This window comes from Melitaea cinxia, chromosome 1, assembly GCF_905220565.1.
Source record: "Melitaea cinxia chromosome 1, ilMelCinx1.1, whole genome shotgun sequence".
Taxonomy (NCBI): Eukaryota; Metazoa; Arthropoda; class Insecta; order Lepidoptera; family Nymphalidae; genus Melitaea; species Melitaea cinxia.
In genome coordinates, this window is record NC_059394.1 from 5,890,001 (window position 1) to 6,034,179 (window position 144,179).

General features: G+C 34.1%; 5 protein-coding genes and 2 non-coding genes across 8 annotated transcripts; 4 read left to right on the top strand and 3 right to left on the bottom strand.

Annotated features, from left to right (window-relative positions):
• The first annotated feature begins 4,046 nt into the window (after window positions 1-4,046).
• LOC123655799 (39S ribosomal protein L42, mitochondrial) lies at window positions 4,047-4,598 on the top strand. Its single transcript, XM_045591555.1, has one exon. It carries the CDS (start codon window positions 4,202-4,204, stop codon window positions 4,544-4,546), a length of 345 nt encoding a protein of 114 aa, XP_045447511.1. The 5' UTR covers window positions 4,047-4,201; the 3' UTR covers window positions 4,547-4,598.
• A 2,779-nt stretch (window positions 4,599-7,377) lies between these two features.
• LOC123655751 (dual specificity protein phosphatase 13-like) lies at window positions 7,378-22,060 on the bottom strand. Of its 2 annotated transcripts, XM_045591507.1 has the most exons (5): window positions 21,812-22,060; window positions 20,977-21,054; window positions 19,774-19,913; window positions 18,389-18,615; window positions 7,378-7,761 (listed from the first exon to the last, which is right to left on the bottom strand). In XM_045591507.1, the coding sequence occupies exons 1-5, from the start codon at window positions 21,827-21,829 to the stop codon at window positions 7,562-7,564; spliced, it is 663 nt and encodes a 220-aa protein (XP_045447463.1). In that variant the 5' UTR covers window positions 21,830-22,060; the 3' UTR covers window positions 7,378-7,561. The 2 variants fall into 2 exon arrangements, with proteins under 2 accessions (XP_045447463.1, XP_045447469.1); XM_045591513.1 differs by lacking the exon at window positions 20,977-21,054 and having other exon boundaries at window positions 21,812-22,058.
• Window positions 22,061-23,949: 1,889 nt separating this feature from the next.
• Window positions 23,950-67,184, top strand: LOC123658037 (lysine-specific demethylase 6A). The gene is made up of 12 exons (XM_045593546.1): window positions 23,950-24,196; window positions 24,414-24,519; window positions 27,190-27,298; window positions 27,948-28,056; window positions 50,604-50,911; window positions 52,944-53,169; window positions 53,361-53,618; window positions 57,775-57,991; window positions 59,075-59,134; window positions 59,346-59,457; window positions 64,352-64,493; window positions 65,678-67,184. Exons 1-12 carry the CDS (start codon window positions 24,132-24,134, stop codon window positions 67,182-67,184), a joined length of 3,219 nt encoding a protein of 1,072 aa, XP_045449502.1. The 5' UTR covers window positions 23,950-24,131.
• Window positions 67,185-76,263: 9,079 nt separating this feature from the next.
• Window positions 76,264-82,561, bottom strand: LOC123667710 (SHC-transforming protein 1). Its single transcript, XM_045601581.1, has 9 exons — window positions 82,469-82,561; window positions 82,294-82,364; window positions 81,193-81,427; window positions 79,627-79,790; window positions 78,669-78,851; window positions 78,221-78,321; window positions 77,906-78,072; window positions 76,715-76,837; window positions 76,264-76,389 (listed from the first exon to the last, which is right to left on the bottom strand). The coding sequence occupies exons 1-9, from the start codon at window positions 82,559-82,561 to the stop codon at window positions 76,264-76,266; spliced, it is 1,263 nt and encodes a 420-aa protein (XP_045457537.1).
• Window positions 82,562-97,426: 14,865 nt separating this feature from the next.
• On the top strand, window positions 97,427-106,726 carry LOC123667807 (serine/arginine repetitive matrix protein 1-like). The gene is made up of 6 exons (XM_045601676.1): window positions 97,427-97,696; window positions 102,239-102,474; window positions 102,883-103,178; window positions 103,786-103,994; window positions 104,460-104,672; window positions 106,637-106,726. Exons 1-6 carry the CDS (start codon window positions 97,427-97,429, stop codon window positions 106,724-106,726), a joined length of 1,314 nt encoding a protein of 437 aa, XP_045457632.1.
• LOC123658492 lies at window positions 101,183-101,317 on the top strand. Its single transcript, XR_006743892.1, has one exon. It is a non-coding gene; the product is annotated as a U4atac minor spliceosomal RNA (small nuclear RNA).
• A 3,525-nt stretch (window positions 106,727-110,251) lies between the features above and the next one.
• On the bottom strand, window positions 110,252-110,323 carry Trnaa-cgc. Its single transcript has one exon. It is a non-coding gene; the product is annotated as a tRNA-Ala (tRNA).
• Window positions 110,324-144,179: the final 33,856 nt, after the last annotated feature.

Sequence of the window (144,179 nt, forward strand, 5' to 3'; positions counted from 1 at the left end):
AAAGCAAAACAGAAAAAATAGAATGTTGATTTTCAACGGTTAAATATCGATTCACTGAATCAATTCAGTACAATATCTATATCGATTTAAAAAAATCGATTTATTTGCTCCGAAGAATCGATTCTTCGATTAATCGATTTCAGATCGCCATGCATATTATACAAGTGTTTTGTATCGCATAACCTTTTTGTCGGCGTGGCAAGATTTAGTAATTTCTACTTTTTTGGTAGATTTCTAGGTACCGGTAACAGTATCTAGTAGGTAATTTTTTTTGTATATTTGAGTAGAATTCACGCTTTTTAACTATTGCGGTACTTTTTTCTTTATATGGCAAACCTCTCAAAAAATGTGGGATATTCTTCTTTTCATCATCATTACAGCCTATACAGTCCACTGCTGGACATAGGCCTCCACAAGTTCACGCCAAAAATAACGTGAACTCATGTGTTTTGCCCATAGTCACCACGCTGGGCAGGCGGGTTGGTGACCGATCCGTCTTTTCATCGAATGGATTGTAACTAAAACTATCGCTTTCTACTATTAATTATTCGAGAGGGAAAGCTGTTGGGGAAGTCACGCATGTATTGAAAAAATTGGATTAGGTAGGTTTGTCTTTAATTTTTATTCTTTTCGTAACCGTTCGTGCCATGAGCCAATGATGTAAAAGTTACCATTAACATTTATCGGTGGAACTCCCGATTTAATTGATGAATAAATACCGATAAAATGATTTTAGGGTACAATTTCCCGATTTACTCCATTTTAGCACATGAAACTTAAATTATACGAGTTTTGAGGTTGTAACACTGTTTGTACTGTACATAACTGGTAATTCCCGGAGTCATTTTATAATGGTCTCTTTTAAAACAAGCCAAGCTAAGCTGTAATTCATCGGTACTAAGGTTTGAATATTATTGTTTTTGGAATGTAGAAGCTTTCCACAGTTATCAATTCCGAATGAAACACAAAATTTCAATAAAAAGTAGAATAAACTAAAGATGCTAAGAAATAGGGCTTTCAAATCAAACTAATAGACTCAGCTTTATGACAATGTTACCTTACATAAAGAAGAATAACCATAACTCGATCACAATCTTAAAATATTTATATATCTGTAGATTTTAATTTTTAGTAATAAACATTGATTATTATCTAATTTATGGTATTTTCTTTGTACATCTTATTGTTTTATCGTTATAATCAATTAATAACACAACAACGAAGAAGTGTAATAGATTTTTAGTATTTTCTTCTATTTAACACTTCGACGTCTGGCCTCCTAAACTGCTGTTCGACATATTTTACCAAAATTGAATTCGGAATTTGAACCCGTACAGTTAGGTTTCGGTGTAAAAGGAGGCTGTGAGGCATCCGTCCATGCCCTACGCTCTTTTCTAAATTACGAAACGACTTTACTTTTTTCTTGACGTGTTGCTCGAAATCGACGTCAAAAATGCTTTCAATTCGGTAAATAGGGATACCTTGCTGTCAGAAATAAAACAGCATATACCGGAAATATACAATTATCTTCTTCTCAGTTACGCTGACCCAACAAAATTATTATATCGTTCTTTGATCTGTCCTCGGAAGTAGGTTGTCTCAACAGGGTGAACCCCTTGGGCCTGCAATTTTTAGTTTGGCTATAATCCTGATAATTAAAATTTTAAATTCTAAATTCAACGTCTGGTATTTGGACGACGGAACCCTAGGAGGTGATGTGGATATTGTGTTTTCGGACCTTTTTTTAATCAAAAATAAATTTGAAGCCATTGGTTTTGAACTTAATTTTAGTAAATGCGAACTTTTTATAAATAACTGTGACTTAAATTTAAATGATGTAAAACAAAAATTTAATATTTTGGCTCCAAGTATTAAAATAGTTAACAGTAATTCCCTTTACCTTTTGGGTTCTCTAATTTTTGATGAAACTATTTCTGAATAAATTAATAATTCAATCACTAAATATCAAAATTCTGTTGACCGTCTCCTTGAAATTAGTCCACATTATGCACTTTGCATCAATTATGCACTTGGAATCACCCAGATCTTTTAACACAAGTAGACAACTTAATCAAAATTAGCTTAGAATCGATTCTTAATATGCAACTGAACGAGCAATCTTGGACCCAAGCATCTCTTTATTTATTTGTTCATTTATTATTTTAAGCTGTAGAACAGGTTCGGCGCGTGCTAGGCTTTTGGCCGTGGGCCGTATTCCAAGAGACGATGGCAAGAGACTGGACGGTATGAGTTTGATTCCATGGAAGATGGGCTGGGTGCTGGTATGGGATGCAACCTGTTCAGACACGCTGGCCCCTTCCCATCTACATAGAACCAACAACAGAGCTGGTGTGGCTTGTGAAGCGACTGAAAAGACTAAAACATACAAATACAGGGCTCTAGGCTCCGAATATGATTTTGTCCTATTCGGTGTCGAGACTCTTGGTCCGTGGGGTCCTAGCGCTATAAGACTTCTTCTTCAAAGGGGGAACGCTGCCAGTATCTTCGGAACCGTGCCTAAAAGGACTCCTTTTAATAATATTTTTTAGTTATTATATTATATATATATATATATACAGGGTGACTGGTGAATTACTATCAATATTTACAGAGGATACTCGGTACATGATTCTCATTCGAATTATGTAAAAAAAAATAGGTACTTAATTTTTGACAAAATTCCCACACATTTCAATTTAAATAAATGAAATGTAGACACATTAATTTTCAGCCATAATGGCGGCGCGTGCGGCCTTGGCATTGTACTGTGCCGCTTGCCGCCGCCCGCCGCAACCCCCGCCAATTCTAATTCCCCCCTAAATTCGATTAGTAGGTCACTAGGTCAGTTGGGCGAGCGTCGCCATACGGTTTGTACGCTGGAGTACGTCCATCTTCCCGCGCGCGCGCCTAGTGATCGATTTTACGCGTATATCTAATATGTCTCGTGTGAATGTGACCTGTCATAAGTAATTAGGTATGGCTTATCAATACACAAATGCAGAGTACTTAAAAGTGACCCGTTCGTGTTATATCGTGTAAAAGACAATAAGTATGGTTCATTTATTACGTAAGACGATTTAGGGGGAGAGGGGGTCGATCATGTCTTTTGTCTCGAATCACGATAGTTCTTAAGTAAAATTACAAAAATGCGCAAAGTGAAAATACCTTGAAAAATCGCGGGCAACCGCGCGAGTGCCGATTAGTTGTCACTTGCTTTCGTAAACAACATTCGTTATTTCGTTGATAAATTTTAATATTGTAGTTGAATATGTAGTTTTTATTTTATTTTTTGTTAAGCCTCTGGACTGAAAATCTTATGTCGGTAAAGATCATAATTAAAACCAGTTTATTACTAACAAAAAATAAAAATTATTAGTACCTACCTAAAGTACAAATAAAAATAAACATTGAAACAAACCAAACGTGTATTCAATTTTTCGTTTAGATTCTTACGTAATAAATTAATATTTATCAAATTATCAAGGGGAAGGGGGTCGGCCTATTCTTATCTTGGTATTTTTGCCTGTCCTAAGCCAAAATTAAACTATGAAGGGGGATTGGATCATACTGGTAGATCAAAAGTAGCCTGCTACCCTGTTAACACTTGTCGGTGTTTGGACGTAGGTAAACGACCGCGCGATAACTTAATGTACCTATACCTACACACCTGCTTTGTGACGACTGCGCAGCTAGGGCGTCCAGACGACGCGTAATTAGCGAGATAACTGTTGGTTAACTTTACTTAGAAGTTTATGAATATTTATTTTATATGTAATTTTTTTTCGTCATATATGATCCTCAAATAACACGTCCTCAAATATTGATAGTAATTCACCAGTCACCCTGTATATATATATATACTTAGGGTTTTTTTTTGTTTAATGTAATTTTACTTATTTATATAGTAATAATTGTATATATTATGTGCTATGTGCTCTGTTTTATTATAATTTTAAATTGTAATCAAATATAATTCTGTGGTTATTAAATATTTATATTTTTCTCCTTCTCTTTTGGTAGAATTTTGTAGTTTTTAACCTCCGCTAGCAGTGTCGTTAAATAAAATCTGGTCACACTGCTTCTTGTACTTTTATATAGTCTTTGCCTTTTTGTGGGTAAGGTTATATAGTTTCAAATTATACAATTAAAATTATTGTTTAATACGATTTAAAAATAATAATAATAGTAAACACATTTTGAAATGTCATATTTATTACGATCACTTGCATTACCACCAAAAAATATTATTACAAGGTGTTACAATAAAATTGTCATAACCGATGATGGGTCTACAATAGTTGCTCTTCATCGGGAACAAGAATTTCCTTACGAATTTTCAAAACCTCTACCAGAAGAAACAACAAGTGACAATGGAGTATTAAGAATGAACGATATCAACGAGGTTAAGAGAGTGTTCAAAGATATAAAGCCTGAAATAGCAAGACAGCAGTTGGCTTCCTTAACTCTTACAACAACACATCGCTGGTTCCCCAGAGCGAGAGACAAAAAAGCGAAGGAGGGTGAAATGAACCGACCTTACTTGTAAATTAATGTTAAATATGTAGAATTTTAGGAAATATATAATTATAGATAGTTAATTTCTTTTTTTGAAGGTTTTTTTTATTTCTATCATAAAGTATTTGATAATGAATTCATATCTCATAACTAATAACAACACACTATAACCACTATACACACTATCTGAGTCTGTTATAATTTTTTCTCTTTTATGAAAGGGGATCCATTGGATTTGGATCTTTTTATTTACAAACTGGTCAAATTCAATAAATTACATACAATGTCAGAAGGAAGATTAACTAAATAATAAAAAAAGTATATATATAAATAACTTTATTTTCAATAAATAGTTTTAATAATATAATAATTTTACATTTCATTATTAATGTTCTATGATTCAAACTAACACTAAGATCTTTATATAATGACGTTATGACCCCTAATGTTCACCTTAAAACATGACAACAGTTAATAACATAATCTGAAAGTTTATCTGTTATAAAATATTTATCACAGTTAATAAAAATGATTAAATATTTTAAATATAACTTTCTTTTGAATTGTTACAGGTAGATATTTCAACAAAATTTTAAAATAACAACTAGATCTGCCATAACAATTGTTTTAGAGAGAATCTTAATCACAATAATTACAGAATACAGATCTTCATCTAACTACATTCCTTCAAATGGAGAGTTCTGTAGGTGTAATAGATTACATTCAATGTGAAAAAAAAATTCTTAGACCATTTTTTAAATATATGCTGTGTGGTTACGGCAATAAAGAATACACCCCCGCTCTTCCCATGGGTGTCGTAAGAGGCGACTTAGGGATAACACAGTTGGGCAGGCTTGCAGTCACCAACCCGCCTGCCCAGCATGGTGACTATGGGCAAAACACATGAGTTCACGTCATTTTTTGTGCGAACTTGTGGAGGCCTATGTCCAGCAGTGGACTGGCATGGATACTCGTTCTGCAAATACCTTTCGTAAGCATGGCTATAATTTACTATGAATGAACATTCTATGAAAAAAAAAATTCATTTCCATATGCAATACTTAAGTTTTAATTGGCAATTAGATGATGAGACTTAGATAATGCAATAACATTTCACTTTATCAACGCTTTTTAGGGCTAAGAAAAATAGTATTGGACGACTATGAAGAAGTTTGAGCTAAAGCAAAATTTTGAAAAGAGCAAAGAATGGTTTTTTCATCTGAAATACAACATTACAGAAACCCCCATTTAAGAAACAGGAGTCGAAACCTCTCAAAAAATAAACAAAAAATAATTCTTACAAGATATACTTTCCGATATCACAATAATTTCCATCTTTGGTATTCGTCTCTTCTACATAATATTGCACTGGGTGATAGCTTTACAGACGAGATAATAATGTTATTTAACTACATTCTGTGTATGACATTGTCATATTAATTTACGTTTCAATAATACCTCAACAGATCTTACATACAATTTACTTGTGAAAATATTTATATATGTTCTATAAATATTTTAATTAGATAATGTTTATTCACTGTATGGCTTTAAAGATATTTAAATAAAATCTATATTCTATATGGATGTAACACAACAATGAATATAATTTATGAATAAACTAGCACATTTTTAGCACGGTCAGTAATTAAAATGTTAATAGGTATATAAACTTTATATTGATTGACAATGAAAATTGAAGTTTCTTTAGAATTGGTACTTAACTAAAAGAATAACATTTTAAATATATAATAGCAGCAATTCTAATAATTGAAACAGCCTAACTTTTGCTTTATACTCAAGGAAAAATGACTTTTTTTTTTTACATTAATCCTGATTTCAAGTGCATAACTTCAATCAGTCCGAATTATATTTTATGCCAAAGTTTTCATTTTATTACTACAGACCGTGAAAAATTAAAAAATGAGCACTAGCTCGTAAAATGTGGAACTGGAATTATTGCCTTGTTATACGACAATGTTGGACCCGAACTATGTTCATCCATCTAGCAAAATTAAAAATATTTGTAAACACTTAAAATAACTACAATAATTAACTTATAATTATATTGAAAACAATAATTATTTGGTAATTAAATAATTAAATATTATTTGTATCGTAGGTCAGAATGTTGTAGATGACAAATAAATGAAAGTAAGTTTAGTTATTAATGGAAGTGTGATATTAAAAATAGAATCAGAACAATGACACGATTAATGTGCAGCCAAATGTTAGAAGTTGGCAACGAGACCAATTAACAATAAGTCTTACTACAAAGCTGTGACACATACCTGATAGGGCATCAAATACTTGCTACATTATAGCTATTATAATAAACATCACTCAGGTGTCACATTCACCAGTCTTGAAGAAGTCTAACTTAGGTGGGACTACAGTTTTCACCCAAAATAACGTAATAATAATAATACAATATTTTGTAGATGTATTATTTCTAAATAATTGGATATATTGGGTGAAAACTTCGAGATAAAATACCCATTTTTATGAATATACGTATTGTATTATTTCGATAGTTTTTTCACAACTATAAGGCTAGTAAATTGTACTATAGTAAACACACACTTTTCGATCACTGGAAGCAAAAGGTTGGACTCAGTGATTTCTTAATGATTTGAAACTAGTTTAAAGGTAACATCATAAAAATAACAGCAGCTTCATCTATCTATAGTAAAATAAAATGGCACACGAGAATATTTTCAAGCGACGGTAAATATAAAATTTTTAAATTTATTTGGAAAAATATACTTATTCAAATTTTGTGATCAGAATTTAATTTTTTTTTGGTCAACATTAGATTGATAAAAATAAAGTACATCTGCATAAAAATATTAAAGATTTTAAAACAGTTTAAAAAAAATATAAATAATTTCATTTCAGTTCGCAAACTCCGAATCGTTGTAAGATGGGACCGAATCGAAAAAAACTAATATCGACTATTGTAAGTTCGGTCGAGACTTCGAACGCGTAAATGAGAGCTTCCATGTTCGAGAGACAAACTGTAGAAAGGCGGGAGAGGGGTTTGATGTCAGCGGACCCTAGACAGGCGAAGTTCCCTGTCTAGCTCTTGAAGTTGGCGAACAAAACCGTCGTTGGGATGAATGTCGCGGCGGGAGCGGACTAGAGCGAGCGCCTCGGTTAAGGTCATGCCTCGTTTTATCATTAGGAAGGCGATTGCGCAAGTCGCTGACCTTGAAACACCCATCATGCAGTGCACGAGCACGCGACCTGGAACAGTAACTCAAATTTATATCTAATTGTAATCCATTACAAGTAAGGTTGCCAGCTCTTGAAATAAATATTGGGAGTAGGCACAGCAGATTTGGCGGGAATCAAATTTGATAGGCATAATATGCTTTTCAATAATGTAATGATATAATGTTGTAACTAGTTATTTTTTTATGATTTTTTTTTTTATATCACTAGGTCGGCAAACAAGCGTACGGCTCACCTGATGGTAAGCGATTACCGTAGCTTATAGACGCCTGCAACACCAGAAGCATCGCAAGCGCGTTGCCGACCCAATCCCCAATCCCCCCAGGAGCTCTGGACACCTTACTCACCAACGGGAACACAATACTGTTTGAAAACAGTATTATTTAGCTGTGGTCTTCTATAAGGTCGAGGTACTTCCCCAGTCGGGCTGCTCCATATTTTGAGCAGGGAATTCCTGCTGTGCCCTACCATAAATACATACTTAATGACGTCATTTACTAGTGGAAATAGACATTTTGTTATTCATTCTTATAACTAACTAGCTGTGCCCGCGACTTTGTCCGCGTTGAATTGAACAAAATAATTATTGTTTAGTTTGCTGTCACCAAAGAGCAACACGGAGGGGAGTAGCCATGTACAGGCGTTCCCCTCTGTCAAGGTATAAGGCCAAATGGCCATATGCGTACAATAAAACTAGTTGCAGCCGCACTGATCACTAGACTAAATCTATTTGCGCGATTGAATCAACGTCCTTCAAAAAATGCTAAATTATTCTGTTTTTTGCTTTAAAAAAAGATCTGCCACGTCAAATTTACTAAAACATGGCGTTACCTTTCATACGTAAGTATTTTTTAATCACATTATTACTTGTATACTACTTTTAAACCTTTTTTAAACTTAAAAATTACAAATATTATCGGTCGTGTTAACTCGATTTGTTTACCAACATAGGCCGCTCGCCCTCATACAATATGCGGATCGGTCGAGCGACTGATCGGAGTCTATTTCCGAGAAGTCACTGTCGCCGAGCGATAGTGTTGTTACCGGTTTGTTTTTAGATAGTTATCGATAAAAACGGCAAAGGCAAAAGAGGTGACAGACATTTTTGAGATTTTGATTTATTTATAATATAATATTGCTAGCTTTTTTAAAATAAACATAGTTATATAATAAAATTGCATTAAATTAAATATAATACGCGTATTACGAGTATTAATACATTTTACTAGAATTACATAATGTGAACTTCGACCATAATGTTTTATATAAAAATTTGGCAGGTTTTTTGAAAATCCAAATTTAAGGGATACATGGAAAAAAATTGTAATAACAGACAGACCTGGACGCCCACAAAAAATAGTGTAATTTGTTCAGATCATATCAATACCACTAACTTTCAAGTGTTGGCGAACAATAGAAGGATTAGTCGAGGGCACCAAACCAACACTAACGCCACACTGTTTTTGTCCCGTAAGTTTTTTTTTTGTCTCATGTACAAGGTAATCAAGATATGGTTCACCTTAGTCATAGTAGTGAAACGAAACTTAGATTTGTCAACTTTGAAAATTAACAATGTTAAATCCATCCTTTCAGAGTCATCAACAAATCATTCAATCTAGCAGATGACAGGCTATCATCTTATGATGCCATTAGTGCTACGCTCCCTATTCCTGATTCGTTGACATCACAGTGTACATCATCAACTCCTCAAAATGTGGGTTAATTTTAAATCGTTTATTGTAGAGTGGCATTGTTTGGCACAACAACGTTGCACCAAACGTATTGTGACATAATTATAATAGTTAGACATATGCTGTCGCGACACTTTTTAACCGACTTCCAAAAAGGGAGGAGGGTCTCAATTCGAGTGTATTTTTTTATGAATGTTACTTCAGAACTTTTGACTGAGTGGACCAATTTTGATAATTTTTAATTTAATAGAAAGCTGATGTTTATCATGTGGTTGCGCTTAAATTTCATCGAGATCTGATAACATATTTTTGAGTAACCTTTGATAACGCGTATATATTACATATATTGTATTATTTGTCGATGTAATTGAGTCAGTTTTTTTTTCGTTTGCGAGCAAATACAATTATAGTAGATAATGATGTATTCTACAAAGTCTTACTACATTTTGTATTTCTATTATCATTAGTTTTTGCAGCGCACGCAATGTAAGGAATTTTTTAGGATATTTTTTTATCCCTTGGGTTACATTATTGGAGTTTTAATAAAGATCCCTAATATTTTTAAAAATATAGTATAACCTATGTCGCTCAAGGATAGTGTAGCTTCTCAACGATGAAATAATTTTTTGAATCGGTCCAATAGTTTCGGAGCCTATTCAATGCTAACAAACAAACAATCAAATCTTTACTCTTTATAATCGTTTATTTTACATGAAGATGTTTGATTTGTAGTATATAATAAATTAAGTCTATTTTTATAATAATATTTTACCTTTGTATCACTTTAAAAACATTATTTCCCTAACCGAGTAGTTGAATTTATCGATAATGCATATCGACAGTTGTTACAACCACGGCTGTTAGTAACTTTTCAGTGTAGTTGCGGCGTGTCATTATACTGTAATGACATAGAATGTATCTATGTGTGTGTGAAAAATGTAAGTGTGATTTTAATTTAGTATGTGTGAGTTTCGTAGTGACAGACGATTATTTTTGTGTGGGAATTAGATAAAGTGTGCATGTGTGTAATTTCCCCCCGCAAAAAATGACAGAAAGTTTTGTATCGGTAACAAACGCAATGGCCACTCCCCTCCGTGTTGCTCTATGGCTGTCACAAAACAAAAAAAAAAATCAGAGATTAGCCGAAACAAGCAGACAGACAGATAAAAATTATAAAAAATATTATTTTAGTATATGTACCATGTATACATACATTCGAATTAAGTAAAAAAGGTTATTTATTTATTACAAACAGACACTCCAATTTTAAATAAGAACTACTAGTGGAAAAATCTTTTCAATTACAGCACCAATACAGTCTTAGTACGTAAACCAAATTAATTTTAAGATATTTAAGCATATTATTCTTAAATATTTAGATGACATAAAATATCTACAAACGTAGATACATTATTGTACCTATAAGCATCTGCAATAGAAAATGTTGATTTTCCAATGAAAAGCCACAAAAAAAAAATATTTCAGCAAAATAAACACGCTTTCATCCCATAAATCTAAACCTTTTTTATTTCCGGGAAAACGCTATCAGTCATTTTGGTGACGTAATATGGATAATAACAAAGCCGTGTATGGCGTATGTGGGACCGAACTCGTTCAATACGTCAAAAGTTCAATACCTTATACATATGAATCATTGATTTCTAAAAGGGCACTTGTCCGTCTCGAAGGCATTTTTTTTTTTTTAATGGAATCTATTGGAGACAATGTTTTCTTTCATTTTGTGTAAAAAAGTCACATGTCACTTCTTTTTCTTTAGGTTGGTACGCGAACAAAATATTCGTTTAGAACTAAAAAGGCACTTGTCCATGGACAAGTGCCCTTGTAACTACTAATCTGTGGTTTCATTCGACTGTCTTGTCTGTGTTCTGTCATGTCAGATGTCACATAATTTTCCCTCTTTTTTTGGACCAAGACTATGATGAACTAAACCTTTTTTGCGATAACTGTGCTGGGCAGAACAAAAATCATTCAATGATAAGGTTCATGATGGCTCTGGTTGAAACAAAGGTTTTCAAAAAAAATAATTTATACTTTCCGATCCGGGGCCACTCCTTTTTGCCCTGTGATCGTGGATTTGGTATAATAAAAAGAAAGCTTAAAACTATTGACAGAATCTACACAATAAATGATTATGTTGAAAAAATAATATTAGAATGCTCTAATATTCATGAAAAATTTATTGTATATTTAATGAGTCAAAATGACATTTTTAATTTTCAAAGTTGGTATCAAAAATTCTTTTATAAAACTAAAGTGGCAAACAATACTTTGCCTGGTCAAATTAAAGAAAAGTTTAGCATTTCCAAGTATCATGAATTTAATTTTAATTCTGATGAGCCCCATTGATTGACAGTTAAAGAATTTATTAATGGTTTTATATCATTTCAATTTATCTTAAGAAAAACCAATGTACCTGATCTTCAATTACCAACAGAAAAACTGTATTCTGAAACTGTACCAATAAAAAAAAAAAAAATGGATGATCTAAAAAAGCTTAAAGATTACATTCCAGATGAAGCAATGGAATTTTGGGGTGCTATTTATGATTGGTCAGTGGAATAATGTAATAAAAATTTAATTCGGTGATTAACTGTTGTTTTTAAATTAATTTTTGTATGAAAATAATAGTGTTAGTTGTTAAAAGGGCACAATGTCACGTTTATTTCAAAAAGGACACTTGTCCTTGATTTTGTAATACATATTTCTCAAAAACTATTTATTAAAATGATATTTTTTTCAGACAGTTTTAGGATTATAAGTATTCTATCTCATGTGCGAAAACTATTATCCTCTTGTATGTATTTAAAAAAATATAATGTTTTTTGTGTCTCCTGTAAAATTTTAACCTAGAGAATACAGTGTGACAAGTGCCCTTTTAGAAATCATCGATTCATATAGTCTTTATCATGCAACGTTAACAGCTACAAATATTTGGTGTTTTTGTGTAAAATAATGAATTACAATAGCTATCGTTGGTGTGTAGTGTCTAGCTGTACAAATACTAGCATTAAAAAAAAACTATTAAGTCTTAATTTGGCAGTAACATAAGGAATAAAACATAACCTAACACTTTCTAACATTATTTTTCAAATTAGGTATACCTGGCACTTACATAAAAAAAAAACAGTATAATATAACAAGTAATACTTACAAAGATGTTTTAATATTCCGAAATACGACAGAACAAAAGTTTGTGTTACATGCAAAAAACGTTGCAACTATCATTGAATCAATTTTTGGTAGATTCGTACTATCTGCTTTTACAAAATCTTTTTGCATTTTAATAAATAAATAGGTACAAATGAAATGCACTAACGAAAGAACACAATTATTACTCCTTGAAGTTAAAGTTGATAAATATGTACCTAGCTGTTTACAGCACTGACAGAATTTTGTTATTGTCCGTATGACGTCATACCATGGCGGGTCCTGTCCGGTTCCGGGTCCGGTGTCGGTCCGGTTTAGGTCACGTGATATACAGATTAAAATATACGACTTTTAATTTCAATATATTAAAACAATAATGTGCTTTTATGATTACAAATCAGAATATTTAAGTGTATTTCTACATAAATTTTAATTTTTATCAAGTTTTATAATTTATTTTTTAGTAACGAAAGTACCCTATTGCAAATGTAGTTATTTTAATCTTGTTTGGCAGCAACTAGAATAGCGACAAGGCCGACACAGTCGAAACCTTAATATGATTTTACTTTAAATATAATAATTTAACCCTTTAAACACAAATTAAGAAATGAAAAAAGCAATCTACGTAGGGCCATACATATACATAAATACAAAGAGCACAAAATTTTTAGAGTGAAATTGAAAAATACGAACGTAATACCCATTGTTAGTTACAAAGTACCTAGTCAAAAAGTCAATTTATACGTGTAGATAGTCTTGTGTGGTATAAAAATAATTTGTGATAACATTATTTACAGTTCAAGTCGATTGAACGTACAATCCCTATGGAAAAAAATCTCATAAAACATGGACAAATGCAGACCAAATTCTCATACAGGGTTATGAGAGTCTATGAGATCTGATAGATTGTTATAATTCGGTATGAGAATTTGGTCTGCATTTGTCAATCTTTTATGAGATTTTTTCCATAGGGATGCTCCTGAGGTAGTGCTTTACACGTTTATAACTTGTAGCAAATATTTAGTTGCACTCTTAAGATATAAAAAAGAAGATAAACTAGCTATACCTTAATTATAGGTACCATAACTTAATTTAAAGTAACCCACTCTGTCATAAACGTAACGAAATTATCCAATGAATTTACGACGAAAATGTTGAAGTTCACCGAGATATGTTATTGATTTGCTATTTTTAACTTTCATATATAGACGAACGATAAAAATAGAATACGAGGTAAATTACATAATATTTTCAGGCATTTTGATCATCCTTGGCAAAAGTTAATTTTAAAGTAATAGTAATAATAGGTATTATAGACAAGAATGAATATAACATTCTCTATAATACGACGTGTCGTTTTTGAAGTAAAACTTATTACGCACGCTTGAATAGGAGTAAGCTGATGAATGCGTGACGAGAGCGTTACGAATAATGTGATCGGACGAGGCGAACTGAAGCTGAGAAGTGCCGTGAAACACACTCGTTTCTTTTTTTTTTTTGTAAATCGTCTTTTTGTAATCGTGTTGTTTTGCTGTGTGGCTACGGCACTAAAGAATTTAGCCACCCCCTCTCTTCCCGTGGTTGTCGTAATAGGCAACTAAGGGATAACAAGGTTCCACAACCATCTTGGAACTTAAAAAGCCGACCGATGGCGGGATAACCATCCAACTGCTGGCTTTGAAATACACAGGCCGAAGACGGGCAGCAGCGTCTTCGGTGCGACAAAGACAATACTGCGGTCACCAACCCGCCTGCCCAGCGTGGTGACTATGGGCAAAACACATGAGTTCAAGTTATTTTTGGTGTAAACTTGTGGAGGCCTACGTCCAGCAGTGGACTGTATAGGCTGTTATGATGATGATGATGGTGTTTTTGTAAATTATATTTAAATACGAATTACATACTGATGAAATATGAATAATAATTTTTTTCTTACCGACAACAATAAAAAAATATGAATTTAAATAAAAAATCACGATTGTAATTAGAAAATTTCTTTTCAAAAAACAGAAAAATAATCGGACTGGAGAAATCAGAGAGAAAGGACTCGAACCGGGCTCTTCTGGTTTTGGGACTGCCTAATTTTCACCCCAGCAATTTTTTTTTTTTTTTTAGTGATTTTATTTCGATGAATAGTACGCTTATTGATTTATTAATATTTAATTTCATGAAAAAGTATGTGAATAACAGAAAACCAACTTTAATAATATTTGGCGCTTAATTTTTTTTAAAACAATTGTATAATGAAAGTGGCACACGTGGCAGAAGTGAAACTTTTGAAAAGTCGTAGAAATATAGGCCATTGCGATTTGTTTAATTGACGATGATCACGGTGTCGTGAAACGAAATAATCACATAACAACAAACCAAAAACGTCAAAGAAAATGTTTTATATACATTCCTTATCGATTTATTTATTTATTAACACTTTATTGTACACCAAACAAGAAATAAAATAAAACAAGCAACATTAACAATAATTAGATTCTGATTCTGATGACTCTTATGCTTTTTATGTCTTCAATAGTGTGGAAGCTAACTACAACATCACGAGATGGAGCGATAGCAAATATAGTTCGCGTCATATAAAAAGAACGCTGGCCTTGAAGCTGCGCAAAGCGATTTATCGGTCTATTTGGTGGTATGAGGTGGCGGGCGGGCATGTTTATCACGTGTTGCATGCTTGCCGGTGTGCTATTGGTTGGACAGTTCGACGTCAACTCAAAACACTACCGCGCACAGCCTTAAATTACGAAATAGTTTTACATAGAGAAGTGAGAAAAATTATTTATAATATATAATTCGCGTCATGTAAAAAGAACGCTGGCTGTCAAAATGCGCAAAGGTGATTTACAGTATTGCCAACTCTTGAAAAAACTTTTTCGTACAGTCCATTTTTTGGAACAGTCTTAATTGTTAAACAAACCACTGTCAATCGTAATTCACGTTTTTTCCGCATTTATCACTTACCTTCACAACACATTAGCATACGGACACTTGTAAAACTCCATTTACTATTTATTTCACTAAAAAACAAATATCGATTTATCATTTTAAAGACATAAAAACTATTAAGATACGAATATCGAGAGTACAGATAATTAATATTTTTGAATACGACATTTCAATAACGGTAACAAAAGAAATTGTTATTGCTTTTGTTTAAAAAAAATATTGTAATTTTAGATTGTATATTGTATGATTGATTGTAATTTTTTTTAATTGTTTTTTAGTAAAGTGATAATTATTATACTTACTTAGTCCGAATTATTCGCACTGGTATTTCTAGTATTTTTTAATGTACCTACCACTAACCATTATACGAAACCGCGAGTGAAAGCCTAATTAAAAAATAAAACAGTAGTACTTTAGTGCGCGAGTACATGCGCAAACGCACCCCCTCCAGTTTCTTTCAGCGTTCTTTTTACATGACGCGAACTATACCTACATATATCTTGAAAAAAAAATCGGAAATATACACGTAACACAGGATCAATGCAAGTTAGTGCCATATTACGATATGGAACCTTATCTGTACGGTACATTTAACAACTATATTAATCATTTACAAAGTTTATGTACAAACTCGACTAAAATTAAACATTGTGACATAATATTACAACAGCTGATATACGGGATCAACGAGCTGAAGTACTACGGCCTTGTCAACGGTATTGGTTACATCGCGAACACATTGTTCGGGTTTGCGGTTCGGTATGAAAAAGAAATTTGTCATATCCAGCCAAATAATAAAGAATTTGTCACTACCGATGGATAACATCCGAAATAATTTATCCAACCTGTACAAGATTTTGAAGGTCAAAGGTAGAATGACGAAACAATATTTCATTTTTTTTTTAAGATCCAAATCTCTCTTACATATAGAGACGACTATGAAATTTACAAGGCAAAACCTCTCTATCACCAAGTCGATAACACATCACGCACTATGGTTAACCTTCTCCCAATATCTGATTATGTAACCATAGATTTTAAAAAAGATACCTACATACCAGTAACCGATAAGAACTGTATAGAATAGGTACAACACTAATATTTTGTTAGATCATCTTCGCCAGATTCAAACGTCTGTCTACGAGAGACAGTCGGAAAACGGATGAGAGCCTTTGTATTAAAAGTAAACAATCGAACAGCTGTAAAATTATAACTAGCGCATGTTAGACTACATGGAAAAAGATTACTAAGTTAAACACATCTCTAATAAATTGTTGCGGGCCATTGCCCGTACTTTTCGTTTTATTTTCGAAATCGGGTTACCGTCGAACAGGTGACGGGAACTAATATTATAACTCTCGGTACCGACTGCATCATTCGGGGAAACACTAGCGTGTTATCGATTCATAAGCTAATGACTAATGAGATAAATATCGAGCCAGTAATCTTTGCACCAGAGATCGCACTCGTCAATAGCATCATCAGTAATACGATATATCCATCCCTATCCACACGATAAACATATCGGACGGTTTCGGAAAAGATATAGACAATATCGACAACAATATAAAGCAGCTAAAGTCAGCTTCGGACAACCTAGAAAATGAAACCAATAGCCTCAGCTATCATGACGTCCATCACAACGTAGCCATCTACAGTCCGGCAGCCGCTGGGCTGGCGATTGCATGTGGCGCGTGGGTGCGAGCCGCGCACCCGCGTCTGAGCAGTGATCAGCTGGATACTACTGTCCATTGTGTGTGTTCGAAAAATCTAAAGTGTAAAAGTGCGAGTGAAAAGGCAGAGCAAATTCATTAGTGTCAGTGTTCTCGGACAAGAAATTCAAATTCAGACTAATCGATCGGTCCACAAAACACTTCGCCTGTTTTATTAAAATGTAATTTTAGGCGTACTCGCTAATTTATAAAATTGTCGGGTCCCTTTTGTAATTTAGGTGTAAAGTTTTTATGTCGGTTTCACCCTTGTTTTAGTTTAGCTCACTTCATCCACACCTCACTCATCTTCTCGCTCGGGAGCATGTAAGGTTCAATCGCACATATATATCGCCCGATCAGCAATTTAACACTAGTTGCGCAATTTATTAGCTACATAAAATCAGTTCACGTATAATCATCATACAACGCGTTCGTGAGCTCACTCCATAGCCTTTAAATATTATAAAATCTATATATTAAATATATAAATAAAAAATCGTGTCACGATGTATGTGGGCGACAAACTCCGAAACTACTGAACCGATTTTTATCATTATATCATTTTATGTGTAATTTGGTCCAACTTGGGGTGTAGGGTAGTTTTTATCTCAATTAAACCCGGTAGGTGGCGCTGCATCGGTATGTATCTTCGAAACTACTGAACTAATTTTTATCAAATTTTGTATCTGTAATTTGGTCCAACTTGGGAGATAAAGCAGTTTTTATCTTTTTATCTCAATTGGACCCAGTAGGTGGCGCTGCATCGGTGTATAACTCCGAAATTACTGAACCAATTTTTATTAAATTTTGTAAGCATCTGAAATTTGTCTAACAAACAAAAACAGATACAGACAGTGTAAACAGATATTTAATAGAGCGTCATTGAGATCAGACTTACAATATTAGATTTTATGAAGATTAGATGCTAAAGGGTACAAGAAACGTTACATGATATATTTATTATATTACCTATGAGACAAGGGTGTAAGGTTATTAAAAATGAAAAAGAAATCAGTCACAAAGACATAAATATATAAAATAGCCAGTTAGTTTAGCGTGGTGGGTATAACATAAAATAAGAGCTCTATCAATTAAACATTAATTTCCACGTACCTCCACGAGATAATCCTTCATCGATGAAGTTCGCGGCGATGTGGAAGTACTTCGATATGTCCGTCGTTGGGAGATCCATTAGCTGGAAGCCTTTGTACCGTAGTCCAGGATAGTCGGCATAGTATAGGTGGTCTGTGTCAACTTGAGTGTATCGTTTGCCCTCAGCTGTGTTTAACACGTAGTTGATGCCCATTCGTCGAAGAAAGGCTTTATCTTTCGCCGCCACCCTTTATTAAATGAATACGAACATTATTTATGATAGTTATTTTACTACCTGTAGTGTAGGACATAAAAGAATATCACAGCTGCGTTACAGATTTGTCTAACAATAAAAATGAAAAGAGTCCAAGAGGAGTCTTGGGGAATTTTCTTAAATAAATTCAGATTAAACGAATTCAACAAATTGGAACAAGTTTAAGACAAATTGACACGAAAACGAATTTTATTTTAATTAAAAGATCAGAACATTGAAATTTTTTTATTGCTTTAACCAAAACTAACAAACCTATATTGAATTTAACAATAATTGAAGTTACACAAAAGTTGCAATGAATTACATAAATCATATTAATAATTCCCATTAATACGATTATACATTTTAACACTTCAACAATATAATTCAATAACTCAAAATGTTCAAACCCTATTAAATAATGACGCCGCGTTGATGACATACAGGCGTTATATCTAAAATAACCCTGAAATACAACTGTGTGATGTTGAGGTACTGCGTGTTTGATTTTCGTTTTAAAAGATAATGTAGTTTTATTTTATTTCTTACTACATGTAACTAGGCGATTTCTCAATTGCGTCAAAAAGTTTTTTTGTTGCAGCGAAATATCTATGAATATACAACTGATTAGTATAAATATTATACGCCGCGTTGGCGCAGCGGTCACAGCTATGGATTGTTCCTATTGCGCTGGCGGTTGCGAGTTCGATCCCCGCACATGACAAACATTTGTATTGGCCATACGGGTGTTTTCCGTGGTCTGGGTGTTTGTGCAGTCCTAGTGGGTCTCCCCACCGTGCCTCGAAGAGCACGTTAAGCCGTCAGTCCCGGTTGTTATCATGCATACCTGATAGCGATCGTTACTCATAGTAGGGAATATATCCGACAACCCGGATTGGAGCAGCGTAGTGGATTAAGCTCTGATCCTTCTCCTACATGGAGAAAGAGGCCTATGCCCGGTAGTGGGATATTATAGGCTGAAGCGATAAAAATAATAATGTAAGATATGAAGTTAGCGTAATTTTGGTCGGTGGACTCACGTCTGCATTAGGATCACTAACAAAAATAAAAATTGGAATAACAAAAGCACGTGCATTATAAGCCTGTGGACATATGTTTATAAAAAAAAACCCGATGATTAAAAAAAACCTACGCATCTCCGACGAATAAGCCTGGGTAGACTTCGTTGACATCTGGTGTAGGACTGTACTGGCTGACTCCTAAGCCAGTGTAAGGCCTGGAGCGGAAAGACGACAGCGAACTCAAAACAGAAGATGGCGTCGACCCATAATTCTGTGTAGTAGATTTGAATGTCAGGCACATAGAAAATATGTTACCCATTGTATTAACAATATCACTCTGAGCAAAAGTAACAACATGCATTTCTTATTCAATTAACTATGGGCCTTTGTAAGGCAAACATTTAAAATTGTAATTATTTATACTGATAATGTTATTAATAACAAATTATTATTTGATAGTCTGTCACTTTTCAATATTATTGTTTGTTATTATACCTACATAAATTGTTAATAAGAGTGACATTAACATTGTGTAATATTTACAAAGTTAAATGGTGACAAATAATAAAAAAAATCTTTTATGACTTTTCATTATTTTTTTTTGGCTTTGGAACAACAAAATTATTTTGTATATATTGAGGGATTGGTCTGACGCATGATTGATTGAGAGAGACATGAAACATTTTAATATCAGATGATTGCAATCCAATCACAATTTAACCTAAATATATGTATGTAAATATAATCAACACGGTAGCCAAACCGCCTGCTCAGCGTGGTGACTATGAGCAACTCAAATGAGTTCACGCCATTTTTTGGCGCGAACGTGTGAATGCCTATGCCTAGTAGTGGACTGCGATAGGCTGCAATGATGAAAAATGATGATTGTGAAGGCTATGTCTAGCAGTAGACTGTAATGGGCTGAAGTGATGGTGACGATAATCAACAATTTTATGAACTGTCAATTTATAAATATGTATGTCTATATATGTGGTTTGGTTTTAGCAATATTTACTTAAATCTGATATTTAAAATTAACTTTACTTTGGATCTAAATAGTCAGACAAAAAATAATTTTTCCTATGCACATATTATGAAATCCTTAAGTGATGGTTCTAAATCATAATTTTTTCTTCAAAATTTCATATTTTATTTTATAAAAAAAAAAGGTTGATATGAAGATGTAATGAATATAACCAACAAAACCAATCAGCATGTAAATTAAAATATGCACACAAAAGCTGTAACACTTAACTTAAATAAATATTGTCTGTTTCATATAACAGATTGAAAGTTTGAGGATATGTAATATCTCAAACATTAATGATAAATACCATTATTGTCCTTGGGTAGGAGCCTACTCGCTGTTCTTTAGCCGCACTGTATGAATGATATCTCGGATATATTGAGTACTGCCAATAACAGACATTAGTTCATGAAAAAGCCTCCAACATCACAGTTGCGCATCAAAGTAAGCAAAATGAATCATATCATGCAAATTCTAATGAATGTAGAAATATTATGTATAAAAACTTGAAAAGATAATAAGAATACTGAACTATATAGTATATTAGATATAATATAGATATTATAAGTATTTCTGTACTTATAAGACTAATCTAAATTGAATTCATTAGAGCTATATAGCAAATAATAACAAATAAAAGATGAATAAAATTTAAAAGCATAATAATTTTCATTTTAAGACATTGTACAAGTATCAAGTTTTATTAAAAACAATAGGAATATCTATTTCATATATACCTACATAGTAAACAATGGTTTTACCTTTTAGGAATATTTTTTTATTATTATGCACCATCATTTATTATTTAATCATTAAATTTAAAATGCTTGGTAAAATTGCTTAGTAAACATGATCTAAATAGCATAATTAAGACATTTCCTACTTATATCTATACATTAATAGGATAGGAATAGAAGCTTATATCATTAAATAGAAAATATAAGTAATATAATGTTACACTTTAGAAAAACGATATGCCTCCTTTAAATGGACCAGTGTTGACCTTGACTGGATGACTATTATGATTCAAAAATAGGTTCAGGTCAAGACGTCATATTTCTATTTTTAAATTTTTAATTAAAAATCAATAAAATAACAAATATTATAAACGATAATAAAAGGTTTAATTTTAATATACTTACGGTGTCTCGGTAGCTCATTTTAATGGAATATATATAAACAAAAACTTGATAATGGTTAACGGCTTACTAAACAAATTCGATAAGAAATGAAAGGAATTTAAAATGAATTAAAGCACAATTACTTAAAATATTTTAATTAAATAGGCCCTAAATTATACTAGTGAGTCATGAAAAACACTAGCTTTCAGAATGAAAATGAAAATGTACAATAAAAGAAGACGTATTGTACACAATTTAACAATATACAAAATGAATTGCCCACTGCTAAAATACTTTTCCCGTAAAAATTTATAAAAGTGATTATGTATTTTATAGAAATCTTATATATAAAATTCTCGTGCCCAATGTTAGTTAAAAATTTAAAATACTCCTCCGAAATGGGTGGACAGATTTTTATGAAATTTTGTGTGCATATCGGGTAGGTCTGAGAATCGGCCAAACTCTATTTTTCATATCCCTAAGTTATAAAATTAATATAAAGGGATTAACGGAGTTAATAACAGTCATATGTGGCAAAACAACGTTTGCGGGGTCAGCTAGTATAATTTATAAAAAAATCTTTTGTTAATTAAACAAATGTCGATGGTACATTTTAGAGATATACATGTAAAAAAATAATTATATTTTTTTTATTCTAGTTCTGATTTTATTTTATCATTATTCCTTATAAAAACTTGACAAAAAATCAGTAAAAAGAAAATTGGTTGTGTGCTCGAAGATGGGCAGCAGCGTCTTCGGCGCGACAAAGCTAGTCCTGCGGTGCACCAATTTACGTGCTCAGCGTGACTATGGGCAAAATATACGAGTTCCTGCCATTTTTGGCGCGAACTTGTGCAGACATATGTCTAGCAGTGAACTGCGAGTCTGCGATAGGCAGAAGTGAAAGTCGGTTTACGGACAATAGTTTTAAGTGATAACGTCATAAGTTATCATTATTTTGTATAACACAAAGAAGGAGTTAATTGAAAATATTTTTTTTTCCATAAATTAACATTTATTTATTCGAACTGTTAGCTCAGACGAGAGAGAGATAAATGTATCACAAGCCAACGCATGGGCCGATCGTGCCTCCTTATCGCTTGTTCTGCGTTCTCACTTGCAAGCTCAAGCTCAAGTAGAATGTGACACTTTTTCGTTCAGCCGAGCCGGTGTTCATCGATTTATAAGACACTAGCTTTTACCAGCAGCTTCGCTCGCATTGATTTTTTTTTTCGAATTAATAAGTATCCTATGTTACTTCTAATACCTCCAAAAATATGTGTACAATGTTACATGATGATCAGTTAGGTAGTTTTCGCGTGAAAGCGTAACAAACAAACTTACATTCACATTTATATTATTACTAGGACTAGGATTATCACGTCAAAATAGAAATCCCTAGAAATCCCCATTTAAATTTGGGAAGAAACGTTATTTATTAGCAACACTGATTTAAAAACATTTTTATAATCTTTAAAAAGGCGAGATGTCTTTTAATTACCGTATCGATGTATGACATTAGTTAAGAATCGAATTATTATTCTATGCTTACTCGAAATAATGTTAGGACCTACGATTAATTTACACAACACATAACGTAACATTTTGCTCCTTCGACTTTTTAAATAATAATCTGTTTAGATAGATAGAGATAGATTCTAGTTTGAATTACATAGTTTAAATCATATTGTGCATAAAATTCTTAAGGTATCGTATTTTAATCGATAAAGATTAATACTCTATCCATCTGAATAGCTTTCGAATCACTGCATTTCAAGTGATCATTCCACCACACTTTGTTTTGTTATACCTCAAACTACTCTGCTAAAATACGCTGTCCAGGAGAAGGAGTTATCCAGGAGCTGTCTTTAAAAAAATGCTGCTTAAAGCAAAGTTTCACAGTATTCGAATGTATCGCGAGCAGAGAAGTAGACAAACGCGGCGCATGACTTTTTTCATATTATGTTTATTCAAACCACTATCATACTCAAATAGAATTAAAGATAATAAAGTAATGTCAGGAATAAAAGTTATTTTAACTTAGAGAGCTACTAAGTGCTAGTGCTACTATACTATACACAATTATACATATTTATTATATTATTTAATTAAAATCGATTTATTCCATCCGATTATTCAATTCGAAACTTCGTAGTTGTGATTGTGAATCGTGATTCGTTCATCGTACGCGACTGTACGTCGAATTAGTACACAATTAATTATATTGACAATTTACCATGAAAAAAGTGTTTGTCTGTTTGTAAGGTTTGTAGGTTAATAAAATATTTGCGGGTGTCCGTTACAAATGTTTTAAAGGCAGAAAGGCTGAACCTCAATAAAAATGGATGAAAAAGAGGAACTGCACCTAACCTCGCAAGAGCTACAAGTTTTGTCAGAGCTTGACAGGTATCATAAGTTGTTATTATTTTGCAATACTTAGCTTTAACTTTGTAACTATTATTGGCTTTAATTATTTTAGAATTTTGAATTATTTAGAATAGTTTTAAATTATTGTTTTTGTTCTAACATCAATAAAACTACTTTCTGTTATATTTTTCTTTAATAAGTAAACAATGTTTCATTTAAAAAACGATTAAAATGGGTTTTCTTATAAAATTTTCAGTCGTCAATTTGGTTTTCTGAAGCTCCGTGGCAGTGAACATGGCAGAACCCGAGCACTGGTTCTTAAAGCAGTTAAATACTTGGAAGGAATGTTAGTACAAGTCAAGGTAATGTCTTAATAAATACATTATTATAAACAAAACTTACAAATTTATGTATTACACATACTGGTGCATTTAATTACTGCTATTAATTTTTTTGTGATTTTGAGAAGTATGCTTAGTAATTTTCTATATTTATTCTAATAACAATTAATAGTTAGTTGCTGAATCTATAATATTACCTTGAGATAAATTGGATAAGAGATAATGAGGAATAAGATCTCAAACAAAGTTTTATCTGTTTCTAAGTTTGTTATTTTGTACCCAATTAGCGACTCGCTTATGCTGTGTGGTTAAGGCATCAAAGAATATAGCCACCCCCTATCTTCCCGTGGGTGTCGTAAGAGGCGACTAAGGGATAACACAGTTCCACTACTACCTTGGAACTTAAAAAGCCGACCGATGGCGGCATAACTATCCAACTGCTGCCTTTGAAATACACAGGCTGAAGACGGGCAGCTGCGTCTTCGGTGCGACAAAGCCAGCCCTGCGGTGACGAACCCGCCTGCCCAGCGTAGTGACTATGGGCAAAACATGAGTCAAAAAAAAACAACGCCAAAAATGGCGTGAACTTGTGGAGGCCTATGTCCACTAGTGGACTGCGAAAGGCTGTTGTGATGATGATGATGTGATAGTGACCCGCCCCCCTACTTTGCATGGTTGCAAAAACTATCAGTGTTCGTCTACTATATTATGGATATATTATACATATAAACCTTCCTCTGGAATCACTCCATTTACTAAAGAGCACCGTGTCAAATCCGTTGTATAGTTTTAAAGATCTAAGCATACAGACAGCGGGAAGCGACTTTGTTCTATACTATGTAATGATTGTGTTCTCGGAAAAATATAATTGTGTTTGCTGGCAAACAAAAAAAAAACCGACTTCGATTACATCGACAAGTAATACAATTTAGGTAGACGAAAAAATAGTCAAATAAATACGCATTATCAAAGATTACTCCAAAAGTTGTAATCAGATCTCGATGATATTTAAATGTGACCACATGATAAACATCATCGGCTTTCGGTTAAATTAAAAATCATCAGAATCGGTACTCCCAGTAAAAAGTTATGCGAGTTTTTGAGGGTTTCCCTTGATATCTCTGGGATCCTATCATCAGATCCTGATTTCCTTATCATGGTACCACTCTTAGGATATCTCCTTTCCAACAATAAAAGAATTATCAAAATTGGTTCATAAACAACGAAGTTATCCCCTAACATACATAAAAAAAAAAATATATGGTCAAATTGAGTAACCTCCTCCTTTTTTGAAGTCGGTTAAAAATATAGAATATCTGTCGGTTGAGGTCGTTGGTATAATATACTAAGTTCCAAAACCTCTATAATATAAGTATATTTTTACAAAATGCCCAAGTATGAGATAGAAGTTTTTAAGACACTTAAAAATAATGAATAATGAAATAGAGTTTACCTTGGTGTACTGTATACAATACCGTATGGAGTGCATTCTAGTCGCTTTCTCAGCACTCTACTCCGAAAACGGTTAATTTTACAGAAAAATGCATGAAGCATCCTTTGTAGATAATTTCACGACAAACAATTTTTATAATGACCTCTGTCGACCTCTGAGCAATAGGTCGCGAGATATTTGCGAAAAACTGATTTTCGTGACCTTTTGACCCTTATACCTTTTTTAGCTGGCACAATATCAATGTCCATTTTTCACATCTTCATTACAATGCCGTTATAAAGGTGTATACAAAAATTTAGCTCACTAGGAATTTTTCTGCAGATTGGGGCGTAAAATGGTTGACATAAATAATTTATATGACATTAAGTTTATACTGTGTATTATTTGTCTACTTATATTATTAAATTAAAGGAATTTGTTTTAAACTGGTTATCTTATAAATAATTGTTATAGCTTGTGTGTGATATTAAATTTATGTCTATTGTATTTTTACAAATCTGTACTAAAATTTTTCCTTTTTGAAGTCTTTTTCAACTAAATAATTCTTATGAGATATATTCTAATTTCAATTCTGATTCTTTTTGGTGTTACAAGGCCGTATTTGAGAAGCTTATACATACATACATATAATCACGCCTCTTTCCCGTAGGGGTAGGCAGAGACCACTTCTTTCCACTTGCTACGATCCTTACATACTTCTTTCGCTTCGTCCACCACATTTTTCGATATTAAACGATTCAGTGTATGCTCCATTTATCCTCACACAAGCACTAGAATCCCTATAAAGAGATTGCAATGCTTGTGTGAGGACACTGCTCACACCATTTACAGATAATGCTGACCACAATTTATTCCTCATCACTCTATCATAGGCCTTTTCTAAATCTAATAACGCAATAGATAGATTTCTAAATCTTATGAGAAGCTTATACAGATTGGATACCAAATAAATTAAACCACCCATATTTATATTAGTTTTAAGCTATGTATAAAAAAAATTGTTAAATAGAAGCAATAGATTAGTCACAAGAAAAGTTTTTAATTTAACAATAATTATGGTTTGTCTTAGTCTAAAGAATAAAAAAAAACTCACTAAATGTCATAGATTGTAAGTAATTATTAAAATACTCTAGTGAATAAGTTCATACTATTTTGAAATAATATTAGGCTATAGTTTTTATTGATATTTTAGTCGAAGGATTTTTTTTTTTTGTGATAATGTATATTGTAATTGACAGGAAGAAGAAAGAGCCTGTTCTCCAGGAGTTAGAAGAGACATATGTATAGATCCAAAGACTTACTGCAAGCTGGGTCACTTTCATTTATTGTTAGAAGACTATGCTAAAGGTAACCTGAAAATATAATCTAACAAATTAACAATATAAATTATGTGGTGTCATGGGACACCAGGTAGGAACGAAGTTCCTTCGGATAGTATAGAAGCAATACAATTTGAAAAAAAAAAATGTTGAATTTTGTATATATTTTCTAGTTCTTGATTTTTTTTTTAATTTTGTTGATTGGTTCAGTATTTAGGAAATTAAGTATTTTGAAAATAACAAATACCAAATAAAAATATATTTTATTTTTTATTTTAATTTGCTTTTAGATTTATGAAAGATATTATTTAACTTTATTTAATTTTGTGTTTTAACTTTATTTAGTTTTGTGTATTATAGTTCTTAAGTTTTACATAAAGTAAATAATTTACTAATGATAAGTCAATTGTAATGATACAGAACTTGTTTAATTGTATATATCTATTAAGTACATATTAGTAATTAATTCAAAGATCAGTTATTAATTATTGTATTGAACACATTACATTAATACAGTATTTTATTTATATTTATCCTTATCACTATAAGTGTTTTTTCCAGGAAATCGTGAATCAAGAATTAGAAGTGTTATTTAAACTAGAGATAAAACAGTTAGTGTAAAAGAACTCCTAGTAAGAAAAATGTAATGCTATAAAACCATTTTCTTTTTGTTCTAGCAATGTCAGCTTATCAGAAGTTTTACGCACTGGAACAAGAAAATTGGAAGGATCCTCTCTTCCTGTATGGACTTGGGCTATGCTATTACCATTACAACGCTTTTGACTGGTTAGTTTAGAAAATATAAGTATTTACATTACATTTTTTGAGCAGACGAGTGATGCCTCAAATCATAGCCTAAATAAATATAAATTCAAACCATTAGACAATGTCTACTGACTTATCCTAATGCAAGTTTCTACTTGACACTTACATTAGTGATTTTTGTTTGTCTAAAGTTAAATAAATGCTTCAAATTGGTGTTGTAGATGTAATTATCAGCATGTTAAAACAAACGAGCAATATAAAAATGTTAAAGTTAAAGTTAAATTTTAAACTATATAAATATAATGCACACTATCTTATTAATATGTTATATGCACATCAAGCAAAGCCAATATTAATAGTTGTGGAATTTTACAGATTACAAAAACTTGATAGTTTGCAAAGCATAGGCTATATTATATACAATATTTACATATTTTTTTCTCAGAATGAAAATTAACACAAAACTATAAAATAAAGTTAAGTTCGTGACTCTTAGTTCCCTGCTATGAGTATAATTATTATAGAAAGAATGGGAAATATATTATTGACGAGTTTTGCCTAAGTTTTAAATGATAGGTTTTAAGTTGTTTCCTCAAAGTGTACTACGGAGAAAAACCAAAATTTAACATCTTAAATCTAAATTTAAATTTTCCTTAAGTACTCAATATTTTTCTTTTACAATCTTTTATCAGAATAATAACTTGTCATTACTTATAATATGATGTAGATTTCCGAAGTTAGCTTTCAATCCATTTATGTGGGAATTAAGTTATATGTATATTTAGAACATTAAATAACCTTATACTTTCAGCGTCTCTAATTCACTCCCACAAATATTTATAGATATTTGTGGGATTTTCATACGAAGTAAATATTTAATATTAAAGTATTTATGTATGGATATGTGTATGCGTATGAATTATCGAATCTATCATACACTATTTTATTCATCCTTATTAATATTGTACACTTCCTATCCGTCACTACTATATCGTGTCCTGTGCCCAAAGGTTAACTGGAAGAAATCGCTCTTCAGCGATAAGATCGCCTTTGTACATCTTTTTTTTAGTCACTACTGCTTGTTTATATTTGTGTGTACAGTAAAGAATATATTATTATTATTTACAAAATTAAAATGTAATTCTTGTAATATTTTGAATGTTGGCGAGAACGTTACTACCTTGTATTGATGATACCGTAATACATGCCATTAGTTTGTCGCGGGCGTGAGAAATTAACGTTTATGATTTTGTATGGGTAGGTATTTATTCATTTAATTTTAATGTTTTGGGTTTTGATTTTACCAAAATAGATCTTATGGAAGGTTTAATTGAAGCAAATTTCTTTGATGTACAGCCAATTATTAATATATTTATTATTTTGATTACTCAGAGAAGCAATTAAGAAAATTCTTGTTCCAAAAAAATATAGTAAAATTATTGGGTTGATGGCAATGAACTTTTGAATGAATTTTGTCAGCTCGTTGTTTATTGGTCATTTGGGAAATAAAAATAAAAAAAACAAATTCTGATAAAAATATTGGATGAATGATACGGAAAGAACATAAATATATGTACAAGCGCGTCTTATAAATAATGTGTACATAACAACTATATGTATTTCTAGACGCTGTATCAAAAAGAAAACTACACTAGATTTTAAGTTAGACCTCCAGAATCACAACTCTGAAAATCGCTTCCAATAACATGCACTAGATTTAACATGAGGCGGGTACAAATATCGGACTGGTCCACAAGTTTAGGGTCGCTCAACGTGCAATGGAACGGGCTATGCTTGGGGTTTCTCTCAAAGATAGGATTAGAAATGAGACTATCCGCGAGAGAATGAAAGTAACCGACATAGCCCACAGAACTAGCAAGTTGAAGTGGCAGTGGGCTGGTCATCTGGCCGATGGCCGTTGGAGTAAACGGGTCCTAGAGTGGAGACCGCGTCTTGGCCAACGCAGTGTGGGACGTCCTCCGGCCCGTTGGACCGACGATCTACGTAAGATTGCCGGTGTAAGCTGGATGAGGATTGCGGAAGACCGGGATGTCTGGCGCGAACTTGGGGAGGCCTATGTCCAGCAGTGGACTGCGATAGGCTAAAGTGTGTGGGTGTGGGTGTGGGTGTGGGTGTGGGTGTGGGTGTGGGTGTGGGTGTGTGTGTGGGTGTGGGTGTGTGTGTGTGGGTGTGGGTGTGGGCTTGGGTGTGGGTGTGGGTGTGGGTGTGTGTGTGTGTGTGTGTGTGGGTGGGTACAAATATACAAACAGACAGACATAAAAAAAAATATTTTGGCCTCTATTGCTTACATACATATTCTACAGTTTGATTTTCCTAAACATCGTTCGTATAATGGGATTATTATTTTAGATTATTACGATTTTGATTTTTTAGATCACTCAAATCAAATTTAAAAGGAACTACAAGAAAAGCATCAGCTTTCAATTAAAACAAGAATCATCAAAATCAGTATACCCAGTGAAAAGTTATGCGGTTATAATACAAACGTAGATCGACGGAAAGATAATTAAGAAAAATACGCATTATTAGATCTAATTTGAAAAGTGCTTGTGATATTTCAATTAAATTTAAATAAGACCACATGACATGCACAAACTTTCGATTAAAAAAAGAATCACTAAAGTTGGTCCATCCAGTAATAAATTCTGAGGTAACATACATTAAAAAAATACTGACGAATTATTGAGAACCACCTACTTTTCGTATCTAGTGAGTCGGTTAAAAAATAATAATATGTGGCGACATCTATCACGCGAAATGAACGACTACGAACTACGTAATTAGAGGAAAACTGACGTATGCTATATCGCGCTATCAGAGTTTTCAAAGTAATTAAGTATATATACAAGAACCCGACAACAAACGTTGGGGGCATTAGCGCACCAGACACAACATACGTCTGGTCGGAGAATCCACCCTTTTCGATGGCGGACGATCTGTCAAATAGCGTTAACGGCAACCGATGAAAGATTAGCCCTGAAATTTTATTATTCTGTATCTGAGACTCTAGCTTTTGCTCTTATAATATTAATAGGATAAATATTTAGTAAAACAATATACAAAATTTGTTCTTGATATGAAATAAGGATAAATAGAGGAAAATTAAAATATGTTATACAATTATTATTACGATGGTCGAATTTCGACCACTCGTAAAAATAAATTTATAGAATGATTTTGAAGTGTATAAATGCTAGTCTTTTCTTTAATTGAACTTATTGTTAGTGTATTACAGGATGAACGTTAATCCACTTTCAATGCTAATGCACATACATAGATAGATAATCACGTGCTACGTACATTTGTGAACCAATTAGCTGATGCTTAATAGTAAACTACTCATGGTTAATATAATCTATTTATCGTATTATTTAGTTATTACCCGACTGCTCAGAAGGATTATATTTTTTGTACGTATCTCGTGCCTATGTATGCATTTAATATTCTTTATTCACCGAGTTCCAAAAAAGGAGGAAGTTCTTAATTTGGTTGTATTTTTTTTTGTGTATGTTACTATGTTACCTCGGAATTTTTGACTGGGTGGACCGATTTCGATGATTTTTTTTTTGTCAACAGATGGTGCGTGTCATGTTGTCCCATTTAAATTTAATTGAGATGTGACAAGTACTTTTTCATTTGTGTTTGCTCGGAAATGAAACAAACCGACTTCAATTTTTTAAATAAATAAATAAATGTCATAAAAACACATACACATACGGTCGTCTGTTCCTATGGTAACTTAATGCTTGTTACAGGTAACAGCCGACTGGTATAACTATTTTTTTTATAAACATACATAAAAATAATACATATACAAATATTATATTACACCCAGACTCAGGCGGGAATCGAACCCGCAACCCGCAGAACAGAAAGCAGGGCCACTACAAACTGTGCCAACGGGATAGTCAAATTACATCGCTAAGTAATACAAAGTAGGTAAACGAAAACTATTTATTAGGTATGTATATTCCGTTTTTTGGAAGAGTCTTATTTGGTAAACAAACCCCTGTCAATCGTAAATCACGTTTTTTCCGCATTTATCACTCACTTTCCCAACACACATTAGCATACGGACACTTGTAAAACTCCATTTACTATTTATTTCACTAAAAACAAATATCAATTTATCATTTTAAACACATAAAAAATATTAAAATATGGATTTCGAGCGTACAGATATTAATATTTTCAAAAATGACATTTTAATATCTTTTTTTATGACGCAAAAAGGGATGTGGTCATAATATTTTTAGAGGTGAATGAGTATAAGAAAATGAACGGCATGAGCGATAAAATGGGCCGTGTTTTTTACTTATATTTTAAATTTTCACGAATCATCATTTGTTAGTAAGTTATAAAAGAATGTTACCGTAAAGCGATTTGATATTATGTTTTAGATATTGTTTTTTTTCTTATTTATGTTGAGCGTACAATATGCCGACAAAATATTATAAATGTCAATATTTTATAGTAGTATTTATTGTAAAAGTTTTATTTTATATATATACTTCTGAATATCAATTTCACTCTGAACATTTTTAACGCTATCCCATATAATATAAAAGTATAGCACATAGCATTGCCATAAAAGTTTATTGTAGTTCACAGGAAAATTTTGTGAGACTTTAGTATGAGACTTAGTATTACCCAATGAGAGCTACGTGAGCAACAGTGTTATCAATCCTTTTGTTTACATGTTATAGAGAGTGTGCCGCCGGCGCAAGGCTTTATATTTATAGTGAATACAAAATATAATGTGACAATAATACTAATAGGGTCGACTTTTTTTTCTAGACACAGGCGGCCCTATTTTGTTGTAAATTTTATTTTTGACGTCTTTTTTACCGACCATTTTACATAAACGAAATATAAATTTGTTGCCTTTTATGCTCGATGCTCAATTAATATATATATATATATATATATATATATATATATATATATATATATATATATATATATATATATATATATATTCGTAATTCTGTACCTCTATTAATTCTTAGCAAAAATATTCAATATATTATTAGGTTTTGAAATAATTTTAGCATATGGTATCGTTAAATATTTGAACATAAAATGAATTTTACTTTCATCTATGGCTTATTAATATTGTTCATTCATTTGCTCTTTGTGTCACTTTACTATACTTACAATATTACTCTATTGTCTGTGGTCGGAAGTACGCCATATTTGTTTACTATTTAGGACTATTCCAAAAAAATAGAATATAGATGAAATAAAATAATAATTAAAAACAAAACAAAAAACCCGCCTGCGTGAAGAACAACTAATAGAAAATCAACTGAAAAAGCTGGAACAAGATAAAAATTCAATATGCACACAAAGTCAGCGAAATAAATAGAAACAATATCAAACATTTTGTGCTGTACATTTAAAATATATTAATACGGTAGTCCTTCGAAACTTTATGCAACGTCGTACATAACATGCAGTCGGAGACATGCACAAAGAGAGAATGATTTGACTTATCCTTCAATTTCATGCCTCACTCTGCTCAAAGCAACGTAAGCCTGACCTTTAGCAAATAGGTGACTGCTTAAGTCAACAACTATTAGTTTTAATATAATGAAATTATTATGAAAATTATTTGTTTGTATTTGGTATTATGTATTTGTTATTGATTTTATTAATGTAATTGTAAATTGGTGTGACATTATTTTATTAATTTTTATTTGTAATTTTAATTGTGTTTTTTTTAACCATTGTATTTTATTAGAAAGGCTACACCCCAAAGTTGATCGTCGCCTAGGAGGCGAGTTTGGCATGACATAGGCGTGGGAAAGAGCAGTCCACATTTTTTAAACTTTAATATTGTATTTCTTTATTAGTATTACGGTAATAATAATCATGATATACCTTTTTAAAATCCTTGTATTGTGCCCTTCAATTTGATACCCATATTGTAGTATTCGAGAAAAAAAATTTTTTTTCATTAACTACAATGGCTTCGCGCAGCCACCATGTTTGATTTTTTTTTTAATGTCACCTATCTAAGAACACTTGGGCAGCTAAGACGAACCTAACGATACCTCAATTATGTAAATCCGTTCAGTGGTTCTGGAAATATGAGGTAGTAAAGAATATTACATACAAATATACATACATACAAGATACGCGCGAAAAACATAACCCTTCCTTGGCAGTCGGGTAAAAATGGAACCACATGACAAGCATTAACTTTCAATTCAAAAAAGAATGATAATAATTGTGTTTGCTCGCAAACGAAAAAAAAACCGACTTCAATTACATCGAAGAGTAATACAACGTAGATCGACGAAAAAATAGTAATACTTTGTTCGTATTCCATATAACGCGACATTATAAAATTGTAGAATTATATAATGTTCTACTGTTATTTCTAACATTTTGTTAGCGATTGTAGGCAGAAATTTCATAAAAGGCCCGTCGTCGATTCGCGCGAAGCGCTGACATCGCTTATTACAGCGGGTTTTTTAGTTGAAGCGGATTTATATTGAATTACGGTTTATGTCTTTTTTATTAAAAATATGTAATGTTCATGTTTTCACACAGCTCCGATGCACAACTGGAGTTTACCCCTTCAGATCAACTGTCTAAATAGGCACAAAAAGGCTTACTAGTCTAAGAAATATATTATTACTATATCAAATTGTAAATAAATGAATGCAATAACGCCATCTATCGGAACCTAATTGCGTTATTAGAAAACGTCTGAACGCCATCTCTAACAAGGTCATTCGTTCAGTAGATTTTACTGTTCAATTTTTTCATTCCGGGGCCTTAAATGAAAATCGATTCTTAAGGAGAAAACTCCAAAAACAGTCAAGTAAATACGCCATATCAGATATAGCTCAAAAAGTTCGAGTCAAATCTCAATTATATTTAAATGGGACCACATGACAAGCACCACCTATCGATTAAAAAAAGAATCAACGATATCGGTCCACCCAGTAAAATAGTAATGAGGTTAATATAACGTTGGTCGACGTAAAATAGCCAAGTAAATACCCAGTATTAGCGATAACTGAAAAATTAAAAGCTCAAATATATTTATAACGAATAAACTGCTACTTTCTACTCTAGTGGAATATTGTAATTTGATCGATAGTGAACGAAGTAATTTCATTACATTTTGATAGATGGCGTTGTGGCAAAGTATTGAACATGACCACATTCGTCTTAACATCGTCATGTAAATACGTGTCATCAAAGATTACTCAAAAATTGCTCATTATATCTCAATCATATTTAAAACGGGCGACATGACAAGTATTAGCTTTTGATTTATACAAAAAAGATCAAAATCAGTGCACCCAGTAAAAAGATATAACGTATAATACAACGTAGGGTGACGAAAATAATGTCAAGTAAATACGCGTTATCAAAGATTAATCAAAAAGTAGTTATCAGATCTCGATAAAATTTATATGTGACCACATGATAAACATCAGCTTTCGATTAAAGTAAAAATTATCAAAATCGATACACCCATTAAAAAGTTATTGCGGATTTTCAAGAGTTTCTCTCGATTTCTCTGGGATCCCATCATCAGATCCTGGTTTCCTTATCATGGTACCAAACTAGGGATATCCCCTTTCCAACAAAAAAAGAATTATCAAAATCGGTACACCCAGTAGAAAGTTATGTGGTATAATACAACGTAGGTCGACGAAAAAAGCGTCAAGTAAAAACGCATTATTAGATATAATTCGAAAAGTAGTTGTTAGATCTCAAATAAATTTAAATGGGACCAATCGGCACACACCACCTTTCGATTAAAACAAAATTTGTCGAAATCGGTCTACCTGGTCAAACGTTCTGAGGAACATTTAAAAAACACTTGAAATTATGAAGAGTAGGTAGAATAACTTTTAAAAAATGTCGTTTTATCAATTTTTCGATATTTTATCTAATTTTAATTATGAAAAAAAGCGTGTGGCGTGCACTTTTGGATTTTCCCAACTTTTCTTTTAATTTATTTCTGCTTTGAGGCGCGAGGCCTTTTGTACCGCTAGGCCGTGGGCGGTGGCCCACACAGCAACGCTTTACGCCGCCTTTGCCAGGATTTTTACGTACTTTTGGCAGCTAATATCTAAAAATATAACATCTTTTTAAAATTTTTGTCTGTCTATCTCTTTTTTCTTCCGGCTAATCTCTGAAACGGCTGGACCGATTTCGACGGAACTTTCACTGGCAGATAGCTGATGTAGTAAGGAGTAACTTGGGCTACTTTTATTTTAGAAATTTAATTATTTTATAACTCTACGAGCTGAACAATCACTTTTGGTAAATTTCACGTGGACGAATTTGCGGCACAGCTAGTTTAATATAAACTTCACGAAGAAGACAATGTTTTGAAGTTTTATGAAAACACGTGAAAAAATAATATTTTAAAATACATTAATTTTATATACCATGTGTTGTGTGGTAAATTTATTTAGCAGTTACGATAATTATCCAATACAAATATAAACTCAAAATAAAATTGCGAGGCAAATGTAATTGCTAAGTCCCTTTGGAAAAGCGTGGCAAATTAAGCTTCAAGCCTTTTTATTTGCAGGAGAGACATTGCATAATATTAGGACGTTTTCAAGCTTATATAAAACGATTACATATAGAAAGCTTTGTATAGGTTTTTGTTGAAATTACTTTTTATTATACAATATAAATTATAATTAACTAAAAGTGCGGTATTATTTTATTACTTATAAAATAGTATACTTATAAAATGTATAGATATAACATAAAACGTATTATATCAATAGCTAGAAACATACATTTTTCAGAGCAAACGTTGCATTTATGAGCAAGCATTTAAATTAATATAAAAAACAACCTCTCTTTATTGAAGTCGGTTAAAAAGAGGGGGTCAAGATAATATACAATTTCATTCGTGAATATGATATAGTGATAGTGAATAACTATTTTATTCACTTTCAATTGTTAAAGTTTTAAATTAAGTAGTTTTAAGTGGACCGGATGATTTAACAATTCAAACATTTGAGTGGATCTAAAAAAAAGCATGTTTGTAAAGGATGTCGTGTAGAGATAGAGATATTCGTCGCGATAGTATAATCTGCGTTCGTGATTTACCGGACGTAGGACGAGCGTGGGGCGTGGAGTGCGCGGGGCGTAGGGAGCGGTAGGGTCCGCGGGCGGGGGCCCTGCGGTAGGGCGCGGAGGGGCGCGCGGCGCGGGACGGTGCACGCTGCAGCGCGAGGTCGTCGCTCGCTCGCGCCGCGCTCAGCCAGTCGGGAGCGGGATGCGGTGACGTAAACTGCATTGGCGCGGGCCGCGATCGTAGTGTAGGACGGGACGTGTCGTGGTCGATGTTTTTATTTATCGAGTGCCTGCCTTGAACCATCTCGAGTGACTGTGATTGTGCTAATTTTTCTGACGACATCCCCGCTCTTCACTACGTAGGCCACTGCGGCCATTTCGAAACACCTGGATCCGAGGATCCCCAAAATGGTGAGTACGGTCGAAGTTCCCGATCGTGGTTTGTTTACGTCGGCTATCTTGCCGCCTCACTCTCTCAACCTGCCGCCCATATCCCTACGTCGCGTTCGCACGCGACTTTATTTTATTTTGTTTTGTTACCAAAATGTAGACACCTACGTCGACGGCTCCGGACCTGGCTCCGTCGGAAGGTTGCATTTTTTATTTGTGTGCATGGTTAGTGTATTTTTTGTAGTATTTTCGCAGGTAGTCGCTCCTTCCCCTAATTTTGCAGTCAGTTGCAAAAATGATAGTCACGAGATCGCGAAGGGGTGGTGAAGTTACGAGGGCGAGCGATGCGTGTGCGGCCCTGACTAGTAAATAATGAGCTTGCCGGCGTATAAAATGTAGGTCGGTGGAGTGTGGCCGTAAGGCGCAAAACTGTGCTGCACGCGATGCTAAACCTCGCCTCTACTTCGTCTACCCGTGTGCTGCCACCAACTATGCAACGCTAATGCATCCGCTTCGAGCTTCATTGTTGAAACAGCACACGTCGGTGGGTACCTACCATGCCTACTATCCACAAACTTAACATTACTTATATTTTATATACATACATGCTAATAAAAATGAACGTTATTGTTAAACTAACCAATGTCTTATATAAAATACATCTAATCTAATTATAAATATCATGCCTTAGGTATTTAATCGTTGCAGAGTAGTTTTAACAATCTTGTCGAAACTTTTTGGGAGGATATGTATTTATTTCTCTTCCGTTCTGCTCGAGTAAGAATTGACGGACAGTGTCATAATAGTTACGCGTATTCAGAAAAGTGAGTCATGTACATAGCCAGTAGTTTCGCGCACTTTAGGCCGCACGTCATTGGTCGACGGACCGGTAGTGCTCGTCCGAGGATATGCTCGGAAATTTAATGAGCTAGCCGATTACAATGAAATGTATAACTCGGTCTGAAATTCTGGGAACAACCTACTGCCACTCAGACAGCACTTGAATTGTTTAGTATTCGGACATTTATCAATTACTTTTATATTTACTCTTATTTCACGCGTTTTCTAAAAGCTTACTACCACTCAAAAGACAATTATAAGATAGTCACATCTAACAAGTTTTGAATTATTCCAAATAATATACATCCAAGGATGTATATTATTTGTTACAGAAGTGTTTACAGCAAACTTGACCTCGTATCACATTGCGCGTATAATTTGTATCCATTATATAACGTTACATATCTTTCGTATCGCTTGTTTTATCTGTGGATCTTTTGATTCTAAGTAATCGTAAAACATAACGGTATCACACTAGATTCCCATAGATATTTGACTAGAAACTGGATTTACTTGTTTGAAACTTATTATTTCTCAATTCCCGCAAACCTATCGTAACTCGTGGGAAGCTATTACTTGTTTACTTAAATATAATTTCTGGTATCGTATTCTGATCATTTACCTATTCACCAAGAAAATCTGAGAACAAATTTATTATTCAAAACCATTACTATTCATTAATTCATGTGGTAGGTTTGAGTGAATCGATTCTGCTAGAAATCGTAAACGATTTTTTTTTTCAAGGAATTTATATATTGTCATTACTATTCAAGGTGTATTCGTCCGTGGCGATTCTTCTAGTAATTCTTCTTTGTTTACGCATATCGTTTCTGGAACGGGGTGTTTGTTTTTTTTGTATATTATATAAGTGGTTTAGTATTTGAACATCAGTCTTGCTGTATGGTCTGGTCATTAAAATAATAGTGTTAGGACTGGAAGCTATTATGGTTTTGAGCCTGCAGCTTGCGGTAGCACGCGCCAGGCAGGTGTCAGCCGGCTGCCATTACACCTGTCACCGCATCAGCTGCGTCTTGCTAGGCTCTTTTATGTCTTAGTTATATCATTATATAAGTAAGCGAAAACTATAATGCAACGTACTAGAAGGAAATCGAATAACCATATCTACCAGTACAGGTTGCAAATTACAGATTTCTAAGTTAAATAATGGCAGAATATGTATCTTGAAATGAATAGTGAAATATCAGACTTATATGTATATTTATATATAATGTATTTATAGTATAGTGAAAATATAACTATCAAAACAGGGTCGTAAGTCTTTCACACAATTATAATCGACTGGATCAACACTTATAGCAACGTTACTACTTAGATTACGTCCTCGTGACGACATAATACTATGTACAGTACCCGGCCTTAATTAACACACGACCTTTGAAAAAAAGACAATCATCAAATTTATCACTTGTTACATAGTAAAAATATAGTGGCAGGAAACGATAATATTTAATGTTATATGACGCCCCAAAAAGAGTATACTTTTATTTCGATCAATTCTATTGAAAATTATTCAACGCGTGGTTTTGCCTGTGCCGATGGATGGTAACTAACGGTTCTTCGCTCGTAATATGAGTCAAAGTGCGATTAATTATATCCTTAATTATGACCGGATATATAAGCTATACAGTTTATATATCCGGGTAAAAGTAAGTATAATTATTTACGGTTACTTTTTTTATAGGAGATTTAACAAGATAATATGTACCTAAGTCACAAAAGTTATTGTTTCGTAAACTTTAAGGTACATGCTTGATTATGTTATTATATTCGTATGTTTGGATAAAATATTGAGGTGCTTGGAGCAACATGATTATCAGAAAACGTTTATAGAATTGTTTTCAAATATTTATCATTTTATTTATTCAGACGTTCATATATATTTTTTTAATATTACAATTTTTTGAGGATAAAAACGAAAATAATGTGCAACAGGAGCTTCCGAATAGAATTTAACAAATTCGGTAGAGTGACAGCTTGTGAGTCATTGACACTACTTAGTTTTTTTTTTTGGTTCCAAGATATTTCATGGTAAAGTTATTAAGTGTAACAAATATCATTTTATCGGTTAACAAAATCTTTCTAGAACTCATTTAAACGAAACACTAAAAATTAATGTTATGTATTTGATCTGTTTGTTTCTGGATACGTTTTTATGAAAACAACGAATTGTCTTATCTCCGTTTCTAAAAGCGTTTCAAATGAATTTATTACCATTAAGATCGAGTAGAAAGAAATACGCTCGTGTCAAAGTTCTGAAAAGATGTTCCTGTGTTTTCGCAAATGGCCTGTTTTATGACGACCGGTTATTTGAGCCGCCCTCGACGCGTGCCGTGTTCGTTTTATGTGGGCGTGCAATTAACTTGCAGATGCAATGGCACTGACCTTGTGCCATTTACCTTTCTAGAATTTTTTAAAGCGACCCATTGACAGAATGTTGTTGTTTATAAACTTTTTTAAATATTAACTTCATTAATAAACTACCGACCCGCCGCGGCTTCGCACGGTTGCAAAAACTATCAGTGTTCTACTATATTATGCATGTATAATACATATAAACGTCTCTCTAAAATCACTCTATTTACTAAAGAAAACCGCATCAAAATCCGTTGCGTAGTTTTAAAAATCTTAGCATACAGATAGCGGTAAGCGACCCTTTTATACTGTGTAGGGATAGTTCCACAGTATTATTTATAATGTTTTTATTTGTTTCTAAATGAAACGATTACTTATCTTTTGATAAATCAATCACATTTTTACAGTGTATCGTGCATGTCATTTGTAATATTAAAGATGACAAATTTATTTTACGTTTGCTTTACTATTCTAATAATAAAACGTTACGTCACAATAGCAACGTTACCTATGTATTATGTGAGACTGTGGGAGCGGTTCGCCGGCTTACGCATGGTAACAGAATAGCGGGTCTAACCGGAATTCGTTAGCGATTTAGACGTTTTTTTATCGCTTTAACTTCGGTTTCGAAGTGGAGTCTATGTAAATAAGTATTTAGTCGTTTGGACGGATTCTGAGTGCTTAATAACCGCGGTCCTCGACCTTTGCCATAGAGTGCATCTAAGTAAAGCAAGACGGCCGGGTGGGGCGCAGCAGTGTTCCCTCCCCCCTCGACATGCGCCGCGTCACGTACGCGTTGGCCCTTCTACATACAGGACCGTGTCAGCAAAGGGCAGCGCGCGCAACGTTATAACCTCAATCGAATTGTCGACTAAGGGAGTGCGCGTTATTAGCCGTGCGTCCTCCCTACCCAAACCTTCTTCGCCCTTTATCCCGCGTTTTAGGGCTATGCGTCTCGACGCCATGACCCCCATACCCCGACGTGGGGGTGGCTTTTCGATTTTGCAATGGCTTAGTCTCGTTAAAATTATAATGTTCGAAATTTAAAATAGGTCAGATTAATAAAAAATTCAGAAGAGGTTAGGTTAGGTACACTAGTCGCTCAGCCTCCGGTCGTCGACACTAACGGATCACTATTTATACCTGCGTAGTGCACCGGAACTCGCTCGCTGCAGTCGTTGCAAGCGTCTTCTCTCTGTCAATGACCTCCTCAGCATTTGAACACTCGCTTCCTGCATCAAATATTGAACAAATGCGGCGACTGTAACTTAAATACGTAATTCAAAGAAAACTCTTCTTAAAGCTTTCTCTTTTTAGTATGTATATAGAGACAAATATACTTATAGCTATTTACATTTTAAAGTATGCAATAAGTACTTATGAATGAATGTTAGGTCGTGGGTTATGAAAGTTGTGTGTAGCAATCTAGTAGTACCCTTCGTCGTTTTTTAGATTGCGTCAACCGCCTACGTGTGTAGGGCCAGTCTCCTACGAACAACATGAAGTGTGTCAAGCAGTTTGCCCTAGTTTTTTCACCACGCCTCTTGTTTACACGTGCTGAAACACGAGCGCGCTGTCTATTGATAATAATGAGCAGCTCGCTCTCCAGAGTCGCGCGGTTATATCAAAAGTGATCATAGTTATTTATAAAAGATTTTCTCTAATATTTCTTACAACGCTGCGAGAGTATTCGCGTCTAATATTTTATTTTTATTTTTGATTTTGAAATATAAAGATTTTGTTTTTATTTTTTACTGTCTATCTGATCTATTTTTCTTCAGAGCCCTTAATAATGTAACAAGTAATTATGAAGGCAGCATTCGAAATATTACGAGTGAGCGAGGATTGTTACGTCACCGTTGACATTTAATGTAGGGTATTGCCGGCACAGATTGCGAAGCCAGCTATCCGCGAGCGATGGCCGCGGTGGAATTTCCGCGAAAAAAAACGTACGTCACGGCGCGTCACCAACCGGCGCAACGTCACGCTACAAGGCCGCGTCCGCGCCGCGGGCCGCCTAGCCTACGCGGAGCTCCCGAGACGTTTCTGTTTGTTTATCCTTAATATGTCATCACAGTCTATCTATATGAATAAATAGAATCGCCGAAATGTATCAACCGAACGACTGCACCGAATTAGACAACGTTTTTTAGTGTTCATTATTATTAGGACAAGGTTTGTTTAAATTAATAAAAATAAAACGATATAGGTGACCTAGTCACGAAAAAAATATCGCGATACGAAGTTTGCCGAGCCAGCTTTTAAATATTAATCTTTCCTTAAAAAATTGAAATAACGTATAGTCATGACAAGAGATGCTAACGAAATGTTTGCTCAATTTTAGGTGTTAATAATAAGATAACCAATTTAATGGAAAATGTCCATTATAATGGCGTATAGGTTTTTTTGTTGTTGTTTAGAATTATTAAAATATATTATTCAAATAAAAGATTTCGCTCGGTTTTAAAGAATATGAACCCGAAATCAAAAATGGATGGAAAAATGGATTTTCGTGAGTGAACAGGCGCAACCATGTTGCCTCTAAGTACCAAATAGCACGATATGTCTAACATGTTAACATTAAGATGAAATTTAATCACAACAAACCTAAAATAAAGTGATGCGATTTCATGTTGTATTTTTAATTGATGTCTTATTGTTAATCCCGTAGATCCGGGATTATATACCTTAGTCTAGTGTTCTCATTTGTTTGCTTATTGCTAATTCAAATTCGTTTAAAATATCAGGTAACGTAAAGGTTTGTTTTATTACGGTGACAAGGTTATCGTTTGACATCATCGTATATTGTACTAGTACTATTGGACCGTTTGTTTCAAAACAGCTTCGTGCTCTTAACCCATGTTATATGGAATTAATGTGTCATCGTAGGTGTTCTCGTTTCTCGTTTTTCCTGCATGCGTAACGTTACTTATTAAGATACAATTTTACTATGAGTCACTGAGTTCTCATGAAACGTAACGGGTTTCGCGTTATCGACATTTTATCCATATTTAAAACTCAAGGAAGGTGTTCTCACGGATGTCGATCCGTACTAATGTCGCTGTCGTCATCTACAATAGGCATTAGAAAGCGACCGGTGACCGCAAAAAAGGAGCAGTGGAAATGGCTCGACTCCGTACACCGTGCTTACGACACAGTGTTACGTCATCGCTCAATGATAACCCTCCCTCCCGAGTCCCACGGCCCTATCGAATGCCCAACTATTACATATGCCCGCGATGCTTGTATGCGCGGCTTTGGTTCGCGTATGTGCTAGTGCCCTCGCTATTGTTTGACAAAAAATCTATGACGTTGATGGCTTTAAATTTTTCTCACAAAAGGGTTCAACCCTTCTAAATCGCAATGTTAGGGATGGGGCAGAGTTTTTAATTTTACTGAATGTAAATAAGTATTGGACTTGTTACGACACTTGTGTGCCGTGAATTGTTAGGGTACTTCTCAAGGGCACTCTGTGTCGTTTGTAATGTAATAATAGCGCAAATGTTCTGTTTTTTTCGTTGGGGAAACTTCATTATTGCATAATCCGATGCGTGTTGGTGTATACATTTCATTTCTTTATATATTTATGATGTTTCTTCTTTCATTACCACGTAATGAAGTGCAAGATCAAGTAATAATTCTTTTTTTATGAATGTGATAAACAGCTGGTCGTTTGTTATTATCTGGCTACTGTGAAACAATGCTTGTAAGCAGACCTTCGCGAGAGCTCGGAAACCTGTTCACTGTCGGTTTGTGTGCGTCCAATCTACAAATGGAACGGTATTATATAGATGCGTTTTGTATTCATTTCTAGAAGCGCATAATGCAGCTGCGATGAGTGCGCGGATCACTTCCTCATTACTGGGTCCGGCGTAAGTGCCTACGCATTGTACGTGGCCATGTCTCTAGTACTTGCATTGCTCCTATAGTAACACTATTAATAATGTAACTATTGCATAACGAGTCATCTTGTGGTATCCGATAAAACTATTCTTAATACGGTCATATTAAAGAATTGATTGTTACGATAAAAAAACTACTACTAAATACTCGTATAAGAAATTTTGTTTATGAATTCATTATATGACAATTTACGGGCCCACATTACCTTTATTGCAGCATCGATTTTGCGTTGCCTTATGTATTTGTTCGTACCAGTATCATAAATCATTAATTTTAATGAATTCGCAGAAAGGCAATGCTAGGTTTCAGTTCTGTTTTAACTGCAAGGGTACGACAGTACACACACCTATAATCTCATCGGACCTACAGTCGCTAGCTTACTTACAGTTTCTAAGTACCGTAAGTATGGCCTTTACGTGCGCGGCTGCAGTTCTCGGTGATTTCAAATCGGATAAACGGCTTACTTCTAATATTTCCTTACTTTGTAATCCTACGTTATTGAATTCAACAGTCGAAAGACTCAATCTATCGCATTTACGGTTATTATTATAGAATTCGATTAAATTTAAACTGCTGTTTTTAATATTTTTATTTGAAATATTTATAATAACATATTTCGATTATTCTTCAATACAAATGCGTTTAATAGAAAACCTTTATAGTTTATTTTAAACAAACATTTGTGTGTAATGGACACTATTCTAAACACCGTATACAGGTCATGGGAAAATCTTCGTACCGCGTGATATAACTGTAACTCTGGCGTTAGGAATAGCCGGTTTTATAATCTAAAATAGACATTGCATACGACTGTAGCAAGTAGATGTATTAGTGGTAGTTATCGAATCGAATAGAAGTGGGTCAACTGCTATGACGGCGGCGATAAACGAGCTCGTTCATTTATTTATCAATATGTGCAATATGCCTAGCCGACTCAACGACAAATGTTATCGTGCTGCCTGTATGTATGTTCTTGTGTAGATCACGTAGATTACCATGTATTAATACGTTAGTAATATTTAATGCGATTACTGGTAGATATTTCTTATATTAAATATAAAAAAAAAAACAATTCATACTGTTAAATGCAGGTAATGTTGTTTATAGTAATTGGATTATGTATTCTTTTTGAACAATTCATTATTCTAATTTATTCCATTGGTCGTTGCGTCGAGTATTGTAGGAATGGTTGCTTTATACCTACATATATTTGTGTAAATACAGTTGCATTCAGTTGCCGTGCTACCAAGGCCGTGATGCAATGTAGCCAGGTGAATTGTAGGTTGATATATGCATCGTACGATTGCATCACGTTTTTACACCGTCACGAACGCTAGGTAAACAAATTATTTATATTATAATTTGTGATTGAACTTGGAACATGAGAAATATTCTGGGAGCGATTGCAAGAAGAAAACAGTAAAACTATTCTATAAACATTGACTTTTCATTACTTCGTGAACTGGCCAATCCTGTACGTTGGTCCCTCGTGTTAATAGGGAAGTAGGTTATTATAACGCTTAACTAACGCTCATTCCCCTTCGTCAAGTTAAGCGAAGTCTGCGTCGTCGTGGGAAAGTCTCGAGCGCCCATAGTAGCTGCCGCCGGTTAGGATCACGTGCCGCGGAATACAGGGCGCACCTAGCGCAGACTTATTTCATTTATGTAGTGTGTGCATTATGCGATACTATGACGAACGGCGATTGAACTATAAATATCGGTCGATCCGTCCTTGAGCCGGCGTGAGTGCTCAGAACTAGGTCAGGCTGAACTGCCTCATGGCGTTGCCCTTCCTCTCGACCCGCGCCGCCCCGCACTCTCGTCTCCGCACCGATTACCCACAATAGAAATTGAATTGTCGCATTCCACACTTCATTATTTATTTTCCGCCTTTCTAGTTTCGTCTATTAGAAGTCGACATCGATAGTTTTTTCGACTCATCTTATGTGTAGTTTCACCTATTACCGGCCAGGTGTTCATTCATTCGCGTCGTGGGGTATCGTTTATTTCATAGACGGTTTGGATAGCAACAACTAAAAATAATTTTATGTGTATGAATAGGCTCTGTATACGTAATTTTGTTACCTGCTCGTATTGGTGATTCGGGCGTCGGTGTTATCGAGCAGACGAGCAGGTAGCGAACTGGAGTATAATCGTCCCTCGTCTGTGATGTTGTATTTTATCCGCAGTTTCGCATTTCATTATTTTTTGCTCACGGATTGCGAATTTACTTTATGTAAGTATTTATATACAAAACTGCTTTTAAACTTGTGCATCTGTTGCTATCGTCAAGGTATATCCGTTTCGTTTGTCCCACAATCAATCATAAAATATTTAAATAATATTAATTTATAATAAATTCAATTATACAATTCAAATATAACTATGGAATAAGGCCGAGCAATCGATACGTTAGCGTTACATTGAGCTATTGAGAATTGCGTCTTATTAGTTGTTACATTTCGAACCATAACATTGCTTAACGTAAATATTGAACATGAATTTAGAACATTAATTTAACGACATAGAAGTATTTTTCATGTAAATTACGAAATTATTATGAAAAATTATTGAAACGAAGTTCCTTAGGGCAGGCTTGACATTTGGCTGGGCGACTGAACTGAAAAAAATGTGATATTAAAACCGTAAGAAAAATATATAACGGAAGTGACGTAATATCAGTCACACGACTGTATAATATGACGTTTGTAAAACTAAAATATTACTAGTAAACTTTTTTTTAAATTATTTATGTAATTTTATACTGTCGACAGAAATAAATAAAGACGTTTTTTTTTTATTTAACTTAATAGTTTGAATTATTATTATTATTATTATTTTGTTTGATTTATTTTATTTTACGGTATTTGTTATTTTCTAAAATACTAAATTTCCTAAATACTTTTATGTACTTAATTAAAAACCAATCAACAAAATAAAAAAAAAATCAAGAACTAGAAAATATATATAAAATTCAACATCTTTTTTTTTTCAAATTATGTTGCTTCTATACTATCCGAAGGAACTTCGTTCCTACCTGGTGTTCCATGACACCACATAATTTTTAACCGACTTCCAAAAAAGGAGGAGGTTCTCAATTCGACTGTATTTTTTTTTTTTTAATGTATGTTACATCAGAACTTTTGACCGGGTAGACCGATTTCGACAAATTTTGTTTTAATCGAAAGGTGGTGTGTGCCAATTGGTCCCATTTAAATTTATTTGAGATCTAACAACTACTTTTCGAGTTATATCTAATAATGCGTTTTTACTTGACGCTTTTTTCGTCGACCTACGTTGTATTATACCGCATAACTTTCTACTGAATGTACCGATTTTGATAATTCTTTTTTTGTTGGAAAGGGGATATCGCTACTTTGGTACCATGATAAGGAAACCAGGATCTGATGATGGAATCCCAGAGAAATCGAGGGAAACTCTCGAAAATCCGCAATAACTTTTTACTGGTTGTACCGATTTTAATAATTTTTAATTTAATCGAAAGCTGATGTTTATCATGTGGTCACATATAAATTTTATCGAGATTTGATAACTACTTTTTGAGTAATCTTTGATAACGCGTAGTTGCTTGACTATTTTTTCGTCGATCTACGTTGTATTACTTGTCGATGTAATTGAAGTCGGTTTTTTTTTTTCGTTTGCGAGCAAACACAATTATTTATTAATTATTACAGCGTTGAAAACTTTAAAACGAACATGAATGAGTTAGCGAACATGATCTCAGTAATAATCGATTTATAACCATTTTGAACGATAGCAATACAATAGCAATGTAAACTATTTATGTTGCAGTTGTCTTGCTTGGTTGCAAATGTGTTGTTACAACTTTAGTAAGTATAGAGTCTTCGCTAAGAGTTCGCATGTTCACGTCAGTGTGTTCAGACCGTTAGAACTTATTCAAGTATTATATTATTTCAATATTTTTGATATTGATTGTAAAGTTTTTCATATGGATAACAGACGCGTTTTGTTATCATATAACCGTGGGTGGGGTGCGAACAAAGTACATGATATCAGTTAAAATGAGAATAGCGGTTCATTGTATATTGAAAGAAATAGGGACATTTTATAACTATAAAAAGAAGTTACATAGATTTAGTAACTAATATTTTGTTCAATAGGCTAGATATATTTAATTAAGAGATTGAAATATTGTTAAACGAACTATGAGGGGTAATTGTACGATTTACTTTGTACGTAAATGACATTACAGATAAAAAATAGTATTAAAACTGGGTATGAGGTACGCACGTGATATCTGAAGCTGCGTCAATCTTTACTGTTTTCCGATCCATAATAATTTGAAGAATCTAATTATTATTTTTTTGCATGACGATGTTTTTACAAATATTCTTAAGATAATTTAATATTACATCACTCACGGAAACAAAAATTTATTTTACAGTATTTCATATTTGTAAGGTTTTCACGCGGTGTTTGTTATAAGATTTCCAATATTAACAGAAGAAACTTCTCGATAATTGAGTTATTTTAAGTTTTTGTTTTTAAGAAGAAGAATTCATTAGAGGTTTGTTAAATTACGTAAATTGCTTAAACTCACGTAACCCTTTTATAAATAAAAAGTTCGTTCAAACAATGCGTATTCTTTTCAACTCGAACGGAAAGCTGTAAGGAATAGGCAGGTATACATAGGCAGGTTACTTTTGAATGTTGCGTGACAGCAGACAATCATACTGATTCAGTCAGTAGAACAATGAATTCGATGCTACGCATAAGGTATAACGTATGTCGACAATAGCTGCGGGCCTGCAGGCGACGCAACGTAGTGGGTGAAAGCTTTCTTCAGTTTGTTGCAACTTTACGTGTGTGCGTAATCGACATTTAATTTTAATGTTCGGCATCGGGGCGAACACCGGACGCCACCTGTCTCGCTCCTTTGTTTCGGCTCACAAATGTCAGCGGAGGTCATCTAAATAAAGGCGTTATATGCGTCCGATTCGGGTTGCGATCACTGTCTAGACGTTGCGTTGCATCGTCCGATCGATTGCACGAACGAACCTCAGACGGTCATCGACCCCGCGGGCGCATCGGTGACGTTACGCTCTGGTGATGCGCTCTTCAATAACCTTACGGATGTTATGGCCGCGTCAATTCCTACTTGTGCCACTTGCGTTACGTCTCACGAACTATTTCACGCATTCCATAAATCTCTTGCGTTGCCACGACTGTAGAACGACAAATACATAATTAAACTTTAATAATGATTTTTTTGATTTAAGAGTTCTGTATGTTCTGATCTATGTACAAAATTACAAACAGCTTAATGCTTGAATTCGCCATATTATTTATTGAATTGAAAAATGTAATGTAATCCGTCTTGAAGCTTTACAAATCAGACCGGTTTAGAATTTGGTACGGCTAGGTATAAACACAAAAACCTTTCAATGTGTGCTTTGAAAACATTTTATACAAAGAACATATAAAAAATAATCGAATTGATCTCTTGTGTCTGCTTTACTTATACAATGCGTCGTATTTACGATGGTCTTTGCACTTTTAGTAGTTTTTACGATCAACGCTTTGTGTTTTACTCATAATGCGTCTACCGACCTTCGGGGACGGCCAGATTTAGCTAAAATGACATTGCCCTCGTCACAATATCTGAAAAGAATAAATCTTAAAGAATGTTCACATTGTTAACAATTGGCTTTCGCTTCCAAATATTTATTTTCGTGCATTCTTTTGAAATTTTTAACTACATTTTTTTTTTTTCAAGTAGGTATATATATTTAGGATCATTAGGGTTGCTCTAGTGAAGTTTTTTCTGGATATGTTTTCGTACTTGGGTATTTTTATAGATACATTTTAGTTTACATTACCTTCAACTAGATTGTAAATGTAATATTTTTGAACTCTATATTGACGATGTTTAGAGAAGATACGAGTGACCGTATCAGATGTTGACTTCGGTCGGTGATGATTTTCCACAATAGGGCGACGAAGGCGCTGCAAATGGCTCTGTACGTGTCCCCGGGGTTTACTCGGGCGGCGGACGCGCACCTTCGCCTCGCTCTCATGTTCAAAGCCAGGCGGCACTGGGGTGCTGCAGCGGTGCACTTTAGGCGTGCGAAGCTGGCGCCGCACCAGGATGCCACGTTCACACGCCTCGAACTCAGCTTTCACGCCGCCCACCTCCTTGAAGCACGGGGGCTGAGGAAGGCAGCCCGGGACGCTTACGAGAGACTACTCAAAGAACCACAACTATCGTCCACTTTGAAAGCAGATGTATGTCGTCAACTAGGTAAGAATGTTTTTAATATTAATCGTACTATTAACCAGCCCACCTGTCGGTATTCTGTTAACAGGAAATAGTGTTGAAAGGCTATTATAATTGCCAATTTGTGCGAAACCCGCCCCGGTAGTGGTCTCACTATTACCCTCATTTTCGTTTCCGTTGCTATTCTATAGGGATTTTTACCAGATATAAAGTGACGTGAATAATAATACAAGTCTAAGTGAGGTGTAAGTAAACAGGTTACTCTCGAATCGAGATTTTACGACATGGAAATACAGCGAAATGGGAAATGAGTAGGTATGGAACTATTTACCAGTTCTCTAGGGCCATTTCGCAATGAAATCGATCCGAAACGAAAGTTTAATTAGACTAAATCAATGAGTAATTAATGCACATGTTTTAATTAGACTGTAATCAGCTCGAGTATGTCATTAATTAAGTTTATAATTATATTTTTTATGATATTTACCTGTTTGCTAAAGTAAGTGCTATTTTTTTTTCAAAACGTTCGCGTTTTTTATAACGTGCGATTATTATCTCTTGAAAGTTAATAATTTTCATTATTAATGTATAATATTAGTCTAATTTACTTAATTAAAATCATACTAGTCCGTTGGCGCAGTTTGTAGTGACCCTGCTTTCTGCTCCGAGGGTTGGGGGTTCGATTCCCATCTCGAGTCTGGGTGTAATATAACTATTTATTCATATATTTATATATGTATTATTTACAAGTATTTTTGTCGAAAAAAAATGTAGCTATACCAGTCGGCTGTTACCTATATATAACACAAGCATTAAGTTTCTTACTTTAGGAACAGACGACCGTGTGTATTGTGTAGATATTATTATTATTTAAAAACAAAGGTATTTTGAAATCACAGATAGACACTTAAAAAATTAAAAAAAATATATATGAATAGATTAAGGAGGAGAGCGCGTTTAATCTTTATTGTCATTCGGTATAACAAATAGTTGATAATGCTTGATCTATATACGTTTTTCTAGTAAAATAAATTTGGGGCCACCCATAAATTACGTCACACGAATTTCTCGATTTTTCGACCCCTCACCCATCCTTGTCGCAAATGGTCACATTTATGAGACTCCCACGGCCTAGTGTGACGTCGCATATTTTACATAAGCAAACTGATGACAGTTTGTACATTATTTTCATTTCAACAAAAGTCAATTCGCCAACAAAACAAATAAAATTTTAATTTCTTAAGTTAGTTATTAATAGGTAGTTAAAATATCATGTTTTTGTACTTACGTTTTGATATTAGTATATTTTTGAAATGTGATGTCACAAAATTTTGGACCCTCCCCCAACCTCTTGTCACACAATGTCACACTTCGTCGAGCCCCTACCCCCTTCTTAACGTGTGACGTAATTTATGGATGGCCCCCTTTGTTTATCTATCACAATAACGTAAGCAACTGATGAATAGACTGTAAAGTAAAATTTTTGTTAAAACACATGGTTATTGTCTGTACGTATTCATGGGTCTGTGGTACCTATCTAAGGGAATGTAGCGTATAAAAAGAACTCATGTATAAATAAAGTACAATAAATATAAAATACAATATCATGATTTATAATTATTTATTGATATCATATTAGACTGTGTAGGCTTAAGTAGTTTTATAACTTTAGAAATATTTCAGAAATAGGTAATTACCATAATGAAATAAAGAGTCTTGTAGGGAGAGACAAAATAAAAATTATTTAGTATTATACTCGGTTAATTTGCCTTATGCTATTATCACACAGTCATAAATAGTCACACATTAAGTTACTTTCAAACTCCTCAATCTTTTAGTTTCTTGTAGAGGTCCTTGGTTTAAGTGGTGCTTTTAATTACCTATTAAACCGTGACCTTATAAAGGGACAGTTAATAAAAAAAAAAAACCTAAAAATACATTTTGATGACGGTGAAAGTCCCAAAGAACATTAAAAAGAAATCGTTTATTTGGTAGTATTAATTTTAGAACAATACTGAGTAGGAGATTATAATTACATAAACACGGTATCTGTTAGGTTGGTTGTACCACCGATGTGCTTCGCTCGGCGAGTCTGCGGCTCGCGCGCGTGCCGCTATTTGGTGCTTGCAGCGCGCCGTCGTAGCCGAGCCGGAGTCGGGTGCCGGGCTCTATTTGCTCGGGAGATGCTTCGCCGCCCAGGGCAAAGTGCACGACGCCTTTATCGCTTATAGAAACTCGGTCGAGAAATCCGAAGGCAACGCGGATACTTGGTGTTCCATAGGGTTAGTATTTAGTCTAAAAGTTTTTTATAGTTTTTTTAATAGGTGATTGAGGTGGTTCGTGATGTATGATTTTTTTTTGTTAATTTTTGCACAACCCTAATCTACACCTTTAAAAAAAGTTTACTGGATTAAGATACATGTGGTTAATTGTGGTCGTAAAAATATTTATGTATTTTGGTGTACCGCGCCAGGGTGCTGTACCAGCAGCAGAACCAACCGATGGATGCGCTCCAGGCGTATATATGCGCGGTGCAGCTGGATAAAGGTCACTCAGCTGCGTGGACGAACCTCGGCAGCCTGTACGAAAGTTGCGCAATGGCCCGCGACGCTTTCGCTTGCTACAACAACGGCGGCGCGCGCGCCACGCAAGCGAGTGCGCCTTTACGCCAGCGCCTCGCATTCCTGCGAGCGCACCTCGCTCATGCCCCCATGCCTTCCGTCACCGGCAAGTGAGTAACTGTTTCGTTAATGACCGACTTGCTACTTCCGAACTCATACAGTACTCCCTACTAACTGACTCTACTTCCTGCTGACTGACTCTCTAATCCCTAACTTACTACTCCCTGATAACTGACTCTCTAATCCATACTTATTCTCTAGTCCCTGCTCTCTAATCCCTACTGACGCTCTAATCCCTACTGACTCTCTAATCCCTACTGACTCTCTAATCTCTACTGACTCTCTAATCCCTACTGACTCTCTAATCCCTACTGACTATCTAATCCCTACTGACTCTATAACCCCTACTGACTCTTTAATCCCTACTGACTCTCTAGTCCCTACTGACTCTCTACTCCCTGCTAACTGACTATTACACCCAAACTGTCATGGAGACTTTCGTACTTAAATATTTTATCCATAAATTTGCTCACCGACTCAATTAACCTTTTAATTTGTTCTTTTAACTCGGTATGTCGGGACCATATTTACTGAATCCTTCTGTTGCCTCCATGTCTCTAACAATTTATATCAGGAGGAAAATAAAAGCTTTATTACAAACTTACCTATGTATGGCCATATTAATGGCTCATAAGTGTATTCGCTTTGTTAACAATATTGGCATTTAAAGGCCTGTGTACAATGACAAGATTAATTTTCAATTTTTCAAAGTTTATTTAATTTTTTTTAAAACTTTATGGTCTAAAATATAATGGCATTCTAAGGAATGCCTCGGCAGTATCCTTTTGAACGCCTCGGTATACCCAAGAATATTACGACCTGGTTTGGAATTTTAAGCAGGGCTAGGGGGGGCGTAAATTTACATGTTCGCCTTCGCGTTCTTACATTACCTGAACAACGTTATTAAGGCCCAATCGTTTTTCAAAATACACATAAAATTAGAACGTTAATCATAATGCCGACTCAACGCATTCCTAAGGATACAACGGCAAGGTTAACCGTCAATGTGTGCTAGTGTTTGCCATGCTTAAGGATACCCTATCGTTTGAATTTGTGCAGTTCCAAGCTCTCCTCTAGATACTTTACCTACTATAGTAATTTATCACTCCATAAATTCACGTAGAAAAAAAATATTTTTGTAGAGATAACTCCGTTTGTGCGATAGCATTTTGTCTTGTTATTCACGTGAACTTGAAACGTTCGCCCTAGGCACGGAATCAATGACCCTAGTTCTAGTAACGCCATATAAAAATCGAAGTTATAATTATTTATCGATACAAATTTGAATTATCAAATACGACTGTGATAATGATATCATTCATTCTTGAATATTATCGTATTATGATATAAATTATGTAAAACCATATCTCAAATTCAATATTTTTACGAAAAGTCTGTTGTTGCTATTGAATTGTGTTGAAAAATTATCGAAAACTAACTGAACCGGCGAACTTTGTACTACCATAGTTTGTTTTTCGTAAATTGTTCTTTTTTATTCTTTTTATAAAATCAGGCAATATTTCTAATAAAATACATTAAATAATAAAAAAAAATGACACCTACTAACATGCATTTGACACACACACGCATATGTACTCTTTTGTTTATTATTTTAGAAGTATAGGCTTAGACAACAGAACCTTAATAATGTTCAAACTTATAATTTATATTTTTATGGTCGAAGTTAGACCACTGGGCGGCCACTAGTTTGAACGATCGTTATACTGACTGTTCTGTTATGAAAGTTAATATAATTATTGCATTAATAATCACACAATAAAACAAAGAACAGAAATGAAAAAGTTACGCATAAATTTTGTATTTTAATTATGTGATGTCTACTAAATTTCAAGTAAGACAGTGATAAATTCTTTAACAATAAACAAAGATACATTTAAATGTATAATTTAATATGATTTATTAATGCTCTACATGTATGTACATATATTTTATTTTAAAAATATACCTACACTGAGTATGTAATATGCGTTTTAAATTTATTAATAATAATAAAAAAAAACTTTTGACTTAAACATTAAAAATATAAAGCAATTTACAAATTCTTATTTGACGATTATCTCTTGTTTTAAAACATGTTTGTTTCTCATGTATAAATAAGACGCGAGTACGTTTTCGTAGCGGTTTCTTTTAATTGCTTCATTTCCATGCAAATTGTCCGTGTGATGAGTAAGTCGTTTTAATATAACCATAATATAATCACAAATTGCCCCTTCCTAGATATGATAGGAGTTATACATAACTAATGCATACATCTATTTAATTATCACCCCTATATAATATCTCATAAAGTCTACTTTACGCCGATAGTCCAATGTCCATACTTCGTGAAGTATTGTAATATACTGATATCTTTGTATATTAAAATTGAAGAGGTCACTGTGCGTGTAATAGATACAAATGTTTTAAATGTTGTAATATTTTCAATTCATTTTACATTGTAAACACGAGGATTATTTTTATTTCTTTTAATTGAAATTGATAAGTAATAAAAGCTATGCAATATCGTTGTCAATATAAAAATGCATGTATATTGTATAAATACGGTGGACAATAGAACCTACTTTTTTGACATTGGTTAAAACCCGAATTCAACAATATGTCAAGTTTCACCCATTATCAAAATGTTTTTAGCGGTATTTGAGATTCTAAAGTTGAATTCAATACACTTTAGTAATAAAAATTTATTTAAAATTTCCGAAGATATCCTCTAACCAACACAAAAAAAAGTTTTGGAAACCTCATTTGTTGAAGTCGACTAACTACTTTAATCAAAACTACTTATTACAACACTTGTTAATAAACGGTTATTTTAGAATAATACTCGAAACGAATGAGGTAATATTATGAAAAGATTACATGTATTATCATCTAAGTATAAGTATGTCACAGTACTACAGTTAAAATTCGAGTGACGTTCATAACGCACCTATGTAAAGAAATAATCATCATTTTAAATAAGAGAAGTAAACACTTAGTTATATATTAACTACGTAACGGTTTTTTTTCTTGAAAATAATAATTATATATATTGAAATAAAATATAGCCTATCTTTCAAATTGGACCAAACTGCACGGTGCACGGTGTGCAAATTTGATTATCGGTTAAGTAGTTTAGAAGTCCATCGCGGACAAACAACGTGACGCATAATTTATATTATTAAGATTATAAGTATTATTGATCTAGTGCAATGAGACCCTTTTGAATATTAGGTCTTGAAATACATAATACGTCATAAAGATATTTCATCAATCAATCATATAAGTTCATGTAAATTTCTCGAAGCTTTATTGTAAGCTTGTGAAGTTTTTTGAAATTGTCACAAAGATCATCTTTTTCAAATTAATATCAGTATATCTTAGTTCTTATATTATTATCTTAGTTCTTATATTATTATCTTAATTCTTTCTTTACATCATTATTGGCTGCATTTTTGTTGTTTGATTTTTGGTAACTGTTATATTACTGAATCCACTTTTAGTTGGTGTGTGGAAAAATAATATGAATTAAATACTTGTAGGATAGCCTTATAACCTTGATTAATGAACTATCGCGTGCAGTGGGGAATGCACGGGAACAAATAATTACATAGTATAAAACAAAGTCGCTTCCCACTGTCTGTATGCTTAGATCTTTAAAACTACGCAACGGATTTTGATGCGGTATTCTTTAGTAAATCGAGTGATTCCAGAGGAAGGTTTATTTGTATAATATATAGATAATATAGTAGAGGAACACTGATAGTTTTTGCAACCATGCGAAGCTAGGGCGGGTCGCTAGTATTATATATACGTAGAGAAAAAAATTATCTACATAAATAAATATAAATCGCTAAATGTGTTGCTAAGCGTAAAACTGTAACGACTGGATCTTTTCGGCTACTTTTTAAAATTTACTAGCATATATAGTAGAAAGTACTTACAAAAACAAACAAAAAATTTTCATACACGAAATCATTACTTTAAATTCTCGCCTTTGGCATTTCGTAAAAAAAAACGTCTGTCGAGTCAGCTGTTACTAATAAAAAAAACCTAATGTTAGCTCATAACTTGTAAATGTCCTACAGCTGGGCATCTTCTCCTATTTTAAGAAGATTAGAAGAATTAAGTTTAAGCATTCACGCTGTTCGACTAACGAATAAAACAATATCAAATCATTACATAAATATACAAATTCATATCCCACAGACGCCGACCGCTTCCTTCAATCGAAGAAGCGTGGAACTTACCCATATCCGCGGAAATGTCGTCTCGTGCCCCGAAACCCGCCCCGCCACCGTACCCCGGCGCGGCGGGTGCTACCTCTACACCGAAACGAGACGAGCCCGCGCCCCTCACACACCACCAGCTTCAAACCCTTCAGTATTTGCAGAGGAACTCTCACAACCTCTCGCCGCAACAGCAAGTAATTGAATGATATTATTGTATCAGCGTTTTGATGCATATTTATATAATTATGATGATGCATAATTTGGCTTGTATGGATTTTTGTTGGTTTCTTACGCTTAAATATTTGCGATAATATTTGGTATGTTAATGGCAATAGAACAGAATTAAGCTGAATAGCACATAGGCTACTTTTAATATGGATTTACGATTAAAATAGCTGATAAAGCTGGTGTAATTAAAAAGTATAGGTTTGCGGCGACGTGTTTTTTGAGTTTAAATGTCTATGTGTCAGATTTCAAATTTAAAAAGTAATGTTTGAATCCCTAACCAATGGCGCCCTAATACATGTATAAAATGATGAAAAATCTAATTCTGTTTTCGTCATATTTTATATACCCCAAGTGTTATTTTTTTAATAATTTTCTTATTTCTTCCATTGTTATTTCATTCCAGTCACGGTCTAATTATACAATGATTCAGAGTTGGTTTATTTATTCATTGAATTGATATTAAAAAGTCAATACCACGATTTTGTTTCTATACTTTTTTACAGGCTATCGTTCGACACCTAATAAAAATGATAAAAATGTAAATATATAATGATTTCGTATTACTACGAAATGTGAAAAAACCTGTACTGTTTTAATTAAAAAACACGTTATATATTTTTTTTTTATTTGAATCATTAAGTTTCTCATGTCATATCTAGATTCGGTCTTGGTTTTACTCGCTTTTAGTTTTAGAATTTGTAAAATTAGTAAGACTTATGAATCCTTATAATTGCACGACGTACTAGTTTATCTTACTAATATGATAAATGCAAAAGTTTGTGAGCATGTATGTATGTATATGTATGTATGTATATATAAGTATGTATGTTTGATGACCTATTTTAATGAAAGCTAGTACCTAGATTGCTGAAAATACTACTACTAGGCTACTTTTTATCCTGACATTCCCACGGGATTGGAAATTATGTGTTAAACCGCGTACGCATATTAATCCTGAACCATATTAAAACGTACGTATAAACGTATATATACTTTTAATCTTTATTATATAAATTTGAATTAGTTTTAATTTCTTACTGTGATTACAGGCGCTGATGCAACAACTACTATCCCAGTACCGACTCTCCCAAGCAGCGAGAGCGCGTGCGGTTTGTATACCCTCCCTTTACCAAAATGGCGGCAGGTTTAGGCTACATGACATTCTATTTAGGGCTTATCGACTGATTTATATGTATATGTGTATATCTTTCAAAATGATATTACTCTTGACTTTTGTTAAGTGTATGTATCGCCTTATGGCGAAATAAATATTTTCATTTCATCTCATCTCATAAACTTATTAGTATTTTATATTTTTAGGTGGCAAAAAATGAAGGAAGCGCCAGCGGCGATAGCGCAGAATCGCTCGCTGAAGATTTGTTGAAGAAATTTTCTGACTCACAGCCTGATATAAAAAAGGAACCAGCAACAAGTAAGTTATTTCCTTTTTATTAATAAAAAAAAAATGTTTTAACTCAAATATTAATTAAAATGTTAATTAATTAATGCTAATTCATGCCTATGGATTAATTATTATTAATTAATATAGATTTAAATAATTATTAAGATAGATTTAAATAATTAAGAATAAACAGATCTCTCAGGATATGATGGATATGAAATTGTCATTTAAATATATACACAATTTTAACCGAAAACCGTTAAGGGAGAAATATATTAGCATTTTTGTGATTAATAATTTAATTTCCATATTCATTGTTTAATCACCCTTTTTAATAAAAATAATTTCGTTTTAAGGAAATAAATATTTTATTTATTTATTTATTTTTATTTTATACTTTATTGTACACCACAAATATATTACAAACAAAGCATAAAGATAGTTACAGACAGTGAAGTACAATGGGCGGACTTATGGCTAATTAGCCATTTCTTCCATACAACCCATATTTTAGTAATTAGTTATAAATAAATTAGTCAAAAATTATGAGACCGTATCATTTAATTGCAATGTGTATCTATGTTGTGACTACCATATACAGTGGAGTGTCTATTTAAAAAAAAAACGACCTTTCATTTTATTTGGGTCACTTACAAACATTACGGGCACAATATATTAGAAATCTTAGAATAAAATGACTATTTAGTGTGAAAATAGATACAAAGAATATTATTATTCAAATTATTACTAATACATATTAGTAATAATACATTTATTAAAATTTTATGTACACGAAAAAGATACAATTCAGAACAAATATATTATAAATATTATATATCTTATATATAAAATTCTCGTTTCACAATGTTAGTTACCTTACTTCCTCCGAAACGGCTGGACTGATTTTTATGAAATTTGTGTCCATGTCGAGTACATCTGAGAAGGGTCTACTAATGTATGTGGCAAAACAACTTTTGCGGGGTCAGCTAGTAAATATATATGTATTAAAATCTGTAATTAAACCGTGATTTTCGCCGTCTTTCCCAAAAAAAAAAAAATATAAAAACATGATATTTTCGCTATCAAAATTAACTATCGCACCGTAGTCACATATTTAGCCTACTGACAAATCGACTAATATAAATAGTTAATTGTCGTTTGACCTCATTACCGAATTGCCACGCCCACACAGTTAGCTTGTTTTGCTACTTATGTGTACTTTTATAATCATTTTTTATCAAATAATAAGTTTTATTCTTAATAATTGTATTTGCAGGCAAACGAAAAAAAAACCGACTTCAATTATCTCGACAAGTAATACAACGTAGGTAGACGAAGAATTAGTCAAGTAACGGCCGAACCCAATATTCAATCTAAAGATAGAGATAGGTAGTTATCATCGACTGCTAATAACTAACTATCTATCCTTTGTAGTTGTCCCAATAATTCGCATAGGGGACTACTATCTCCAGTTAGCTGTAGATAGACCGGCTACCTGAGCTCTTCCTTACATTCCAGTATACGTAGCGTCACAGACGGCCTCAGTTATGTTACACAGATGTTTTGTAGTATTTAAATTTGTCATACAAATTTTATTCATATTAAAGTAATCTTGTTTTATAAAAAATATGGACAAATTAATTTTTACACAGATTTTTTAATTTATAAAAAATGATATTATTTTAATATGGAATCCATGGTAAATCTAGTAACGGAACGTTTTAACCCGACACGAAACGACGCTACGAGGCCATTACGCTTTATTGAATCGTCGTTTCGTTTGAATTTGTATAAGTTTTTTACAAATCAAAATGCAAATTATACAAATCATTGCAAATTATACAATCATTCACCAAATTGTTTGTTTTATTCACAAGATGAGTAAAGTAAGTATTATTTCACAAGAAACTTATTATTTTTATTTAATTAATTGTTGCAAAAGAGCAATATCACGTGAACCGCTACTTGAACTTGTCTGCCATTATTTTTCACTCGAAATTAATTTTATTTTAAACAAAGAAAATACTTTTGCAATTGATAAATCTTAGTTATCCCCCGAAAACTATAGATCGTATATTGTTGTTACTAAAGATAACCAACGTTACTGACAGATAGAACTCTATTATTATTGGGACGCTTACACTGTCGTTTTCATACGAACTGTTATCTCTGGTAAGCTATCCTCCCTCTCGTCGATAGATAGCTTTGAAGGATAAGAATGCCTATCGTCGACAAGTTTATTGGGTCAGTAAAATGAATGATAGATAGATATTTCTGTCTCTAGTAGGACATAACCAGAGATAGATTGAATATTGGGTTCGGCCGTAAATCCGCATTATCAAAGATTACTCCAAAAGTTGCAATCAGATCTCGATGAAATTTAAATGTGATCACATGATAAACATCGGCTTTCGATTAAATTAAAAATTATCAAAATCGGTACACCCAGTAAAAAGTTATGCGGATTTTCGAGATTCCCTCGATTTCTCTGGGATCCCATCATCAAATTCTGGTTTCCTTATCATGGTACCACCCAAACCGGGGATATCTTCATTCCAACGAAAAAAGAATTATCAAAATCGGTTCATAAACGACGAAGTTATCCCCGAACATACATAATATATATATATATATATATATATATATATATATATATATATATATATATATATATATATATATATATATATATACACGGTCGAATTGAGTAACCTCCTCCTTTTTTTAAGTCGGTTAAAATTATTTGAGTAATGAAACTTGTTGTGTAGGTAGTTCGGTACCTACATAAAGTATCGAGTACCAGACGATAGAGTACGTAGTTTTTACACTGTGATTTAATTTAGAAAATAAAAATAATAATAATTATTATTCTACTTTTATTTTGCTATAATTATATTTTTATATGTTAGTTTTTTAAATATATATATGAATTTAATACATTTTTGAATACGTTTCATCATCATCATTACAGCGTTTACAGTCCACTGCTGGACATAGGCCTCCACAAGTTTACGCCAAAAATAACGTGAACTCGTGTGTTTATACGTTTATAAAACCTTTTTTATAATACATTTTTTGGACGTAAAAATTATTATCTTCGTTTAATGAAATGTATTAAATATGTTGTCATTTTTTTCTAATGTCAAGTAAAGCAATAATGATTAGTAATTTAAGAAAATTCGTCTTGCTGAAGAAATGAAAACTACACGCCAGTTCCTGTTTTCTTATACAATTGGAAGTACGCGTGGGGTTAAATTGTTGTTAATTTACGTGCTTTCGCTTCTTAAACTTCAAGTTATTTATAGTAGATGTTTCGTATTATTTTACGAGTCGAGGTAGTCTAGTAGGAGAAATAAGCAAATCGATGGTTTTTCAAAGGTGGCAGTTTGAAATTTGGAATAACATTGCTAAATTTTAAGTGTTGAATTAAAAAAAAACTGCAGTGAAGAACAACGTCGTGACGTTTTGAAAATTGTATCCGTCAGGCGTGAAACCGCAGTAGGGCAAATTGTTTGAATAATCTCGGATTCTTATTTTTTTTTACGAAATAAACATTTTACAGCAGCGTGACATTTGTCTTGTGTATTTAATGTAATTTAATTAAATATAAGTTTTAAAACTTTCATTGGTACTTACAACAGCATAGTCATTTTGAGATATCCGATATGTAGGTGACATTGCAAACACCGTGGCCACTGGTAACTGATTAGCTGCGAGCTGGATGTCATTATGCGGGTAGGTCTCAGCGGTCTACCCTCTTTCTTTGTCGTTTCTTTTTAAGCTGTCTACACACCACACTAATGGAGTCTGTTCAAATGCCGATTTTGTATAACTTAATCTCTCTATTCTATGATCCCGATAACTTGAAGCTTCTTTCCCAATTTAAATTGGGATATTTTCTAATTACAATAGCCTATCTCTGAGGAGACTGGTACGAAATAGCATTCATTCGCAAGTATTGTTAACCATTTTAGAAACCAACGAGGTACTTTATTCGACTGTATTTATCCCCCCCATTAAGGTATTAGCGAGATCCCATTTAAATTTTTGCGAGATCTTAGTTTTTGATTTTCTGAGTTTTCGCCTACCTACGTTGATGATGTATGTCCATGTAAATTAAAGTCGATTTTTTTTCATTTGATAACAAACACAATTATCAGTTTATAGAGCAATGTGTACATAGAAACGCCAAGGTTCACAAACAAGGAGTGCCCTTACAATCTATTTTCAGTCAAATAGACTCACCGATATATGTATAATGTACTGGTAAAATACTTTTTAAGGGTATTAATAACATTAACAGAAAAAAAGTTATATTAGTAGGATTCTCGATACTTTATTGACGGCTCAAGCGAAGCCAGAGTTTATAGTGATATAGTTATGGTGAGTTTTGATGTCGAGTGACATGTTAGTATGAGTCCCCGTTACTGCTGTGTTTAGACACCTTAACAAGACACGAAAAAAATAAAGGGTAGATCGTTACAACCTACCCACACAATGACATCCAACTCGCAGATCTTCAGTTGATCGTGACCATGGCGTCCGGAACGTCGTCGAATTATCAGGAATTTGACATTGACGATAGCGGTAAGGAGTAAAAAATTGTGCAAAAAAGCATTAATTATATAAATCTTGATGTCGCAAATATGCAACTTTTATTTATGTCATTATGTGGCAGTGATACAGCATTCGTCACCAGAATAACAAATCTTTATTGTTTCTTAATGCGTTAATTGACACATTCAGCATTATATATATATATATAATATGTATTGTTTGTCGAAAATAAATTCAGAGCATTATGTTGCTTTTTTTAGGATCGGACCGTGTCTGTATGTTAAATAGTCTTTATTTACTTTTTTTGCATAAATAATACTGTGTGTGTTAATTTCGAACGTGATGTAAGATATCCATTGCCCCGCAGAGAGCCCCGCGGGAGCCAGCGGCGATGCAGCGTTGGGCGGGAGGCAGCCGGTAGTGAAGCTGGAGCCTCTCAAAACAGACCCGCTCAAGCCCGTCGCCTTCCACATCGGCATGACCGCCAAGCAGATCCTTGACGCTTGCAAGTGAGTAAAACCAAATATTATTTATAAATTTGTAAGTAACCTCTGAGCATACCAAAGTCTAAACACGTTAGGCGGCATACACTGTGCAATGCGGGGATACAGCTCGAGGTTGATGCAAGGGTCATCGTTAATTTGAGCACTGACTCTGCTTGACGGTGTGCTGACGTGGGATCTAACTCTGGACATATTTTTTTCAACGCCTGCTGTGTTTCGCAGAACAGTCAAGTGGTATATTGATACCAAAGATTTGGTATAGTTGAAACTTTAAACTTTAAAAAAACTCCAATTCGTTAATTTGATTATTTTAAGATCTGTAACGTTTACAATATTATTATCGTTAATAGTAGTTAAAATGTATCTGTAATAATAATAAAATGAAATAGTTAACAAAAGATGATATTAGAATGAAATAAAGACTTCATTCTTTAGTATGATTTTAGTAGTTTTTACCATAATTTAGTCAGAAAATTTCAAAGAATGTCAAAATATCAAAAAAATAAATAAATGAAAATAACTTTTGAAATGAATTGAAATTCTTATCGATTGGTTTTTGGACACGTACAGTAGTATCCGTATTGCTGCGAAGCAAATCGTCAACCGATTTTAGTTGTCTTAATCCATGACTAGTAACTTACGTAACGATAATATGGTAAGAATCTAGTGACCACTCAATATTACAAAAGATGAAATCATAATAAGTACACATTCATAAGTAGTTCTTTTTTACCTTATCTACTTCACAATGCCTCGAGGATAATATATAATTGCATGCAAACTTCCGGCAAAGATAATTTCATGATGTTACATTTGTACCAGTTTAATTTTTTTTTTGTGTACAAACTGCAATGCATGCTTAACGAAACGAAAATTGTTCTTTTTGTTATAAGTAATTATGAATAGTAGTCTTTTTACAACATTATACTTTTTTTTTTTTAAATAACAAATTTGGCTTGTCTAGTATAAGAACTTTGCCATTTTGATCCTTTAAACATTACTTAATCATGAAATTATCTTTGGCCGGAAATTTTTGCATGCAACTTTATATAATACTTCCAGCGTGTAACTAATTTTCATCCACTCGCTCGCTCTGGTAATCTTCTTCACAAAGCTTTGAGGATAAAACATTGCCTATACGTCGGGTGTGTAATGAATGTTCGAAAGCTTACAGTCATGTCTCGCTCCAGGGACAACGCGGGCGCGCCGTCGTCGTGGTCGGTGCTGGGCGACGGGCGCGCGCCGCCGTCCCCGCCCGGCGTGCCGCCGCCGCGCCTGTCCGCCGAGCAGCTGGCGCCCCCCGCGCCCTTCGTGTACGTCGAGTCCAAGCGCGAAGCCTTCTCGCCGCAGTTGCAGGACTTCTGCCTCAAACACCCCATCGCCGTCGTGCGCGGCCTCACCGCTGCGCTCAAGCTCGATCTCGGCCTCTTCTCCACCAAGACGCTCGTCGAGGCGTGGCCCGACCACGCGGTCGAGGTGCGCACGCAGCTCATGCAGTCGGCGGACGAGAACTGGGATGCGAGTGGGCGCCGGCGCGTGTGGGCTTGCGCTTCGCACCGCTCGCACACCACCGTTCGCAAGTACGCACAGTACCAGGCGGGCTCGTTCCGGGAGTCCCTGCGCGAGGAGCGCGAGCGCGGAGCGGCGCCGGCGCACGCGGCGGGCGCGCTGTCCGACTCGGACGGCCGCGAGTCGGGCTCCGGGCCCGCCAAGCGCCGCCGCACCGCGCGCATGCTGCGCTTCGGCACCAACGTCGACCTCTCGGACGAGCGCAAGTGGCGCCCGCAGCTCGCCGAGCTATATAAACTGCCAGCGTTCGCGCGCGTCTACTCCGCAGGGAATATGCTCTCGCACGTCGGTCACGTCATTCTCGGCATGAACACCGTCCAACTCTACATGAAGGTGCCGGGCAGCCGCACGCCCGGCCACCAGGAGAACAACAATTTCTGTTCGATCAACATCAACATCGGCCCCGGCGACTGCGAGTGGTTTGGCGTGCCGGACGCGTACTGGGGCGGCGTGCGCGAGCTGTGCGACCGGCACGGACTGTCCTACCTGCACGGCTCGTGGTGGCCCGACCCGGACGAACTGCGCGCGCACGGCGTGCCCGTGTACCGCTTCACGCAGCGGCCGGGCGACCTCGTGTGGGTGAACGCGGGCTGCGTGCACTGGGTGCAGGCGACCGGCTGGTGCAACAACATCGCCTGGAACGTCGGGCCGCTGACGGCGCGCCAGTATTCGCTCGCGCTCGAGCGCTACGAGTGGAACAAGGTGCAGAACTTCAAGTCGATCGTGCCCATGGTGCACCTGACGTGGAACCTGGCGCGCAACATCCGCGTGACCGACCCGCGCCTGCACCGCGCCATGCGCACGTGCCTGCTGCAGACGCTGCGCGCGGCGGCCGGCACGCTGCAGGCGGTGCGCGCGCGCGGCGTGCCCGTGCGCTTCCACGGGCGCGCGCGCGGCGAGGCGTCGCACTACTGCGGCGTGTGCGAGCGCGAGGTGTGGCACGCGCTGCTGGTGCGCGAGCACGAGCGCCGCCACGTGGTGCACTGCCTGGCGTGCGCGCGCCGCGCCAGCCCCACGCTGGCCGGCTTCCTGTGCCTGGAGGAGCACCACGTGGAGGAGCTGGCGCAGGTGTACGACGCCTTCACGCTGCACCGCCCCGCGCCGCCGCACACGTCCACGCCGGACTGAGCCGCCGGCCCGCCCGTCTAGTTGCCGCCAGAGTAGAGCGGCCTCCTCCTCGTTTGTATCTATGTGACGCTTCTTTTGTTTATCGGGATTTTCTAGTTTCTAACGTTAATGTCATTCATGAATGTAGTATCTGACGTCGAAAGTTATCGTTTTTCGACTCGCACTTCCTTGTCGATAGTCGCTAGCTAGTTTTCTGTATTTTTTATGAGAAATTGACGTTTTCGACCAACTGTATAAAAATGTAAGTTATCATAAAGATGACGTTCTATTTTTAATACACGGTGTGTGAGTATAAATTGTAGTTCGATACGAATATTCTCGTGATAAAACGTAATTTTTTAAATCGTTAAATTTACAGTTTACAATCTCCTCGATCACTTTTGTAATTGTGAGAGATAATGATAAAGCGAAGTCAATTTTTCGGCGACGATTAGCCGAAGGTAGCGTATTGATAGCGTATTGGCGACCGCCTCCTGTACACTTAGTCGATAGATTTAGATGTTTAGTTAAGGAAATGTATCGAGTCGGTAGAGCGTCGGAAGGTCGTTTCGTTTGGTCTCAAGTGCTCAGGTGTTCACCACAATAAATGTGTTATTTTTGTATAGAAGAAAATTTTATTTATTTTTTTCGCACTTCGATTTTAGTTTTTCGATTCCTAGTATAATGTTCATAGCGAATAGTAGTCTGTAAGTGTAAGGCACGGAGTGTGGCTCTGCGTTTTAGGAGGGTCCGGTGAACAGTGCTGCTATGTCCCAAAGAATGTTATACTCGAGTAGACAAACTTCTAAATGAAAGTAAACGAACTCTCATTTCGCGACGACTAACTGTAACTGCACTTAGTCTGTCGCGAATAGGAGGGATCTGATTGTAAAAATATTTTATTTTTTATGCAAATAAATATAAACTTGACTAAAAAAATCAATTATTTTCTTTTTGATTGGATTAACGAATGTTAGATATAATTATTGTTTGGCTCGATGTAAAATTAGACAATGGTTAGGCAATCGGCAGGCGGATGTCGTAGGGCGACCCGTTTTTGACACTGGTCCGTTCGTTATTTCTCTCGAAGTTTTATAGATATGTTAATGCAATTTCAATGTTGGAGGTATTATTTGCCAGTGTCAAGAGCGACACGCCGTAGATGACATGGGAAAGTGTTGGTCTTGTATAGTGAATATTGTAACTTATAAGTAATAATAACATCACTGCCATTTACGACCTTACTGTTTATACTGTAACATTAAATTTTTATTAAACTTATGAAATACGGAAATTATTGTTTTTTATTTCTGAAAATGAGTTATCCCTTAAATACTGTTTGTCATTGTATATATAAAAGTTTTTCAACCGCAGTTTATAAAAGTATTGTTGATCTTTTTATATTTTATTCGTACAATGTTGTGTGCTGATAAGATTAACACCTCTAATCATAATTGTACAGAGGATTTACTCGTGCATTTATTGCCTTATACTATTTCATATTTTTATGTGTTCGTTAGGCAACTTTTGCTTACACACCAATTTTATATGTATTTTATTCACCTTAAACACAACAAATCAGTGTCAAAACATAATTCGTGGAGTTTAGTAATTTCCTAGTTAACTCCTATTTATTGTACGTGAGCAAACAGTTCCTTACAGTAATTTAATATCATAATTGTTTCCTCGCAAAAGAAAAAAAAAAGACTAATTACATAGACAAGTAATACAACCTAAGTTGACGAAATAATTGTGTTTGCTCGCAAACGAAAAAAAACCGACTTCAATTACATCGACAAGTAATACAACGTAGATCGACGAAAAAATAGTCAAGTAACTATGCGTTATCAAAGATTACTCAAAAATTAGTTATCAGATCTCAATAAAATTTATATGTGACCACATGACAAACATCAGCTTTCGATTAAATTAAAAATTATTAAAATCGGTACACCCAGTAAAAAGTTATTGCAGATTTTTAAGAGTTTCCCTCGATTTCTCTGGGATTCCATCATCCGACACGGTCAGTCGGAGACGCGGGTTCGAATCCCGCTGGAGCGGTCAATTTTTGATATGATATTCAAAAATGTTTAGAATTCCTAATGTGTGGGTACACAAAAATAAAATCGTGCATATCATGGTTTCCTTATCATGGTACTAAACTAGGGATATCTTCTTTCCAACGAACAAAGAATTATCAAAATCGGTACACCCAGTAAAAAGTTATTGCGGATTTTCAAGAGTTTCCCTCGATTTCTCTGGGATCCCATCATCAGATCCTGGTTTCCTTTTCATGGTACTAAACTAGGGATATCTCCTTTCCAACAAAAAAAGAATTATCAAAATCGGTACATCCAGTAGAAAGTTATGCGGTATAATACAACGTAGGTCGACGAAAAAAGCGTCAAGTAAAAACGCATTATTAGATATAACTCGAAAAGTAGTTGTTAGAACTCAAATAAATTTAAATGGGACCAAATGGGGTCAAAAGTTCTGAAGTAACATACATAAAAAAAAAAAAACTATTCGATAGATTTTCAATAGCTCAATTCTCAATCTCAAATTTGTTAAATAATAAATGCAACTTGAGCAGTTTTTTAACACTGAGCAATTTAAAATTTTGTATACTTGATTTAAAAAATTTGACTTTTTGATTTTTAATTAAATAATTTAAGGTGAGCAATTTAAAAGGACAACGTAGTTGAATTGAGCTATTGAAAATCTATCGATTAATTTTTTTTTTACAAATATCATTATTTTATTTGTTCAAACTATTTATATTTATTTAAAAATTAAGGAAAGTGGACCTGTTCCAAACTATACTTGAGCAATTATAAATGCAACTTGAGCAGTTTTTTAACACTGAGCAATTTAAAATATTGTATACATCAAAAGATATAGGACTTTGAAATTATTGATTAATGAATATTTTTCAACGACTTTTTTGATTTTTAATTAAATAATTTAAGGTGAGCAATTTAAAAGGACAACATAGTTGAATTGAGCTATTGAAAATCTATCGATTAGTATTTTTTTTATTACAAATATCATTATTTTGCAGGCTGGGGTGGGGTAGGTGTGAAAAACGAGGAGTAATTCAAAATTCAAATATGGCCGACTAACGAACGATGGGCATCAATAATATTGCCACGGCGAAAAATATTGGAGATAAATTAAAATATATGTCAGCAATAGCACTGTCGTACGCAATTAGAAAGGAATTTATAAACAACAGATGCAACGATCGCGCCACCTAGCACATCGTTCGATAGTCATCTACCCTCATTTATTATATTACTCGAGTTATTTTGACGTGTACGAAACGAACGGTGCAACCGCCGCTAAGGCAGTCTTAGCTCTGGCTTGGCACGATACACTTGTTGTATCCTGCTAGTAGCTTAACCTAGACTCGTTCAATAATTAATTTGTGCAAACGAATTAATTGTTATCTATTACGATTAATTTGGCTACGCGGGGCGTATAACTCGAGCAGTGAAGGTGAGCGTCGATGCGCATCTCAAAGGGGATCTCCTTAAACCTACACCTAGGTCGCAAGTCCTAGGCACTGCTCTGAGTTACTCCCTCCGCCACACGATACGATCAACACGCCGAAGAGCGCGCACGCATACACGTGTTCGGTGTACGTTACAATTTTGTTATAATCTTCTTAAGTACTACCTACATAATATTGTAAAGAGTGCGAGTATAACCTACGCCCGCGCCCTGCAAATATAGAAAAGGAGCTTCCTACAGTCGAAAGACTACATATATTTATATTTTATAATATATATTTTTATACCTATGAATCATACAAAACATGTTTGAATGATTATTTAAATTAATTATATTTGCAAAAATTCTCGACTCTACTGCTGCTACTGCCATCTATTTTCGACACATTAATATATCACCCCGAACTCACCCTCTTCGTCCAAGAGATGGCGTTAGTTTGTATGACTATTTCTGAATTACGATAATGTAGGCGAGTTTCACACCCCTGCCGGCCTAGCATGCATACAACGAGATATCTCTTGACGAGAGAGAGAGATAATGTCTACATCGAGTATTTTCTCGATTACCCTAACATGCGCACTACGAGAGATAAAATTCTCTTCCGAAGACTTCGCCTTGTCGAGTAGAGAAACATTATCAACCATAATCACAACTGAATATGATTCTTATTTCTTATGTCGTAAAGTTGAATTTACAAGGTTATTGACCAATCGTGCCAAACCGGGATGAGCCAACGTTTGTATAATTTCAAACGAGTGACACATGTTTTATTTAACAATGTTCTCGGCCTTTTGGCTAAGATAAAAAGTGTATATCTAATTTAAAAAATCTAATATGGAAAATAAAACGGCGTAAGTAAATGAATTTAATTATATATGTAAAACAATATGCTCGTGTTGTGCTTTATATCTTGTCGCACATTAGATAATTGTAATTCTATCAGGCCTTGTTTTTTTTTTTTTTTTTTAATTTTTAAAATTTTTTGAATTTTTTTTTTGATTATTGATTTTACTTTTGTTCTATTTAATTTTATTTTTACTTATTGATTTTTTTAATATAATTTTGTTTTGTTTTTTATTCTGAATGTTGTCTTGTCTTGTTGTACTAACCCAATATGGACTTATACTTTGGTCTGAAATAAAGTATTATTATTACTATTATTTAGAATAAGAAGCAACAGGGCGCAAATACGTTTTTTGTGTCATTATATGGCACACTTCACTCGACTTTTCGCATTTCCCGCTCTTCGTATACCGAAATTATATAATTATAATAGGGAAACGCCATGGTATACAAAAAATAGGCACCCGGTTTTATTTATTTTTTATTTATCGTCTTTCTCGTCGATAATATTGAAAACGAGAAGTTTCTCTTCCTAAAACGACAAAATTCGACAAAATTACGATGTCATGTTAGCTTCCGTAGAGATAAATATCACAGATCACTAAAATTTAATGATTATCTCTTCTATTGACGTAACGAGAAGAGTATCGCGTTCACGCATGTTAGCTACTGTAGACATAGAGAAATAATACGAGAAAAGGGGTAGACAAAATTTTGTCGTGGCGCGCATGCTAGGCCTGCTGGATGTGAAGATTAATATTTTGCAGTGCTGCCATCAGTGGCGTAGCTGCATCTCGGGTGCTATTCACAAGGGGGGTGCTGAATGGTCCATAAACCAAAAAATTGCTGGAAATATGATATGGTTTTCGAATATGTGGGGCTAAAAAGGTATTGCGCCCCGGGCGCGAGTTTAGCTCGCAACGTCACTGGCTGTCATTGTAATTGATCGACCGCGTGGGTTTCCTGATTTGCGTTTTTAATTGAAGATGATCCTTTATATTTCTTATTTCATAAGACAATACAGTTTCGCTTTCAGGGACATCATGGACAAAACATAAACAAAATTTACTTATATATTTTATTTCTATAATCACAATTATTTAGTAAATTAACTTTATTAGACTTTATTTTCAAGAAAATTTGACGTAAAATTTAGTGCTAAAATTCATCACTCACTATTTATCATTAAACTAGCAATCGGTTTTAATAAACTATCCATCTGAGACAGTACATTCTGGTATTATTTTTTCATAAAAATTTCTGTTTGTTATGATAAAGACGCAGGCAGACAGCCTAAGATCTAGCTGCAAAATCATTACGTTCATCACGTATATCCGTCCGATAGTCAAACTCTAATTTGTAGAAACCTTTATGAATTCGCAAATACGTTGATAACAAGGTTCCCTGTTCCAGTTACTAATGTACTTTATATTTATGCCTATTCATAAATGTTTGTAGAAATTAGAGTTTGAAACTTTGAACGTGATGATTATGCAGCGGGATCATAGGTTAAGATAAGTTATTAAAACTCGACATCGAATTTTACACAATTACACACGTCATCATAATATCTTCAGATTACAATTCATACAAAAACCATACAACAAAGAATAGAATTGAACTGTAACCCATACATTGAAAACCGTAAATTATGAATACCTCTAATTGGTAAAGAGTGCCAAAGTAAATTATAACTTTTAAGTAAACTAATAATAATTAGGTAGTGATTATGACAAAAATAATTCACTATAACTGATAATATAAGTTTTATACAAGTGCATAGTTTTACGGTTTGCAATAAATACCTGACAAAACAATATTCACAATACTACAATGACATATATAATATAACTATGTTTCATACATTTACAATAACATGTAGAAAATAATAAATTTAAAGCACTGGAAATGACACAAGTAAAAAGTCGAAAATCGACATCAGCTTCAACTAGGAATCACGTAACGAATAATTTTTATCATACAATAACATTTCGAACTATTAACGAAATTACAGTATAATGATTACAATATTATAATATAAATTTAATAGATTTCGATTCATCTGTTCCAAATGCCTTGAACAACATCGACATCATCAGAATGCGTTAAAGTTAGTACAGTTATTATGTAGGGGACCTAAGAGCACTTTTTAAGCAAGTAAATAATGATTTACAAGAAAAGATAATGACATTTAATGTCAAGTAATACATACTGCATATTGTTCAGTACAATAACTATCGGTATAAAATTTAATTATTCCGACATTGTTACAATTAAAAACGTATAAATTCTTAATGTATACAGTCTTATTAAGTAAATATATTTTTGTGATGGTACTTAAACATTATTTATAATTTTTATATTTAAGTAAGTTTTATAGCACCTATTGTTGTATTCTTACATAATGTCGTTATTATTAACATTATACTACTTTATACACGATGTAAGTCTAAAACAGAGAGCTAATAAAATACTCCGACATAATGATTAAAGAAATGCAGATCGTATCAAAACATATAATTATAACGTTTCTCAAACACAATACATTTTGGTAATGAAATTGCACATATTATAATAAAAAATCTTATTCTAAATTCCTATGCGTCTTCACATGTAGCTACATTTCGTGAACACTAGTAATTATTTGCTAACAAATCCATACGCAATCACCGTCGTTCGTTTTACAAGAAGCTCCTTTGGTAAATGATCATATTAAAAGTAACCAGTCAAATCATTTTTGAAATTAAATTGAGAGTATGAAAATTAAATAGCAACATTAAGACAACATTCTTAAAAATAGTATTTCATATAAATATGTAAATCTTGAGTCATTACAAATATAAAATGGTGGTTTATATTCAATGCTATTAAAAACGTTATAAAATTATAGTATTAAACTCTCATGTCATCAATTCCGAATATGAATGACTGTTATCATTCATTAATATTGAAAAATAAAAGAAACTACACTAAAGGATACTAAAAAGTGTTTTTATATATTTTTATTGTACATAATTATTTTATGTTTTAATCATTTTAATTGACTACATGCGCATTTATTACAAAATGTGTAACTATTAACAATTTAACCTGACTTGATATTGTTGTGCGAATTTGTTAAATATTGTGCAAAAAAGCTTTAGTTAACGTTATTTTTTGCAAAGTTGAAAATTTTTATACATTTATTTTATCAAAGTGGCACATATACTTTTCGTATTTGAAGCAAATGTTCGTTTGACTAGTTTACATTATATAATCATCTATAAATCATTTGATTAAGAAAAGTATGAAATAAATACCATATTTTTGCTAAAATGACAATTATTAATATTTCATTCACTATTCATTAATGGAAAGTAAACTCGAAAGTCAATTCATTTTATTTCGAATAATATATATAATATAATAAATAAACCGTATATCAAATCAGATTATCTACATAAAATGGGTTATAAGCTTGTAATTATATACTTGTTGAGAATATCAAATATTTTAATACAAATTATTCACATGAATATATGATTTTAAAGGCACATCTACTGGCTATTACTACGTATCTACGTCATAGGTTTAATAAAAAAAAATCACTTCATGGATTCAATGACAACAAGCACTTGAGTAAATATATTTAACATTTAAATTAACAGAAGTGTGAAATGTCAAAAAACTCCTAACAGAAGCTAATAGGGAATATTGGTATAGGTACTATACTTTCTATAATTATTATATTTTAGACCGATGAACATTTTAACCAATGTATTTATTTTATACGAGTTTTCTTTGCATTATAAGGATATGCTAAAGATATTATTCTTATTGCAATAATGTTATAATTTTAGGTATGTACTACACTAATATTACTTTTTCCAATCAGGGATATATATGTTTACGTTAAATAAAATATTGTATTTTTAGAAATAAGTGGATACAGAGGACATAGCAGTATGCAGCTAGATAAGTGTCAGTGGAGTACAAATAAAATAAAGGACGTACCACAAATGATACTAAAAAAACCAGGAGGCGTTTTGGAAAGAAGTATACCCATGTTGAAACTTCTATTGATTGACAATATATCACCTGAAATATAATGCGAATATGTGCTATAGGCTACGATAGTGGAGGATGTATGGCGGACTATAATTGGTGATGCTGTATAATAAATAGGTAATGGAGTACAGTGCTTAGTGTTAGAGAATTTATTATATCGGCGGTTGTTCTAGCAGGCGTGTGTTCTATCTAGCTTGTCGTTGGAAGATTAGCGTTAGCCAGCGTTTAGGTAACTAGGTGACGGGAATCTAAGCTTCAGCTTGTAACATCCCACTGCTGGGCATAGGCCTCTTTCCCCATGTAGGAGGACGATCGCAGCTTAATCCACCACGCTGCTGCAATGCGGGTTGGCGGATACATTTCCTACTATGAGTGACAATCGCTATCAGTCGTACATGATAACAACCGGGACCGACGGCTTGACGTGCTCTCCGAGGCACGGTTTGAGACCCACTATGACTGCACGAACCCCCATAACACGACAAACATCTGTATGGCCAATACAAATGTTTGCCGTGTGCGGGGATCGAACCCCCAACCGCCATAAACCAGTGCTGTAACCGTTGCGCCAACGCGTCGTCATGGATGGGAAACTAGGCGAAATGAATCAGCTGAGGGTCATAAGGCAAGGGCCGCTAGGAGAGGAATGCTAGGAGAGGGCGCGCTAGGTGAGCACGTAGCGCGGCGCGGCGCGGCCTCAGGAGCGCGGCACGGGCCGGCGCAGCAGCAGCGCGGAGTCCGCCGACACGATGGGCAGCTCGTTGCTGCAGTGGTACTTGATGAGGTGCGGCACGCTCTCGAACACGCGGTCCTTCGTCCGCACCTGGCGCGCCCAGCGGAACCGTTACTGGACTTTCTTATTATAGAGTGTTTTACGTCTACTACAAAGCGTTTAATTCGGGCGTTAGACTCCAAAAAGGTCTCGTTAATATTTCACACGATTTGACTCCCCGCATTTTTATTACCAAGAGTCTCGTATTGTTTTTTAAGGAGTAAACTTCATAAATATTAATCATCTATCTGACTTCCTAATATGAGAGGAGTGTCGATCCCGTAGTGGGAAACGAAAGTGGGGAAAAATAAGAGTCACATATGAGTTCATCTCTCTGAGAAACTAAAGAGAAGGGAGGTAAGAGTGGAACACTCACGACTCCGTTGGGGTCGACCAGCAGAAGGTGCTTGTGCGCACCGCGCCGCGCTCCCGTGAGTACGAACTGTCCGGGGCACGCTGTCGACTGCCGCACCAGGAACTCGCCATCTTCCACCACTAACTGTAATAGTGTGACGTTTTAGTTATGTAGCTCGTGAGTTTGGAAGTGTAACTTGATGTCAGCGGAAAGTTACAAATCTACAAGCGTGTATAGTTTGCGGACGAAATTGACCAAGGTTCTTTCCAACTTTTTTTTATACAACTAGGTCAGTTTGGTAAAGCGGTTACCGTAGCTTATAGACCCCTTCATATCGCAAACGCGATGCTACCGCTACCCCCAATCCCTCCAGGAACTCTGGTCACCTTACCCATAGGAACACAACACTACTTGAAAGCAGTATTATTTAGTTGTGAACTTCTGTAAGGACAAGGTACTTCCCTAGTTGGGCTGCTCCAGATTTTATGCAGAATATTTTCAGAGGTAGGGACCTCAGTTGTTTTTCCAATATCTTTATATCATTCTACTTTTAGATTACAGAAAAATTTAAGTATTTGAGTATTACTGTTACTGAGGAGATTGTGTTTAAAGTGACGAGATGAAATAATTAATAAAGTCATCTTTTATTTATAATTCTCGTGTCGCAGTGTTTGTTGCCAAACTCCTCCGAAACAGATGGACTGATTTTTATGAAATATTGTGTGAATATTGGGTAGGTTTGAGAATCGACCAACATCTATTTTTTAAACCCCTAAATGATAAGGGTGACCTACCTTTATATATTACCTATTTATTATTTATTATCATTATTATATATATATATATATTTTTACTATTTAGAAATAATTTTATATTTTTATTTTATTATGACAACATTGAAAAGTACATACAACCCTAAATTTTCACCCTTCTACCACCAACCCCTATTTTTTATTAGTGTTTGTCAGCTAGTAAATAATAAACATAAACAATAAACGATACACACTCAAAACCCGCAATAAGATTATGTCTTGTGTCAGGGGTTAGAAAACACACCCAATATACATGCAACATCGCCCAGACCACGACAAACATCTGTATTGCGTACACAAAAGTTTGTCGTGTGTGGGGATAGATTCCGCGACCGCCAGCGCAGTAGCCAGTGCTGTTACCGCTGCACCAACGCGTCGTTTATATCTAGTCAAGTCATACCCTCTCTGCTGCAGTCCTGGATATCGGCCCATGGTACCATGGCTCTCTGGCTAGTAGGGCTGATTGTGTAGCAGGGGAAAGCGTGGGGGGCAAGTCCTCTGCTGGTGAGGACGACGTAGCAGGGGAAGTTGAGGTGGCTGATGACACTGGGGCTGCTGTAAATGGTTCTGAAATCATTAAAGTTTATTTATTAATGGAAGAAATTACTATAGATGATGATCTGTAAAAGACTGTACAATCATTTTAAGAGATGAAATACCTCAGATCTAAAAAGAATAATAACTTTTTATTAAAATATATATGAAAGGTTCATACGCATATCAAATATGTCTGTGTTATGGTTTGGCAACAGCGCAGTGGGGGGCGTTCGCGGGGGTGGGGTCTGATTCACGTAGTGCCGCACGCTCTCCTCACACCTGGAATATATGCAACTATAGTCACAAAACACACCTACAAATGATATCGAGTAAATTAAAAAACTTTATACACGGCAGCATTAAAGTGGTTTGGCCATGGCACATGCACAACATAGTCAAAAATAGACCTGTAATACTATCACTGGAAGTTTTAGTACTTGAATTATTTATGGCACTTTTAAATGGTAACATTAGATCATTATCAAAGACATAGAGCACTTAGAACATATGAGTTGCTATTTCAAAAATGTAATTTGTAGTGTGCCACGTAGCAAAGTATTTAATACTATTGTGTACTAGTGTTGTAGGGTGCAGCAGAGTGTAGTGCGGTAGGCTGGCGCACTCACGAGGAGATAGGCGGGAGGTTGGCGAGGGGCGGCGGGGGCGGGTGGCGGTGCGCGGTCGGCTCGGGCGGCGGGATCTTGTCGGGCATGTCGTTGTAGTACTCGCGCTCCTCGGCCGCGCCGCCGCCCGCCGCGCGCGCCGCACCCGCGCCGCCCGCCAGCGGCCGCGACCCGTTCACGTTCAACCTGCGACACGCGCCTCACTTTATACATCATACTAACTTACACAAAAACAAAAAAATAAAAAATAAAATAACAAATTGAAATTCGCGTGTAATCAGATTACAGTTATTACAGACCTCTAATAGCGACCGTTACTCATAGTAGAGAATACATATGTGTATGTACATCACTCTTTCTAACAACAGACGTTATATCTCCCGACATAGATCTCCCTTAGCTCGCGCCAAACATCCCGGTTCCCTACGTTAGATCGCCGGTACAGTAATAAAGAATATTTTTTTTAATAATTAACGAATTGTACGCCAACAAAGTCGGTCAAGTTTAAAGTCGCTCAGCGTGCAATGGAACGGGCTATGCTTGGAGTTTCTCTCAAAGATAGGATTAAAAATGAGACTATCCGCGAGAGAACGAAAGTAACCGACATAGCCCACAGAATTAGCAAGTTGAAGTGGCAGTGGGCTGGTCATCTGTGTCGCAGGACCGATGGCCGTTGGAGTAGACGGGTCCTGGAGTGGAGACCGCGTCTTGGCAAACGCAGTGTGGGACGTCCTCCGGCGCGTTGGGCCGACGATCTACGTAAGATTGACGGTGTAGGCTGGATGAGGATTGCGGAAGACCGGGATGTCTGGCGCGAACTTGGGGAGGCCTATGTCCAGTAGTGGACTGCGATAGGCTGAAATGATGATGATGATGATGATGATGATGATGATGATGATGATGATGATGATGATGATGATGATGATGATGATGATGACGCCAACAAATGCACGATACTCACGAGGTGGGTTTTGTAAGGAATTCTTTAAAGCGCAGTTCGAAAGCCTGCCCGATGGTCGCGATGACGTCTTGCGCGAGGCGTCCGCCGCACTCGAGTACATAGCACGCGCGCCACTCTGTCGGGGGAGCCGACTTTGCCACGTACGCCACGAAGTCTAACGAATCCTGGAATTAGGTTTCAATTATTTAATGCATAGTCATTACTAGCTGTGTCGTGCACTACTACATATAAAATTGAATTTCATGCTCTGAGCGTTTATTAAGATGAAACATGCACCAGTCTTTAAGTCAGACCTCCAGCAACTCAACTGCGAATACTAAATCGACCTTCATTGAGTTGATTTTTGCATCACAAAAATTGTAAAAAATGATGTTTTTGGTTTGTATTGGTCTTTGAAGACCTTTTATACATCTTTTCTCAAATATCTATATAAATTTCACTATTGAAAGTAGTAACTACTCTTAGAGGATATTGAACTATTTTGCCTAATTACTACCGAGTTCTTCATGTTATTGTGTTTTTAAGTATTAAACGAAATAAGTATTTATATATTACCATTTTAAAAGGTGCTTGTTTACATTAGCATAGCCTGTTCTTTATCACTGGTGACACATTCAACTTTTTAAGAATTATTGATGATTGCCATAAATGGGACCATATGTGCCTCTGAACATAAATAACGAAGCAAGTTTTTGAGGTAGACGTATTAATTAATGATAAGTATCATAGTATGTTATTATTAAATATAATATTTAATTTTAACATTATTATCAATTTGTTTTATTAATTAAAAAAGATCAAAATATTTTAAAAATTGTATACAGACGTTCAACTTAAATACTTTTCTTCAATTCTATAGGTGTATATTAGACCTACAGAACCATATCACGTTCCAAGTGAAAATAAATCCTGTTCCATTTTTAAATTTGACTGTTTAAATAAACAAGCTACTTTATCTTTACCTTTCGTGAACACGTAAACACACAATTAAAAGGAAAATTATTACCAACTGACGAATACAACTAAAGAATTCCTTTCGTCGTAGAATGTTATTTTTTGTAAATTATAGCCGTGCTTACGCGCTCATTGGACGGTTATGTAGAAGTACCTTGCCAGAGTTCGTATATTACGACAAAGTAAAATTTAAAAATGGGCTTGGAATTTTTTTTTCACGTGAATGTGACCTATTACATCTACAGAAACCCCCATTTGAAGGAATGTAGTTAGAAGTCGAATGCTCTATATATGTGTTCTATGCCATCATAAAACACTAATATTCAATTTAAAAATTGAAATAAGTTCAGCTCACCAGCACACAGCTCATTTCCTGCATTTATCTGGCAATAAATAGTTATTAAAAAAAATTGTTTCTTATGAAAACATTGTATTACTGTATAAATATAACAAAAAATATAAAAATATAAGTAGTATATAACATACCATATTTACATGTATTTTATCATAAATTATAATGTTACCTAAATCAACAATAAAGTTTCCTACTGTAGGAACAGATGATAGTGTTTCTATGTTAAACATATATATTTGTTCAATACTTGAACGAACCTGGTCACCCCCAGAAGCAAATGAAACACGGGGCATATCATGACGAGCAATGGTTTCACCGCCCTCCAACACAGCTACAGTGATAGCTCTCGATGATACTGTGAGGGCAACATTTGAACCAGAGTGTGACATTCTAGGCCTTGCCGCTAAAGCATTAGCCGCGGCTTGGCAGACTCGACGTTTTTTATCAGCTGATCTGAGACCTGCTGCTGAACACACTCTTGCAATGCATTCTCTGAGAAAATTGTAAGAAATTTTAAACAGTTTAATAATCTTTTGTATCAATGTCACTGGCAAAACAAAAATGTTAATTTTTAAAATTAGTCTAAAGATGGTATATTTTAATATTATATCATAATATATTTTAATAGTAAAATATAATAACATACCCTTATGTATGTACTTTTTGACAATGTTATCAATATTTCAAAAACATATTACGTGGTCTGTGGAATCATTAGAGACTTAGTCTCATCAAAAATATAATATATTTTATTATTAAAAATAAAATGTATAAAAACCAGGTGTCACAGTTTATAAATGTTCACTCTAGGTATTGTCTATCTTTATATTATTTACACACTTTGCTTTTACGTTGAGATTTTGTATATTACATAATTATAAACCTAGTAAAATATTTGTGTTAATTTAAATTGTATGATAAGAATTATCACAATGTACACTTCTATGAAAATAATTAAATGCATAACGAGTTACTATTATTTGTCTGTTTAAGCATAGTATTGTCAATCAGTAGTTTAGAAAAATATTTTCTGTTAGATAACCTATTTTATTGAGGATGTTTACTATTAATCATTATACTATGACTCATAGGAGAGGGCAATAATTTCTTCATAGCCATCGCATCGGAGATGTAGGGGGCACTCAATAACTTCTTTTACTAATCTAATTATTCTATTTTTCTATGCTTATCAAATCTTATAATATGTTCATAACTAATTTAAACACTAGTCACAAAGTCAATTCTAGTATTAATTATCAAACTTAGCTTGTAATTTTTTATATCAGTATATTTAAGTCTTGATATTATGATCAAGATAAAAAAAAACACTAAAGATCAGAACTAAGTGTTCTACTTACTTTGCTACTTGTGATCTTGTCTCGAAATCTAATTTTTTCATTGATGTTAGAATCTCCATGCAACCAATATACTGAAAAATAAAATATCTAAATGCAGGCTATCAGAATACTAAGGTACTATCATGTGAGGATACCACTAACTCAAAATTATTTCCTGTCAATTTCATTGACTTACCCTTACTGCATAAGTTATCCCATCACTAGCTAACAACGAATCGGGATGGAGCCACCCCCGAGCCGGCTTAGCAACAAAAGGCCCGTCACCCATATTCTTTGACTAAACTTAAAAATTATAGCCTTTCCGGCTCAATTATTACTTAGTTCACACTTGACCAAGTAATAGTTATTTTATATAAACTTTCATTTTGATTCTAGTCTAATCAAAATGTTGAAAACAATGTCAAAGAGGAACATAACAATTTTTTCACTATCAAACTGTACTTTAAATTCACAGTATTATTTCAAAGTACCTATATAAAAATATTCTAGTGAATAATCGTTTTCGAAAAATAACACCACATAATAAGGAAAAAGTTTTTGACAGTATACAGTCCATAGACAATTTTATGTGTGGGGTATAGACAAATATTTGTTTCTGTTTATTATTACTATCATAAATTGCTGAAAGCTATTTGCTGATGGATTAAATACAAATAAATGTAACAATTTTTTTTTTATGTTACAATAGTTGCAGACTTTATTAATACTTGCATTAGTTATCATTTTGTAAGCTAGTCACACACAAATAGGTTATCATTTTATAAGTTACTTATATACAATAGAAAACGTAGGTACTAAGAAAAAAATTAAAAAACTTTGAATAAAGTATTTCTATTTAACTATTTTTAGTTAAAGACTGAAAAAATAGCTCAACACATTCAATTATTGTATTTTATCTCGTACTGGCTTATTACTGAAGTATTATTAATGAAGTGAATTAAAATTATTTATATGATTTTGGGTTTAATGGCTTTTACACAACGCCAGTAGGTCACTAATAAAAATTTGATGTGATATGAACGTTTTTTTTTTCTTTTCTTATTTGACCCAGAGGAAATCCAAAACGGATACCTCCAGCCCAGGGGAGCTGGAGCTTATGTCCGATTCGCATAGACTAAAACCTCTGGGGTGTTCCTTCGCTCGTCTGGGGTGGGATTACGGGGACGCTAAGCACTTCTGCGATTTCGCCAGCATTGCCTAATTAGGGCTCGTCGTCATAAACGAATTCCGAGAGGCTCCCTCGAACACTAAGGTTGCCTCCCTCCTCGGGATGGTGCAATGCGGACGATAGATCCTCGGTCTATCGCTCGCTGGTCCGGTGTTACGGCAGCAGGGATGTGATATGAAGTTGCTTATATATATGACCACAGCTTTTTACCAATTTTAATGATTCTGATTAATGAAGGATTACAAACAAAGAAGTTTAATATTGCATTTTTTTTTATTTAGTAACAATTTCCAAGATATCTAAATTTTACCCATGTTGTATTTTGTAGCAGCATGTATCATTTTATTTTTATACCCAGTACTGCAGATACCTTTTCTTATAAGCTTTTGCATTTATAATATTAAGTAGAGATTATGAATTTTAGTTATTATGAGAATATTTTTAATTGTGCTGGCCTTTGTACTGGTCTAGGTTTTATAATAAATATGATGCAAGTGTGGTAAGAGATATTTAAATTCGCATCTTTACTTTATTACGTTGGTAATTAAGGACTGAAGCATACTCGTATTGAAGGAGGTCACAGCCTAGTTAAAGAAGTGGTGTATAATACTTTTTGAACTTTTTGTGTGAACAAATGTAATATAAATTTAATAAATACGTCAATTAGGAATTTATAACGAATAAATTTTTAGTTAAATAGAAACTGAGTGCAATTTTAAGCATTTTAATAGTTATGAAAATATTGTATAAAAAAAGGGATCTACAGTAATAATAGAAAACCATAATCTCAAAGAATACCCTGTATGTACCCTAAGCTAAATTCTGAATCGATGCAAGCTTTTATTAACTTAAAACAGAATCAGTGGATTCAGTCTGTAGTTGACGTACATACTAGATTTTTATACCTATTATGCGAACTTGATTATTTAGTTATGTTTTAGTGTTTATTCTAAGTTTGAATTACGCGACTGAAATAAGCTGCATTGATGCTTTACTTCATATTTAACTAAATCTATAAATGAGTTTGAAGGCCAAGCTCTCTTGAAAATAATTTAAGTTTGTCCACAATAAGGATGAAGTAAGGATGAAGTGGGGTGGTCAAACGGGCTTCGGTGCGATAATAAAAATTAACGTTTTTGACCGGCTCTATGTAGGTATATACCTATTAAACTTATCTGCATATTTCATTGTTCGGTATGCGATATATTAGTTGACTTTAAACGGACTTTTGATTTTTAATTTGTATTGTATATAGTAAATGTAAATATAATAAAAATAATAACTATTAAAAAAAAACAATATGTAGAATAGTCTTGGTTAGTGGACTCGCGTTGATTTTTAGAGATTGTATGGCCAGTTCTTAAGTTTTCTAAAGTTGCAGTTACCAATGCATGTTTTAAAAGAAAAAATTAAAAAATATGGAATAACAAACGGGCATTATAAGCCTGTGGATATTACTTACATAAAAAAAATATGTTGTATATAAACTCTAAGAAAATAAAAATTGATCGACATCAATACTACAAACAAACTAAATAAGTTTATTTGATTTTGTTGGTTTTTAAGGGTTAGTTTCTGTAGAATTATGGATTCGATTTTGAATTTTTTTTTACCTCTAGATAGCTAAAATATGTCTAAATGACGAACGCCATATTTTACCTAGACTATTTTTTATTTTCGTAATACTTAATAAGTTTTATGTCAAAAAATTTACATTTGTATAACATGTTGGAAGAACTGCATAAGAAGTTATTTTTCACAATCAAGACGATTGTTTGTAGAAAAATTTGCCTCCATTATAATACCAATGTTGCAGGGACACACATTTCAGTTGTTAGAGACATGGGAAGGTAAACATTAACGTAAGCCACTTAGTAATTTAGAAAAGATAATAGATGTACAATTAATTATGTGATTGTCCTCTACTTTTTAACTTGCAAGCATTGTTATGCGATTCTTGTAAGAAAATTTTCACATCTTTTACTTGTTATGTCGACTTTGTGCAAGGCTTAACTCCTGACCTCCTAGCAAGTCAAATCGAAAGGTCAGCACACTTTTAAAGATGTCTTAATATGTTTTATTAAACATAAAAGTAATTTATTAACTGTTATACAAAATAATCAAGTAGATTTTAAATCTCTTGGTAAGAGTTCATCGTAGTTCATGCATTTTGTATTGCAAAAGCGTTCATGTTTCCTCTTCTTTTTGCTTGTACAATCAAATCTTAAGGAACCCTATTATAGCAGGTGATAATGAAATCAGACTAAGAGTTTGATCGATCTGTTTAACACAAACAGTACAAAATACACACAGAGCCAAAGTCTAGCAACGCTTAAAGGATCCTCAGCGATTACGGCTGCATTGTAAATACGAACTGCCCGACGTCAGACAGAGTGAATCAATTTCAGTAGCTCGTGATGGAATTTCGAATACCTTTCTAATCGAATTTGTAGTTTCTGACATTAGTGTTGACAAACAATCTCTCACAAGAACAATAATCTTTATTACATTTGTTATTTATTATTTAACTAGCTGTGCCCGCGACTTCGTCCGTGTGGAATCTAACAAAAAAGTTATTGTTCAGTTCGCAGAGTTATAAAATAAATTTCTAAAATAAAAGTAAGTACTAAGTTACTCTTTTTACATCAGCTATCGGCCAGTGAAAGTCTCGTCAAAATCGGCCCCGCTGTTTCAGAGATCAGGCGGAGCAAACAGACAGACGACAGACAAAAATTGTAAAAAAAATGTTATTTTGGTATAGGTTGCACCGTGTATGCATATGCGTTTAGTAAAAAGAGGTTATTTTAATATTACAAACAGACACTTAAATTTTATATATTTGTGTAGATTAAAAGTTTTTCCCATTTGTAAAACGATAAAAGTTATTTATATCTATTTATCTTGTGTAAAAATCTGTATTCTTCTCAGTCATTTATTTATGTTTCCGATATATTCATGATCACATTTTCATTGCTACGAATTGTTTTAAGCTTCGGCTAAAAAAACGTTTATTTTTATTGTCAAATCCAAATCTGCCCCCGGATATTAACGTAATCGCCGCCACGAGACTCGAGCGAGTATCTAACGGAGTACATTCACACCGTTGCTTTGAAAATTATTACACAATTTAATACGGAAGAATTGTTTATAATATCTTGATATTAGCATAGTAATTATAAGTATTTATTTAATTATATATCGAATAAATATTTATAATTACAATTGAAGGTCAGTTTGTTTTGAAGTGTATATGATAGAATAAGTAGGTAATCAATTTCGAACTACAACATTTAATTTAGAAGGTTATCCGAAAAATAGTATTCGTAATATTTGTACTTGTTGAATTTTAACGATAATTAATGACGAATTTGCTCTTGTGGTCGGTATAAAAGCGCCCATCGTAGCGGCGGCGTAGCGCGTGGCGTCGTAGCTCTAGGCGGGCATGTCAGACGCGCGTGCGTGCGTTAGTGTAAAGCCGGCGGCCGCCGCGTGTCGCCGACTCGATCCCGTGCTCGGCATGCGTCCTCAACCAACGCACTTGCACTTGCAACCACCGACTGCACAAAATCGCGCGCCCCTGTAAGTAAATATACCATATTAATTGATAACTATTAATCGGTACGCGTAAATCTATTGTTTTATTTCATAAATTACGACCGGAAGACTTCGTTTCCGCACGTGGATCTATATTCGGCTCTCAGGCTTCTGACGCACTAACAAATGAGCGATTCGTTCAATAGCCCAATGCCCCTGTGAGAGGTTTTGTAAGCCCTTCTGAAGGGTTGTACAAAATTCAGATGAAAAGCTTCATTGTGGAGGACCCTATATAAATTACGTGCGTCACGTAAATTTTACGATGTTGAACAATTGAGTGGGTAGCAAAATTATGTTTACGTATGTTAATAGATGAATAAAAAATATGGTAACAGTTGGATATTTGTTACACAGTTAATAGTACTTTTAAAGCAACTCTTTCACGTACACTTTTCATTTGGGTCGTCTGCTGTATTTTCATGCAAATTACCTTAGGCGCTAGGCATCTTTTCAGTCTTTTGCTTCATTCACAAATCTGGAAAGTGGTAATGTGCCGGTCCGCTGAGAAAACGTAAGCAATCACCCACAGGCTTGCTTTTGGACTACAAATTACAAAATAACTATGTAAATCTACTGTAAAAATACTTTATTGCTACAGTTGAGTTGCTTTTTTTTACCTATATCTTGTTATTTTCTCAAACTAAAAATACACGGCATTGTAAAATATCGGGTTTAAAATTAAATAGAAATTTCTACGTGGTGCACGTGTTACGAGTTGTACAGCTTAGCGCAATCTTTCAGAATTTTTGCTTTCATCACACCTTAAGGCGTCTGTATCCACGAGGTAAACTGATGAAAACGTTCGCAATTAGCCTCGCTTCACACGCAGTCGGAGTAGCAATGTTAATTTTTAAGCAGATAGGTTATTTACTCACAAAATTTTTAAATCATAATAATTGAACAAATTAATTTTACTGCCAGATATTATTTTCACGCAAAAAGAAAATATATGAAATTTTAGAAAAAAAATTTTCTTTACAGTAATTTTAATGTACATAACATTAATAATATAAATATTTAATTCTATTTTAGTCATAGGATAAGTATACATGGGCGTGCCTTCTACATCAAACGGTACTCTGGAAAACAATACGAGTCCAAGAAGGACAAAACAACAAAAGGTTCTCGTTATTTCTTATACTCGTATAGGCATTAATGTGGCATAATACGTTTTAATTTTCTTTAGCTTTCTGGTTAAAAATAAATTAAAATTTAACCAAAATTAAGTTACTACCACTATTGTCAAAGTCAGGTAAAAAACATAAATGAATGAATATTAGCTAAATACGATTAAAATTAACTGTCACTATGTACTGCTTAAAATTTCCTTTATTTTTTGTATTAATTTTGTATTCTGGTTAGGTATTAGGTTAAGTTTTTCAACTTTGTACAATACAATCAACAACAAGGTTTATGTCACCATGCAACCAATTTAATCTAGTAAATATTAATATTACGATATTTCTGATTTATTGTAATGGCTTGTGGTTGTAATGTAGCAACGATATTAAATCATTTCATAATCCTACCCCATGAGCTCTCTGCATAAACGGATTCGGTCGGAGCTTTGACCCTAATATTGAATTCGTTGCCGAAATGTTACGTAAGACGGGTAAGGATTCGGCATGAATGCAAATGCTCAGACAATTTCTAAACGGAGCTAACAGCAATCTGTAAAAGGGATTTATTGAAGAATTCGTTTTAAAAACTGTTTTGATAGTAGTTACAGAGCTCGTACAAACTCTCTCCATCGCAATGAAATTTTATAAACTTTACCAATTAATGCCGGATATCAAACTATTTTAAACTTCTCGAACAACGTACAATTAAAATTAGGCATTTATTTTTAATTAGGGAAGAATGAAAACGCAGAATACTTATTCTCCGGAAATTTTTCATTCGTATTTATCCTTTAGAGTTGTTGGCCTGAATAAATTCGTATACTTATGATTTATTAATTAAACCCCGGTCACTGGGGTATTCACTTTGTCTTTGTATTTCTTATCTTATTAATAGTTAACTTTATTTATATTTGGTATTTTTACTCGTGTCAATGCTTTTCTTTTTTTCGTCAAATTTGTTTTGTTTTTGAAAATATATTTATATGTAACATATTCATGTAAAATAGTGAGGTATAAACGGTTTTTTAAATTATATTTTCATTTTCATTCGCATTGAAGAATATGTGTTTGTCTTTTATATTGTTTTTTAATTTTTCAATTCTATTGTAATGTTTTATATTGTGGTAAGAGAGAAAACTAAAATAGTATTTCACGAACGAAAATAAATAATTCAATGATTAATTGATATATACTAATATATAATGATATTTCTTCACTAGTAATACGTTATAAAATGTATATTATTTTTGTAACATGAGCCTAGGCCAGGGGCGATATTAAAAGGGCAACTTAACCTACATTTGTACAGCCTACGAGTGTTTACGCAACAACTATATATGGCCGCAGGAACTAAAGAATAAAATGACCGCTCTGTAACTGATAAAATGTTGACAATTTTGGAGTATGTTTTAATGCCTATACCGATACCTGATATGAAGAACACTGTAACCAATGAAACAATATTTTCTAACTATACCATCAAAACACTGCGGGAAAAAAAGTATCTTTCAATCTGTTAACCGTATTTATACGACCACTAGAACGATTTTTAGATGAAAAAAATTCATTGTTATATAAATAATCAAGATAATCCAGATTTCTGCATTATAAAAATTGTGATTTCGGTAATATATATACACATATACATATAATATTGGTCTTCTTTGAACACGTTAACATAGTAGTAACAAATGCCATTTGGAACTGTTCATACAATGTTCTTAAAATAATACAATTGTATTTTTGTTTATATTATACAATTGTAACTTGAACAACCTGCCCAACGTGGTCAAGTTCATACTACAGAACTCAAAAAATAATAGTAGCATAATTTACTTAATTACGGATGCGGCTTTATTTAATACTAGCATCCCGCCTCGCCTTGGCACGGGTATTTAATAAAAAATTCCCTAATTTTTTAAATAAAGCCTATGTCACCCGCGTACAGAATAGCTCCCCAACGGTGAAAAAATTTTCAAATCGGTTCAGTAGTTTCGGAGCGTATTAAATGCAAACAAACAATCAAATCTTTCCTCGTTATAATATTAGTATAGATCACTTGACCACTTTTTAAATGCAATAAAATTGTAAAATGCTCTCCTGAAAACTTAACAAAATCAGATACAATGTTCTTCATATCAGGCGTCGATATGTAAGATTAAAAAAAATATTGAGTAATATGACAATCGTCCAGAAATTCTTTTTTTACGCAAGGCCAAAATTATTGGTAAAAAATTAAATACAACTACCAAAATCGATTCAAATGATATGATTCGTTCGAAGAAACACAAGACATATTTACAATTTTTTTTATGATAATTTAATCTATACATATAATAAAATGGTAGGAAAGTCAAAACTGTACATTGAATATTTTTTTTAAAGAATACTTGGGTGTGATCTACAATCGATACCGAAGCCAAAAATATAGTTTTTAGAATTTTTGTCTGTTTGTCTGTATGTAGGTCCGGGATAAACTCAAAAAGTACTACATGGATTTACTTTAAATTTGGCACGAATATTATTAAGAAGTTGGATCAACATATAGGCTACATATTATCACGCTATCACCTACGGGGAACGAGCAGTGAACCTTTATTTCTTCAACGCATTCTGTAACAACGTGTAATCTAACCACGCATATTTGAATGTTGTTGTTATTATGTTATTAATCATGCTATAAGCTAGCTTCACACTATAAATAAAGACATTCTATAGTATATTTAGTATCAGCATTGCACCCGTGCGAAGCCGGGGCGGGTCGCTAGTTTATAATAATTACTGTGTGAATATTCGTAGGTATAGATTAATTTAAAAAAAGCGTGTGATTACCTACTTATGTATGCACGTAATATTAATTACGGAACGTAATATTATTAACGGAATTTATACTTCATTGGCTAGCTGGCTCCACGTTGCTAACTTCTTCTTCGTTGACTAGTTAACTTCAGGGTATCAGTTTTTTGTGACGGTGTGCGAGAGTATCGTAAAAATTTACTCTCTAATCTTTTTCCCTAACGCGCCAAAAAAAGTATAACTTCAAAAAACTCCAATTGCATTGCAAGCAGGCTATTTAGAACTTTTTAGTTTTACTGGTAAGTATAACAAACTATGAGTGTACCTCTTTTAAATTGTATTATTGAAAATTAATAAAATTAGATTCTATACAAAGTTTCTGTCATTTTGTTTGATGTACTTATTTATCTAATCATTGGATACGAAGCCCAATTAGATATCTCAAGTTCTGTTAGTCTGACATAAAGTTTTACAGTTTTTTTATTGCCTGACACAAATGTGTTTATTTTGAGGATCGTTTAAGAGAGTTTAGGTTACCACAGATGTATCACTGTCATTGATGCTTAGTTTTACGAATTACGTAATTGCCCATGTTGTAATTGTTTTAAGTATATGAATATCTTTTACATTTTTACTAATCTCAGTGAAAATTTAAATTTTACTGAGTCTGGGTGTAATATTTGTATTCGTATATTTACATATATATATATGTAACTAGCTGACCCGGCGAACTTCGTATCGCCTAACACAAACTTTATCGTATGGTATTAAAGTTCAAATTGACTTTTAAGTATTATCACAATTCTTTTGTATGGGAGTATAGAAAAGTGTTGTTTTTAGACTTTTTCAGGAAATTTTAATTTTTTTTTAGAATTTTTCTCTCCGTAAGAACCATCCTCGTACTTCAATGAATATTAAAAAAAAAGAATTAGCGAAATCGGTCCAATCGTTCTCGAGTTTTGCGCTTAGCAACACATTCAGCGACTCATTTTTATAGTATAGATATTCCTATATATATATATAAAAAAAAATATTTAGCTATATCAGCCGGCTGTTACCTATAACATAAGCATTACGACGATTATTTATTTATTATTTTTACTAATCGCACCTACATACTTGAGTTGAAGTACTATTTTTATTTTATTTTAATCATTCAAATTAACGCTCATTCAAATTATTTCAATGGTAAAGTACATAGACAGACAATCCTCTAAAAGTCACAAGACTTTTAAATATTAAAATTAAAGTTCTAAAATGTTAACAAGAAACATATGTAGGTATTTGTAACTTTACATTGATAGGTATTCGTAAAAGTTGTTGTACATTTTGTAATGTTCATTGGCCGATAAAATTAAAATACTTCAAACTTGACTTAAACTTTGAATAACTTGCCCGTTTTCGAACTTTGTGAGCAATTGAAAAATTTCTAACAACACAAGGACGCCGCTTTTGTTGTACGAACACATTCAAAGTTTTTCCGAGCATATTTTGTAGTATAGAATAATTTGATGATTAAAACTTTAACGTTTTCGAATTTAAATAACAATTTAAGGTAATTTTATTTCCATAAATATTTATATTCAATTACTTAATTTTTTAATAAAAACGTTGGCTTGTTTTGTATCGAATAATTCGTTAATGCATTCGTCATACGAGTCTCTCTCAACGTATCGGGTAATGCATTGCGAATGTAAGCTAAATCTCGTAAATCCTACCCTCGAAAACCTCCATCCGTCTTTTCAACAGCTATTCGGTTTATAGGAGGGTGTGAAACAATAACTGTCGCATTCTTTTTGTTACGATAGTGCTTTTGGTTTTCTGAATGGTTGACAGTGCCGGAGGTGGGCTATTTATTCTTTTTCAGACTTTTTTTTGTCTTTGCTGAATAAGAAGATTAGTTTAGTAGTATATATATTTACTTCTTAATATTATTTATTGATATATTATTATTGATAATATTTATTTATTGATCTTATAAAAGAGAATAAATAATTTATTGAAATATTATACATACTACATATTTGACCAGCCTGTTGGCGCAGTTTGTAGTGACCCTGCTTTCTTTTCCGCGGGGTGCGAGTTCGATTCCCGCCTGAGTCTGGGTGTACTATGTGTATTTATGTATTTATTATATATGTATTATTTCTATCTAATTAATAAAAAAAATGTATTTAACGACCGCGTGTGTATGTTGTAAGATATTTATTTTATTTATTATTTATTTACATATAGTTATGGTACAAATCAAGTCCGTTTGAAGTGGTGTCAAGGATGCTGGCAGCATTTCCCCGTTGAATCGCTATGCCGATTCTCTGGGCAAAAAATGCACCAGCCCTCTTGTCACTAGTGGAGGCAACAAGCCGAGGAGATATCTCTTCTAAAAAATTTTTTAGCACTACTACTCCAAGGTTCAAGTGTTTCGACTTCAACCATATATTTATTGACAATACTTCATTAGAAAAAAAACTGCGAAGTGCCACGCCTATTACTTTTATAGTTCCGTAGATCATGCACTATAGCTAATAAAGTTTAGACCTGCAGTTACAATTAACTGATTCTAATCTGGATCTTTATATATAAATCTATTTATTGAGACAAAGCATCAGCACTACAAGAAATAGCAGTACAGCAAAATAAATATATAATTTAAATCAATACAGTGTCGTGACTCTCGTGACAAGTGACAATCTTTAAATATTCTACAAGGGCTTCCTTTTTATTGAGGTTAAGGACTGGAGTTTAATCCGCCACTGAACTGCTTTTTGTAGAAAGGCGGATATGTCTGAGAGCGTCTCCTTTTTAACAGACTTCAAAAAGAAGGTATCGTCTCTTATTGGAGACACGACGCTTTCGCATCGGAAACACGTAAGCCTTCCAGCTAAGTTTTGAACTTATTTTTAAGAGAGTTAGATGTTATTCTAGGTACTCAACTTCGAAGCAACCACAATCTTTTAGTTTTTCCGTTATGTTTTAACCGACTTCCAAAAAAAGTCAATTCAACTGTATTTTTTATGTATGTTACTTCAGAACTGTTTACTGGGTGGACCGATTACGATGGTTCTTTTTTTAATCGAAAGGTGGTGCGTGTCAGGTGGCTCCATTTATATTTAATTAAGACCTGACAAGTATTTTTTGAGTTATCTCTAATAATGCGTATTTACTTGGCCACTTTTTCGTCTACCTCCGTTGTATTATACCTCATAAATTTTTATTTGGTATCGATGTTGATGATTCTTTTTTTAATCGAAATCTTGTAGAGATCTGACCAGTACCTTTTGCGTTATCTCTAATAACGCTTATTAACTAGACTATTTTTTTATATATTTATAGAGTGATATTGAAAGAAGAGTGAATGCAGGAAACAAGGTGAATGGAGCTTTGCACTCCTTTATGAGCAGTCGGGAAGTGCCTAACAAGGTTCGTTTGGCTGTGCATGAGGGGGTGTTGGTTCCGACACTCATGTACGGAAGTGAAAGTTGGGTATGGCAGAAGAAACATGAAAGCAGAATAAATTCAGTTGAGATGAGAGCGCTAAGAAGTATGATAGGAGTTAAACTGAGTGATAGGATAGGAAATAGTGAGATAAGGAAACGTTGTGGTCTGAAAGAAGATGTAGTGACAAAAATTGAGAAAGGTATACTCAGATGGTTTGGTCATGTCGAGAGAATGAGTGAAGAACGATTGATGAAAAAAGTGTATAAGGCGAGTATGGATGGAAGGGTTGGAAGGGGTAGACCTAGGCGGACGTTCCGAGACCAAATAAGGGACGTCTTGAAAAAAGGCCAGGTCAAGAGTACCCTAAACCGAAGAGCATCTATGAAGGGAATAATGAAAGTGGACGAAGCGAAAGAAGTATGTAAGGATCGTAGTAAGTAAGTAGTATTAAGTTGAAAGAAGTGGTCTCTGCCTACCCTACGGGAAAGAGGCGTGATTATATGGATGTATGTATGTATGTATTTTTTCATCTACCTACGTTGCATCGGTCGTTGTAACTGAATTCGGGTTGTTTTCGTTTGCGAGCAAAATAATAAGTAGTTGTGCGAGCAAACACAATTATTATTTTGAAATACTTCTATTTACCACTACAAAATTAATTGATTTTGCACATCAATACCACTTTTTTGGTTAGAATTGACACGTTCTCTCTACCAGGATATCTCAGTCCAATATTGATAAAAATAAATTTATAAATTATACGTAGGTATGTTTGCGCATAATTTCCGAATCACTGCACGGAATTGGATAATTCTTTTTGAAGTAAAACTTCTTTAGGTACGATTGACTTGGGGAGTATGCTGTGTAAATGAATGTGACGTGACGTGACGTGACATTCTCGAGCGTTACGAAAAGTATGATCGGGCGAGGCGGACGGAACTTGAGAGAAAGATATAAGTTAGTGAAGATAGAAAGAGAGAGAGTTACGTTTCGTAACTTTTACTTCAGTCGTGTGGTCTAAAGCACACTCGTTTTTTTGAGTTTTTTACTGTCAGGACAAAGTTTCTATAAAAGAAAATTAAGAAATTCGATATATTCAACAAAAAATAAAATAAAAAAATGGCGGTGTAAAGTTCTCAGAGTCATCTAGTATGTATGGTATAAAATAGTTACAGTAGCTATGATAACAAGAACTGTATATACACACAATGAATTCTTCCAATGTATATTTATTTACTATTGACTGATGTAAACGAGAACGACAACCCCCTTTGTTATCGGTGGTTTTCTTGAAACGCGACACTGCTAATGGACAACGTGCTTTTATCTACACAAGCTTCATGGCTACGTACCCAGACTTCTATTATGCTGATGGATTATATTACCTTTTATTGTTTGTAGAACTAATATTAAAGAATAGCAATTTATAATATCGAGTTATATCTACATTAATTCTGTACCTCTTCACTCCTGTGATGGGTGATATGAGTCAAATAACGAACAAAAAATAACAATAAATACGAAAAAAATTATGAATTTTCGATCTAATTCACGATCTATGGTTACGGAAATATATAATTTTTGTAAAGTGATATAACTCTGTTAAAAAATTCGCGACTTTAGCTTTTTGTCAAGTTGTACCTACCCATTTGTTAGTAATGATCCATTAGAAATATTCAACACAATTGTTCGTAGTTTGTGATTTATTAAATTTCACAAATAATTTTCAGAACATTTTTCGTGAATACTGATGAATTTAGAGTTATATTCTTTTGAATGTCAAACTTTTGTAAGCTGGTAAATTCTGGTAAATTATATGCCGAGAGTACGAGTGATTACAAAAAATAAATAAATAAATAACTTGAATAATTAAGTCTCAAGGGTTTTATCTTTAACTTATATTTGAATTGAGGAACATTTGCTAGGATCACTATTCTAGAGTTTACACACAAACAAGTTATAGGTGTAAAGTGATTTAACAGTACAAGTATCATTTATCGCATAGTTAATAAATTAATAATTGTGAAAAAAAGATACAACTTTTTTTGTACACAAGTTTTTTTTTGTAAACTACCTTTAAAACTAAATATTTACAAAAAAACTTAAACGTATGTTGAAAGAGAGTGTTTTACTCTACAAAAGAAAATACTTAACTTGAACTTAGCCTACTTAGTTCACGAACAAGAATTTTTTGAAACCTTGTTTTCCTCTCTGTAAAATGATGATTTTCGACTTGTATCATTTATCACAGGAGACACAGAATTATATTTAAAATGTAGTTGTTATCGTTTTGTAAGAAAATGCTCTATTTCGTAATTCTAGTAATTGGTCTAAAAAAACCTAATAAGGGTATTAATAATGTGATGTTCTTATTACAATTTCCAAACTTATTCACTGAAAAATATATCTGTGATAAATAAAATGATCAGCAATTTCTGTAAGGAGGATGACAAAGGCACTAAAGTTGAAGAGTCGTTGTAGTCGTAACGTCGTGGGCTCGAAGCAAACTCGTCTCTTGACGAAATAACGGCACGACGATAAAACATTTCACGTCACTACTTTTGTTTACTTCAGAGATATTCGATGACGAGAAACGATGAAATGTTAAGAGGGAAAACAATTGCGGTGCTCTCTTGTCATGTTTAACATAACGGTTTTTTGTAAATCCTTTGTTGGGTATAAGCGCGCTCGTTTACGTGAATATATAAAAATATATTATTTTTTTATGCTCAATCCTACAACTGCTTAGAATTTTAATAAAAAAAGGTTTTTTTTTCGATTGCAGTGACATGATTTTAAATTTTTATGAAGATCTAAGTGTAAAGCAAACTTCAGTAAAACATTTTTTCTAATCGATCAATGTATAAAATGAGCATATGTTACGAAGCATACAGTTGAAATATTGCCTTTAGTTCAGTACATTTCATTTTAAAAACTAGTCTTCGTGAATGGAACACGTATAGCTTGTGTATTTCTGTATGTGTCACAATCGTCGTGTGCAGGTGCCGGCGGCGGCATGCTGGGCGCGCGGCTCAAGTCATGGATGGAAGCGCAGCTGGGGCGGGCGAAGAAGCGTAAACAGAAACAGACGAGGCAGTCGGTGGCGCCATCTACCGGGCCACTGCCTCCCCCGCACTTATCGTCTCCGGAGAGCGCGTATAGTACGGGCTATTCCACGGATGGCACGTCTCCAGGCACGGCGCCCGCTCCGCTCGCCGCTCCGCTTGTCGCGCCTCCTCCGCCGCCTGCACCTCCGACCACACACCTATATCATGAACCAGCGAAGGTAAATATAAATTCTTCATATGTATATATTCTTCATATATTTAAAATGAAAGATAAATATATGTATTTATTATTTTTTCTATTAGGTCACAAAGATTCTGGAGTCTGCTCATTCATCTATCTGTGATAGAACTATTTACTTGAACTTTTTACAGAATAATTATTAGTATAGCAGCTATAACGAAAAACAATAAACCAATGATACATTTTTTTAATAGGACACCGAAGCCGAAAATTTCTTTTTTGTATGTATTGTTGTATGTCTTTGTATCGTCTGTAAGTTTTCGGAGAATTGCGCTAAAACTACTAAATGAATTTAATGACATTGGGCATAATTTGAGTTCATACTACGAGTTAGGGTCTGTGTAGGTACGTACATTTGATCCCAAAATTCAACACGATTGCATTAGGAAAAAGGGTAAAAGTCAAAATGTTTACTTCAATATTACTCAGTAAGGGGTAGTCTGATTTAATTAGCTCATTATATATTAACTAAAATTGTTATAAAGTATATATTTATATTCTTGTTAGCAAAAAAATAATATAGGCAGGAGATAATATTTGTAATTTGCATATATTTTATGTAGGAGTGGAAATAAATAAAGATTTATTATTATTTATATCATGGTGTTGCGAAATTGTCAGTATTTCCTTTGTTACTTCAAAAACCTTCAGTAAAACGTCCTAATAAACTTGAAACAAGAATGAAAAGCGTTTTTGAGCGTACTACTCATCTTAATTATTATTATTCACATTTTATATTGTAGACTTAATGAAAAGGATGGCCATCACGAACGAAGTGGATAGAATAAAACAAAGTTACAAATTAAATCTTTATTTAAAAAATGTTTCTCATGGCGTTTTAGGCCGATATTAACAAATAGGTATCTACCTATTCGTAAACGTTAAAAGCGCTCTCTGTTATCGTAAGTGTAATTAAGTACTACATACATATTTGTGTTTGCAGGCAAACGAAGAAAAACCGACGTCAATTATATCGACAAGTAATACAACGTAGGTGGATGAAAAAATAGTCACGTAAATACGCATTATCAAAGATTACTCCAAAAGTTGTAATCAGATCTCGATGAAATTTAAATGTGGCCACATGATAAACATCGGCTTTCGATTAAATTAAAAATCATCAAAATCGGTACACACAGTAAAAAGTTATGCGGATTTTCGAGGGTTTCCCTCGATTTCTCTGGGACCCCATCATCAGATTCTGGTTTTCTTATAATGGTACCAAACAAGGGATATCTCCTTTCTAACAAAAAAAGAATTATCAAAATCGGTTCATAAAAGACGGAGTTATCCCCGAAAATACATAAAAAAAACAAAATATATACGGTCGAATTGAGTAACCTCCACCTTTTTTAGAAGTCGGTTAAAAAGCAAGTTCATTACAAAACCAAACCTTTATACTCTATTATTTTCAACTTGCGCCATAACGGTAGGTATATTTTATGAATTTATATAGGTAGTTTCAGTAAAAGCTTTTCATTTTATCAATTTCCTCGTACCTGAGGGATCGCATCGCGGTCTTTTGTAGTGCAACTGATTCGACTTCGCCGACGAGCGTTCAATTTGCGGATGAAATGATACATTATTTTTAAAACGTTTTAAATTTCTATTTAAAGTAGGAAGGCGCACTTTCGGTAAACGTTTCTTTAAATCGTTGTATCTTTTACGAATTGAATTTTAAAAGTTTGTAAAAAAAGTGTTTTATCGAGTAACATTTAGCAGTTTTAAAACAGTGCTTTATACATAACACATAATAACTATATGTGGAAAAATCGTCAAGAATTTAGGAACAAGGAAGGTTTTATTGATCGTCACTTTGTTCCTCTCTCTAATTTATACATATACCCATAGTCAATTATAATCTACATTCAGATTTCTGAAATTTAATAGCAGTCCTAAACACAGTATTTTTTTGGGAATCAGTAGACGAGCGCCATCTTTGTTCAAGACACAGGTTATCGAAACTTCATAATAAATTTAAATGTTAATTCGATATAAGCAGCAGCAGTACAGAAACTCGAGTGATCATAAGTAAATCTGCAATAGCTGAAATGGCTCAGTAAATTGATACCAGAAGATTCAATCACATTCATGCTAACACACCACTGTTCTCAAGTGCTTTAGAATTCATGACGAGGCTTGCGGTGAAGGTAAACTACGTGTGTAAATATGTCTCAGGTGAAATTTTGATATATGCACATATGTATTTTACACCACAAGTCCACAAATTAGCATGGAACTTCATGGAGGATTAAATTCAAACTTTTTGGCAGTAACGAGATCTGCCTGTGTTTTACAAAAAAAAAAAAAACAAGGAGAGCAGAAAAATCTTCTTTCATTCTCTAGTCCTCCTTCAAAGTTCTTCGACTACGAAAGGTACGGAGCTAGTTTTAAATTTTTTTTAGAATAGTCTTTTTTATGTTTATAAGTGTCGAATGACTTTTGTCTCGTATGAACAAATATGAAACATGTTTGTTATTAAATTGTGATGAATACATTGATAGGTAATTTTATTTCCATACCAATTTGGATATCGATTTGCCGTGGGCTTACACGCGCGTCTGGCTTTACTTTATTAATTAACTAGACCGGACAAATTGATGGGGGAGCGTTTTATCTGAGCTATATAAAGACCCGACTTCCATTACCGGCCGAACTAAAGCACTGTTTATATTAAAATAATAATCTTAATATAATATGACGATTTATATTCGGTTTCTAAAGCTGTTATCTAATATATTTTGTATCGAGAACAAGATTCTCTTTGATGATATTCAGCTTCTATATGAGAGTTTGTTGGAGAAGAATTTGTATTTAGGTTTGCAGGTGTACCTTTTGTTTCTTTCTATGCGTGTAAAAAAGCTGGTCTTAACTAAATAAAACTTACCTGACAATAAGATATAGTAGGTAGGCAGAAACATCTATCATGTGCGAGAACCCGCAACTGATAGCACACTTTTCAGTTGCTATGACTATTGCGCCTACGTGTCGTCAAAATATTAAATAAGTATAATATTAACACGTAGTGTCATATTAGAATGTCTTTGAAAATAATTCTGTAAATATGTAAAAGAAAGACTACGGCTATCTAAAAGAAACACAATTAAATAAATACCTTATATAATGTGATACAAATAGCTAAGCAAATTTTACTCGTGATAGGCTTCGCTTCTAAAACTCATCTCGTTAAATTAAAAATAAGATTCATCTCGTTAAAATAAAATATAATTTTCTATTTGAATAATTCTTCAAGATTTAATACTTTAAGTTTTTTCTATAAATTTCATAGTATCAAAGTCACATTTATGGAAAATTGGAAAGGTCAAAAATGATAAATTTAAATAGATTTTTAAAATCAAACATAGTTCTTTGTCATGCCAATAGATGGCGTTACGCGTAGTCTAAATCGCGGTAATGTTAGCACTGTACGAGTTGACAAGTACAACTCCAGAGCGCTTTCTGACACTTCCTTGTCTTGGGGAGCATAGTGCGCAGTGATCGTAAAGTGAGAGCACTGATGCTGACACCCATATGTTATCTTGAATAACTGACCCGCGCCCGACTGCCGTGAGGGAGTTCGAGCGCAATTTTTGTAAGGCCCTTTTACTTCATAAAGGGCACATTCAAATTTTAAAAACCCAGCCGGGTCATCATGTGTAAAATACTAAAGCGTAACATTATTAATATTTATGAGCAATATATTATGAATTTAATTTTAAAGGTTTTGTAAAGGTCGCGTTACAAAACCTTTATTATTACAAACTTTTATTATATACTAGCTGCCCGGACAGACTTCGTTCTGTCAAAAGTTAATAGATTTTTATTTATATAGGTTTTTTAATTTTTTTTAGTATTAAAACCTCCCGTAGCCTTAAGGATCATACAAAAAAAAAATTAGACGAATTGGTTGGACGAGTTATGCGCTTAGCGATATTCATTTTGATTTATATAGATATTATTCGATTTTTGTTGTTATACCTATTATAGAATTATGAAAGGAATTTAAAAAGAAAGGAGCAATAATAGCTTATTGTTTATGTAATTGCATTATGTGGGGTCTAGTCTACATAAATATATTGCTCCTAGGTTAAGTTAATTAATGGAGTATTGGGGACATCTATCAATTTTGCAAGTGTGAATACCGACGCGTGAGTGACGTATCTATCTAAAATAAATGAACATGTGTCTTGAGATTTAAGTCTTATAGGTTTTATAGGCAATAAATGTTCTTAAGGAAAATAAAGTTTGTATAAACAATAGGTAGGAGTAATTCTGTTTAGAAATTCTGTCGAGTCAAATTACAAGAAAGAGACAACCTTATAAAGAAGGGTAAATGTTGTATTAATAATACAGTGTTTACTACAAAACAACAATATTTTATTATGTAGAGCTCTAGCAAATATCTTTTAAAATGCCTTAGTGATAAAGATTTTTATAAAATCGTTATCCTGTTACAAAAATGAAGCAATGCACATGAAAAACTACATTGCTTAATACATATCATCATTTAACATTTCAGCGTCGTTCAAGTACCACAGCTCGGCGATGCGTTCCAGAGCCTCCAGTCTGTGCGACTCCTTCCCCTCGGCCACGGTGTCGCATCCGAACCAACCCCTGGCTAGGAGGAACGTCCCCCAACGCCAGGAAACGACCCCCGCAACTCCTGCAGCAACAGTCTTTGCAATGTCCACCACCTCCGCAGCTGCAGCTACATCACGCTCCCTACTCTTTGGATTCACACACTAAATATACCAGGTAATTTAAATAATAAAATAACAAATAAATGCATTTAACATACACACACATGGTGTATGTACCGTAGTTTCCATAGTAGAAATATAGATGTTTATTTTTTATTATAGTTAACAATTTTAGACTACCTTTCGAAGACTTATCAAAAGTAGAGCACATTAAAAAATACTTGGTTAAAAACTTATAGCAAATAATTTCTTCAATAAAAATAACCTCATAAATAAACAAAATTCTCCTAGTCAAACAACTCAATTTCCTTGATCTGTTTATAGTGTATTTATTATTGTCATTATATGTACATTTTTAGACAGCCTACGGTAAAAATAATTGCTTAACTGCTCTTGTCTCTTTGTCATCGCTTTACCGATGTGATTACTAAGTAATGAATAGTTTTTTTTTTTCAATTTTCAGGTCACCACATCTATCGCCCCATTTATCACCACACTTATCTCCACATTTATCTCCTCATATATCACCAGAGCTTTATAGAACCTCGTACTATAGGGGTGGGGTATCCAGTGATGAGGAGTGTAGGGGTATGAAGACCAGGGGAAGGGAAACCGCTATACTTTCAGATGCTGACGTCGACTCTGATGGCGATACGGGTTTGGACGGGGGAGACGAGGATGAACCAGATAGTTCTGCTTCGCCTGGAAGACGAAGAGCTAGGAGACGTAGAACACCTCGGAGACCACCGCGCTCTGCAGGTATCTACGTGTATTTGACTTGTGTTTGCAGATCGTGTTAACCTTCGCATAAAATGAATCTCTAGTTTATATGTTTCTTAACCAACTTCACAAAAAGGAGGGAGTTCTTAATTCGAATGTATTTTTTTTATGTATGTTGTTACTTCAGAACTTTTGACTGGGTAGACTAATTTCGATGATTCTTTTTTTGATAATTTTTAAATAGAATCACTAGTTTAAAATTAATCGATATCTTACAATTGATTTTTGAGTAATCTTGATAGCGAGTATAATATTTTTTTAGTTGTATTCGATTCAACGAGTACTTTTTGTATTATATTTTTATATCTAATAATCGGCATTTGCTAGACCGTTTTTTCGTCTACCTACATATTGTACGTGTATTAATGATCAATATAATTGAATTAGTTTTTTTTTTCGTTTGTGAGCAAAGAATAATTTTACCTAAGTTTAAGAGTAAGGTTTCATAACATCCTTTTCGACTAACGTAAGTACAAGAGCGATACGATAGTACTAATAATAAGTTTTATGTAAAACCTTGTTGATTATTGTCTCTAAATATCGGTTTCGCTAGGATTTAATTATTTCTAAAGTTTATTTATTTTAGGCGCAACTCCTCCACGCATGCGTCGTCGATGCCACGCGCCATCAGCGCCTCCGGTCCGCGAGCGAGATCCCTTGCTGGAAGCGGACAGGGAAGCGAAGAGGAAGTACCGGGAGTTGATACGAGAGGCTGAGAAGTTACTCGTCACTGTATCGAGAGCACCGATTGAACCACCTCATAATCCAAGAATCAGAGAGCTTAGAGCCACCGAGGTAAAATTTTCAGCGATTTAAAGATGAAAATGTTAAAACAATCGTATTTTTTTTTTCTTATATTTTATACTGTAATGCATTTAAAACTTTCAAGTTCTTGCACGCATCATTTTTCTATTATTTGTTCTGCACGTAAGTTCGCATTATCCTGGTCCAAAATCGGTGTTAGTTTTTTATTTTAATTTCTATTTGGCAGACATTTTGGTAGTTTAGAAAAAGTGCTTATGCTTCTTTTATTGAAGCACAATTTAAATGCAAAAATGTTTATTTTATAATAAAAAAAATATCTGTGATTGATCGGTTTATTTGCTCTCCGTGACACGTTGCAAACGACGCTTACGAGGGCAAACACCTAGGACCAGGAAAAAAATGTTACTATGAAACCCAATGATAAAAAATCGTTCGGCAACCTTTGCATTTTGTAGGTCATCCGAATCTCATCCGCACCGCAATTATTGGTTAAAGGTGGAGGCGCCCCGACGGAGTCCAGAACGCACTCACGTCACTAACTTCATCCGAGCGAACTCCCCCGAACCCCCCCGGCGGCTGTCACCGGTGGCGCGGCGCTCCCCCCTCGCGGACCCCCCGCCCACAGCACGACCCCCCGCGCAAACCCCCTCACCCAGTGATAGACCGCACTCCGAACCGCCAAAGAGAAAGGCGTATGCGCGTGATGAGGTAACTGATGAGAATTATCCAGCATGTTAGAATCCTTAGAATTCAGAGAGATTATTTCTAGTATCAGAAAATAGTGTTTTTTAAAGTTTGCAAAAATATGTATTATAAATAGAAGTGTATTATAGATAAGATTTGGTAAAATATTTTTGTTTTCAGAAGCTAATCTTCATATTAACATAATATAAGTATAACGTATATAAAACTATTGAGTAGAATGGTAAGCTTGGTAGGTATGTAGATGAATATTCAGAATAACGTAGGCACACACTAATTCCAAAATTTAACAAGTAAAATCACAAGTATAGCTACAAGTATTAATTGGTTGGTAAGCATAATTTATAAAGGTCATAAAGCTACTTATTTTATAACACTTAAAATGGAGTAGTACTTTAGTAGGTATAGCTTATGATTCTTCATAATGATTAATCAACTTTAATAAATTCTTTATACATATAGTTTATAAATTATACCCACTATTGTTACTTTTATAATTTTCTTATGACATTTATAACATACCAAACATATTCTTAAGATAAGTCATAATATTATTTTGATAATAAATAATATTAAAACCAACCTATATGACGTACGATTGTATCCAACAGGATAAAAATTGACAATGTAATTATTCCTTTTCACCATCGAATTCCAATTTATTTATTGTACCTACTAGTATATTTGCATCTTGCGTGTGACATCTAATGTGTGTATAATGTTACAGTTTTAAACGATATAAGAATTTATTATTACTACCTAATAATAATAATAAATACGGTTATTCGCCAAGCATAAAGAAGAAAAGATTTCTATTAGTCAAAAATTTACAGAGATTTTAGAAAAAAATTTTGGTGAAAAGGTCGTAGACGCAGCAGAACAGACAGAGTCATGTTAATTGTAAACGAAAGTTTGAATGAATAATTTTAAAGGAATCCTACAAAATATAATAGTAGCCCGACTGGGATACCTTAACCAAACAAAAGGACGCCGCTAAATAATACTACCTACTAACAAGTAGTATTGTGTTGCTGTAGTGGGTTAGGTATTCAGAGTTTCTTGGGAGGGTCAGAGCTCAAAGCAGTAAAAAACGGTTACTGCCTTTGACTTAAGCACGGTAGCATAGTGGTATAATTTGTGTTAGCCCGCAAACAAAAAAAAAAAACTACGTCAATTTACGTCGACATGTATAAAAACGTAGATAGTCTAAAAAATATATAACATTATTTGGGGTAACTATGTAAAAAAGTTATGAGGTAACATATAATATAATTAATAATTGTGTTTGCTCACAAACGAAAAAAAACCGACTTCAATTTCATCGACGAGTAATACAACGTAGATCGACGAAAAAATAGTCTAGTAACTACGCGTTATCAAAGATTACTCAAAAAGTAGTTATCAGATCTCGATAAAATTTATATGTGACCATATGATAAACATCAGCTTTCGATTAAATTAAAAATTATCAAAATTGGTATACCCAGTAAAAAGTTATTGCAGATTTTCGAGAGTTTCCCTCGATTTCTCTAGGATTCCATCATCAGATCCTGGTTTCCTTATTATGGTACAAAACTAGGGATATCCCCTTTCCAACAAAAAAAGAATGATCAAAATCGGTACATCCAGTAAAAAGTTATGCGGTATAATACAACGTAGGTCGACGAAAAAAGCGTCAAGTAAAAACGCATTATTAGATATAACTCGAAAAGTAGTTGTTAGATCTCAAATAAATTTAAATGGGACGAATTGACACACACCACCTTTCGATTAAAAAAAAATTGTTGAAATCGGTCCACCCGCCCGGTCAAAAGTTCTGATGTAACATACATAAAAAAAAAATACAGTCGAATTGAGAACCTCCTCCTTTTTTGGAAGTCGGTTAAAAAGAAATAAAGTCAAATTGAGAACCTCCTCCTTCTTTTGAAGTTGTTTAAAAAAATACATTATATTAATTTCTTGTGTTGCAGGTGCTTCAAACGTTGGAAGGTCTGCGCAAGAGCCTCCAGCAGCAGTCGGCGCTGCTCGCGGTGCAGCGCACGCGCCTCGACTCGCTCTAAAGTTTAAACCACTGCCAAATAGACGTACAATGTTTCGTTTACATATCCGCCGTAGTTCTTTGTTATTCCTTATGGTGTACTTGCGAGAAATGCGATTGGGTTTATGACTGTCTGTGTTCAATATTCAGTACATTAGTATATTTAGTAAACCTGAGGATATTGTTTGCTTGTTTCGTTTGAATTGTATCGTCTTTGAATTCAATGTTTACATAAAGATTTTAAATGTGATTTGAGGCGATGAATGCAAATGCGATTTTATAGCAGTTTCAAATTAACCATAAACTAGTAGTATTGTTGTTGTTCAATTTTTTTTTAATACTTTAAAATTTAAACGCTTTACTGAAATATTTTTAAATAAGATTTTAAATTAACATGGTTATTTTCATTACTAAAATTACTTAAAACGGGATATTTGCTATGTTTTTTATTTTTATTTTGCGGAGCTCGATATTTCGACATTACCTACGATTGTTTTGTTAAATTAATTATGATTGTTTATTACGTAAATACTGGTCACCACTAACCGTTATGGTTTGAACACTTCTAATGCCGTCAACATCTTTCCGCAAAGTTAAGTCTCGTGAACAAGATATTCGTAGATAATGTTGAAATATCGAGCTCCGCTCCGAAAAAAAAAAACATGGTAAATATCCCGTTTTAAATAATTTTGGTAATGAAATATTTTTGTCTTAAAATCTACCTTAAAAGTAAAGGAATTTGTTATTAAAAATATTATATAAATAGTGATTACGCGATATTACTTCATTTTGAAAATTGAAATATTTTTCTAAGGATAAATATTTTCTTTAATGTTTGACTCACATATCGTCGAGACTGTTATTTTCCATTTCTATTATATTTTATGTATGTACTGCATAATTCTCCTGTAGTATTTTAATCGCAAGTACGCCAAGTTAGTAGTTCTTCCATATTTCCTAGTTAAATCCCTCCAAAGTTCTACTCTAGTTTTCGTATAATAAATAATTTAGTGTAGTGTTGTTATCTTTTCGTATAGGCGAGGCCATTTTTATTGTTTCATTCATATTTGTAGTATGGCGTTATTTGTAGCTAGTTTGTTTGTATGTCTGTGTGATTCCGTAAAACTGGGTTAAAATCAATTTTAGGAAATAAGAAAATATAAAATTTTTATTCGACCAATTGCAGCATTTAAAGGAAGAAATTACAAAAGTTTGTAGTAGATTGTATTAAAATGATAATTTCCAAAATATTCTTTTTTGTGAAATATTTAATTTATTGTAAACGTATAAAATATGTTATGTTTTATTTTCAAATAGGGAAATATTTCATTTTTAAAATTATGCCCTCTTCGCTTTTGAATCTATGAATAAAAAGAGTTTGTAAAGAAAAAATATAATCCAGTTTTTACAAATCTACAGTCTTACAGTTTAGAAGTTTTCTTAGCAAATGTATTGAGTAGCGATGTAGTGTAGATCTAGTGTACTAGAGCGGTCTCGATAGAGTAAGCAACCACGGTGTAAGACTGCGTTTATACTTGGTAATTAATTATACAATGTTTACTCGTTATATTGACTCGATTAATGTTTAAAAATTATTTTTAAATTATTTTGCACATTTCATACAATTTACATAAATACTTTTTTTTTAAATTTGAAAACAATGAAAAACGTCACGACGAAAGAAATATTGAGGTTGAATTTAAATATACAAAAGCGCAGATAATAAATAATTATAGCTTATATTATATTTTAAGTTAACAATAACGTAAAAGGGTAAAATGCTATAAATAATACGAGTTTATAAAAATATGTTAAGGAACATCAATCTCGATAAATCCGGATCGCGCGCTACTACCTCGATGATCGTTTTTTGTATTTACATACAAATACATCACTTAAATATATAATGTCCGTATCGAGATTGGCGTTATCGATAAATTATAGTAATCGATTGTTTGTTATACCTTTATAAATCGTTTTTAAACATCGATCGAGCGGTTTTGATACCCACGTATCGGTGTATCATATTTTTGTTAGTGCAATTTTAAATGAGTGTGCAATGTATGCTACACTGACACCAGCTATATGTACATATTAACCCATTTACTTGTTAAATGTAAGTATAAATAAGATTTATACGTTTAGTTGAATTTTCATTAAAATATTAAACCGAAATATAGTTTTATTTCATTTTATTACTATCACATTGTTACACTTAATGATCGGACTGGTAGGAGTGGTTCACGTACTAGAAATATATAAAAGCTTATCAATTTTTATCTAAAGACTTTGAAGATCTAAGATATTTGAAAGAACAAATCCCCCAACAAAGGTCACGTAGCAACTTAATCACCTTTATACGTACCTATTACAATGATACCGAAACAGAATAAGATTTCAGTAATTTAATGACCAATAATTACATTTAATTTCTGTCACTATTTCATCAATTTAATTCACTCAATTTGCTTAGAACTTATTTTTTAATAACCCATAGTTACACAGTTTACGTACGTGAAATAAAAATAAATAGAGAATGAAGAACAGCGCTACACAGAGCCGTAAATTTCTTACCGAAACGAAAAAAGGGAATTCCTATGTAATATGTAATGTTTCTTCCGATTTTTGATCATAGGTACTTAAATACTAAATAGTACCACAACGTAGATTCTGATCTGTGATTCTGTTCTGTCAGTAACAGTTTTTTGTTGCTATGGCCGTGAGCTGTCGTTTGTTCAATTAAGAGTTGATAGGATCTCTTTAAAAATTCTTGCAGCGAGAAAGTGGCATGAGATTTATTTGACCGATGTGTTTAAAAATGATAGATAACTGCTACGCTACCTTCAGAGAGATGTTGTCAAAGTTATATTGAATACATACATACATGTTTTACGTGGGGGCAATGGGGATTGGGTTGGCAAAGCGCTTGCGATGTTTCTGGTGTTGCAGGCGTCTTTAATCTACGGTAATGGCTTACCATCAGGTGAGCCCTATTACAACGTACTCTGTGGGTGAGCCGTACGCTTGTTTGCCGACCTAGTTATATTAAAAACAATTTTGAATTCAAGTTAAGACATCGGTTCATCATGTTTTCTTTAAAAAAATTCTTTTTTAGAACCTGTTTTATCTTTAGTCTTAATTTTTAAATATTTTTTCCTCATAAAAATAATTTGTAAAATATTGTAGTATTTCTTAAAGTCTTCAAGATGGCGCACTTCAAATATACTTTTTGTTTGCTCCTGGTCGTACATAGATGGCGCTGCAAGTGTCGCTCACTCCATTTATGTCTATATAATAGCTGTATCTTTTTGCAGTCATTATTAAGAATTATGCTTTGCTTGAAGGAAAAAAAAAACTATAACATAAAACATTCTAGAATAAGTACAATATACTAACTATTTAAAACTACAGTTAAAGATAAACATTAAATATCGGCATAAAGTTGTAATGTAGATTTTAATTAAGAACCTTTTAAAACTGCTTAAAATATTGTATCGTCCTTATGGGAAATAAAATAGTTCTCTAGTTCTTCAAAAATAAAACGGTTTGGAGGTGCTGGGATTTGAACCCAGGACTTTCAGCATGCGAAGCAGACACTCTACCACTGAGTTACACCCCCGGTACAATAAGTTGTTAAAGTTACTTTTGGTTATTTTTAACATTAAGCTATACCTGTGACTTCGTTTGCAATTGACTCCAATTTCATGAAACCTATAAAATAACAAATTTCAGCTTAAGATCACCCATACGTTGAAATGTTTATGTACATTTTAAGTTTCATGTCATTTTGGCTTTATCATGAGAGTTATAGACTATAGTGTCTAGAACTTTCAAACTAAAAATCTTGAAATATTGCAACCAACAACGGACAACGCATTATTATCGCACCTTAAATAAATGTAATAGTATAGGTATAGGATAGTATAGGATAATGTAATGATAAGGCTTTATATATGCACTTAATAAGATAGGATTAGTCATATAATATATTAATAAAAATTACAAAAAAAAAGTAAAATGGATAAAAAGATTTTCTAAGAACATAAAAAAAGTACCTACTAACAATAACATAGGTTAAGTGTACATTGTAAGTAGCAAATAAGTGTACATATATTTTAGCTAGAAAATAAGTGTACATATATTGTAGTTAGCAAATAAGTGTAAATATAATAAAAATAATAACTATAAAAAAAATATATGTAGAATAGTCTTCATCAGCGGACTTACGTCAATTTTTAGAGATTGTAAGGCTAGCTATTAAGTTATCTAAAGTTGAAGTGAAGTACCGATGCATGTTTAAATAAAAAAAAATGGAATGACAAAAGCACGGGCATTATAAGCCTGTGGATATATCACTTACATAAAAAAGCGCATTATTAAATTACTGGTAAGTATATTTTTTTAATTTCATCCCTTTTCCTCTCCATTTAAAGTATTCCATATCCTCTCTTATATCTTCTGCTCATAATATGAACTTAAATATTGTCCAGTTTATTTAAATTCAGTCATTAGTTTCAGCGTCATGTGCGGCTAAAATACAAATAGACAGACCACATAAAACAAAAAACTACTTTTTTGGCATCAATATCGATTATGAAAAATATCTTCAATGTACAGAATTGGACCGGGCGTATAGTCTAAGATCCGGCTTTGAAATCAGTAAACTCATCACGTAGGCTATCAAACTCATATTAAACATATATTTATAAAAAATTAAATAATACAATTTAGAACATGTACCAGTAAAAAAGTGCACGCAAATATTTAAAATTAAAATTGTTAATTAATTTTCGAAAATAAATTTCATTAAATTGTTTTTTATTTATGTATTTTCTATAAGTATTAGAATGTAGACATATGTATGTTAGTTTATTATACATCTACAGCACCTACCCAATTTTGATAATAAGTTTCCTTTTTATGTCTGGGTTATCTGGAAGAAATGGCCAATTAGCCATAAGTCTGTCCATTGTACTTCACTGTCTGTAACTATTTTTATGCTTTGTTTGTAATATATTTGTGGTGTACAAGAAAGAGTATTTCAAAGAAAATTTCAAGAAATTTAAGATTAAGAGATGTATTTCAATAATATTTATATATATATACTAGCTGTACCCGCGAGTAACAACAAAGCAAAAACAAAGTTTCCCCGGCAAATTTCCAGTGAAACTATCATCAAAATCGGCTTAGCCATTCCGTAAACCTTTCTCTTGAACCCTCTCTCCTTTGGTGAAGCCGTATGAAAACCCGTTCAGTAGATTTTGAGGGAATCGATCACATACACTTTTGAGGACTTTGTTTTATAATACACTAATTGTTGCCCACGATTACGTTCGCATGGTTATGAAGATATGCATTACTATTAAGATGTTTAACGCAAATTGTTTTTTTTTATTTCAGTCACTTGAAATGCTTATCACACTGGGTAACTTTTTAAAAGGCACAATTTAGTATAATTTAATAGTAATATTTATAAAACCTCCCTATACACCACATTTTTAGTTTTATTTTCAGGCTGCAGTATAAATAACCTATCAGGCGAACTTATAGCTGCTGTATATGTTTCATACAAACTATCAACCACAATAGATAATATAAACCCCCTTAGCGGTGGAATATCACAAAATCCGTTCTTAGCGGAAGTCTACTAACTATATAATCTACCTCCTTGCCAAATTTCAGCTTTGTCCATCCTGCGTGGATGGGACCATCCAGCGGGTTTTGAGTTCTCGTGATGAGTGAGTCAGTGACTTTTCTCTTTTATGTATATATAGATTACGATGCATTATTTGGACAACTTCTAACCATCTATAGAGCATACATTTTAAATTTCAAATCTCTTACTTCAAAAACATTGGACTGTTATACAAACTTCCAACCCCCTTTTTATCCCCTTGGGGTTCTAGTTTCGTAAAATCCGTTCTTAGCGGATGTCTACGTCCTATAAGAAGCCTACCTACCAAATTTCAAGTTTGTAGGTGTTATAGTTTCGGAGATTTCGTGATGACCTTTCGCTTTTATATATATATAAATAGATATATAGATTAACTGACCTCACAAACGTTGTTTTGCCATATATGTTATTAACTCCTTTAATCGCCTTCATTATAACTTAGGGGTATGAAAAATAGATGTTGGCCGATTCTCAGACCAATCTGATCTCAGACGCACACGAAAGTTCATAAAAATCTGTCCACCCGTTTCGGAGGAGTATTTTAACTAACATTATGACACGAGAATTTTATATCTAATAAATAAATTACGAAATATGACACAATTGAAGTATTTTATTAAATACTAGCGGACCTGGCAGACGTTGTCCTGCTCGAAAAACAGCTACTAAATTTGATAGCTTACATACTGATAGCAGCGCTACCTACCGAGTCCAATTGAGATAAAAACTACCATATCTTCCAAGTCTGACAAAATTACAGATGCTTAAAAAATTTAATGAAAATTGGTTCAGTAGTTTCGGAGTTACATACTGATAGTAGCGCCACCTACCAGGTCCGATTGAAATAAAAACTACCCTATCTCCCAAGTTAGACAAAATATAGATGCGTACAAAATTTGATAAAAATTAGTTCAGTACTCGTAGTTTCGGAGTTACATACCACCAATAGCAGCGCCACCTATTGGGTCCAATTGAGAAAAAATTACCCTATCTCTCAAGTTGGACCAAATTACAAATGCTTAAGTAATTTGATAAAAATTGGTTCAGTAGTTTCGGAGTTACATACATTTAAAATTTTCATTGTTAACGCCCACCCCCGTAATCCTTATTGTGCATGAATTACCCAAAAAGCCGCTCATCGATCATTTCTACATCACATAGGTATAGAAGATTCGTACCAAATTTGGAGTCGATAGTTTAAAAAAGGGAATTTTCCATTGTTAACGCCCCCGCAACAATATAATAGGTAATGTGAAATCGCTAGTTAATACCATTTTTACTGTATGTAAATTAAATTAAAATGCGGTCTACGAATAAGATCAATTTAACCATTAATAACTTACGTAAAATGCTCCCTAATATATTATTTAACACGAACTTTATTGAATAGCAATAAAGTTCAAATTGACTCTACATTTTAGTTAGAAAACGTCTGTATGGGAAAAAGAAAAGGGCGGTTTTTAGGGTTTTTACGGAAATTATTCGAATTTTTCTCGCCGTAAAAACCATCCTTGGACTTCAAAGAACATTAAAAAAAAGAATTGTTAAAATTTGTCCAGGCGTTGTTGAGTTATACGCTTACGAACATTTTTTGATTTCACGATTCATTTTTATATATAGGTAAGATTATTATATATTTTTATTCTGTAAAATAATACACCAGTGTAATATTTTTTATTATAATAATTGAAAAGCATCGCTTAAATTGTATAAAACTGAATGCTATTATCTGCATTATATCAAGTCTGTGTAGTAAAAATGTTGCTTGTTATATTTACTTATTGTTAATCTCGTCGTAATCGAATTATGATGCAATGACATTGAGTATGTATAATTGTTCTCAGTGCACGCGACGCACTCGACGAGATCTCGGTGGATGAGCCGTATCGATCGTTTATAATGTTAAATCCACGTTACATCACTGACTGTAGAAGAATATTATAATATAACAATTCTAAATCGTCTTTTAATCACGTAATGTTTACAAATTTTTCAACCCCTTACCATTCCCCGGTAATATGTGATTTTAAGAATTAGAAATTTTATCTCTGAAACGGCTGAACTGGTTTTGACGGGGCTTTCACTGGCAGATAGCTGATGTAATAAGGAGTAACTTAGGCTACATTGATTTATCAATTTATTTATTTTGTAACTCAGCGAACTGCACAATATTTTTTTTTAAATTCCACGTGAACGAAGTCGCGAGCATAGCTAGTATAGAATGTAAATAAATTATTTATAAAAAATGTAAACTTTAAATTCAAGTATGGTATGAATTTTGAACATTTGGGAAAATGAAGCATCGTTACAAAAATGTCCAGACAGACGTAAAGGTTAAGACTGTTTGTGGTTTGTTTGTTTGTTTAAGGAATCGCGCATTTAATAAAAAATAAATACACCTAATATCTCATTACAAGACACACAATCATACTTCTTGTGGTATTTCCTGATTTTTTCGAACCCCTTCCTCCCTTTCGAGCCTCATAATGATTAATGATGATCCCTTAGAACGTGTTTTATTTGAAACTTAATCAGAATTATGCTTATGAGCCGTTTTGTTTTTTGTCATTATACGTAGCTAAATATATCTTAACATTTAAATGTACATACACACATACGAGTTCGTACCGGTGATGTCGTCTGCATTTCATTAGTAGGTATATTAATCTACATACCAAATGTCATCAAAATCTGTTCAGTAATTTAGGCGTAAAAACATAACAGATAGAGTTAGTTTCACGTTTATAATATTTGTATGGATATTATTATTGGTATGGATGAGAATATGACCGTGACTTCGAAGGAAACGCACATTACTAAACACGTGTTGCTTATAAAAGCCGTTGTTGCTTAATATTCGTGTTATTATATATCTATTCAATAAAACAGATCTATAAAAATTTATTCCGAAAAATTAATATTTAGAAGAACGTATTACGTAAGTGAAATAAGTATATCCTAATAGTGGAGACGGCTTACTTCCACTGTAATTTTTTGAATTCATTTTTAGAGTTCCGTACCTCAAGAGGAAGAAACGGAACCATTATAGGATCACTTTGTCGTCCATCTGTCTGTAAAGACCCTTTTTCTCAGGAACGCGTGGAGGTATAAAATTGAAAGTCATATCAAATACTCAAGTCTACTGTCTCTTAGAGCTGTGACAAAATCTAGTCTAGTCTAAGCCAACGAAATCAAAAGATACAGCCGTTTATGTTTCAAATTTACGACACTCACAAGGAATCAAAACCTACAGGTTTTTTTTTTTTTTTTTTTTTTTTTTTCTCTAATCCTCCGATATAGGGGTCGGAGCCTGTATTTTCTAGATTCTCTTCCATACCAGTTCTCGCATTTATTCTTCTCGCACTTTCATTCCGCATACTTTATCTTTCTAGCATTCATCATCTTTCGCACACAGGGTGGGTTCCCTCTACTTTAAGTCCTAATTTCTGCTATGATTACCTTACTTTACATATTTATTATATTTCACATGGGTAAATAATTTGGCACTCTTGGGTTTTAACATTCTTTGTTTTACAATGTTTATTATTTCTTAATTTCTAGTTATTACTATTAAATAGTCTTAATGATATCTATTATCATTATTACAATTTTCTTATATTCTATTTTTGCAACACAAATTTTTGTTCATTCTTAATAAACTAAAGGGTCTTAATCTAGTATTATAGGATCTTAGTCTTATATTATTATATAGTAATTTTACATATTCTAGTCTAGCGCTATGTTATTAGTACATGTCTTTCATTACACTTATTAACTACTTCAACTCTACTCTTGAATTTTTACCTATTTTACAGCCTATTCTTAATTTATATCCTTGCCCTAAACTTATCCTATCCTTATGCTATGCTATTATCTTATATGCTAATCATATAAAAATAGCATATTTGCCTGCGTTCTGAATCAGGGACCATTGTTCCACTTGCGACCTCATTTAATATTGCAAGGATACAAATCATCCTCCGTCTGAGACCCTTTGTCCACCAATCATGCACTGTAACCCAATGCCGAAAACCTGCGCAGGAGTCGGTGGCCATGCACTCCCCTCTTGGTCTGCCGGAGTCTTGTCTCGCAACAAACATACAGGTTTCTTCCGAAGCCAGGACCCCCGCAGAGTGTCTCGCGCGTATGTAGCCAGGGAATGGAGACTGCTTGTTTGCACACCACTGCGCCGACCATCGTGCCCTCAGGAGTACGCGACTGTTGACCGCGCTAGCTCGTCCCATTTATTCCTGACTGGGCAGTCACTGCTGAAGGCGTTGTGATCTAGCTTATCCAGCTTTGCTCTTCGGCAGTTTCTGCAGGAGGGCGGGACGGCCTGCGCCCAGTCCGAGCACTCCGTCTTCAGGTGCGGGCCGCCGCAGTGGCTGCACACGTCGACCGACTCCACACAAAACTTCCTGCTGTGCCCGTAGCCCAGGCATCGGGAGCACTGCACCAACGGGGACTGGTCCTCAGCTCTCACCCTCTGGAGATCGATATGGACATACCCTTTATGGGTAATCCTATCCCAGAGGGCGGGCGAGGTCTCCAGAACCACGTGGGCCGCGTGCGGATTCCAAGCCCGTCGCCTGTAGCGGACCCTAGCCCTACCGGTCTCCTGGTCGAGGCCGCAAAACAGTTCCGGATTCTGGTTCCTCAGGGCCTTCAATACGTCCTCGTCAGTGTTAACTGACGAGACGCCCCTCAGAACCAGAAGCGGGTCCCTGTTACTTACCTCCTCGACCAGGAGACCCTTACCTTTCTCTTCCACTCTCATTCGCGCTTTATTCCTTTCTTCTTTCGTGCTGAAGGCCATCACTATTTTTCTATCCTTGGCCTTCCGCACTTTCTCGACCTTAACCCACCCCTCTTTGGCCTCCATTGTCTCCCTTAGCTGGGTAAGGACTTCCTCACCCGTCAATAGCTCGTTTGCTGACGAGATCACCAGCGAGTGTGAGGCAACCGGTCTCCTCGGCGGAGATCCGGCCGCCGCAACACTCGCGTAGGTTCTCTGTTCGACCACCGCTTCCTCCTGTTTGGTCAGTCTGTCCTGTATGTCTTGGAGACGTTTTCCGTTCTCAATCAGGAGGCGGGTATGCTCGTCCAGTTTCAGGCTCAGCGTGGAGTCGAGTGCCACTTTTGGCATGGTTTCGGCAGCCGATGCCGTCGGCGAAGGCCCGCGCAGCGAGTGCTGCGAGTTCTCCCTGCTGGGGTTGAGTACCCTCACCTTCATCGCGTTTATAATTTCAAGCTCGGCCTCACTCGCCTCAAGCATCTTATAAAGTCCATCTACGGCTTCACAAATCATCTCCTTGTATTCCCGCTTCAGGTTTTTGGAGCCTGTTGTCGCCATCTCACACTTGCGGACCAACTCATCGGCTGCCTTGATCCTCGCTGACTTTTTAGTTTCTTCCACGGTTCGCTGAGACAATCGGCGGGGACCGCACAGTACACCCATTTGCGGCGACTCCGGAGTCCCCATCGCCTCAGCTTTGTCCTTGGTGTATATAGGAGTAGGCCCTTTGATAGGGCCAGTCCGTAGCGGAAGCCTCGGGGCTGCCCCGTCCGTCGACCTCCTAGTTACCTTCACCGGTTTCGCAGACCGAACATATCGGAGGCGCGTCACAATACGTAAAATAAAAGAATAAAAATAAATTATTATAAAATCAATATTCTATATATATACAAATGGTCAATATAGGGCAAAACAAATATTTTTGTTTAAAGTTAAAAATGTTTACGGGAACGGCTCGTAAAAAGTCGCTCCCCGATCAAGGAGGCAGGCAAATATGCCCCGGTTCCTATATAACTTAATACTAAACTTAAATTATGAAAATGTAGAGAAAACTCTACCTTTTCGTCAAGGACTCTACGTAGAGTCACCACCCACAGTCAGCGTTATAGCTCTTCCTGAGAGCCCGTCAACGGTGAAAACCGCGTCGCTCTACGACCAGCGGTTCCCGAGATATCCTATCTTCTAACTTCAGGCTTAATTAGCCCGAAAAGACCCAAGTTCCTTCTTTAAAATAAAGAAATTCGATATTTCGGGAACCGCTGATCGCAGAAACCCGTGCGACGGCTCTCCGTAGTGGCCCCGAGCTGCTCCGTCCACTCCCGGTCCAAAAAACAGGATCGGGAGGTTGACTCCACGTAGAGCCGCTTTGTGCTTCCAGGCACAGGTCTGTGAGCAGCAATATTAACCTCGAAAATCCCGACTCGATACGATTAAAAATAACCGAGTTATTGCTGCTCAAAGTTTTTACAAATGGCGACCAATATGGCCGCCACGAAGTCTAATATTGCCCAATTCGGCCCCAGTTAACCTAAATACCCCGTGTTTGGGTTCGTTGGATCGGGCTTTTTATTTTCTATTTAACTATAATATAATACAAGTTTTAAAACTAACCCCCGATTTTTGGGGGTGGAAAAACTTACTTTTTTAGAATAAAATTACAATTTAAAGTATAAAAAATGGTAGAAAAATTTTACAAAAAATCTGGGGTACTATTTACACTTAAATCTAATTATTAAAATGACTTTTGGAGATACTGGACTGCGGGGAGCACCCCCTCGTGCTCACCCTTAATTTGAAAATTTTATATCTCGAAAAATAGGCCACCGAAAATTTTGAAATTTAATATGTATATAAAACTAATTAAAACGAATCGAATTTAATAAATTTTGGGGGGGGTCGTCGCTTTCCTTTTTGAAAAATTTTTGATTGAAAAGTGACGTAATTTTTAAAATTCAATATCTCCACAAGTACTTAACTTTTTGAGACGCTGTAAAAGCCTGGGTGTCCGCCTCGCTGTGCCGCGTCGAACGAAGTGCCGCAGGACCACCTTGCACCCCGGGAACTGGGGGCACGTGTCCACGTGAAACTTGTTTTTTTGCAGATTTCTCCGCGCGCAAGCGCCGGAAAAAATCCACAAGTTACGTCAAAAGTTAGGTCTCAATGAGACCTTTCCAGGGATATATTAAAAAGTATATGTTGTCGATCTTAAAACCGCAGCGTTCACCCGACAACTTTTTCACTGCAAGTAAATTGCGGTTTTTCACTTCTAGAAGTTTTTATTTTCCGGTTTTCAGCACACCGTTTTCACAGACACTTAGAACACGTCTTTGCGCAACTTTTCATATATCACACGTCTATATTTGTTACGAATAACTCACTTTCGTATCTTCTGCAAACTTATTTATTTGCGTTTTTCGCACGTTTTTGAAGTTTTTCACAGTTTTTTCACTTTTAAAAATATTTCAAAAAGTGTTACAAGAAAACAAGTTGCACCACAAGATAGGGCGCACAAAGGCGCAACTTTTGGTGTATTGCACGTCCCTGTACGGTTGAAAAAAACCCACTTTTTCCGAATTTTTAAACTTAAAAATTTACGGAGCGACTCAGAAAACACGTGTTCGCGACCGTTTCGAGTGGCGGGCGGGGCGTCTCTAAAAGAATAAATTATTAGTTATATCATATAATAAAAATATTTTTAATAATTTATATAACACATAATTAATATTTTTAGTAAGTCAGTCAGTTCAGCCTATTGCAGTCCACTGCTGGACATAGGGCTCATAATTAATATAATTTATATTAATGTAGGAATTTTGAGAAGACTTCATTTATACCTGGTGTATAAAATATAACAAAGTCAAGACTCCAAAAGAAGTTGAAGTTAAAAACATAATCGTAATGTGTCATGATCATTACAATTTCATATTTGAAGTGAAGGTACATGTGTCACGGTACTTAAACAAACAGCGGGATTAAATGATTTGAACGATGACAATATAAATTGTTATCTTTATTATTTAAACGTTTTACCTTTTTGTAGGTACAAACCTACATATGATCGTACGAATTTTTAGTGGTTGTCGAACATGCTAGTATGTTTTAATAATTAACTCATTTAGGATATCTAATGCTATGGCCGTGACTATACGAAAGTAAGAATCACAACCAAGATGATCAACCACAAGATAAAATTGATAATTTAACCGGATAAGACTACAAGTTCTTAATTTTTTTGGGTATAAGTTAGTGAAGATAGAAATAGAGAGAGCGAGATACGTTTCGTATATTACTGTAGGGTCAACTAAACAAGTTTTACTTCAGTCGTGTGGTTTAAAGCACACTCGTTTTTTATTATTAAAGGTAGATAATATATTCATTTTACGGTAATGTACATTTTTTTAAAGAATTTGTTAAGGTATATTTTAACCTTTCTGGAGTTGCAACAAATAACACTAAAAGCTGCATAAAGCAATAAAGGTAAGGTAGGACTAATCAATCAACAATCAAACTAACTCAATTTTTACATAAATTTTCCAAACAAAAATGTAATTTTTTATTCATCGATCGTCGCGATGTATAAATCTTACTTCATAATATTCAAAACATCAGATGAATCTAAATAACACTAATATTCTTAACTTACTTTATTCTATTTAACCCTGTTGCACCTGCTTATCTAAAGCAACGATTTAAATTTCTTAGTGATATCCATGAACGCAGTCTTCGTTCTGAGAATACCTTACTTCTTGAAATTCCTCCTCACTCCTCTTCCTTTTATACTAAATCTTTCACTGTTCAAGCTTCTCGACTTTGGAATTCTTTACCCTTGCATATTAGACGTGTACAATCGCTTTCTATTTTTAAAAAGGCTGTCAGGAAGCATTATCTTGATATTCAACTTGAATAAAATTATATATATATATATATATATATATATATATATATATATATGTATGTATGTATTTATGTATGTATGTTTGTATGTATGTGTTTGTGTATGTATATGTTTATGTATATCTGTATGTATATGTGTATGTATGTATGTATGTACGTATGTATGTATTTATGTATATGTATGTATGTATGTAAATAAGTAAATATATTCAAACGTTTATGTCTCAATTTGTACACCTGTATGTATATGTGTATGTATGTATGTATGTACGTATGTATGTATTTATGTATATGTTTATGTATGTATGTATGTAAATAAGTAAATATATTCAAACGTTTATGTCTCAATTTGTACACCTGTATGTATATGTGTATGTATGTATGTATGTACGTATGTATGTATTTATGTATATGTTTATGTATGTATGTATGTAAATAAGTAAATATATTCAAACGTTTATGACTCAATTTGTACACCTACACTGACACAATACCATCTCCTCTGCCCCTAGGTTGCCTGGAAGAGATCGCTTTTTAGCGATAAGGCCGCCCTTTGTGCCTGATGATACTATGTTTAAGTCCATAATATGTATTATTTCTGTTTTGGTGTACAATAAAGTGTATTGTTATGTTATGTTATGTTAACACTAATATTTGTGCTTGAATGAAAACGTTCACGGTCAAAACATTTGTTCTTATTCAGGCGGAACCTAAGCTTGATAACATATTGTAAGAAATGCTTTTTAAATAACCAGAACCAAAATACGCAATATTTCATATTAAGATGTGAAAATGACCAGAACTAAATTTTTACACCAATTCTTAGTTTCTGGGTAGGGCTTGTGATGGAGATATGTCGGAATAGTTTATTTGCTTCTAACGATTACCGAGCCTTTGATTTTTTTTACAGTTGGTTAAATTTAAAAATGCCTTGCTGGTCACTAAGTGCTTATTTTTATCAACATTTTTGACTGAATATATTAGATTACCGTTTTCTAGATGATGACCGTTTCTAAAAGAAATATCATACAATTTGCGGTTACTTGAGGATAGACACAAAGATTTGCTTGTGTATTAAGATGCAGTGAAATGTACGTAAAAAAAAACAATCAATAAAAGTTTAATTAGTTCGAAACGTTAATAAACGTTTCTGCACAAATGAATGATTCGGTGAACTTACTATCACATGAAACTTACTATAGTATATATGTATACTTATTTTCAGAACGCTGCCAGTGATAGTTAATAAAAAATCGCGTGGTGCATAGTTTTTATACTAACACTTCATGGTATTGTCAAGATTGTTACTGTAATACTTTTCTTGGTGTACACTCACAGCGAAACTGAAATTTTATTAATATTTTAATTACAATTACAATTAGCAGTTCTTATCTTATTAATGACTATTTAGCTCTATATTCTTCATAAGCTATGCGAAAATGTTAATCATAAAACTATAACTGTAAGTTATTCACAAGTCAGTAAGTTATATTGCAAGAATGTCTTGCGGTATATGAGCATCTCTGATTATATAAGTTCTATTCCAAACTACTGTGTACGCTTCAGCCTGTAATATCCCAATTCTGGGCATAGGCCTCTTTCCCCATGTAGGAGAAGGATCTGAGCTTAATTCACCACGCTGTTTCAATGCGGGTTGGCGGATATATTCCCGTCTATGAGAAACGAACGCTATCTGGTGTATATGATAACAACCGGGACCGACGGCTTAACGTACTCTCCGAGGCACGGTGGGACCCACAAACCCACAAGGACTACACAAATACTCAGATGGCAGCAAACATCTGGATGGCCAATACAAATAAACCAAACTACCGTGTAGTAAAAAATATTCAACATGTTTAAATTAATTATTTATACATAAATTTTCAAATGCATATTTATGGAATAACAAATAGGCAGGTGTTATTTTATATTCGCTATTTAAACGATCTGTGAAGATTAATCCGATAAAATACTACCTACTGTAGTTTATGCGAAGAATAAATCGGTAATATCCGAATTTTCACCTTGTATCACCATTATTCGTATTGTGTTGTTGTTAGAAGTTTATCATAATACTACTTTAAATGCTAAGTGCAGAAATAGGTACTTCTCTTGTATTTCTTCGAAACGGTACGTTATTATTTTCCTATTAAATTTCTATATTTTGCTATCGCAACAGATAACAAGCATCAGCTTCGTAAGTCACGTTGTGTACCACACTTCTATATTACCGAGCATCACGTAATCTTTTATATTACGATATATAAATATATTTTGAAGATTTCCACTATTTATTATTTTATTTTATTTCACACTACAAATACATTACAAACAAAGCTACAAGATGGTTATACAACACAAATATACTTCAAAAAATGTTTACAAATATACTTATTATGAAGTACGATGAGTGAACTTATGGCTAATTAGCAATTTCTTTCAAAGTACCCAAACATAAAAAGGAAAGCTTAATATAGAGACCGTGTAGGTGGTGTAGTTACATGGTGACAGTTGTATAATACAAATGTCACCATTTTAATATATATAGAAAAAACAAATATATAAAACGAAGAATAAAAATACAACACTGTTTAATGTGTAATAGGTACCCGTAACACAACTACTATAGGATTAATATTATTCAAATAATATATCGTACATTTAGGTATTTTTTTAAGAAAAATAAACTAAACAACATTTATGCAATGTAACCTCATGTTGCGTCATATATAAAGATGAATTGAGGATTTATTGCGTTAAAAAACTATATTTTCTTAAATGTCACAAACCGATAAACTTTGAAACCATTAAAAATTTTGAAATAATTACTTTACGAGTAAATGAATTATATTATCCCATAATTCTATTATCTATATAAGTATGCTAGCTGTGCCCGTGACTTCGTCCGTGTGGAATTTACCAAAATAATTATTGTTCAGTTCGCAAATATAAAAAAAAACAAACTAAAATAAAAGTAGCCTAAGTTACTCTTTATTACATCAGCTATTTGAAAGTCCAGGCCAGTGAAAGTCCGAATCAAAATCGGTCCAGCCGCCCGCCGGGACAAATAGACAGCCAGATAAAAGTTATAAAAAATGTTATTTTTGTATATGTACCGTGTATGGTCATGATCAAATGGTCGTTAATAGTCGTATAGTAAATTACTTTCTGAGTTTTTATAAAATTTTGAAGCATAATGCCGTATTGTGGCTTACTTAGTTATCCTCTACAAACTTATAAACACAAGCTTATTTGTAACATTAGTATTAATAAATTACGATTTTTTGTAGCGGAGCAGTAGCTTGAAATATAAACGCGGAAGAAATCACAACGAATGTGAAGTTATTAATAATTTTGTCGTATAATAAAATTAAAAAAAAAATAGTCGCAAATAGTTCGAGATGGACTTAATTTTTCGATTAATAATGTTATCTGGATTTATTTTTTGTTCCAATTATATTAATTTATTTTTAACCTAGATTTATTTTCGTCTTTTAATGTATTCTCGTTTGCATTTTGATATTTCAGGTTGTGTGACATAGGCAAATTGAAGAAAAATAGTTTAGTTTTAAATATGTATTTATTTATTGATTTTGATTAAACCCATTTAAGAGAAACAACAATTTTAACCATTAAATCAATATACAAAACAATAGTATGTAATAATCTTACATAATTTCCTAGTTTAGTAGAGGTAGTTTTGTAGGTATAACTAACTAAAACTGTTCAATAAAATATTTTTACTTAAACGATTATTTATTTGAGATATACCGATATTTCGGTGGCATTGCCGATGACCATGACCAGAACATTATCTTACTTTCTAAAATTATAAATAAATTTATTAAAATAAATTAATTATATTAAAATAATATTAGGCTGACTGACTGACTGACTAACTACTCTAAAAAGTGTCGACAGATTTTTATTTGAGTATATTTGGTAGGTATCAGAATTAGTCCTTATATAATTAATACCGCAAAGTGATTAGGGTATCTCTATCCAGATTTCTTTTACTATTTAAACTTCACGCGTTGGATAGTTCAAAGGACAGGACAACATCTTTCGGGTCAGCTTATAATTCAACTTAATATTAAAAGTTACTCTACTTCTTAATGGTATATTGAATTAAATAAATAATTTCTTTGTTTATAAATTAAGTAAGTCGATTAATAAATATAATTATTAAGGAAAACATGCCCCCTTTCGCTATTCTACGCTAATCCAGACCTTTTGACCCGATGCTTTGTTATGCTAATGTGAACTAGTAAGAATTTTTAATATTGGACTTCGATCTTCATTATACACATAGTTCACATTCTTAACATTATTTATATGGGCTAATTACACCTAGTAACGATTATTTAATGAGCAAAAAACAAAATAAACATTTCGGGAAGATTATCCAACTTCTAATTACTGAGATCCGTTTGATAAAGGCTTTATCTTCGTTTAACGCTTTTTATTTAATAGAAATGTAAATAAGTTTTATTTTATTTTCATTTAAAATTTGAGTTTTTGATAACTGATGTTTGGTTATTAACTGAGTCAAGAAATATTTTTCTTTAGATTTATGAATAGTAGTTTAGATGTACTATCGTTGTAATAAACTACTCATGAATTTGGAAAAAAAATTGTTTTACATAATCGTAGTATAAAATCAGCTGTAGATTACTAAGTTATTATGAACTTCAGTAGAGTAGTTCAACTACTCTAAATTACTCTACTACATACAAAAAAAAAAGGAAAAAAACTGATAGCAAGGAATTACGACACGTTGCTTGGATAATTAATTTCGAAAGGAAGCTGTATATGATCTTCATACTCGTGGAATTGTATTATATATTGCTATACACAAAATATTGTAGAATAACTTATACTACTTACAACATATATCTAAGAATATAAATAAAATCATGAATGTTTTGTGACCTAAAGTGCAAATAACGGGTAGGTATACAATGTACATATGTATACCTACTTCATGTTTACTAATTCGTCTTTATTACAATAGTAATAACTATATTTAATTAATATTTAATTTTTATTTAATATTTTTGATAATACTACTTACATTAAATAAAAGTTTGTTTATTCGCTTAGTAGAACAATAATCTAGACAAAAATGTAAATAAATAAAAACTGCACACTCAACTCCACGACTAGGGTTTACTCCTGTGTCGGGGGTGCGGAAACACAATACAAACGAGCCAGCGAACCGCCAGCGCAACAGCCATAAACCAAAGCTGTGACAATTGCACCGTGTGACCAATAGATATTTGAAATATTAATGAAGATTGCTGGAAATTTATGAGATTTTTTTTTTATGATAAATTTAAAATAATGATTCACAAGTCTAAATTAAATAAGTTTTCGTAACAATTATAGTTCCTTAATGTTTATTTTTCTTTATTAATAAGTTGTATTCATAAGCTTACCTTACCTGCTAGTCTTTTCGGGGTGTCTATAGTAAGATGATGGGATTGATAAAAAAAAGAACTGGAGTTAACAAGGTAGGTTCAATCTCAACTCTCGCTGATACTCGTACATCAGAAAAACACACGCACATACATACATGTACGCACGTACATAAGCGCAGTGCAGATTTAATGTAATAAATAATATCTATGTTTACTGATATGTTTGTAAAACTGATACTGATGTAATTACATGCTTTTGTGTACAATTTTGCTGATAGCACAAGGTAAACTATTAGAATATTAAAAATAGACTAACTAATTTCAAAATAAAATCGTGCAAATACAACGCGTGTCTTTCGAAGAAGCAATCGACAATAAATTAATACAAAATATCTTATAAAGATAATTTTAGCACGGAACTCCTTAGTTAATATATTTTGTTTATGTTATTGTATACAATATACAATTTGTATGAAAATTAACGCAATTGACGTACGAACACAAGTTGACGTAAGCATTAAAACGGGTAAAACAAGAATGTTACTCTATTTTTTTAATTCTTGATTTCCTATAAAGTTATTATGTAATAACGTCGAAATAGCTATATTTAATATTTATAATAACATTTAATGATTTTATCGATAAAGTTTATATATACTTTGATACAGTAAAAAATGAATTCTGATTTTGTATACTATACACAATAGTGGAAATCTCTTGATAACTGTTACTTTTTAATTACTAAGTTTATAGTTTATACCTACATACATAAGTTTGAGTTAAGTTTCGTATAGGGAAATTGTAAGAATATTCATAGACGTAAGTTAAAAAGAAGCCTAATAATAAAGTGCCCTAATAATATTATGTATGTTTCGATATCTTGATATAAACGCAGGACGTTTCACCAGCGTTTCTGCTGGCGCAATTTATTGCTATACTTGGATTTTTCTTCCTTCGCTTATGTAAATACCTGTACATTGAACCTGTCATGATAGTATAATATTTGACTCTCTTTAAATATACAAATAAAAATAAAAGAAATGTATGAACGCGAATAGTTTCTGAACGATAGCGACAAAATAGATAATTCTTTGTCTTTGCTCATAAACGAAAAAAAAAAAACTGATTTCAATTTCATCGAAAAGTAATACAACGAAGGTACACGATATAATTGTGTTTGCAGGCAAACGAAGAAAAACCGACTTCAATTATATTAACAAGTAATACAACGTAGGTAGACGAAAGAATAGTCAAGTAAATACGCATTATCAAAGATTACTCCAAAACTTGTAATCAGATCTCGATGAAATTTAATTGTGACCACATGATAAACATCAGCTTTTGATTAAGTTAAAAATCATCAAAATCGGTACACCCAGTGAAAAGTTATGCGGTATAATAACAACGTAGCTCGACGAAAATACAGTCAAGTAATTACGCATCACTTGTCAGATCTCAAATGAATTTAATGGGACTACATGACATGAAACTCCTTCCGATTAAAAAATATCATCGAAATCGGTCCACCCAGTCAAAAGTTCTGAAATAACATTGATAAAAAAAAATACAATCGAATTGAGAACCTCCTGCTTTTTGGAAGTCGATTAAAAGTAAAAAAAAGAATCTTTATGAAAAAATCATAATGGTATGAAGTACGAAAGAGACTCACTGTAAGATTCAAGACATTCGTATATTTTCTAAATACAAATATTTTTTATGTTTTATGGCACAATGCATATTAGTCAGTTTGTTTTTGTAACTTTTTAATTAAATTCAACTCAATTCCGATTAACCTTTAAATGACGTCATCTGTTAAAGTAATCTTATGCACTTTAAAAGATACCACTTTAGTTACTTACGTCAAGTTAGATATCTTAACAAATTTTGTCGTATATATGTAGTTAATACACATATTTGTAGAACTGATGGACATTGGGCCTTAAAAATACAATAATTTTGCCTTTGAAGCGGATATGTCATTGACATAAGTGTACACTGACCTCTGACGTATTTATACCGTTCTTAGTTTTTTACACACGGAAATTCAACATCCAAAATATTGTAAGCCAATGTATTTCATACCCATCTAGATTTGTACTTTTAAACGTAGCAAAATAATATTTTTTATACCACTAATGTGTCAAACAAGGACACGGTCTGCCTGATGGTAAGCGCAAAGCGTGCGTTACCGACCCTAGCCTCGAACCTCTGCAGGAGCTCTGGCTATCTTATTTAGTCGGGTTGCTTTAAAATTTTGTTTGTCACTGTACCCTACTTCAATAACATAGTTATAAACATTCTTGCGGAATGATACGCGCCGGCGTAACAGCCACAGCACTGGTTTGTGGCTGTTGCGCTGGCGGTATTCGCGGTGTTGCGGGTTCGATCTCAGCACATGACAAACATTTGCATTAGCCATACAAATGTTTGCCGTGGTCTGGGTGTTTGTTCAGTCCATTAGTATATATGTTAGGGAATATATCCGTCAACCCGCATTGGAGCAGCGTGGTGGATTAAGCTCTGATCCTTCTCCTACATGGGGAAAGAGGCCTATGCCCAGGAGTGGGATATTAAAGGCTGAAGTTAGCTTATACGATGTATAGTATTCTTATACTTATATGCATACACGAGCATTTACAATAACTTGCTGACATACCTAGAAAAGTTTAATTTAAATACATATAAAATAATAATATTTAAGAATTGACTCAGTAAAGTGGTTTTTAATAATATAAATATAACTAGCTGACCCCGCAAACGTTGCTTTGCCATATATGTTATTAACTCGTTTAATCCCCCCCCCCTCTTATATCTTAGGGGTATGAAAAATAGATGTTGGCCGATTCTCAGACCTACCCGATATGCCCACAAAAATTTATTACAATCGGTCGAGCCGTTTCGGAGGAGTTCAATGTTTAACACCATGACACGAGAATTTTATATATTAGAAGAAGATTTTAAAATACATTTAATGAAACTACTTTATTTTTTTTACTTAATATAAAATTATTAATAATTGATTCGATTTATTAATGAATTTGTTGACATTTTTATTTTAATTTTATTCGATTGAATATTTAATTTATATTGATTTGTTGTTGTACTGTTTGAATGCTAAAAGTTTAAAATTTGCATATTAAAAATAACAAAGCTTTTATTTCAATAACAAAATTAACAAGTGATATTAAAAAAAAAAATACTTTGTAGTGTTTACTATGATCTTATGCGTTTTGAAGGGAAATCGTAATTGACCCATTGGAAGTTGACAGTGACTCTGCTTTGTGTTTTAGTATTTACATAAGTATCTACATTTTTTATTATACTATACATAGTGTTCGACTCCCAATTACGTTTATTTCAAAGGGAGGGTTCTCTAGGTGCAATAGATCAAGTTACACGTGAAAAAAAAATCCTAGCCCCTTTTTAAATTTTACTTTGTTGGTGTATATAATTATATATATTTATTATTTTTGATTTTGATTTTATAGGGCTGTGACGTTAACGTTAATTGACGACGTTGCGTTAACGCGTCGTCGAAACGCGAAGTACGCGATACGTATTGTGTGTGTGCTGTCTTAACAATTAAACATTTAATAGTACTTAGTGGTCGCCCAGAGGTCGAAATTCGACCATAATTAAAAATTTAAATTAAAGAAAAACAAAAAATAATGAAAATAAAGAACCTTTTTAAAAAAAATTCAATTTGACTACAGACTGACAATCAACAAAGAAATAATATGCATGTGTGTGTCAACTACATGATAGTGTGTGTAATGTTTCTTTATTAATTAATTAAATTTTTATTCATAATTTAAACTATAGTGTACAAAATTTCACACTAGTCAGTCCGCGCAATTTTCGTCAAAAGGGGTACAAAGTTTTTGCTTGACGTGTTAACATATAATAGATATGGTATGATTTCATATTTTGTATTTTTGTAATGGATAAACTTAAAAATTACTGACTTTTATCCTCGGTCTAGTGATTATTTGATTTGATTTTGACAAAACAAATATAATAAAAGGACAGTGCCGATTATGTTGTATTTCTTACCTCCACTAAATATTGATTGAGATTTCTCATGTGAATCAATAAGGGGAAAACTGAGAAAACCGAACGACATCACGTTCTTTAAATCACGTGTATGAGTGTATGTTTTTAACCGACTTCCAAAAAAGGAGGAGGTTCTCAATTCGACTGTATCTTTTTTTTTTTGTATGTTACATCAGAACTTTTGACCGGGTAGACCGATTTCGACAAATTTTGTTTTAATCGAAAGGTGGTGTGTGCCGATTGGTCCCATTTAAATTTATTTGAGATCTAACAACTACTTTTCGAGCTATATCTAATAATGCGTATTTACTTGACGCTTTTTTCGTCGACCTACGTTGTATTATACCGCATAACTTTCTACTGGATGTACCGATTTTGATAATTCTTTTTTTGTTGGAAATGAAATATCCCAAGTTTAGTACCATGATAAGGAAACCAGGATCTGATGATGGGATCCTAGAGAAATCGAGGGAAACTCTCGAAAACCCGCAATAACTTTTTACTGGGTGTACCGATTTTGATAATTTTTAATTTAATCAAAAGCTGATGATTATCATGTGGTTGCATATAAATTTTATCGAGATCTGATAACTACTTTTTGAGTAATCTTTGATAACGCGTAGTTACTTGATTATTTTTTCGTCGATCTACGTTGTATTACTCTTCGATGTAATTGAAGTCGGTTTTTTTTTCGTTTGCGAGCAAACACAATTATTCATAATGTTTACATGAACGCGTAATCTTGGGCTACAATAACTGACCGCAAGTGGTGGTGACCTGCTGTCTTGCGCAGCGAAAATACCAATGAGTTACGTAAATACACCACGAAGTAATTGTATTAATACGTTTAAATCCTTTGGATGGATTTTACAAGTGACGCATATTTGTTTTTAATTTTATTATTTTATGTAATAGTTTGATGTGAATTGTAATAGTTGATATGAATCATGTAATGTTTTTTATATTATTGAACGAAAAATAATGTCATTTTTGTTGTTCATCATTAAAAGAAACAATAAAACAAATAAACAAAATAGTAACATAAAATGAAAGAAGTAGTAGTCTTATCGTCGAAAGAGCGTTCTCTTCAGATAACCTTTTGGTATAGGATACGACTACGACATAGAAACTGCGGTTATAAAGTGAACAAATAATTTTGCGAAAATTACATATAACGATAGTAAACATTCTAATAATAAACAAGTAAATGTAATAAAATACTAAATGTAATTAGTAAACCTAAGTCCGTTTCTTTGTTTTAAAATATTGTTGTTTTAACCCAAAACTTGATCGATTTATTATATATTTTTTTATCTATAAAGTTAATAAGGCATAATAATAAGTACGAGTACGAGAAAAATGTAAAAAAAAAATATATTATTTATATATTATGATATATAGCATGTATCTTATAAGATAAATCGCCAAGTCAGCTACATTTTATCTGAAAATAAATGTGTGTCTTTAAGAATACATTCTAGAGGAGAGAGACACTTATAAAAAAAAAAAAAACTCTTCTTAAAAACATTCAAAATATTAAATACATATTTTTAGGACTTGTTATGATAGTCATAAAATCATCATCATCATCATCATTCCAGCCTATTGCAGTCCACTGCTGGACATAGGCCTCCACAAGTTCGCGAGCAAAAATGCATGAACTCATGTGTGTTGCCCATAGTCACCACGCTGGGCAGGCGGGTTGGTGACCGCAGGGCTGGCTTTGTCGCATCTAAGACGCTGCTGCCCGTCTTCGGCCCGTGTGTTTCAAAGCCAGCGGTTAGATGGTTATCCCGCCAACGGTCGGCTTCTTAAGTTCCAAGGTGCAGTAACCACACAGCAGACTTACCACATATAGACCAGAATAATTAGGTAGGTATATATTTAATATCGTACCTATGCCGTTACAAGTTACATACAATTTACTTCTAAATCATTCAAAATAATTAGTTTATAGTTATTAATATTTAGTTCATTCAAAATTTTTAGTTACCTAATATTATATAATAGGTATTTACGCATTTAAGTCTTACGATAGATTGTTTATATAAAACTATAATAACAATGCTACGCCGCGTTGGCGCAACGGTCAAAGCTATGGATTGTGACGGTTGCGCTGGCGGTTGCGGGCTCGATCCCCGCACATGACATTTATTTATTTTATTTATTACATATTTTATTATGACATACATTTGTATTGGCCATACAGGTGTTTGCCATGGTCTGGGTGTTTTTGCAGTCCTTGTGGGTCTCCCCACCGTGCCTCGGAGAGCACGTTAAGCCGTCGGTCCCGGTTGTTATCATATACACCTGACAGCGATCGTTACTCATAGTAGGGAATATATCCGCCAACCCGCATTGGAGCAGCGTGGTGGATTAAGCTCTGATCCTTCTCCTACATGGGGAAAGTGGCCTATGCCCAACAGTGGGATATTACAGGCTGAAGCGAACAATGCTACACATGTATGTACTCAACTTTATCTTAAATAATTTTTCCCAAGCAAGCTATTTTGCGAATAGCTGATAACAATAACAGAGAGCACTCAACAACGAAGACAAAGGCTTTGTGATCCACTACTCAGCGAATGCAAAGCAGAGATGAGATTGCAAAGCAGAGATTCTTATAAAAAATACTTAAATTTTTTTTTGAAACCATATTTATTTGTTCTAAAATATATTTTTTTGCAAAACTAATAGGATTGAAAATCTTGAGTTAATAACCGCAATCTATCTGTCGATGTTATTGAAAGGAAATTAAAATAAATAGCATTTTTATATATTTTTAATGATCAAGATACTTGAGGTCTACACGTTTACGTTTGAGAGTTGCGTGTCTTAAAGTGATTTCAACGTATCATTGATCGTGCTACATAGCTCTTGTGTTTGATGGGCGACTTCCTTTAGTGATGTAATATCAGCCGACATCGTACGATCGTATGATGCGTTTCTAGATTATTCACTGCATCAATTTGGTGTCGGCGTTGTATTGTTAACGGTTAATAGGGATGTGACAAGCTGTGCATTGTGCCCGAAACGTTCTTGCTTATTCGATTTAATAAGTACATTACTGCTTTTATACAACACTATCTGACCTAGATATATATTTTAACATTTTAGAAGCATTTATTTTTGAAGTGTAAAATTATATTTGTTTACCTATAATGTATATGTACTTAGATTACGTAAAATAAACCATGACAGAGTAATTCGGCAAAAGATTGTTAAGATACCATTTATTTGATGATTAACAATAGAGTCTTCACTGAGTAAAAACCTCCCTTAAAAGAAGGTTTAAATAAAATATAATCATTTTTGTTATTTTTGTTTTTCAAGAATTCAATAAATACATACTAGACTAGATATGAAAGTGGGTAGCAATTTATTTATTTATTAAATATTTTTAGCCAAGTGAAGCGGACGTTCAGGCGAGTTCTTAACAAAACCAGCAAATCTTTTGTTCGCTCTACACATATTATGCAAGGCCAACAATGTCTCCATTTATTTTTTTATGTAAAAAGCAGTGTTCGCCTTTTACCTTTATGTACGAAATTCCGTGAATATTTATAACACCTTCCGTAATTTGCTTCTTTTATTTTTATTTCGCATTAAATTTAAAATTACTGAACTGACAATATAATAGTATGAAGCATATAAGTAAAGATAATTAGCCATATTTTACAAATTAGTAGTTTATGTATTGTTTAATTTATCTATATATTAATACGTGAAGTATATATACATTTTACCGCTTTTTCCGAAAATTGCGCGGCCGGAGGAGTACACAATTTCACACACTTAATATTTTATATAGAGGGGTGCAGAATGCTAATATTTGTAATTCTGCATAAAATATATTAAATCAATAAGATAAACATTACACATACTACCATTATTTATATGTGAAATTGAATGTAATTATATTTTAATTAGCTTTTGGGTAGCTTGGGGGTATTGACTAAAAGCGTTGTTTTTTTGTTGTTGTTGTCTACATTTTCTAATAACATTGTTTTAAATGCTACAGACATTTACTTTTCGTGATAGTATTGTTTAATAATAATAGTAAGAATGTTTAATTTTTTTTTAAATAAAAAGATTTACAATTTTACAGCAATTATATTTAGGATGCCTCTGCTGCCATACTAGGAAAACGATAATAAGTATAGCTACTTGAACAACACATGATATATGTAACAAATGATATAATATTATGTACTTTATAAACTGACTTCAAAAAAGGAGGAGGTTCGATTCGACCGTATATACCTGTACATATTATTATTATTGTTCTTATGTATGTTCGGGGATAACTTCGTGGTTTATGAACCGATTTTGGTAATTCTTTTTTTGTTAGAAAGGAGATATCCCTAGTTTGGTACCATTATAAGAAAACCAGAATCTGATGATGGTGTCCCAGAGAAATCGAGGGAAACTCTCGAAAATCCGCATAACTTTTTACTGTGTGTACCGATTTTGATGATTTTTAATTTAATCGAAAGCCGATGTTTATTTGTTGTTTTTTTGTTGGTAAGGAGATATTCTAATTGTGGTACGATGATAAGGAAACCCGGATCTGATGATGGAATCCAAGAGAAATCCAGAGAGACACTCGAAAATCGTAGTGACGACTAGTGCGTTTGTTAATTTTTTTCGTCTACTTACGTTGTATTACTTGTCGGTGTTATTGAAGTCGGTTTTTTTCGTTTGCAGCAAACACAATGATATAGAGTAAAACATTCTCTTTCAATGTGCATTTAATTTTTTTTGTAAATATTTATTTGAAAGTATGTACTTCACACGAAAAAGAAATTGGAATAGTATCTTTTTTCAGAATTATGAAGTGATTAACTATGTGATCAATTATACTTGTACAGTTAAATTACTTTCCTGCTGTGCTACTGTTCAGCTGTACTGCTGTCTCGCTGTGCTGCAGTGCTGAAGTGCTGCAGTGCCGCTGTGCTGCATTGCTGCAGTCCTGCTGTGCTGCAGTGGTGATGTGCAACAGTGCTGCTGTGCTGCAGTACTGCTGCGCTGCAGTGCTGCACTGCTACTGTGCTGCTTTGCTGCAGTGCTGCACTGCTACTGTCCTGCTGTGCTGCAGTGTTGCGCAGCTACTGTGCTGCAATGTTGCTGTGCTGTAGTGCTGTTGTGCTGCAAACCTGCTGTGCTGTAGTGCTGCTGTGCTGCATTACTGCAGTCCTTCTGTGCTGCAGTGCTGCTTTGCTGAAGTGCTGCTGTGTTGCAGTGCAGCAGCACTGTTTATCTATTAATTTTTTTAAAATACGCTTTAAGAAGAAATCTGTTGTAGTTAGTTACAACAGTAAATTTAGTGTTATCAGGAAGTTGATGTATCGCAATTGAAAATAAAAACAAATAATAGTTGCAACAGTTCAATAACTCGCAAGTAAAAAAATATATACTTTGTATATTAAGCAAGGTCGAGGTTAATACCTACCAAACTACTGACTTATAAAAAGCCTACTTTTTTGTGAAGGCTTTAATAGAGACGATTAGAAATAATATTTAGATTATTCAACACTGTCTAGAGATTAGGCGTCTTAAGGATTTTTAGCTGTGTGGCGGCACGGCAGTAAAGAATATAGCCACCCCTTCTTTTCCCGTGGCTGTCGTAAGAGGCGACTAAGCGATAACATAGTTCCACTACCAACTTGACACTTATAAAGCCGACCGATGGCGGGATAACCATCCAATTGTTGGCTTTGAAATACACAGACCGAAGACGGGCAGCAGCGTCGTCGGTGCGACAAAGCCAGCCCTGCGGTCACCAACCCGCCTGCCCAGCGTGGTGACTATGGGCAACATACTCTCACTTAGTTCACGCCATTTTTGGCGCGAACTTGTGGAGGTCTATGTCCAGAATTTGACTGTGATAGGCTGAATGACGTGAGGGATTTTTCAGTACTTCATTGTTTATATTTCTGTGTTTTATATATTTATTGTAGTTTTTTTAACATCAAAATGTCTTGTCAACCATTATTGAATTTCTTAACTAGTTAATGTTTTTGTTTTTTAGCTCTATGATTGATTAAATTATGATTTTTGTTATGATGTTGTTAAGCATTTTTAGAACCGAGATCGTAGACCGTATACTATGCCTTCGAATATTTTTTTACTTATAATGTATGTATATATGTAATAACTCATTAAAAATCGCTAATTTTAATTAATTTATTTTAAAACACGCTTGTTTTTTAGAATGTTCTTCCTCAATTTTTTTAAAATATTTATTGCAATTATTTTGCATAATATTATTTAAACAATCTTAAGGTCATTACGGCTGGACGTTTGTTCTTTTTTTAGGCAACAAAAATATCTAAGTAATTTATTATGAGTTTACATAAAAAACATGTAGATTATGTTTTTTATCCCTCATATATTCAAATATTATACATATTTACAATTCACAACTTAAGAGTTAAATATTTATAGCTAGTTATGGTATAAATCATGTCCGCGTGGAATAGTCCAAAGAATGCTGGCAGAATTTCCCCGTTGAATGGTTATGCGGATTCGCTGGACAAAAAATGCACCAGCTCTCTTGTCACCAGTGCAAGTCGAGGCAATTTTTAATCGAAGGCGATCCTTGTCATGTCGTGGTGAATTATCCCTAATAATGCCTATTTAATTGACTTTTATTTTTTAGTCTACCTACGTTATATTACTTGTCGATGTAAACATAAAAATCGATGTAAATGTAAAATTGAAGTCAGTTTTTTTTGCCAGCAAACATAATTATAACATCATATATCGACGCCTCCAAGAAATACTATTTTAAATAGATAAATGTAGGATTGGAACAGTAGTCTGACTATATCTTTAGAGTACCTAGTACATGACGTTGAGTGAATCTATGAACTTTAGGGCTTCCCATTATTTATAATGAAATTTTTGTGGCATAATTATCCGTAAAACATTAACGTATGGTTTTCACTTAACAGAAAAATTAGTACGTTTACAGAAAATCACATTTGTATTATACAATTTCGTCATTCTATGAGAAGGACACGCGACTACACCGTATTAATTGCAAGACTTTTTTAACAATTCAACTGACATTAATTGTCGCATTGGTTGATATTTGCGACTATTAGGAAACTCCTTATATTACATTACTCATTATATTATATTACTCATAGCTTGATGTTTAATTATTTGATAAATTTATTATTTAATAGCTGCCCGGACAGACTTCGTGCTGTCAAAAGTTAATAGTAAAAAATATTTTTTGTTAATTTTTTTTTTAGTATTAAATCCTTCCGTGGTAAGAAACATACAAAAAAATAAATCAGACGAATTGGTCGAACCATTCTCGAGTAATGCGCTTAGCAACATTCATTTTTATTTTTATAGATTTGTTCAATTTAAGGACTGGTTCAGTGGCGCAGTTAGAAGTAGCCAGTTTCCGCTCCAACTTAACTTAACCACAGTTATGACTCTTGTACAAAGTCTGGTATTTGTATATCTATTTTGAAATATGTGTATCAGGTTGTTACTAAAAACAAGAGCATTGCGTGTGTATTAAACATTGAATTTTTTAGTTTTTTTTTGTTTAACTGTTATTAAACACGTTAATCTTAGGAACTGTTGGTTCGAATTGAAAAATTCCTTTTGTGTGTGATAAATCCATTCAACGAGCAAAGCAATAAACTATATTATAAATAAATAAATAAATATCTACACAATATAATATACTACGTGTTATAATATTTTAGTACGTTTTTATCATAAAACTAATGCGGGTGAAACCGAAAGCCACAGCTAGTTTTTTAAAAAACAAGTCATTGTTGTTATGCTCTACACACACACACATACATACACAGATACATTTAGTTTGGTCAAGTTCCTTATGGATCTGTCTTCATGAATGGAGGGGTACAGCCTTGCTGGACGTCCGCGCGCGCTCTCACGTCCCAAACGTTGCGAAACGGACTTTGCCTTTACATTATATGTCAGCACATGTAATGTAAAGGACATGCCTGAGTATACATATATGTAACGTTCTTTATCCTTAGATACGCTTACAAATGTACGCTTCTATATATTACTCTTACATACATATATTGGTCTTTTTCCTAATATTAAGAAGCAAAGATTGTTATTTGAATGATGTCGTCGTAATATATATCGACTTGATTATGTTATTTATGTATATGTTATGCGTTGTGATTGTGTAGGAAATATCCTGCTAGTTGTGCGAGGAGGGGGGGCTTATACAACTAGGTCGGCAAATAAGCAAAGATGCAAGCACTTGCCAATCCTACCCCCAATCCCCCATTACTTACCACAGGAACACAAGATTGCTTGAAAGCAGTATTATTTAGCTCTGATCTTCTGTAAGGTCGAAGTACTTCGCTAGTCGGGCTGCTCCAGATTTTGAGCAGGACATTTCCCGCTGTACCGTTTTTTGTGTAATAGCTTGACATACAAAGTGGCAGGAATATAAAAAGATCATAAATATATATTTTTTTTTTGGCTTGAGTATCCTTAACAAAATTTTCAAAATCTCTCCATTATAGAGATTAGATTTTCGATTGTGAATATATATATATATATATATATATGTGCTGTGTGGTTACGGCACTAAAGAATTTAGCCACCCCATCTCTTCCCGTGGGTGTCGTAAGAGGCGACTAAGGGATAGCACAGTTCCACTACCACCTTGGAACTTAAAAGGCCGACCGATGGCGGGATAGCCATCCAACTGCTGGCTTTTTAAATGCACAGACCGAGGACGGGCAGCAGCGTCTTCGGTGCGACAAAGTCAGCCCTGCGGTCACCAACCCGCCTGCCCAGCGTGGTGACTATGGGCAAAAACCCCCATGAGTTCGAACCTAAAAATAAGGCCCTCAGTTCCCGGCAGCCCCACTATTCCCGGCTACGGCAGCGGCCGTGGTAACGGTGGGGTAGAGGGTGCTAAGAATCACCGGGGTACGGGAGGCTGCCATAGAAAAATATTCCTGGCTACGTATAATGGACGCACGCTACGGTTGGACCATCACCTCACCGAACTTGAGGTAGAACTTAGTCACATTAAGTGGAGCATACTGGGGTTGTCTGAAGTCCGAAGAGAGGGAGAGGACACGATGATCCTGGACTCCGGGCACTTGTTCTACTTCCGTGAAGGTGATGGGCTTTCCCAAGGTGGCGTCGGTTTTCTGGTTCACAAGACTCTCACTAACAACGTTGTGGAAGTCAGTAGTGTGTCGACCCGGGTAGCGTACCTTGTACTTAAGCTCACCGACAGGTACTCCCTGAAAGTGATACAGGTATATGCGCCGACCTCGGCACACTCTGACGATGAAGTCGAAGCCTTGTATGAAGATATTACAAGGGCCATACATGGCACTACTTCGACCTTCTACAGCGTTGTTATGGGAGACTTCAACGCTAAAGTGGGAGTACAAGGCCGCGACGGATCGAGCATCGGACCACACGGATTGGGGCACAGGAATCACAGGGGGCAGACGCTTGTCAACTTCCTCGAATCGGAGGGGCTCTTCTTGATGAACTCATTTTTTGAGAAGAAGCCCCAAAGGAGGTGGACATGGCAAAGCCCCGATACTGTGACGAGGAACGAGATAGATTTCATCATAGCGGATAAAAGGCATATATTCAGAGATGTCTCAGCGGTTAACAGGTTTAACACCGGCAGCGACCACCGGCTAGTACGGGGCACTCTGAATATATGTCTCCGAAAGGAGCGGACCCGCTTGATGAAATCTACTCTCCGACCTACGCTGCCCCAAATACTATGTGGCTCCGAGCAGTTTCAGTTGGAACTCCAAAACCGATTCGATTCGCTGGAAACTACTAGCGACGTGGACGAGATAACCGACAACGTGGTGAAGACGGTGTGTACACTGGGTCGCAGGCACTTTCCACCAACAAAGCCAACGAAGCAGTCCAAACTTTCTCCCGAAGCCTTGGATCTGATGCGGCAGAGGCGCGAGTTGCCGGCTGCTTCGCCAGAACAGAGGGCTCTTTCCAAGAGGGTACGGAAAATTATTCGCCGAGACCTCCGCTGCTCAAATACGAGAGAGGTTGCTACTCTGATTGAGCAGAATAGGGGGTCCAAAGTTTTCCAAAGACCATTGGGGAGAAGCCTTCTTGCGAAGCTTAAAACAGCAGATGGCAGAACCGTCTGCTCTCGCCCTCAGGTCCGAGAAGAGGTTGAGAATTTTTATGGACAGCTGTACTCGTCGAGCGCACGCAAGCCTGCGACTTGGGACACCGAAGATCCACGGGCACCATTGTTGCGCCATTATTCGGAGTGTATCCCGGACTTCGAAGAGGATGAGATTGGTGCAGCGCTCGGGCAGCTTAAAAACGGAAGGGCCCCGGGGGATGACGGAGTTACCACTGAACTCCTTAAAGCCGCAGGGCGACCTGTCCTGAAAGCCTTGGCAAGACTATTTAACGCCGTCATCCACCGAGGTACCACGCCGGAGGCGTGGTCCAGGAGTGTGGTGGTGCTGTTCTTTAAGAGAGGCGATAAGTCTCTGTTAAAGAATTACAGACCGATCTCACTTCTGAGCCACGTCTATAAGCTGTTTTCGAGGGTTGTTACGAATCGTCTCGCCAGAAGACTCGACGAATTCCAACCACCAGAGCAGGCTGGGTTTCGAAATGGCTACAGCACCGTGGACCACATCCATACTGTTCGGCAGATTATCCAAAAGACGGAAGAATATAATCAACCGCTGTGTATGGCATTTGTGGACTACGAGAAAGCCTTCGACTCCGTCGAGACCTGGGCTGTCCTGGACTCTCTGCAGAGATGTCATATCGACTGGCGATATATCGAGGTACTAAAATCTATGTACGATGCGGCGACGATGACCGTTCATGTCAATGACCAAAGAACAAGACCTATTTCCCTCCGGCGCGGGGTAAGACAGGGGGATGTAATATCACCGAAACTGTTTACCACTGCGCTAGAGGATGTTTTTAAGACCTTGGATTGGGGGGAACGGGGCATCAACGTCAACGGTGAATTCATCTCTCACCTTCGTTTCGCCGACGATATTGTCATCTTTGCGGAGACGCTGGATGAGTTAGGCCAAATGCTGGCCGGCCTAAATGAGTCCTCCCGACGTGTCGGTCTCTGTATGAACTTGGATAAGACGAAAGTTATGTTTAACAACCAAGTCATACCGATACCGGTATCGGTCGATGGTACCCTTCTCGAAGTTGTTCAGGATTATATTTACCTAGGCCATACTATCCAACTAGGCCGCAACAACTTCGAGAAGGAGGCCGATAGGAGGATTCGGTTGGGCTGGGCGGCGTTTGGCAGACTCCGTCGAGTCTTCACTTCGAAGATTCCGCAATGCTTGAAGACAAAAGTTTTCGAGCAATGCGTCCTGCCTGTGTTAACATACGGAGCCGAGACGTGGACACTGACCAAGGGACTGGTCCACAAGTTTAAAGTCGCTCAACGTGCAATGGAACGGGCTATGCTTGGGGTCTCTCTCAAAGACAGGATTAGAAATGAGACTATCCGCGAGAGAACGAAAGTAACCGACATAGCCCACAGAATTAGCAAGTTGAAGTGGCAGTGGGCTGGTCATCTGTGTCGCAGGACCGATGGCCGTTGGAGTAGACGGGTCCTAGAGTGGAGACCGCGTCTTGGCAAACGCAGTGTGGGACGTCCTCCGGCCCGTTGGACCGACGATCTACGTAAGATTGCCGGTGTAGGCTGGATGAGGATTGCGGAAGACCGGGATGTGTGGCGCGAACTTGGGGAGGCCTATGTCCAGCAGTGGACTGCGATAGGCTGAAGTGTGTGTGTGTGTGTGTGAATATATATAAATAATGGTGATTGTTTATAATATTGTAATGAGGCCCTAATAGCACTACTATAGGTATTTTATGGGGACTTTTGTGACATAAAATATCTAAGAAAAATATAAAACCAACAATATTTTTTAAATTTATGTCAGTATTTTATTTATTAAAAAAATCGTACTTTTTCTTCTGAATGAAAAGTAAATGAATATAGTTTTAATGCTTATTGTGTTGAATGTAGAGATTCTTTATAAAGTACTCTTCTTTTTAAAAATATTATTTTGTACTCTTTTACAGGAAACCTACGTTGCAATATGTTATATGTATGTAAATGTAACGAAGTCCTTTTATACAAAAGCGTAATAAGCAATGCAGGCGAAGTCGCTGGTATTAGCTAGTGTATTATAAACTTATGTTCATGCATACTTATGCAAAAAAAATATTTGTCAAGTACCTGTCTTAAACTGTTCTGATATAATATTGATGCGATATAAACTATAGATTAATTTTTCAAGTGTTTGTTTTATTTTTAAGTATTGTTTTAAAAGTCAAACATTTCTGTATTCAGTAACTATGGAATTTCGAGTTCACATAATGATATTTTGTGTGATTTTTTCCGACCTTGCTGCATGTAAGACGATATTTAAAACTGCGCATTGGGCAAAGTCCGTAAATCGAACCTTGAACTTAAGCCTCACTCTGTTTTACGTGTACAATAAAGTAAATAGCGTTCTTAGAAAGTGTGGTTACAATGTTTAGAGTTTAAAGGGGTTTATAGAGAAATATTACTTGCAAAATTATAAGTTACTTAGCTTGAAAAGGATTAATCTTATATATAAAATTCTCGTGTCACAATGTAAGTAACATACTAACATACGGCTGGACCGATTTTTATGAAATTTTGTGTACATATCGGATAGGTCTGAGAATCGGCCAACATCTATTTTTCATACCCCTAAGTTATAAGGGGGGGGGGATTAAGGGGGTTAATAACATATATGGCAAGACAACGTTTGCGGTGTCAGTTAGTATTATATAACATTTAAGATATTTTTTGAGTTATATGCTTAATGTGTGAATTATCACAATACGCATGAAACACTTTAGGTAACTAACATATCTGTCTAAATAGCTCTATAAAACACAAATTAAACGGGGATCGTATTTTTAGAAGTTAGATGGTGTATAGTAAGCTATCTTTAATAGAGGTAAAACCTTAACAAATGATACATCTAAACCTTCTATGTGTTACATGTAGTACGTGTTTTTTTTTGGAGTATAGTTTTTTAACACATCTTAAATTATTAACGATAGAGATATCAGGTTGTTTTTATATTACCACTTAAGTTTATATAATTTGTTTTATTTAATAGTCTTACAAACGTTTGTAAGATATGCAGTTTATAAAAATGTAAATTATGTTCTAAATATGTAATAATAAATAAACGTAGTCAGCGTTTTCAATTAATTCGACATCTAATGCCAGGTTTTTCCGATGGGACCTTTAATATTCTTAAATTAGAAGCCTTACATAATAAGAATAAAGTGAATAGAAAGAGTAGAACAAAGTAAAGTAACGTTAAATAATAAATATAGTCCAATTTATATAAACATTAGTTATTATTCGTATTTTTACAGATCGAAAATGTTGTTTATATCAGTGACATATATTTTTGCACTTCTTTTAGTCTTTTAAATGATATCCAAACTTTAAATTATAACATGTATCAAGATTCATCGTTATCGTGGTTGCTGTAAAGTATCAAAGCGTCAGGCGTCTGAGAGGCCTGGTGGGTCGCAGTGGTGTGTCTGGAGGGTTTGTTTCATAGTT

Bases quoted from the DNA above. Each gene is read 5' to 3' on its own strand.
- LOC123655799 (XM_045591555.1), top strand. From the start codon at position 4,202: ATGTCATATTTATTACGATCACTTGCATTACCACCAAAAAATATTATT.
- LOC123655751 (XM_045591507.1), bottom strand. The intron at 19,914-20,976 runs GTATTTATCATT...TCTACTACACAG, and splicing joins CCTACCCAAGGACAATAATG to AATTATGGGTCGACGCCATC. The intron at 7,762-18,388 runs GTACGTGGAAAT...TTACTGTTCCAG, and splicing joins TGAAGGATTATCTCGTGGAG to GTCGCGTGCTCGTGCACTGC.
- LOC123658037 (XM_045593546.1), top strand. From the start codon at position 24,132: ATGGATGAAAAAGAGGAACTGCACCTAACCTCGCAAGAGCTACAAGTT. The intron at 59,135-59,345 runs GTTTGTATACCC...TTATATTTTTAG, and splicing joins AAGCAGCGAGAGCGCGTGCG to GTGGCAAAAAATGAAGGAAG. The intron at 59,458-64,351 runs GTAAGTTATTTC...ATTGCCCCGCAG, and splicing joins AAAAAAGGAACCAGCAACAA to AGAGCCCCGCGGGAGCCAGC.
- LOC123667807 (XM_045601676.1), top strand. From the start codon at position 97,427: ATGCTGGGCGCGCGGCTCAAGTCATGGATGGAAGCGCAGCTGGGGCGG. The intron at 103,179-103,785 runs GTATCTACGTGT...TATTTATTTTAG, and splicing joins GAGACCACCGCGCTCTGCAG to GCGCAACTCCTCCACGCATG. The intron at 104,673-106,636 runs GTAACTGATGAG...CTTGTGTTGCAG, and splicing joins AGGCGTATGCGCGTGATGAG to GTGCTTCAAACGTTGGAAGG.
- LOC123667710 (XM_045601581.1), bottom strand. From the start codon at position 82,561: ATGGGTGACGGGCCTTTTGTTGCTAAGCCGGCTCGGGGGTGGCTCCAT. The intron at 82,365-82,468 runs GTAAGTCAATGA...TTTATTTTTCAG, and splicing joins GGATAACTTATGCAGTAAGG to TATATTGGTTGCATGGAGAT. The intron at 79,791-81,192 runs GTTCGTTCAAGT...ACCTAATTCCAG, and splicing joins TTGCTTCTGGGGGTGACCAG to GATTCGTTAGACTTCGTGGC.